Here is a 107,774-nt window from a genome sequence, read left to right as displayed (position 1 = left end):
ATAGCGAAAAAGTCATCCGCCCGCGCCTCGTAAACATGGCTGATGCACTGCAGTGCTTCGGCAGCTTCAGCAGCATCCTGAGGATATTGTTGTACTGCACCCTTAAGGTGTTATAGGATCTAATGTTTAAATTGTGTAATGTCCGGAACCCTTGGAACGCGAGTCCGACTCGCACTTGGCCGGTTTTTTTATTTTTAGTTTAAATCGTGTGTCGATAGATGGCAATGAGTTTACTGTAGTTACAAAATTTACTATGACAGTACCGCTCTATCCTATTATATCCTCTTTGGTAGTGCCAACATCAAAACCAACATGAAGGAAGTGGAAGAGAAGAAAACGATATATAAGATAAATATGATGTATAGAATAAAATACATAAATAATTAAACGCATAAGATTATTTTTAATAGCGTCTTATCTTTTAAGATAAGACGCTATTTAGAGTTTTTAATTTTGTTCGTTTGTAAATATTTAATTAGTATAGAAGTGAGCCTAGTATTCATGTGACAAAGTAAAGAGCTAAAGCATATAGGGATGCTGATAAGCAATAATATGTCAACCCACAAAACTTCAAAAATGAGATTTTAATGCCATATTGTAGTTGGTCCGCTCTACTTCATTTTGCAAAAATGACCTTAGTTATTTTTAATTTATAAATATTCCGAAAGAAGGAAAAAAGGTTAACACAAATCCGTTAACACGAGTTGGCTGGCTGGCGTAATGGGCAGAACGCATACTAAAATGTCAATAATGTCATAATCATAATCATAATCATAATCATCATTTATTAATAATATAAAATTACAAGTCAATAGGTACTACAATATGTAGGTATTATACAATATTATTCTTATTCTATGACATGGGTTTACTTATAAAAAGCTCTTTGTGGTCATAGAACGTCTGCTCGAGGAGCCATTGTCTGAGTTTAGTTTTAAACATTGACGCACTTTTTGCAGTAACAACTTCACGCGGAAGGCAATTATACACTTTTCGACCCATAACATGTGATAGCTTTTTAGTTTTCGCAAGTTTGTGCGATGCGAGTGGCAGCATTCCGGCGCGCGCGCTGCGCGTTGCGTACCTACGCGGGGCTTCGATGATTGGATTGGAGTCTACTTCATCACGTGTATTTATTGCCATTTGCATTATTAGAAGCGAGGGCAGCGTAAGTATTCCCAACGACTTGAACAATGGCCTCGCGGAGTGACATTGAGGGACACGGCCTATCGCCCGAACGGCGCGCTTCTGGAGCCGGAAGACCCTCTCCCAATCGGCAGCACCGGCCCACAGTTCGACTCCGTACTGCAGGAGTGCGTGGGCTGACGCAAAATAGCATGCTCGGACCATTTCTAATGGAAGTACTCGAGCCAGCCGCCTCAACGCAAAGCATGCCGTTGCGAGTTTCTTGCACATCTGATCTATATGGCCACTCCAGGTGAGGCAGCTGTCTAGCTCGAAACCAAGAAATTTGGAGTTCATGACTTGTCTGATTACAGTGCCATTTGCTATTACTGACAGCTGCCTAACCTGCCGTCCAGACAGATCAAAGCCGATGTAATGCGTTTTGCTCGTGTTTAAGATAAGTCCGTTAATGCCAAACCAATTCGAGAGTGATGCGGCGATCAAGGGAGGTTAACTCATTATTGCGGAAATCACATCCCATTAGTTCTGTTTTACCAGAAGCGCTCTGAAGGTAAGTGCTGCAAAAAAGTGTGTTTATAATAAGTAATTTTACGAATTTAGTGCACAAATCTATTAATTGTTGCACTTTTCAAGAGATAAATACTAACGCTAAACGAAATGAGGTATTTATTATAAAGCGTATAATCACACTAGATTTTAAGGGTTTTGTTTTTAGGTAAGTTTGCCGAAATAAATTAAACAAAACCGCTAAATGCTGCAGTTTTTCTTAGCAATTCTTTTTAAATGCCAAGTTCAACAATTTGAATATACGCACATTCGTAAAATAATGTTATTTTAATTATTATAATGATTTAAAATAACTTGCTAAATTTGAATCATTCTTGCAAATCGAAAAACGTATCATATCAATGCATTATGAGGGTTAATTGATTATTGCAAAATAAAATTTATATAAAGTGAGTGTTATTAAGTTATGTGCATGTCGATTATAAGTTCAAAGGCAGATTTACACAATTAGCAAAACTGTAAGTCATCATGCAATTCGCAATAAACAAAAATGGGATTATTACGATAAATTTAAATTTATTCCGAATATTATAATTATAAATCACTAGTATTAGTCGTATTTAAACTGTCAAATACAACAGTTTGAACAAAATCTTTAATTTTTAGAACAAACACTCAAAAACCACGAAAGACGCCATTTTGTCAAAATGGTGTTTATGTGGGTTAACACATTACTTATTGCTTATCAGCATCATTAGGTCGTGGAACATTTTCGGGTAATACATTGTACAGTGAACTGTGATTTAACCACTACGTCACTAACACAATTCTGACGAATTCAACCACATCTTATATAGGCTATATAAATTTTGAAAATGGCGCCCGCTAATGAAAAAAGGGAGGGGGGATTGTTCTTTTTTTTTTCTTACTATAGCAATATGGGTATTAAATGAAAGCTAGTGAAAAGACCATTTCAAAAATATATGAAAAAAGTCTGGTTTTTTTGTTTGTTTTAATAATAGTGGCAGTTAAATGTAACAGAAAATTATACTTTTTTTCAACTTGATGTACTGTTCTTATTTTTGGTTATATCTGGTTAATTATTTTTTAACGTTATATAGGGGATATTCACAGTCACTTGGTATGTATTTTGGAATGATCCATTCAGTCATTTTCAATTTAGAGCAGTTCAAAGTCAACTGTGGATTGTGAAATTTTTGAACGTTTTCTAATAATTTGTTAGACGAAGTAGTGAAAATGTTACAGTGTGTTATATATTAGTGATCTACTCACAAAGCCCTTTCATTTGATACCCCACATAGTATGATTAATAAAAAAAGTAAAAAACTTTGTACTGTCGACTTTTTGACGTCACAGAAACTACCCCCACCACTTTCGCGCTTGTCATCTCGTATATTTGTGTTCAGGACATCACACTGAATACACTGATACCAAATATGTCCATGTTTACGACGACATGAGCGAAAAGTAACCTAAAGCCTGTTCCGCCAAGCCACTATAGTTGTTCAAGCAAATCTTGTCAGTAGAAAAAGGCGGCAAATTAAAAAAAAACTATTTTGCGCCTTTTTCTACTGACAAGATTTGCTCGACCAACTATAGCATCGTTCGCAGACGTTTCTGCTTGGTACAAAATTAATTTAGCATGGGGTGGCACCAGGGTGGCAGTGGCAGTTGGCACATCGTTTTCCAATATGACTTGGAACTCCGGTAGCCGTAACGCCGTAAGAGTAACACTCTTACGATTTACGATAGATATCGCTAGAGTGCAGACATGCAAATGAGAAGAAGTACAGTCAGCAATATTTCACAAAGAAATTGACAGTAGGTAACTTATGTAGGTAGCTACTGTTCAGACATTAAGGATTGCAAATAAATCCAAACATGTACGGTTTGTGTTTCCATTAAAATTTTACGCAATTCAGTCAAATTGACGAAAACTAGAGGGACGGCAAACCCTACCCTAATGACCCTATTTGTACTAATAAAAACGAGGCCACGCTTGAGAGTAGTGCAAATGTTTTATTTTATGTCATTCGTGGTTTTCGCAGCCGTCCCACTTTTTAATGCACATCATATAGTTGACGCTATCTTTACTGAGCTCGTTCACTTAACTGTACTAACAATGGCATTCTGTTAAACAAAAACCATTATTTCTTTTGTGTGAGCGCGTGGCCTTTGTGCCTGAGGCTCACACACAATGACCACGCGCCCACACAAAAGAAATAATGGCTTTTGTTTAACAGAATGCTATTGTTAGTACAGGTAAGTGAACGAGCTCAGTAGAGATAGCGTTAACTATACCACATTAGTTAGCACAGTTTACCAATCGATTGCGATTAGCCTGGCTCAGTTTTATGGCAGGTAGAACTTACTTAAGGAAAGAAAATTAAGGAAATACCAAAAAAATATATATTTAAGTAATATGGCACGGTTAATTGATAACAAACATATAAACAAATAAGTATCGTCTCACATAGCCCGATATATAAAACTACTGAGGGTATTCGCAACTGGAAGAATAATAGGTACGCTTTGCTTGCATTGCATAACATAACGAGTAAATACATTGTAGGTATAATAAAATCTAACCTAATACCTAACGTATTTAAAATTCTCGACCTACCTAATACCTAACTACTGCGATGGTATATTCAAAATCATGTTGTATGCTTCTTATGTTTTAAATCGGTGTTAAGGAACACATTTTTATATTTTATAAGAAGTTTCTATTGACTCACCTACTCATCTCGATCACAAGGTAGGAGAGAAGGTCTAGCTGGTACAGTTTCATGAATGTATTCTTAAAGTTAATAGTTCCATTGGCTGGAACATTTCTAGATTTATATATTTTAAACGTGTACCCTGGTTTGTACCTGCTAAATTAGTTTTAAAAACTGTTCTTGCGGCTGGAAGAATGTTCTGTATGGAGAGATTGGGATCTACATCACAGTGTACCAGTGACTCATAATTGATCTGACAAGTGAAGCTTTGTCTATGCAAAATCATCAATCCTACATTTGTTGACGAACGTTTTGAAGTTATGCCGTCCAAAAATGCTCTGTAACTAAGTAAGAAGACGTCGCATGGATATGTCGCCTTAATTAAAGGAATGATAGCGTATATGCAATATCCAGTCAGATTCTTGTCTATTATATAAATGTCTGTGTCGTAATTGAAAGTATTAGATAAATAATTAGCCCTGAAACTGGGTAATTGGACAGATTTCGAATGGGGCACGGGGTACTTAGAAGTTTGGCTGAAGTTTTCCAGTAGGATATAATGTCTTTGGTATGTAGCGCCGCTGTCGGCGAGCCCTTCATTCACCCCCCGGCCGTCGTCGAAGAGGGCCCTCCTGTCCAGCATCACAACTATATGTCCCTCTTGCAGTGCTGTCACTCCTTGGGCATGGTCAGTAATAACAGTTAACCGTTGCTTTCGGTCTTGGATGTAGCTTAGTGTCGTTATAGGATACACATTCGATTCAATGCGTCTAGTTACATTAATAGTACGAGGTGTGTATTGAAATCCGTTATTATCGATATAGATCTCGGGAGGATTACCGTTATTAATATCCGTTTGTATTGACATAAATAATTCTACGTCTCTGTTACTTGGTGATACGTTTAAATCTACTTTACTTTCGATGAAAATGGCGCTCGATAAGGGGCTGTTAAGTACATTAAATAATTTGACAGTGTGGTGTAGCAGTTGTCCGTATACTGAAGTAAATTCAGTGATCAGTTGTCCAGTCAATATCATAAATATTTTTGTTTTTCTGTATGGTTTCAATATATCTCGGATTCGTTTTGTCGTATCAGTGTTAAGTAAAAACATCCCAGAATTTACGTAAGATCCTGTAAATGCTCCGTAATCGATCACAACCGACTTTTTCGTATAGGTGTCTTTTTCTACGACTGTTTTTAAAAACCCAGTGGTTTCGTCAAATACTAGCCGATGCTTATAACTTTCTAGCTGAACATCCCCCTGTTCAATAGGCTGAATAGTAAAAGGGAAATATAATCCACTATTCATGTCTTCTTCTACAATGCAATGTACGCAATATATCGTGGCTGCATTAAGTGTTGTTATAGACGCTTCCTTTACTTTGAACAGTTCAATTGTCAACGGAGGGATAAGAACGGCAAAAATTATTTTGAAGAATTGTTTAGATATAACTACAACATTATTAAGATTGTACTTCCATACAGGATTGACCTGGACTGTGACATCTTTTTTGTTATGGTCAATAATTCGGATGTTTGGTATTTTTGTGATCAGTTCTATTATCTCGTATCTCTCATGGCTTAAAGAATTAAACACTAACACGTTATCTCCTGGACTGATAGTTCTAAATATTGATATAAACTCACCGTCTCGATACACGTACTTCCTTAAATAAGGGTTTTTTCTCGTCCTATTTGTAGTGAACAGAGTAACCATGGCCTCCTGTATTTTCCAGCAGTCGTTCACCGTTGTCCAAATATTCTCGTGCACGTATCGGAGCACGTGACTAGACAGGGTGCCGCCTATCACGTTGCGATCTAATAATCGGGCGACAGTTTCTCTACTTTTGGTTAATAACTCAATTATATTTACGTCAATATCTTGGCTATCGTTTGTCGAATCAGCTAGCGCAAATGAAAACAATATCTCTGAAGATCTTAAGGTTGCTTGAAGACGCCTTAGTAAAATTTTAAGTAAAGGTCTGGATGTGAAATAGCCTGTCCAATACGCCGGGATGCCATTTTCCATATCGGCAAAATTTAAAAAATCTCCTTTCAAACTTGGATACTTTAAATTTCTTTTTAAGATTGACTTAAAATAATCCATTGGCGTGCCAAACTCAATAGTAGCTTTGTAAATATCGCGATTAACGTTGATAAATTCAGCAATTTTTTCGTAATTATTGTACTGGTAATCAACCTCCTCTTGAGTTGCGAAGTGATGGGATCCTCCGATTGGAGCAATAATGACATTATGGGGTGTCAGGGTCCCGGTCTTCGAATATTGCTCGAGAATTAATTCGGACTTCTCTTTGACGTTGTATCCGTGTATATGCCCAGGTTGGGTATGTTTAAAGAAATCAAAATCAGTGGTACATAATCGTTTATTGGGCCCACACGCTCCAAATCCGTCCGTGTTAAACTGTAAGTAGTGTGATAGTACAGAATTGCTGGGATAACGATCTTGTCCTATTTGTTTTAATAGTTTATTAAGCTCTGATGAATATGATCCTTCACTGATCCAGTTTTGAACCCAAACGAAGTCGCTTATTTGATACTCTGCAAAATACTCCTCCCACGAGTAATGAACATTGGTGAAGATTAATTTTGTTATTCCCGACGCGGACAATAGATAGGCCAGTGTGGGACTGTGGGTGACACTGTTGGTGAGCCACGCCACGTCCGGCGCATAGTTTAGGTGCTCCGCGAGCCACTGGTGTCCTAGAAAGAAATAACCGTTATGTCTTCGTGGTATCCCAATCTAGGAAAGAAATACAGGGCGATGACCATTCCCACCTTGTACAAAAAAAAACGCGGGTCTGTATGATATCTTATAATCTTTAGACCATCTTAATGCTTTAACTTCTAAAAAGGTAGCACTTGCCCCCGATTCCTCGAATAAAAAAACCGACCAAGAGAATGTCGGGCCATGCTCAGTGTAGGGATCCGTAGTAGTCCATTTTTTTTTTCGAAACAATTATGTCCGAAAATATTTCCTTTATGAAATAATTATGTGTATTATAAATAATACTTTACGTGTTAAAAGTATTTTTTAATACAGTTGCTCAAAAAGTGCTACTTTTCGTGGCTGTTTAGCGTGCGGAAAGTTGGTTTTCGCGAACTAGTGCTTTTTACTTTTCCAATTTTTTAAAATTTTTACTTGTTCCAATTCATGACTACTTATTGATGAGTGGTTAATATTAGTTTCCTTTAAACGTCGTAATCAACATAAAAACCTACTGTTAATGTAAGAATACGAAAAATATGCATATTTCATATTTTATTACTTACCTCTTCATCATTATAAGTATTATAACACGTTTATTTTTTAATGTTGAAAAACCGTTCTTAATAAGTTGTCTGAATGGAACGGAACGCCTGTCAAAGAAGAGACTTATTTTCTTACTGCAAGAATGTTTTAAGTTTCCAAAGGCAACATTCGATATTGTTTTTATAAATATACGATACACAAATAATCGTAAATAGCGATATTTAGGTAATAATAGTACAATGTTTTAATATTTACAATTGTTTCTGTCTTATAGAACATGCATTTGAAAAAAAAACTCATTGAAGTGGGTTCAATAATAATAACAAAATCTATTCTAGTCGAATAAAAGCTAGAAAAACACCTCTTCATAATGTCAATGTCAATGATGTCACAGAATTAATAATATAAAAAGTTTCAAATTCCATTCCTTAATACTTGTTGCTTTTCTTATTTTTTCGCCACTGTATTAAAAAACGTCGTTCGATACACGTGCGGATATGTCATTCTTCACTCGTCTCGAGTCTTGCCACTCGCCTACGGCTCGTGGCAAGGCAAGATATCTCGGTACTCGTGAAGTAATGACATACTTTCCGCACTACCATCGAAATGTACTATTTCAACACACCAGCTCGTAAAGGCTACACAAGCTACATTGTTTAAAAACTGATGTGAAAGTTGCATCTTATCCTTATCTACAACAGTGGCAAAGTAATTTGATGCAAATATTGAGTTGTTTCTTTATTTTTATTTACATTAAATAAGTATATTTTGTTTAATGTGGTAGATTATATATATTTTATTTATTTATGTAGAACAAAAATTTGGCAGGTAGAATTGACTTTTAAATGACGACTTTGAATGATAAATATTTAACCCTGAACTTGGCAATGTGCATTTTTATGCACGTTACATTTATAAAAATCTACACAACAAGTTAACGGCCGAGTATAATTTTTTTACGCATATTTTTTGACTAGTTACTTTACTCAATTGGTAAATAGTAGATTGTCAACCAAGGGATGAAAGGCACTCATTTCTGGCGAGGTAGGCGACAGTCCCAGTCGGTAGCATCACTCAAGGGAAAATTACATAAGTTGTGGCTTTCTGATGACTTGTGTTGTACTTAGTTGAGTACTAAGATTATTTATTTAGTTGTGATAATATATATATATATGTATATATATGTATTTATGGGTATATATTTGTGTTTATATGGATATGTATTGTATATATATGTTTATTTTATATTCTAGATTACAGGTTTTAATTATTTACGTTTGTAATAATTGAACCATAATTTACTTTCTGTTCATAGTGTTCGTTTGTCTATCTTGATCTGTTTACTGTTTCATTCTCAATTGCTCAAAGGTTGACTGGAAGAGATCCCTTATAGGGATAAGTCCGCCTTTGTACATTGTATATATTTATGTTCTTTTATTGTGTTTGTAATCTGTCTTATGTACAATAAAGTGTTTACATACATACATACATACATATTTTGGCGCTCGAATGCAGTAAGAGCGCCAATATTCCGAGGCTGAAATGATGCCTTTCACCTGAGTTAAACACTCTACTTTTCATTTCGAATACGAGGAAAGTAACATGCATGTGTTTTTTTTTAAAACATGACCAAGTATAATTTTTTATAGTATTTTTAAGAGTACCTTCAGTAAACAATTTAGGCAAAAGTTTCTCTATTTATAAAATGGAGAGTTAAATATCAGAATAGAAATTTTATAACAAATCCCTTTAAACTCAAATTTCAATTGCTTATCGTAAAAAAATTAAAAAAATCGTACTTCGAACGTAAAATGCTCTAGTGCAGACACGTATCATTATCTGTGATCACACCTTTTAGAACAACAATGACCCTCTTTCAGAGCATGAGAAATGAAAAAAATTGTTTTACGTCGCTGGCAACACTGGTTTTGAGTGTAGCACGCAAAATAGCGGGCCGCAAAATTGCGCCTACGCATCGTCAGGGAAAATCGGTACTTTTTACTGATTTCCTTCTAGTTTTGAGCCTATTTAAATATGATTGTTACATAACAAGTGAATGTATATTCTAATATAACAACGTATTTTTCTAGTTATTACCTTGTTTTTATAGATAACATCATGAACTCGTTTTATTGTCTGCCATTTATTGTCGTTTTACTGCCAGGTTCACTGTAAGGTGAGTCATGTATCTTTAAAGATTCATTGCCAGGTTGAGGTTCCAAAATATTCACTGTCTTACTATGAAATTCAAACGATTTTAGGACAAATTACGCTGTTCTATTTATTAAAAGTATTTTGTTGTATAGTTTTTTCAGAAATAGTTAGCAGCAGTTGCCTCCATCTTTACCATCTTCTCTAGAGAACCTACATCAGACAGCGATCATCAAACAACACATAACTTTTTTGGAACGTAACGATGTTCCAAAACCAGCGACCACTGGTATCTATGACTGGTATGCCACCATCACCATCGCCAAATCAGGTGACATTACCAGTACATTTACAGAGTGATTCATACCATCGCCATCTTCAGGTTTATCATCCTTCAGCTTCAGTGCTCCTTCCCCTGCAATAGCTACTCGATCAAAAAAACTAAAACCGTAGTTGTGACAAAAAATAAGTCAGTCAAACTAAAACCACTCACATTGTCTTGGAAATGTAGCAATTTACCGAAATTGCGCTATTCAAAAATGAGTAGGAGTTTTCGAAAAGACAGTATCAGTAATCACAGACAATAATGTAAAAAATAAGCCAAATAAAAAGTAGCTTTTGCAGGAGAAGGAGCACTGAAGCTGCAGAGTAGGATGATGAACCTGAAAAATGGCGATGGTATAGGTGGTAAAGGCACCAGTAGTCAGCCTTTTTACGAAATTTCTATGTTCAAGATCGTTTGATTTGCATACTAATTGACCTATAAGAATTATTAGTTTTTACTGTTCAAGAATTTCATATAGTTCAAGTTTTGTTAGGAATAATACATTTTTAAACGTTGCCTTTGGAAATATTTCATTAAATATAATGAAAGTGCGTTTTTGCCAGTAATCAGCCCCCTGTGTACCAATAGACAGCCTTTAAGTACCCAGTGCCTAGCCATCCCATTTTAACGGCTGATTAGTGGGTTCTGAGTTCCGCAATGTCAATGTCCACTGGTCAGCCACAGGCTGACTACTGGTTTGTTACTTATTTCAATCAAATAAAGTCATAATAATGTAAATATTTAAAGATGCTTGGCTTAACGACTTAGACTTCATTTGAAAATAAAAAAACGTTGTGATTCCTATGGTCAGCCTCTCCCGGCTGACTTCTGGGTTTACGACCTTTTCAAAATTACTGCCATAAACCCAGTAGTCAGCCAAGGGAGGCTGACTATTGGATTTCGTACAAAAAAGTAGTTCCCAATAGTCAGCCGCCTTAAAAATGTTACTTTTATATGGATTTATATTCATTTTTTACTTTTTTCAGATAGAATAAGTATTAATCATGTGATGCAGTCCACATTCTTTTAACAAGATATCATAATTCGGCTGTTAACGACTTATCAAAATACCATGTGACACTCCAAAAAAAATGGCGCATATCACATGATCCTTCATGTCAGAAGACAGCACTTCTTTGAAGTAGTGTTGTGGTTCATGCTAGACATTTTTTTTTAATTAAACTATTTTTCAATTAATAGTTTATCAATCTATAATATCACCTACTTTTGACATGAAAAGTAGAAAAGGTTTGATAATTACAGCCAAAAATAAGCAAGAAAGGCTGACCACTGGTGCATGGCTGAACACTGGTGCCTTTACCCTATGATCATGGGATGGTGTTGGGGAATTTGCATTTGCTCGTTCAGACAGGCTGTAGTTGAAGAATCACTCTGAAAAGTGAAAATGTACGGGCAATGTTACCTGATTTGATATGGCGACGGTGATGGTGCCATATTGGTCATAAATAGCAGTGGTCGCTGGGTTGATTTTGGAACATTGTTACGTTCGAAATTAACTGATATTGTTTTATGATCGCAATCTGATAACAAGTGTAGGTTCTCTAGAGAAGACGGTAACTATGGAGGCAACTGCTACTGCTGTCTATTTCCTATCTGGCCCCAGGTTGAGGAACAAGAGCAACCAAACTTCGAGCTCTATTTCGTTGCTGTAGCCTTATCTGTAATATCTGTAGCACTTTAGTAGATTGTTAACCAAGGGATGAAAGGCACTCATTCCTGCCGAGGTATTTTGGCGCTCGAACGCAGTGAGAGCGCCAATAGTCCGAGGCTGAAATGATGCGTTTCACCCGAGTTAAACACTCTACTTTTCATTTCGAATACGAGGAAAGTAAAATGCATTTTTTTTAAACATGACCAAGTATAAACTTTCATAGTACTTTTTAAGTGTATTTTCAGTTAACAATTTAGCCTAAAGTGTCGTAATTTATGGAATAGAGAGTCAAATATCAAAATGGAAATTGTATAACAAATCCATTTGAACTCAAATTTCAATTGCTTATCGTAAAAAAAAAAATTAAAAATCGTACTTCGAACGTAAAATGCTCTAGTGCAGACACGTATCATTTTCTGCGCACCTTTTAGAACAAATATGATCCTTTTTCAGAGCATGAGAAATGAAAAAATAATACTAAAACAACTATATAGAAAAAAACTCCTGATATAGTTTGTCCTAAAATCGTTTTAATTTCTTAGATTTCTTAGTAAGACAGTGAGCTTTCTGGAACCTCAACCTGGCAATGAATCTTTAAAGATACATAACTCACCTTACAGTAAACCTGGCGGTGTCTCTCCTAGGATACATACCCAATTTTATGTTAGTTTGTGAATCCTTGGCAGAGTGCATTTAAAGATACGTTGTATAAATAAAAAACTAAAATACTATGATTTTTTTTTATTATTTTTGTACCCTTAAGTCAACCCTTAATATCCCTTTTTTTTATAAAAAACATTAAATTCAAGCAAAACAAATCCTGCCAAGTTTAGGGTTAATAAAACGTTCATGTGGATTTATAATGACCGTGTCGAATTGCAGTTTTCTAGCACTAACGATCACGGAGCAAAGCCGGGGACGGACGGACAGACAGACGGACATGGGGAAACTCTAAGGGTTCTTGACAACGGATTCCTAAAAATACCGTCAACCGGGTGAAATAGGGTTCCGTACCCAAAGGGTAAAAACGGGACCCTAATACTAAGACTCCGCTGTCCGTCTGTCTGTCATCAGGCTGTATCTCACAAACCGCGATAGCTGTTGAAATTTTCACAGCTGATGTATTTCTGTTGCCGCTATAACAACAAATACTGAAGCATGACGGCCAATACTTTTAGATTTATTCATGGAATATGCTAGTGCTTCTTTGTACTTTTTAAGTGACATGCATATTCGCTTATACTACAATCTTATATTTATCCTTATAGACGTAAGTAATACTCGAACTCACATCACAATAAACATAACCTATACACAATCACATCAAAAAAACCACACCAGAGAGATTCTAACAAAAATACCCTATATGAAATTAAAAACATCATATGTAATATTGTATCTTATTGGTTTTTTTTATATTGGCATGGTAGATAACCACTTAACGTGCGGCGATAGTATTTTCACTCGTTTTATATTACACCTATTCTCACTGAAAACACTTCTTACTGTGTTTTCTACATATCTCATCAGTATTTTTTTTTTGATATGATACTAAATAACGTTATAGAGGACATTGATGAAAATATTACCGCCGGTAAATCATTCCTAGTCGACAACCCCAGCCAATGTAAACATTTATTACAAACCAAAAAAAATCAACGTAGTCTAACTTTAATTACACAGAATATAAGAAGTATTTCGTGCAATTTTGACAATTTCCAGGTATTTCTCGCTAATTTTGAATTTGAATACGATATAATCATATTAACTGAATGTTGGCTATCTGATGACTTGATACTTCCCATATTACCCAACTACACATGTTATTCTACTTTAAAACGAATTAATCAAAATAGCGGTGTTGTAGTATATATTAAATCCGACTTAAACGTCCGAGTGTGTGAACCTGACCTTGAAGATGCCAACTGTTTACTGATTACAATTGATCATGATATTGCGATTTGTGGAATATACCGACCGCCCTGCTATAGGTATATTGACAGATTTTTAACAACTTTAGATAAAATTATGCATTCTATTCGAAATTTTAAAAATATTATATTAATGGGTGATATAAACATTGATATTAAACACGACTCATCGGACCAGAGATGCTCCGACCTACTGAACATGGTTGCCATGCATGGACTTATGCCTAGCCACTATTTCCCTACCCGGCTAGACAATTGTCTTGATCACTCAATTATTAAAACTAACCTCCCATTTACTACACTAGTTTATCAAACGAGTCTAACAGACCACTTCTGTGTTATAACGGCCATAACAACACATAATACTCTCTCTTCGACACAGAGTAAGAGATCCCACATTAATTATGAAGCTGCCTCACAGGATCTCTTAACTACTGACTGGAGTCCTATTTTAGACTGTAATGATCCTAATATGTCTACATACAATTGTCTATCAATTGTCACCAGCATTATAGAAAAAAACACGACTATTACACGGATTTCAAATAGGAAAAGAAGACACAAGCCATGGATAACACCTGGCTTACTTCGCTGTATGAAACACAGAGACAGACTTCATTTAAAATCACGAAAATATCCTACAGATCAAATCCTACAGATCTCATACAAGAGGTATAGAAATACTTGTAATCAGATACATAATAAACTAAAGCGAAGTTATGAACGTGACATGATCAATAAAAACAAAAATGACTTGAAAAAGACCTGGAATATAATAAAAGAGATATGTCATATGAAAAAACCTCAAAGTGAACCGTTTAACCTAATTAAAATTAAATCAGATCCTAGACTCGGTCAACTTTATCAACGAATATTTTACCAATATAGGACAAGACCTTGCCGCGAGTATTACTACGCGCCTCATTCACACTCCCTCTAATGTGCCAGATGAACAACCTTGTATAGAGACCCCGGTTAATTCGCTAGTATTGTTTCCTACTGATGAAACTGAAGTACTAAATATAATTATGTCACTAAAAAACAGCTCTTCTACAGGTTGGGATGGTATACCATCTGCACTTCTTAAGCTTTCGACTTCCACAGTTGCTAGACCTATTGCCCACATTTGTAACTTAGCCTTATCTACTGGTGTATTCCCCAAAGCGCTTAAGAAGTCTGTGGTTGTTCCTATCTACAAGGCGGGGGATAAAGACAGTGTCACTAATTATCGACCGATCTCACTACTTCCTGTTGTATCTAAAGTTCTTGAAAAGGTTATAAATAAACGTCTCACACATTTCCTGCAAAGTTTTAACCTACTGTCTAGTAATCAATATGGTTTTCGAAATAATATTTCAACTACAGATGCAATTAATCACGTTGTCGGACATATTGTCAACAAACTCGATTCCAAATCCAAATGCATAGGAGTATTCCTTGATTTAGCCAAGGCCTTCGACACTGTCTCTATCCCAATCCTTCTTGATAAACTACAGAACCTAGGCATAAGAGGAACTCCTCACCAACTCTTCAGTGACTATCTTACTGATAGAACTCAAGTTGTTAAAATAGGTGAACATAAAAGTGATGAGACGCTGGTAAAATTCGGAGTACCGCAGGGTAGCGTTCTTGGCCCTACTTTATTTCTAATATATATAGATGGCCTCTGTCGCCTTAAACTAAGAAATGCAGCTATTGTGACCTTTGCTGATGATACTGTACTTATGTTTGATGGACCATCATGGCATGATGTTAAGTACACTGCAGAAAAAGGCCTGTATCACGTTATGAATTGGCTCAATCAAAATTCCCTCTCTCTCAATCTAAGCAAAACAAAATATGTTACGTTTAGCATAAAGAACTCCATGCAACCATCTAACTTTTAAATTCAAGGTCACACTTGTCCAGACACTTACGCGGCTCCCTGCAACTGCTACACACTTGAAAGAACTAATGTTGTTAAATATCTTGGTGTAAATATAGATCAAAATCTAAAATGGAACTACCACATTAATACTCTATGTTCTCGAGTAAGAAAACTAATGTATATATTTAAAAACATTAGGCATTTGAGGGATCCTACTGTTGTCAAAAATGTATATTTTGCACTATGCCAGTCCATTATAGCATACGGCATTGAAGCTTGGGGAGGTGCCAAAAAGTCTCACATGATTGCAATAGAACGAGCTCAAAGAGCAGTTATTAAGGTAGCTACATTTAAAAATTTCAGATACTCAACGACCGCTATATATAGAGAATTTAATGTTCTATCGGTAAGACAATTATATAATATATAAAGTCCATCATTCTAAAACAACACAAAAAAGCACCATCTTCAGCAGTTTCTGAGAGAAGGAGAAACCGAATTTTTATCAATCCACCTAGTAGAACTAGCTTTGCCCATGACTTTGCCTTTTTCCTTGGCCCATTTCTGTACAACTAGATCTCGAAAAATGTTAACTTAACTCAGCTAACAGTGAATCGTTGTAAAGCGGCCGTTACATCTTTTTTGAAACTATACGACTACGATGACACTGAAAAACTCCTAAAAATCACTGTATAAACTAAATTAAATACAATTAATACAAAAAGGTTACCTAACTTACTAAAACCTGGACTTTTAAAGAATTACCCTCCACTTAAAATGAACACGCAATGCTTGATAATCTTGATATCTATTTTTTTTTCTATATACGTTGTGCTTCCCTCACATATTACATATCCATCATATATCCATATATGCTTCCATACATGCTATGCTTCTCATGATCTTTAGAATCTCACTAGTGATGACAACTACACACACAAACACACACATACAACACACACACACACACACACACACACACACACACACACACACACACACACACACACACACACACACACACACACACACACACACACACACACACACACACACACACACATACACACACACGCGCGCACATACACAAACACATATTTCCAATGCTATTTGCTTTGATTTTTTTTCTTGTTGCAACCTGTTTTATTTTTTCATTTTCTTGTCATCTTTATACAATATTACATATATAATATGTATATATATCTAGTACTGCGCAAATACATGTATACCTACTGCTAGATAAGATTAAATGTGATCCGGGAGAGGTGGTGCTTCCTGCCGTCATACAGTTTTTACTAGTACGGAGGAATCGTTTCCTGCTCTTATGAACAACATGATGTAAATTAATATTGTACTTAAAGGAAATAAATAAATTGAAATTGAAATTGAATACTAAAAAGTACGGAACCCTCGATGCGCGAGTCCGACTCGCACTTGGCCGGTTTTTTAAGAAATTATGGGTTATTTTCAATAGTCACCACCAAGTTGTTACCAGTGGTAACAGCTGGGACTCTTTTACCCACCTGTCGCCTGTGGTAACAACTGGGAAAAAATCCCAGTTGTTACTATCAAAATATTCTAATGTTAAATACTGACAAAATACATAGATACATATGTCGTGGGAATGTTTTACGTCGACGGGTGATTTAGTAAACGATGTGTGTGTAAATCTTCATTGTTTTGCTGATCGTGGCTGTTGTTACCACTGGGGACAGGTGGGAAAAAAATCCCAGTTGTTACCACTGATAACAACAACATGGTGGTAATGGTAACTAGTAGGAATAACCTGTTATCAGGTAAATGTTATTCCTAGTTTTTATACCTATTCACTCCGCTATCCCTATTTATTTAAGTACCTTCAATCAGATTATGCACGAGGCCAAATATATGGGTTGTTGCTTCGTCAGATTCGACCCAACCTCCAGTAGTTACTTCTAATCTTCCAGCTTTCACAAATTTTCGAAAACCCTATGAAAATACAGAAAAAAAAACAGCCATTAAATCATTTGGACAGCATACAAAAGTTTTGATGACAATAGGTAAATAAAAATCGAGCATAACTTGTTCAGCAAACAATTCACAAACTGTCAACATTATAAGTATTATAACCAATTCATAAACCAATATCGATCTGTTTCTGTTATAATTTATCTGCTTTATAAATAGTCGAGCTGCAAAATAATTTTTTGGTCAGCAAAATTTAAGAATTGGTTGGTAGAGAAAGCATGTCTTCTCATACCTCTCAATTAAACTGCTTAGTTTAATTGAGAGGTATGCATATTAAAGGAATGGTAATCTGATATAATAAGGTGGGGTACGTTTGATATGAAAAATCGGCAGAGTTGCAGGCGGAGCGAAATCAGTCCACGTGACACGAGCAGCCAATCGTGTGCGTACATTTCATTAGATGAATACTTGTTTGACACCAGTTGCTACTAGAAAAGTGGGTTAGGTTATGTTAGAACTGCGGTTTGTCAACTTTGGGAACAAATCAAATTATTTTATTAAATATTTTGATTTGTGTTTATAAGTAGTCACACTACTATATATAAATTATAAACTGTAATAGATGTCATATATTAAAGAAAAAGTGACGAAGCCCTCCAGTGGTGAAGGCCGGATTCGAACGCCGTCTTTAGCTATCGCGGCTAACGCCATGAACCCCTAAGCCACCCCGCCACGGCGGTGCCCGTCCGAATTTCTCGACTATATGCCATCTTAGTAAGACTAGGTGTCTTTGAACAACTCTAAGGACAAGCAGTAACGCTTGCACCTCCTATACGCCTTCATGGCGTAAGCCGCGATAGTCTTTACGCCGGTTCGAATCCGGCCTTCACCACTGGAGGGCTTCGTCACTTTTTCATTAATATATGACATCTATTACAGTTTATGGGTTAGGTTAGGTTAGAACTGCGACCTTCACAGAAACCAACTGCTACTGTAGCACAATCGGATTAAGTTTCACCTCGAAATTCTTCCAAAGAGATGAAATTTGGTATGTATGTTAATTAAAGGTCTCTTTTTCATGTCCACACTATTTGACATTTGGGGACCTCGAGGAATCGCAGCCATCTTGGAAAATGTGTACCATCCTGGAGCAATTTGCGTTTTACTCTAAACATACGTGCTCTATGAAAATATGGTGTAAGGCAACATTAAACCTTATTAAATTCAACACATAAAAGTCCTAGATAGCTTTGCGGAAAAAATACATCTTGTTATAGAAAATAATAGCTAAATCCAGATTTAGCTCTTATACCCTTTCAGGGGATATTCTCTTAATATGAAACTTGGAGGAATATGAATTCCACCTTTGTCTATACATTTGTACATGTTCTACTCCAATATCAACATTTTACTCGACTGCGACTTAAACAGAAAGTAGGGTTATGGGTTTAAATACTGAAAATCAGTACACCCTGTAGCTCAGGATACTGGACGGATTTTTAAAAATGACATATCGGTAGATTCCTCTTGCCCTTCGCAATCTGCTTACACCTGTTTTATTAAAGAAAAAATAATACAGCCGCCTTGAGAGGACGCCGAATAGTAAATCATATTTTTACTTCTAGCGCCTAAACTATTGAGTGGATTTCAATAAAATAGACATCAGTAGACCCATAATTGGTACACGAGTGCTATGCAATACAAATTTACTAAAATAAATGGAGGAAAAATGTTTAGGACTCAAAAATGTGACTGCAAAGACAGATTTTAGATCTTAAATGGGGTTTAAACAATAGTGACAGTAATGAAATTTGACACCTACAATTTCAGGGATCCCTGTTTGCGTGTCATAAAATTGGAGCTTCGGGGACCGCGGGGATCAAACGCCATCTTGAAAAGTATGTCTTTTTTGGTTTTTCTGTTTTACTGTGAATACTGTGAATACTGTGAATACTGTGTATGGCGAAACGAAACCTTATTAAATTCTACACTAAAAAGCACACAGAGAAAAACAGAAAAACCAAAAAAGACATACTTTTCAAGATGGCGTTTGATCCCCGTGGTCCCCGAAGCTCCAATTTTATGACACGCAAACAGGGATCCCTGAAATTATAGGTGTCAAATTTCATTACTGTCACTATTGTTTAAACCCCATTTAAGATCTAAAATCTGTTTTTGCAGTCACATTTTTAAGTCCTAAACATTTTTCCTCCATTTATTTTAGTAAATTTGTATTGCATAGCACTCGTGTACCAATTATGGATCTACTGATATCTATTTTATTGACATCCACTCAATAGTTTAGGCGCTAGAAGTAAAAATATGATTTACTATTCGGCGTCCTCTCAAGGCGGCTGTATTAATTTTTCTTTAATAAAACAGGTGTAAACAGGGTGTGAAGGGCAAGATGAATCTACCGATATATCATTTTAAAAAATCCGTCCAGTATCCTGAGCTACAGGGTGTACTGATTTTCAGTATTTAAACCCATAACCCTACTTTCTGTTTAAGTCGCAGTCGAGTAAAATGTTGATATTGGAGTAGAACGTGTACAAATGTATAGACAAAAGTGGAATTCATATTCCTCCAAGTTTCATATTAAGAGAATATCCCCTGAAAGTGTATAAGCGCTAAATCTGGATTCAGCTATTATTTTCTATAACAAGATGTATTTTTTCCGCAAAGTTATCTAGGACTTTTTTGTGTAGAATTTAATAAGCTTTAATGTTGCCTTACACCATATTTTCATAGAGAACGTATATTTAGAGTAAAACGCAAATTTCTCCAGGATGGTACACATTTTCCAAGATGGCTGCGATTCCTCGAGGTCCCCAAATGTCAAATAGTGTGGACATGAAAAAGAGACAAATTTCATATCTTTGGAAGGATTTCGAGGTGAGACTTAATCCGATTGTGCTACTAGAAAAGTGGGTTAGGTTAGGTTAAACTGCGACCTTCACAGATCAGTTAAATGGGGTTGGCAACTGTCAAAGGTTTGCAGAGATGGCGCCATCATAGCTTGCCCCTTTTTCTATGAGATTTGGCTTAAAGGGCGGGCATCCAGGGCATTAAAAAAACAAAAATTTGACACAGTTCTAGGGATTGACAGGGCAAGCTATGCTGGCGCCATCTGCTAATTATTTCGACCGGCCAACCCCATTGTAATCCAAAATGAAATAATTCGCTTACTACCCACTTCTCGCCCATTTCTCGAAAGGCATTAGTCTAATATTATTAGTGTGTTGCATGCGATTTGAAAGTTCGTGGACTAATATTATTAGTCTAATACCGTTCGAGAAATTGGCCATATTTAGTATCAAAATCTAGAGTAGAATAAAATCTCTATTGCTCTCGTGTTGGTAGCACAGACTTGCAAGTGTTATTTAAACGTCATAATTTCATAGAAGTGTGTTTGAGTATATATTGCTGAAGACATTCAAAAAATTATAGAACTCTTACTTAATACATACTTAGATATTATGGGTTCAGTTGCGTTTGGCCATATATGCTACAGCCGGGCTAGCACATGATTGGCGCGAGAGTATCTCGCCGCGACATAGACTACCCGTCCCTCTTTAATTCATACAGTTAGTAAAAGACGGGTAGTCTATCTCGCGGCGAGATACTGTCGCGCCAATCATGTGCTCGGCCTACAGAAACCTAGGCGTATGATTGCATGCGTAGTTAAAACACTTACCGCGCGGTTTTTCTGAGTGGTCGTTTTCCACCATTTACTTAAATGGGATATTTCATTCCAAGTAAAAGTTAAGTTAGGATATAAGTTCATCTTCTTCACGATGTTAGAAATGATTTTGTGGGCAGAGTTATTGTTATAATGCTCAAAAGTGTTCTTCCAAATAGTATTAACATATGAGCGAGGTACTAGTATAACCTTAAAATAAATAAGTAACCAGTAAAACGTTTAAAACATTGTTATAACCCGACTACGGAAATTATTCCATGTACTTTTAGTTAGACGGTTATATATATATCTTAAAAATACAAAGCGATAAACACTTCATTCATCAACATCATTTGTCCCCATACGACAAACATACACAAATAGGCACTGCTAAAATCATAGGCCCCCCATAGTCGGGTAAAGAAAATACACTCTTTAAAATGAACTGGTTTAAATAAAGAAAGTAGGTACCCACATACTTCCTCACTACGTACCTTCAATGGCGGCCATTTTGAGTTTCTCATTAGAAATTCGTAGCGACTGTTATAAATATTGTTCCAAAAATGTCGTTTCTTCATCCAGGAAGGCTAAGAAAATAATTTTCAAAATATTAAATTAAGTCATTATTTGATTTTATTAACAGCGCAATAATTATGAAATACAAATTAACCGCAAGTAGATAGATACCTACACGTTAGTAATAAAACCGTTCATTCCATTAATTCAACCGCTCAGCTGCTTATAAATAGGAAACTAGTAGACCGGGCTCTCAGTAAAGTTCCGTTTGCAAAAATAGCGCACCTCAGTTTGACTACTGATCCTTGTAGTGGGGTTCCTACGCTCCTAGAAACCCGATGTTGCCGGGCTGAAAAGGGGTGCCGTTACCCCCACTAGACCTATGAATTTTCCCCTTACAATTCTCATACATTCGCTGTCGAAAAAATCTCACCTTTTGCACAAATCGGACTAATTTGAGTCTAGCTCTTAGCCTAATCAGTTTAAAAAACGTTTAATTACCTCTATTTTACATTGACATATTTTGTGGTTTACAAAATATAGTTGGTCAAACCAAATTGGCAATAAATAAGAACAAAAAAACTATACTCATCCTTTTCTTTTGGGTGCTAGTACTAGTGTAAGACAAAGATATTATGAATGTCTATGTTTGAAATGAGACAAAAAATTGACAAACTATATATCAAATATCGTTTATTATTATTTTTTATAGGCGTATTGACAGAATTTCATTCCGAACCAAAAAGCAATAGCTTTTTTAATGGCTGAATACCATGATGCTGTGTCACAAATATATGTGAAATGGAAATTAAAAAAGAGCCACTTCCCGGCCTAGGCCTGGAACTTTGTATGAAATTTCATTACAGAACTCTCGTCTGGCCGCGCCTGAGACGTGGTACTTCCCAGCCTTATACATCAATATTTCATTGCATGTTTGAGAATAGTTATTTACGATACAATTGCGGAAAAGAGGAAATTCGAAACAAGTGGCGATAAATGAAAACCGACCGCAGGGAGTGTTTTAAATCGACACGAGTTGCGAATTACCTATTCGCACGTGTATCGTACAACGTTTTACAGTACATATGGCCCTTTAAACATATGCACGAAAAGTGCTCTTTACGCAATAGTGCAATAAAGGAACACCATATGTACTATAAAATCTATTTACAACTCAAACCTGGTAACAATATTTCACGAGAATCGGTTGAGAACTGCCACCTGCTACAGTGTACACTGTAGTGTAGAACTGTAGAGGATAACATCCGGATATACCAAATCATGTTTACCCTAGCTGAAACGGAGACCTTCGATAACGCTCGGTCAGTTATACGTAAAATAATAATACTTTATAGTAGGGAAATATTTAACTTTTTTCTTCGCTAGTCGACTATAGGTCGTCTAAAATAAAATATGCGTCATATGAAGAATTTTTCAATGAATTGAGATAGGCTGTGTGTAATAAAATAATAATCTCAGCCTAATATACACGATACACGACTCTGCTGGGCACAGGACCCCTCGGGTACGGAACCCTATAATCTCAGCCTAATATACACGATACACGACTCTGCTGGGCACAGGACCCCTCGGGTACGGAACCCTATAATCTCAGCCTAATATACACGATACACGACTCTGCTGGGCACAGGACCCCTCGGGTACGGAACCCTATAAATTTACCAAATTGCTAACTTTTATAATTTTAATAATTACCTCTATATCAAATTCGGTAAATCTCTTTTGTACGTCAATATTTGACTTAATTGATTCGATGGACGCGCATATGTGAAATCCCTCAATTGACATATTGTAACCATCGTTGCTTGGCAAACTTGTAGTCACTTCCATAAAATAGTCAAGTTTTTGGCTATCAGAATCCAGTAGTATTGTTTGACGGTTTTCATTTGGTTCAATGTTTACGCCTGCTGGCGCTTTTGCCCGAAATATTCCTTTTACAAGTAGCGCATCGTCGGTCTCATATTTCCCTTGGCTTCCAGGAATGGGAATGACTATCGTTTGCTTTGCCTGCGGTTGAGCTTCAATTGTTTGCAAGTTGTTGTCGTCCACTACAGGAAAGAAAGGAGAGGGTTTTCGATGAGTGCCTTTTATATTTTCCCAGGTCGAGTCGTTTTTTTTGTTTTTATTACCTTCTAAGGAATACAAGTCAAACTTTTGAGGCATTATCTTGGAGCTATTTAAAAATATGTTTCTGGCCGCTCTAAGTTCCATGGTTTGTAAATTTTGAGCTTGCGATGTCTTAATTCGGGAGATTATTTTTCCTCGTGTAATCTCTATTGCCGAAGGAACCAAGGACACACGACGGAGCTGCTGGCTTTTCACGGGCACGGTTCTGCTGGAACTCGCTCGGTGGATATTTAACGGGCTAAGATATGAATGCCCAGCCATGCCTGATACGGACATTCCGATCTTATCGTCAAAAGGTGTTTGTACCATTTTGGATTGGTTTCGAACCATCTTTCGAAGAGCTGAAGACAATGCAAATGCAAATAAATTATTGTTAGTTTTCAATAGTTATGTCCAGTCAAGTGCTGTAATACTGGATACGCCTTAGATAATACTAGATGTTGCCCACGACTTCGTCCGCGTGGATTTATTTCCTGAAACACACTTTAAACACCTTTTTAACCCTTTCACTCGTAGGGACTGAATTTTCTAAAGCACAAAATAGTTATTTGTTATACAAGGGTGCAAAGTTGTATTTTACCCGCGAGTGTGGATAAAAAACACGAGCAAGTGAAAGGATTCTGTAGTTGAACCACGAGCGAAGACAGTGGTTCTAAAAGAGAATCCTGAGCGTAGCGAGTGTTTCAACACACGAGAAGTAAAATACATTTGCACCCGTGTGTAACACAAAACTTTTCCGCTCACTATAGCGAGGAAAGTGCAACATCCACAGACGTTAGATCATCTTCATCAACTGGAATCACTCATTTTTTTACGATATTATAACAAACAACTCTCGAAATTCTGTACTTTTACGTAAGAAGTTTTTAAGTAAAATTTTTTTTGACAATGTTGACATTTCTGACGTATGAAATGTCAATGATGCGTTTTGAAATTGCATCGACTTAACTTGTGCGTTCAGATTATATTTAACATAATTATTAAAAAACAAACGTTTATTATGGAATTTTAAGGTTTATGACGTAAAATCATTAAATAAAGCTAAATCTGGTATTTTTTATTAGATTCTCAAACCATTTGTTTAATGATAATTAATATCGAACGAACCATTATTATGAGCGTTTTACGTTTTGTTATCTGTCAAGCTACTTAAACACGCTCCATCCAAGGTCAAATTACTTTCCCCACTAGTGGATAAAATGCGTTTTTCCCCGCTTGTTTTAAAGGATAAAAGACTGCTTTCCGAGCTAGTGAGGGGAAAAATATTTTTTAATACAGTTGCTCAAAAAGTGCTACTTTACGTAGCTGTTTAGCGTGCGGAAAGTTGGTTTTCGCAAACTAGTGCTTTTTACTTTTCCAATTTTTTTAAATTTATTCTTGTTCCAATTCATGACTACTTATTGATGAGTGTTAATATTAGTTTCCTTTAAACGTCGTAATCAACATAAAAACCTACTATTAATGTAAGAATACGAAAAATATACATATTTTATATTTTATTACTTACCTCTTCATCATTATAACACGTCTATTTTTTTATATATTGAATATTGAAAAACCGTTCTTAATAAGTTGTCTCACTGGAACGGAACGCCTGTCAAAGAAGAGGCGTATTTTCTTACTGCAAGAATGTTTTAAGTTTCCAAAGGCAACATTCGATATTGTTTTTATAAATATACGATACACAAATAATCGTAAATAACGATATTTAGGTAATAATAGTACAATGTTTTAATATTTACAATTGTTTCTGTCTGCATTTGAAAAAAAAAAACTTTCATTGAAGTGGGTTCAATAATAATAACACCCAGCTCAAAAAACACCTCTTCATAATGTCAATGTCAATGATGTCACAGAATTAATAATATAAAAGTTTCGAATTCCTTACTTGTTGTTTTTCTTATTTTTTCGCAACTGTATTAAAAAAAGTCGTTCGATACACGTGCAGAAATGTCATTCTTCACTCGTCCCGAGTCTTGCCACTCGCCTGCGGCTCGTGGCAAGATATCTCGGTACTCGTGAAGTCATGGCATACTTTCCGCACTAGCATCGAAATGTACTATTTTAATACAGTAGCTCAAAAAGTGCCACTTTTCGTGGCTGTTTAGCGTGCGGAAAGTTGGTTTTCGCGAACTAGTGCTTTTTACTTTTCCAATTTTTTTAAATTTATTCTTGTTCCAATTCATGACTACTTATTGATGAGTGTTAATATTAGTTTCCTTTAAACGTCGTAATCAACATAAAAACCTACTGTTAATATAAGAATACGAAAAATATGCATATTTCATATTTTATTACTTACCTCTTCATCATTATATGTATTATAACACGTTTATTTTTTAATGTTAAAAACCGTTCTTAATAAGTTATCTGAATGGAACGGAACGCCTGTCAAAGAAGAGGCGTATTTTCTTACTGCAAGAATGTTTTAAGTTTCCAAAGGCAACATTCGATATTGTTTTTACACAAATAATCGTAAATAACGATATTTAGGTAATAATAGTACAATGTTTTAATATTTACAATTGTTCCTGTCTTATAGAACATGCATTTGAAAAAAAATACTTTCATTGAAGTGGGTTCAATAATAATAACAAAATCTTTTCTAGTCGAATAAAAGCTAGAAAAACACCTCTTCATAATGTCAATGTCAATGATGTCAGTGTCACAGAATTAATAATATAAAAGTTTCGAATTCCATTCCTTACTTGTTGCTTTTCTTATTTTTTCGCAACTGTATTAAAAACGTCGTTCGATACACGTGCGGAAATGTCATTCTTCACTGGTCCCGAGTCTTGCCACTGTAATGACATACTTTCCGCACTAGCATCGAAATGTACTATTTCGTATTTTCTAATATTTTTTGTTCCTACTAATTTCAAATCCCTGCACAAATCGTTCTCGTTACAAACCTCCAACCCGTTTTGAACCACTTTCCAAAAAACGCTGAAATTTCTTTTCTTCAATTTTAATATCTTTTTTTTAATTTTTATGTTCCTAGCTTTAAAAAAAACTTGACTGCCATACAAACGTTCAACCCATTTTTAATCCCCTTAGGGGTTGAATTTTTCAAAATCGCTTCTTATCTCTACTACGATTTATAGATGCAAGTGATGCAACCTAGTGTGCAAATTTCAACTTTTTAAGTACCTTTTGTAGTTTTGGCTCTGCGTTGATGAGTCAGTCAGTAAGGACACGCATTTATACGAGTATATATAGATTAAAGGCCCGTTTTAAATATATTCTTTTCAATCATAACACTTTTTTATAATTTAAGAAAATTCGGAAACCGTACTCTGTACAGGTGACTTTACTCACTTTTCTCGTGGCACATAGATAAGTCCACTAGTGCGTGCAACAGCAATAGATTGGCCAGAATACGACAGTAACTCCTCCGGCTCCGCGCCACCACCATTGTGCTCTCCGACCAGACAGAAAGTGATGCCACAAACCAGGCGTTGTTTAGGAAACAATGTTTGACTTGTCTTTCCCTGTATGCAATGGTAGCTGACAGTTTTAAAACAATTGGTAGGGCGGTACCACAGTATTACAATATTCCCTACAGTAGCGCGACGAATGTACTTACGCAGAGCAACGGAGGGGAACTCGCGGGCAGGCGGGCGGCGCGGGCAGCGTACCACAAACACGCTTAGTTTGTGCCTTTGTGGTACCGAGCGCAAAGGGCAGACGCGGGCGTGTTTTTACTTCAATTTGTGTACTTACAAGTTGGAACTAATTACCAGAACACCATCTAGTAATTACCTACTTACTAAGTATTATGTAATTATTTGTATTAAGGGCTACTTGCACTCGATCGTGACGAGAAAAACCTCATGAAGTTTTATCAAAATTATGTAGTAGGAGGTACAATCAGCATTATTTACCTACCTATTAGGTAAGTAGGTAGGTATGTACATTTACTTCTACCGGCGGCTTCATGAAATTTATAAAATTGCCAAGTCGTAATCAATCTTATATACGTATATATACTACCTACCTACCTAAGTATAATATAAATGTAGGTATATATATATGTATTTCCACGGGAGTTAAGGTGAATGAATGAAATGAGTGTGAACGTGAATGTAAATAAAAACGCTTAATTATAGTTAGTCAAGCAAATCTTGTCAGTAGAAAAAGGCGCGAAATTCAAATTTTCTATGGGACAATATCCCTTCGCGCCTACGTTTTTTAAATTTGCCGCCCTTTTCTACTGACAAGATTTGCTTGACCAACTATATATTTTTAATAGGTATCAAAAACAGAGGCAATTTATTACTTATTCTCTTTGATTTATACGATTAATATTATATTCATAATAATTACGTAAATCTGACCTTTATTTATTCATATAAAGGGTGTCCAAAAAACCGGCCAAGTGCGAGTCGGACTCGCGCACGAATGGTTCCGAGCATTACGGAAAAAAACAGCAAAAAAATCACGTTTGTTGTATGGGAGCCCCATTTAAATATTTATATTATTCTGTTTTTAGTATTTGTTGATATAGCGGCAACAGAAATACATCGTCTGTGAAAATTTCAACTGTCTAGCTATCACGGTTCATGAGATACAGTTTGGGGACAGACAGATAGACGGACAGACGGACAGTGGAGTCTTAGTAATAGGGTCCCGTTTTTACCCTTTGGGTACGGAACCCTAAAAAGGACGCAAGATTTTAAATTGATGAAAAACACTTGTTTTTCGTTATAATACATTTGTATATAAAATCTTTAAATAAATAAAATAGGGTTATTTGTGGAATAATACGTCAGGCAAATGTCCTCCTAGGCTTTGCTTGCACATACGCACTCTTTTGTCAAAATTTTCTATGACCATTTTGCATAGATGCGGCTGAATTTCTCCGATGCAGCGTCGAATTTGTGAGTGACATCGTTTGTTTTTTCTATCTCATCAATTAAATCACGTGCACAGGCATTAGTGCCCGATCTGCTATTAAATTTCACAAACGTCATCTCGGTCACTTAAAAAAATATATTTAATAAATAATACGAAATAAAAATAAAAGAGCTGCATTTCCGTGATCGTTATGTCGAATAATATCGGATAAAAATATAATTTGCCTATCTTCAAAAAACTTTACCTACCCAATTGTTTTATTTCCCATTTTGTGACAACCCTAGCATATTTGCATGTGACAGCGTAAGTACCTACACTAGCGGCGGCATCGCGCGACATCAAAGGCGTTGCGCTACTGTAGGGAATAAGAATAATTGTAATACTGTGGCGATACTTACCTATTATTTAAGAATGAAAAGTTGTTTTCAAAAATTCTGCATTTACCATTACCTACTGTAGCCTTAGGTGCTGAATCAGAAAACTTTATCTATATTTTTAGCGATGGTCCCGTTTTTACCCTTTGGGTACGGAACCCTAAAAAGTGGAAGTGGGAATTCCACGGTGCTAGATCACAATTGAAAGAGAACACTTCCTGCCCCTAGAGATTATACTTTATGGTGTGTTTAATTAATAGTACATTTCGATGCTAGTGCGGAAAGTATGTCATTACTTCACGAGTACCGAGATATTTAAGACTCGGGACGAGTGAAGAATGACATTTCCGCACGTATATCGAACGACGTTTTTTAATACAGTTGCGAAAAAATAATAAAAACAACAAGTAAGAAATAAAAACTGGAAACATAAAACGCCTCTTAGTAGGTAGTAAAAGTAAGAAAAAAGGCCTCTTCTTTGACAGGCGTTTCGGCAGCTATTCCGTTCCATTCAGACAACTTATTAAGAACGGTTTTTCAATATTCAATATTAAAAAATAAACGTGTTATAATGATGATATATGAAATATGTAGGTGTATTTTTCGTATTCTTACATTAACAGTAGGTTTTTATGTTGATTACGACGTTTAAAGGAAACTAATATTAATACTCATCAATAAGTAGTCATGAATTGGAACAAGTATAAATTTAAAAAAATTGGAAAAGTAAAAAGCACTAGTTCGCGAAAACCAACTTTCCGCACGCTAAACAGCTACGTAAAGTAGCACATTTTGAGCAACTGTATTAAAAATTACTTATTATACCTTGTCCAGTGAACGTTAACGACCTTCGGCGAATATGATGATGATGATGTAGGTACTTGTTGGTACTAAGTATCGATTAAAAAAGTCAACATGCGATTGAGTGACACACTAAAGACACAGATGTTTTCAAAACATGAACACATGAATGAGTACCCAGGATTGTCACCTGTTTTTCAGCATAGGCGCATTTCAGCATAACATTTAACCCTCAAATCGACAGAAAACACGGACGGAAGGTCGTGAGTTCAAACTACAAACCTACTCTGCGCTCAATAGTAGCAATTCTGGTTAAGAAACAAGTAACTGCCAAAAAAATGTATTTTGTGACACACACTTATTGCTGACTGTACTTCTTCTCATTTGCATGTCTATCGAGTACTTCTTAAGACCTTTCTAATGAGCCTAAACTTGATGTGTTTGTGTTTTTCCATCGAGGAGTTCCTTTGGCTATGTACCGGCTGCATCATCAGAACACCTCCATGTTAGCATATTATTGTATTGTCACCGGAATTACGATAATACTCCAAATTTAATTTATTTAACTGAATAAGATACCGGGAAGTGGTTCAAATTTTAGTTACAAGATTTGAGGCACTATATATATATATATATATACAATATCTATCTTTGATACAAAGGTATATACGCAGTGAAGCTAAATAAAAGTGTGTAAAAAATACAAAAAGATGGTCCAAGGTATGTCTAGTATTTTGGACGTTGTCGAATTAAGAGGTATTAATTGAATAATTTTCTTTTTGGGGTTTAACCTTTGGTAGCTATGCTTTATCAGTGATAAGTGCTACATTAAACAAGCATTTCAAAGCCAAAATATTTTGGCAGATACATTGCAGAAAAAATACAGGATGTACCTAGACGTACAGTGCGGATATTTTTTTATTTCATATTCGTTTGATTCAATGACCTGAATATGCTATATAAATCGCAAAAAATTGCGGCGAAATTATAAGCGAGATTTTAACCTATATCAAATTTGTGAAGGCGGTTTTTTATGTAAGTATGTTCCCCGATTTCCCAAAGACGTCTAGACCGATAAATAATTACTCGAATCTACATTTACTCCCGAGTAAGTAAGATTCGATAAAGTGTAATTCAATTAATAACATAATTAATAACATTTATTATGTTATTAAATTAAGTATTACCAATATAGGCATTGTATATGCAATGTTTAGTAAACGTGCTGTAGGTACGCCGCATGCGCCAAACAGAGACCCGAAGTTAGCATCTTCCGGGCAAGGATGCCAACGTAACGGGCCCCGGGCTGGCGGGCTGGCGGGCTGGCGACCGGGCGGCCGGGCGCGAGTGGCGCGACCCGCGTATCGATCCAGACACCCCAAGCACCAAGCGCCCCGCGCCGGCAAAAACATTGCGCTGATGTTCTACATTTTATCCAGTAAATAACCTTGTTATGTCAATTGCTTGAGAATACCTACTGTGCAATCGTACATCATCAATTCATCATGGTGAGTAACAAGTGGTTAATTTCGTAAATCATGTTAGGTGACATCCAATATTGGAGTTCCTATACAGGATGATTTACAATACGTCTAAACAATAGTTTTATTCCAGGGTGGTTAAATATAACATTAATAATCTCTTTTATTGTTTGCTATATACTACTTGTTTTTAGTAATCAATGCCAATTAAACGACATCTAACAAAAATAAAGTAGGACTATTACTAGGGGTGGGCGGTCAAACCCGATAAGTCTAGATATTGCACAGATATTGCGTGCGTAGTTCTCATTTAAGTGACAAACTTAAATGAGAACTCTACGCACGTCGTCTCATATAGTTCTAATTTTAAAACCCATTTGCACGACTTATCGGGTTTTACCGCTCACCCCTCGAATTTAATACACTTAAAAAAGTCCTAATTATTAGTTATTACTGTTATTAGACTGTAATAGTATCTGGTAAGGGTCTTGTTGTTTGTTTGTGCGATTGTGTATTTTGTACACGCAGGTTAATGTTTCCCCCCATCTTCAGAACGGGTTTGGTTGATTTGAAGATATTTTTTACATGATAGCAATGGGCCTTACATATATGTTTTAACTCGCTAGATGGCGCTAAGAAAACTTGTGTTATTTTTATTTTCAATTATTAAAAACATCAAAAGATATTAAATTTCAAAATCAATACATATACCTATCCATTATATGAATCTATTTGTTCCGTTTATTAACGCAGCCTTAACGGGGGTATTACCGTAGGTTACTATTAACGTAGCGATATACGAGCCTATATTGTTTTAATTAAATAGTTCTCGTTTCCTCGGTGTAAAGCGAATCGAATTTATCAGGACACGAGCTCTATGACAACATCAGGGCTCCTCGAGTGGGAGTTTTCGTTGCCGTCGGACCAGATAATATCGCACGGGTGGTACCACGGCGCGCTGAGCCGAGCGGCGGCCGAGAGCCTGCTGCAGCAGGACCGCGAGTTCCTGGTGCGCGACTCCTCGTCGCAGCCCGACAACTACGTGCTCAGCTGCCGCTCCAACGGCCAGCATCTACACTTCGTCATCCAGCGGGTATGATCATCACCATCTTCGCTATTTATGGATTAACACCATAACGAAACGCGTCTTTCACACACTCACTCTCACATCATTCACCACTCTCATCAAGTCATCAGGTCATCACATATCACTCTTACATATTAGTGCGATAGAGACAGGTAGCGTTTAGTTGTCGTAGCGCAAACGATTGGCATTTTGGCTAGGCACCCTGAGGAATTAAATAATGTGAGGTGTTATTTTACAGATTGTTGTACACCCAGAAACTGTCTACGAGAGATACCAATATCAATTTGAAGACGAAGCATATGATACGGTTGCTGATCTGATTACGTCTTACGTGGGTTCTGGAAAGCCTATATCTGCAGCGTCAGGCGCGAGAATACAGTATCCGGCTAACAGGATAGTACCTTTGACTAACTATATATCTAACGATGACGCCAACTCAGTTGTGTCCCCTGTGGGTGACGGATCCGGCTATGGCAATCCGTACAGCCTCTACAGTCATTTCGCTTCCAAACCAGGGATGCAATTACGTGCGCCTTTCAAAAAACAACGTTCCCATTCGCTGACGCCTATTGACATGAGTCAGCATGCGAATCAAGCGAAGAGCGCAAGTGCAGATGGGGTAATTCAAAGTCAAACAATGAAATATGTCAAAAATTTCCCGTGTGAATCCAATTCCTGTTCAGGCACCTGGGATGTGAATCTCCCTATCAGCCCACCCGCCAAGCCGGCTAGATACGATGGTCCCAAATCGGACGATAGACGGTTGGAATTACAAAGACTGTACCACGTGTCAGGATCAGACTCGGGAAATGGCTCCGGGGACTCTACTCAAAGCTCAGCCCATAGCGACCCGAACAAGTCGAGGATAGACTCAGATTACAATGTAGTGACTCCAACGATAAAACAGCAGTTCGACTACGAGCTGACGGAAGCACGGCTGTTGCAATCCGAGAATTTGGACTATACCGTAGATTCCCGAATTAACCTTGAGAACTTCCAGTCACAAATAATATTATCAGGACTTTCTAAACCGCTGGAATCTGAGACTTTGCACACAATCAAGCTCTTATTACGAACGTCAGGGCCTCGCATACTGGCGAATCATATGACAAAAGTGGACCTACTCTTTTTGCTCGATGATGCGATACAGATCGAGGGTCTAGAGAAAACGGCATCTGGCTTAGAATTATGTTTTCTACCTCAAGGAAGATCACTGCGTTTGGATGTTATTGAAAGGTAACAATGTTTACTTGCTTGGCATGACAGTTAATTATTATTACCCACTTAATTCTTGTGTGTCAAATTGACTATTTTCGCAGAATTGAAACCTTTCGGCTTCTGATAGCAGTGACGATATTGACTTGCCAAACGGACAGGCAAAGAGCCGATACTATCAACGATTGGATACTTCTCGCCGTCGAAACAAAAACTGCATTAGGGAATCTTTACGGATTTTCAGCCATAATGTTCGGACTGTGTATGCCGCAGGTACCTGTCAATACTTCCCTAGAGCGTAACGTAAAATTAATAATTGAAGATATCGAATATTTTTTGAGTGATAATTAAAGCGATAGAAATATGAAATAAGTACCTATTGTCAATAGGGAATATTACGCAAAACTCTGCACAGTAGCGCCACTAGCACAAACAACAAACAATCTTGATTAATTGCATATTTATTCGTAACAAATAAGTTGTGAAACTTGACAAAAAGCTGTATAAGGCATAGTATATATGTTATTCTATGGTTTACGGTTCGAGCTAGTGCTGCACTCTGGCGGCAGAACATTGCAGTAATACTCCCTGTTACATATGGGTGTTTACAAAATTTGAAACAATACCGAAAAGACATTTGAATTTTAGGTGGAGTGCTTAGAAAACGCGTGGAATATTTTACGGCGTGTTTACACAGACAATGCCTTCATGTTCGAAGCAAAACTGCGTCCTTGTTTTAAAAGTATGAACGAGGGCACAAACCCACTGCCACCGAACACGACCACTCCGCACATTCTGCCGCCGGTGCTATGTTTTCATTTATTCGGTAAGGATAACATTAGGATAAATTTAATATGAATTACTCAACCCGGTGCTTATGCTTGAAGCGAAGATATACGCGACAATTTGCTTACAGATGGTGAGGGAGGCTGCCTGATGCAACCAGACGAGTCATTTCCGACGAGTCTGATGAACATCCTCGCCTTCGACTTCAACGCGACTACAGCGCACCTGGAGTCCGCGCGCTACTTCCCGGACCAAGTGGACATGTTCAAGAGGAACGCTAGGACCGTGGTGCAGGAGATGTCTTCCCTGGGGCCCACCCTGGATCCCACTCTACTAGAATTATTCAAAACTGAATTTCACATTAATTTTCTTTGGGGCGAACGCGGGGCGTTAACTACTCCTAACCAGAGGTTTGCGCGGTTAACCGATATATTAACGGCGATGGCTAATAAACTTGCTAACCAGCCGCCAGCGTGTGAAGGGGCTGTATATTAACGGCGATGGCTAATAAACTTGCTAACCAGCCGCCAGTGTGAAGAGACAAATTGTAGACACCTTTTGTGTGATCAGTGATCACAGAAACATTAATTGTTAATACTCTACCATATCATCTCATTATTGTAGGTACATAAACATATATGTATTTATGCATTAAGTTAGTTAGTTATACATATTACAACCCCTTGTTTAAAAAAACTCTAACGAACAACAACTATGTAGTTGCATAATGTATTTTAAATAGTTCAAAAAAGTTAGATATTAGGAAACTCCATGTACCTATTAATGGTAGAAGAGCCGGCAGTAAAGTTTCGAACCAACGTGATACCGCGATGAGATGCACAATGGTTTCCCATAAAAGTGATGCTAAGTCCGAATTTGATAGTCTGCCACGGCGAAACTGGCCGAAAGTACAAAAAAGATAGCCACTTCCGGTGCGAAAAAGGGGGGGTCATTTAACCCATCTGATACTGCAATAATAGCTATGGCATCAGTTAGAAATTTACTGGTAGATACAGAAAAGCGAAATCTGCCAGTATGATTCCTGCCGGAAGTGCTTGGCATACGCTCTCAAAGGAGACCATCGGGACCCCTAAATTAACCCATCTGATACCAGCATGAAACCAATTCCAGTCGGTAGATATGAACCTTCTATTCAGGAATATATAAGTCTACCAGGGCGTTTGCAGCCGAAACACCATAACATACGAGATTTTGTGGCGCAACATCCGTGGAATTCAACATTCGGAATTGTACATATTACGGACATTTCAAACACTGCAGGCTTATTAATTTATTACTCTATGCTTATATTTGTATATTATTACGTTATTAATAACATATATTTATAATAAATTAAGTTAAAATAAATTAAATAATGTGATTAATATGATTGATAGTCATTGAATTAGCTATATGAATCGTTTGTCTTTGTCTGTCATTTTGACTTATGTATTTGTAAGAAAAGGATAAAACATAATTTAACTAATTAAGGCTCTTAAAGTTTTACGAATAAGGGGGTATTAGTATTCATAACTAAATCAGGCTTGAAATGCGACATAAAATGATTTTTGGTGGTTTCTTTTACGCTTGAGGCGTTTTTTCACCTATTTGGTGTGTCTAATCACTATCTTATGTAGGGGAGAGAGGGGCAAGACGAGTAAGACGGGGTAGCGGCTTTATATGGCGACACGACTGACCAACCATCAGAATCCCGTTAGTGCATGACGATGCGTCGCCATCATGGCAATCAGTTCGCACAGTGACCGGCTAGACAAATGGTGTCGTTAATTATTTATTTGCAACAAAACTGTTTTTGCCATATTCCTTGTTATTTCTAGGGTTCCGTACCCAAAGGGTAAAAACGGGTCCCTATAACTAAGACTCCGCTGTCTGTCTGTCCGTCTGTCACCAGCCTGTATCTCATCAACCGTGATAGCTAGACAGATAAAATTTTCACAGATGATGTATTTCTGTTGCCGCTATAACAACAAAATATAACTAATTGTTTATAACACCTGTATTCATTACCTGTAATGCACAATTGATGCATAAATGATTCTAAAAACATAATAAAATAAATATTTAAGTGGGGTTCCCATACAACAAACATGACTTTTTGCCGTTTTTTGCGTAATGGTATTATGGTACGGAACGCGACTCGCACTTGGCCGGTTTTTGTGTTTTATTTGGTTTGCGTTTGTTTCCTTATTATCACCAGCACATATATACTGTTAATTTATTCCTATGGCCCAGCAATCACGCCAACAGCTAAGGACTTGTTTGGTTTCAAGTACAGTTTTTTTTTTACTTTCGAATTTCATTAGGCACATGGGGCAAGATAGGGTTGACGGCCGTAGTTTTAAAGTGATAAACTGATGAAGAATTGCGGATTTGAATTTATTTATTCTTCTCTTGTAGAACGGTGAAAAAGTATAAAAGAAAGTCAAATAGAGGAGAGTGGTTAGAGGCCAAGAAAAAAGCGGTGGATGCTGTTATAAAGGGAAGATGGGGTACATGTTAGCTGTAAACACATTTTCTGTCTCTCAGACGACTTAAGAAATAAAAGTAAAACAGTTCGTGACAAGGTATTAGACGATAGACCCAATATCCAAAAATTGAAGTTTTGTTTAGGCCCTAAATATAATATTTCTATGAATCATTCTTATCTTGTCCGGTAGGGGTTCCCCCATCTTACCATACCTGGGGGGCAAGATGGAGAGTAGGCACTTTTGGCCATTTTAATTTATTTTTAATTTAATTATCTAACTAGAGTTCCTAGTAAGTGTTGATTATGAAAGACTGATTACCAAAGATAATAATAAAAATAACAAAAACTTTAAAAGAATAGCATTTTTAGTTTTATTGGACTTGAAACATTAAGTATACCGTCATTCCCACCTTTCCCCTACATTTCTTGACGTTGACGCAAAAATGACGTAGTTTAACATTCAGGATGTTGTTTTATAACACTACAAATTGATATAACTAATCTATTGACGACCGGTCTGGCCTACTTACTGCCTGCAAAGCCGATGGTCTTGGGTTCGAATTCCGATAAGGGCATATATTTGTGTGATGAAAACATATATTTATTCCTGAGTCATGGTTGTTATCTATGTATTTAAGTATATATTTATCTATATAAGTATGTATGTATATCCTCGCCTTGTACCCATAATACTCCCAATATTTATAAATAACAACAGAAATACATCATCTGTGAAAATTTCAACTGTCTAGCTATCACGGTTCATGAGATACAGCCTGGTGACAGACGGAACGGACGGACAGATCGACAGCGGAGTCTTAGTAATAGGGTCCCGTCTTTACCCTTTGGGTACGGAACCCTAAAAATGATGTAAAATGCTCATATTTGGATTATTGGTAAAAATCGTCCTTGACGTTGAAAATCCTGTCTTTTCACACCCGTTTACAATAAGTATGTAATAATAATAATTTTGTTCATTTTGGTAAATAAAGGATATTGTAATTTGAAATTATTTTATTATTTATATATAAGGTGCTAACAAATTAGCTACAGAAATTTTACGAGATGTTACTTTACACTAGAACAATTAACTTTTAACAGAAATTAAGAAATTTTCTCATAATTTTTATTTTATTTACCGAACAAAATAAATAAACTATAATTATATCTAAAAAATAATCATCATGTATTTAACTGCTTGTTTGTCTTAAATGTCATTGTCAACGTGTCATTTGATTTATCAACGTGAAGTGGCCAGTTACGTTTTATATTTAAAAGAGGTTTTAGAATCTGTTCAATGAGGTCTCATTTAATTATCTCATTAACAGAGTTTTTTTACAAAGCAAATTTGTTTTCCAATTTTCTCAAAATAACATCATAAAACTTATAATGTTTCATACTTACATATATATACTGTAAAGATATCGGTAGCTAATTTGTTAGCACCTTTATAAGGCAAACAAAGAAGTACAAAGCCGTAAGCAGGTATTAAATTAATGCCCAAATTATATTGTGTATATTAATAAATTTGAAATATATGCTATTAATAACGTAATAATATACAAATATAAGCATAGAGTAATAAATTAATAAGCCTGCAGTATTTGAAATGTCCGTAATATGTACAATTCCGAAATACGGGTACCACGGATGTTGCGCCACAAAATCTCGTATGTCAAGGTGTTTCGGCTGAAAACGCCCTGGCAGACTTATATATTCCTGAATAGAAGGTTCATATCTACCGACTGGAATTGGTTTCATGCTGGTATCAGATGGGTTAATTTAGGGGTCCCGATGGTCACCTTTGAGAGCGTATGCCAAGCACTTCCGGCAGGAATCATACTGGCAGATTTCGCTTTTCTGTATCTACCAGTAAATTTTTAACTTATGCCATAGCTATTATTGCAGTATCAGATGGGTTAAATGACCCCCCCTTTTCGCACCGGAAGTGGCTATCTTTTTTGTACTTTCGGCCAGTTTTATGGGAAACCATTGTGCATCTCATCGCGGTATCACGTTGGTTCGAAACTTTACTGCCGGGTCTCCAACCACTATACCTAGCTCAGTTGAACCCGTTGAACTGATCTGTGTATCATGAGCGTACAATATGTATATAATATACCTAAAGGCCCCTCCAGACTACTATGTGCGTGAATCGCGGCGCGACTTCGCGGAGAGATCATGTCGCGACGTTGACGTATGACTCCACATTCGCAAACTTCACGGCGTTTTCGCAGTTTGGTTCCCGCCAAGATGGCGGAAAAGCATCAGCTGATCGAGCTTAACTGCTAGTTAACTATGGCATCATACGTGATTTAGCTATTTTTCCATTGTGTTTTGTTGTAAAACCGTAAAATATAGCCGCTTTATATTATAATATAATTATTGTTTATCTTGCCACATACGAGTCAAAATAGTGTGTAATGTGGAGTCTTGCCAGTTCGCGCCTCCTTTGACGCGGGCTAATAAACCGACAAAAAACGGGGAACTAGGCGCGAAGGCGTGAACAATCTGCGAAATCGACGCCACACTTACGTTCGCGGCTTCGCGCCGTGATTCGCGCATGTGGAGGGCCCTTAATGCCTACGTGTAAGTATTTGTTATATTTATAAAATGCGTCTTAAAATAAAATTTAATACATCTTGAATATTTTTGTTTATACAGGGTGGGCCAGTGATAAATGCATTGTTTTTTTTTATAAATAATCAATTTTTATGTTTTTAAATAAAAATTATAATTAAAATTTGGAATAAAGAAATAAATTTTACGTTTTAAAAATTTAATCATCAAGATGTCGTTCGTAGCAGTTGCTGCACTCTTCCAGTCTTGCTTGTAAATTTTGAAAGACTTTCGTTAGAAGTTGCGGAGATATTGATTGGATTTCTTGACGAATATTCTCTTTTAATTCTGCTGTGGTTGTCGGATTATTGGAGTACAATTTACTCTTCAAGTAACCCCACAAAAAGAAGTCTGCCGAAGTTAAGTCAGGGCTCCTGGGAGGCCAAGCAATGTCACCTCGCCTCGATATCAATTTTTGAGGAAACATTTCACGCAAAACTTCCAGGGTCACGTTACTTGTATGGCAGGTGGCCCCGTCTTGCTGAAACCATGTGTTGTTGTTGTTGTAACCATACGATTCGTGAAGTTTCGGAGCCAGGAAATCTCTTAACACGAAAGTCTTGTTAAGTCTTTCAAAATTTACAAGCAAGACTGGAAGAGTGCCGCAACCGCTACGGACGACAACTTGATGATTTAATTTTTAAAACGTAAAATTTATTTCTTTATCCCAAATTCTAATTATAATTTTTATTTAAAAAGTTAAAAATATTTTTTTTAAATGCATTTATCACTGGCCCACCCTGTATATACCTCAAGCTAAATTAACTGTAGAGAAAACGTTCAGATTATGGATGCAAGTTGTACCTAATTATACGGTTTTACTTAAAACATTTCGAAATATAATTTAAATGCTTTTAGGTGCTAAATTCTCAATTTTTACTTTTATAGTTTAATTGTGCAATAAATTACTGAATATACCAACGAAAATGTAATACCAACAACAGCAACACACTTAACTGATCAAGGTGCCTAGCCAAGGTTACAATCGCTTGCGCTACGGCAAAGAAACGCTTTGTCTCTCTATCACTCTTCCATACCATATTAGCGGGAAAGTGACAGTTTCGTCACAGTATTACAATATTCCCTACAGTAGCGCCATAGAGTATATTGAATAGTAGCGCGACGAATGTACTTACGCAGAGCAACGGAGGGGAACTCTACGATTAATATTATATTCATAATAATTACCCATATCTGACCTTTATTTATTCATATAAGCCATTTATTTAAATAAAATCGGTCAAAATTATTTATTTGCCGTTTTGTTTTAAGTCGATTAATGTACATATGAATAAATGATTACATCAGAATAGTGAGTATTAATCACAATTGTTTTATTTCCTATTTTGTGACAACCCTAGCATATTTGCATGTGACAGCGTAAGTACCTACACTGGCGGCGGCATCGCGCGACATCAAAGGCGTTGCGCTACTGTAGGGAAGAATAATTGTAATACTGTGGTTTCGTTTCGTTCGCTACGGAGCGTAAACGATTGGCATGTTGGCTACGCACCCAGTAATCAAAAATAAACCTTATACCGTTGTGAGAAGGTTTACAACGTTCAATTCATAAGGTCAACGAAGGTCCAATATGTTTTTAAAGCGATATATGTCGGTACAAAATACGTTAAGCCAGTCCGTGGCTTATCATAGTCCATAAGTATTAATTAACTTCTTACCAACCGCCTCCGTTAAACGGTAGACCTATAAATGGAAAGTAGGAGAGGAGAACTGGTGTAGAACAAACAGCTACATAAATTATACAGGAAACATTGGTTTAAAACACCGCGTGTCGTGTGCTAATTAATTTAAAAACTTTTCGTTCGTACCATGGCTCTTATCACTATCAGAAATCAGAAATGTTTATTTGCTTACATTCCGGTTCTCCCCTTAGTAGTCATTGTGGGTATTTAATACACACTCAGTATTTGTAAATTAATATTTTATTTAAAACGGAAAACCATGCAAAAAATATCATAAATAACGCTATTATAATATCTAAGCTAGCTTACGGAATATGATATTTCATGGAACATAAAATAATATCTGTTTCGTAACTACAATACATACAAATTTACTTATTTGACGAATTTTTATTTACTTTTGCGTTGTTTATTCAGACTTGACTATACCAATAGGTAATAGTTATTTGTTTTACAAGAAGCAAAGTTGTAATTTAACCCCTCGTGCAAATGTTGATACCCGAGCAAGCGAAATTTTTAAAATTGAACTACGAGCGTAGCTAATTAAGCAAACGAGCGGTTTAAAGAAACTTTGCCACCGAGTGAAATAGAAAATTATTCACCACACCAACGCGAGGAATATACTACCTGGAAAACATTACAAATCAAATCCAAATGAACGCTATTAAATATTTATCATTCCAAAACATAACTTGGTCAATTCTATTAACAAACGTTAGAAAACAACTCAAAATTTGCATAGAATTTCTTTGCCACTCTCATAGATAAAATGCACAACTTTCACATCACTTCATCATCACAAGAATAAAGAGAGCCTTTACGAGCTGGTGTGGTTGTGGTGAAAGTCTTTGGTCAAATATCTGCCAATAACGTAATATTTAATTAAATAAGTACATACCATATCTTTCTGACTACGGAAACCGTCACATTGCAATAACACTTTATTCAATTGCTTAACCATGTACAAAAAAAGACTGTTACGCTAATAGTAAAAAAAAACATACTCCAAATAAAGTATGAATTAAATAAGGACTGACAATGAACATATTAGGTATGGTATACTCGTATGTACAGTGAGGTTCGAAATTGCATGAAGAAATTATATAAGGAATTCATTTATAATTTCTCCATGCAATTTCGAACCTCACATACAAACGGCAGCCCTGTCCGCTACGCAGTAACCGCACGGTAAAACTGGCAACCGGGATTGTAAAACCACTCTTTCACACTTGCAGGATTGTAGCACGAATGAAAGGGATAGTAAACGACCCCGGCCGCTGGTTTGATTTGCGAATACTGTAGTATAATATAACAACCTTACCATGATATATAAAATACAACCTTCGTCAAAAACATTAGAGCATCTATGCGTTGTTCATACAAAACATGAACCTTTTATGTAATTAAATCGTTGTCATTTCTTTGACATTAAATTGCATAAAAATGCATTTGGTGTATATAATCATTATTTTCAAGCTTTCAAAATTCATAAGTGTTAGAAAAAGTATAACGTAAAAAACTATAATGATTATGGTAAATAATATTTTTATTATGGAGTCAACGTAAAAATGTGATCAATAGTTTTGGCAAAAGTTTTTTAATGCCTTAAGTTACTATTTAAACCCTTATTCTCAGTCCAAAACACGTCCACTTACAACTATATCATAATAAAAAAGTAGATTTAATGTTTTTTATATTTCCGAGTGTAGTATACCCAACCAAACCGTTACAACCTAGTGTGACTAAGAACTATTTGGTCAAATAAAATATATAACTACTTATGTATAAAGGCTCAGATAGCCGGTGCGATATCTCGCATGCCAGTGTACTTATATCGCCGACTATTGAGATAGAACCAATTCAACCGATCGACTAAACTAAATATTGCAATATAACGAAACTCTTATGTGACTTTTCGCATACCTAGTCTAAATGAGCCTTATTTAATTCAATTCAATTATTTATTCATAAAATTTTACATTTTATACGTCCGTCGGTCGGTGTTAATGAAATGACGAGGCCGTTGATATTATGGCAACCTTCACTCGACATAACTTGGCTCCCGTCCCGCTCCCGTTATTCTACTAGTGATATTTTTATATTTACCAAACAGTAAAGGTAAGAAGAAAGCGCAACTGTTCGTCATCAGAACTTAAGTGACTTCGCAAAGAGCGCAACGGTTGCCTGCGTCTTATCGCCATTGAACCGACGGAGTTCCACGATAGCCTGTAACAAAGCAAATACAGCTGAAACGTTTACCTAACTCCAACTCTATGCTCATATTATATTATATATTTTTCACCTCAGCAGCTCGAACAAGCCTACTGTCGTCACTCCAGGGAGTGAAACAAAGTAGCTTTTTAATTTAGTAAAGGCCATGAACTGCCACTTCATACTTCTATTACAAATTCTTTTTTTTTTCTCTGTATTATTCTGTGTAACTCGAAACAAATTTTAACCTTTAACCCATTCAGGGTCAGCGACTCAGCGTATGGGTCATTCTCAAACAGTTCCGCAGGGCCAGTGACTCGCATGTGAGTCATGAATAAATTCTGTTTGAAAATAAACGAAACGTAATTTGACGTAATAACGTAAGTATATATAAGCTAACAACTTATATATACTTACGTTTACAACCATTTCTATAAGGTATATTAGGATAAAAAAATATAAACACGTTTTTTTAATGAAAACAGGGTCTAAATATTCAAATTTGGTTTACTATCAGTGCAATATAGTAAAAATACTGAAATTCTAGATAAATACGCATTGCAAGCAAACAGAAAAATCCATATTACAAAGATACCAAAAATATATATATATTTCAGAAGTTATTGACATGGCTCAAGGTATGGGTCACCGTGGCCGGGCACTAGATGTAAAAACTACAAATGTTTTCATAGCAGGCTAAAATAAACTTTATTGGCTGGTTTTAAAGCTTATTTCATGTTGAAGCTGTTTGATATTGTATCATTTTACAACCGATTACTGTTTGGATGATGGTAAGCAACATTTTGTAGGGACCAAACCGTAGTATAATAATAGTTTGTTTTGTATGAGGGTTACAAGGCAACGAGGATTTTCTCCCACTATACTTTTATGTCATAATATTTGGTGATCGTTGTATTGTATCTTACTACTAACAATCATGTTAAGATTCGTTTTTTTCGTTTCAATATAAAATAAGGCGGTTAAAACAGTCACCACTAACTAATAGGTATTGTATTATCGTAATACTGTGTGACAAATATTTACAAGTTTTTTAAAACATCGTGGTTTCTACGGCAGATTAGAAAGTAAGTACTATAATACATTTTAAGTGCTCTATTGTTACTAATATTAATATAATGGGGTTTTCCAACACAAAGATAATGACCGACCAGGCGTAAGCTTATCGGGCACACTTGGACAGTAAACAACTAAACAATGAATGCATCCGAGCGGCGGTATTATCATTCATGTGGTATTTTAACAAGAGTTCAAGAAGTGGTTTAGTCACGATTTATTCGTTGGCGACTTTATACTCCTCCTGTGCTGTTTAGTGATTTCGTATTTTGTGACCTTGGCTATGGATTACCGGAATTTGAACTCGCCTAACCTGACTAACTGTGCTATGAACTTTTCCACATGCAACTAATACTTATTGGGACAATTGTAGCAACCCCAAACTAAATTAGTTTGCGTTACTTTTACATATGTACCTATGCAAAATTTCATCTCAATAGGAAATCGGGAAATTGGTCTAATTTAACGTCCATGTTTTGACCCAAAAAACAACAACAACAAATACGGCAAGTTATAATCGTCAAACTTTATGAAATTATGACGTTTAACTTAACACTTGCACAGGCTGGGCTATCAAAATCGCCGCCAACTTAGCTTGGTCTGTCTTTAAAAGCTTGTAGAAAGTAAAAATGCACAAACTGCAATAATTAGATTTTTTTGATAGGCACTGAAAAAAGGTGGTTAGTAAAAATGTTGCATAATGTTGTTCAACTGGTCGGCTTCATAAGCGGCGATTTATTTACCGTTCGCGCCAGGCTCGAGACCCATAAGCTGAGTCATGCGTTTTAGCTAAAAAAGGTTTGTATGGTTGCCGTATTGAGTACGCTCGGCGGTTCTTGGCCATGAATGGGTTAATATGTTCTCACCACTGAGGTGAAAAATCATATGTGCAACACGAGAGCAAAGTTATTTTACATCTCGTGTTTTTGAGTCCCTAGCTACGCTCAAGATTCTCATTTAGAATCTATCTTTCGCTTTCGTAGGACTCAAAATAAACACTCGCAAGAAAAACCAACTTTCCTCTCTTGTTGCACAAATAACTATTTATAGCAAAAACTTTTTTTTAAACAATGAGGGATTGACAAAATGTAATATAATTTCAACACAAAAGTTTTAAAAAGACACATGTACGAAAGGTTAATTATCTAAAATATTTAAAACATAGTTTGGCAAGAGTGGCGTGTCTGTGGAGCATAGCCAGAGATAATCATACTGTTTATTTTATAACCTCAAATAAAGGTTTGCCAAACTACATGTGCTTTCCATAGAGGCTCTATGATTCGGTCAAGTTATGTTCTAATGTATGGGGAAGACAAACAAATTATAGCCAGCATTACGAGTAAATGAATGTAGTATGATACCTTCGGGTATAGTGCTTTACGCACACTAGCGTCCCCTCTCCTCCCCCAGACGCAACCCCCCCTTTCAGCATGAAATATGTCCCGGTTGACGGTTTTTTTTTTTGAGAAAAGATTAGTTAGGAAAAAAGTGTCAAGGGACGAAATGATCCTTAATAAATTCAAAAAAGGTTATATCCAACTTTTTGGTAAGATAACGGTATTCATGTATTAACTTGTTGATGTTTAATATAACATAGTACGTGATAGTCAGTCTGTCAGTACAGATATCGTATGGAGAGAACTGTCAACCGGGACATTTTGCATGCTAAAAGGGGGGTTGGGTCTTGGGTCAGGGGGAGGCGATGGGACACTAGTGTGCGTAAAGCACCATACCCAGTGTTGGCCGAACGTTAATGCCATTGACCATTAAAAATTAATCATTGAAAAGGTTAATGGCCATTAACCATTAACCATTGACGGAAAATGAATTAGTAATGGCCATTAACATCAATGGACAATAATATTAATTTATTTCAAACCATTGACAATTAAAACGAACTAATGGTTAATGGCTTCACAAACCATTAACAATTAAATCAATTTTTAATAAAAATTAAAAATGTGATTGATAATTAACAATTAACAAGAAGAAATATCATAATTTTATAAAGGCGTCCAAGGGATCAAAGGTCTGCAAGACTGAAATTGTAAAAGTTTTGAGTATGTATTACTCATCCTCCTTATGAACCCTGGCAGTACCTAGTGGAACTTAGGTTTGGTGCAGCATAGGCACGCGCTGTTTTGGTCATCCGACTGGTCTTGATGAGCACTTAGGAGAGCAGTACCCTTTGATAGAGCTGATGCTGAACCCTGGCAGTACCTAGTGGATCTAAGGTTTGGTGCAACATAGGCACACGCTGTTTTAGTCGTCCGACTCGTCTTGATGAGCACTTAGGAGAGCAGTACCCATGATAGAGCTGATGCTGAACCCTGGCAGTACCTAGTGGAACTTAGGTTTGGTGCAACATAGGCACACGCTGTTTTAGTCATCCGACTCGTCTTGATGAGCACTTAGGAGAGCAGTACCCTTTGATAGAGCTGATGCTGAACCCTGGCAGTACCTAGTGGAACTAAGGTTTGGTTGACATATCAGTCAAATTTGACAGATTGACTTTTTTTGTCATTTTCAGTGAAAATTATCTTTTTGGGATAGAATTTAGCACCAAGTAACAATGTTAAGTGTAGATTTATACTATCTGTCAAAATAGACATTTTGTAACATTTTTGACAGTTTTGGATCCCAGATCGAAACGGCTTGTCCAATTTTGATAGGACCTTCAACATTAGTCATGGGATGGAAAATGTAGTTTGACACATCTGTCAAACCTGTCAAAATTGACAGTTTGACAGTTTTTGTCATTTTTAGTGAAAATTAACATGTTTTGTCAAAGTTTGGTACTAAGTGACATAGTTTAGTGTTGTTTGACATATCAGTCAAATTTGACAGATTGACAGTTTTTGTCATTTTCAGTGAAAATTATATTTTTGGGATATAATTTAGCACCAAGTAACATTGTTAAGTGTAGTTTTATACTATATGTCAAAATTGACATTTTGTGACATTTTTGACAGTTTTAGATCCCAAATCGTGTTTGTCTATCCCAAAAAGATAATTTTCACTGAAAATGACAAAAACTGTCAATCTGTCAAATTTGACTGATATGTCAACCAAACCTTAGTTTTACTAGGTACTGCCAGGGTTCAGCATCAGCTCTATCATGGGTACCGCTCTCCTAAGTGCTCATCAAGACGAGTCGGGTGACTAAAACAGCGTGTGCCTATGTTGCACCAAACCTTAGATCCACTAGGTACTGCCAGAGTTCAGCATCAGCTCTATCATGGGTACTGCTCTCCTAAGTGCTCATCAAGACGAGTCGGATGACTAAAACAGCGTGTGCCTATGTTGCACCAAACCTTAGTTCCACTATTACTGCCAGGGTTCAGCATCAGCTCTATCATGGGTACGGCTCTCCGAAGTGCTCATCAAGACTATTCGAATGACCAAAACCGCGTATGTCTATGTTGCACCATGGTTGCACTAAACCTGAATTCCACTAGGTAAGTAGGTACTGCTACTACTGCCAGGGTTCAGTCAGGGTCATTTTGCTGTCTCATTTTAAAATATCACGAATTTAATTTTATTAAACGTTAATGCAATTGAGAGTAATTCTAATTAATTTTTTGAAACTTTAATGGCCATTAACGTCTCAAAAATTTAATTCGAATTAACTTTAATGCAATTGGTGCGTAATGCAATTGGTTAATGGCGGAACTAATGGTTAATGCAATTGATCAATGGTTAATTAAAATTAACAATTACGGCCAACACTGACCATACCCAAAGGTATCATACAACATTCATTTCAAGCCGGCTATAATTTGTTTTTCAAAAACACAATTTGACCGAATCACTTGTCAAAATAGAGACAAAGGGTGTACGAAAGTAGCTAAGTACCTGCTCTCTCGTGAATCCCAAGGCTACGATTTCCTCCACCTCCGTTTCGCCGAAAGAGTCCGTAGATAAGATCGTCAAGCTGGGGTCACCTATAACTGAGCACATTATACTCTCAATACGAACAGGTATGCAAACAATTACCTACACAAGCTGGGGTCACCTATAAACTGAGCACATTATACTCTCATCTCAATACGAACAGAACAGGTATGCTAACAATTACCTACACTTCTGTTCATATCATAACTATCTACATATATCTATATTCATTAAACCCAGAACCATTAAAGCAAGATGTATTTAAAAAATTGGTTGTGCCATACATTTTGGTGGTCTGATGTTGATATTTGTATGGAAGTCATTTTTTTTTCGCGATTTCGGTATTGGTTCCATAGTAAAAGTTGTTCAGTATGACCTGGGCAAGGCTCACAAAGTGTACTTTAGTTCCAGAAAATCAGTTACATGGTTTCTGTATTTCAGTAACGAAACGGCAATATTCAAACTTCGTCAATTGAACAAAAACTAGAGCTGGACGAAAACTAGCACAATGACCCTATATGTAACATAGTGATTTGTAGAAAAGCATAACGTGCTTAATTATTACTCGTGGCCATGGTTACGGTCGCCTGGGTCAACTTTCCACAATGGGTCATCTACCAAACTGTGCTACTATAGTCGCCCGCACCCGGCTGACGGGACGGGACGGGAGTTCGGGACAGAATAACAACAAGAAATTGAAAACAAATTACCGATTCTCTGGCTAGAGGTTTGCGCCGAGGTGGAGCCGGAGCTGGAGCCGGCCGTCTGGGCGCCGGCGCCGGCACATCTCGCCGCTCCTGGACCGCTTCCTGCTGTTTAACAAACCATTCATCAATCATCATACACACCACCACTCGTCTACTTCCACTTCATATGTGATACAAACAAACAAACGCTACATTTGAAGCTAACTTACAAACAGTAATCTACATCTATTTTATTTAGTAGTATGCATAGTCTAATCAATAAATTTTGTTTTACTACAACATTACCTAGTACTATGTACAGACAGATCTAGAATTATACAAGATTACCTGTCAAAAAAACGCGACCAAAATGCGAATGATGTCAAGTAACAATGGTAGTATTGAATTCAGAATTAATGTGTGATTGCATAAATTATATGCTTTTTTAACGGTATAGTCTAACCCCCTTATTCATAAAACTTTACGGGCCTGATTTAGTTAAATTATGTTTTCATCTCATACTCTGAAAATGGGTCGTTGTTGTTCTAAAAAGTGCGCAGAAAGTGATACGTTTCTGCTCTAGTGCAGAAAACTGGTGTACTCATCTGCGTCCCCCCGTGTCACGAGCAACTGGGTGGAAACAAAATGGAAAAATTGTGTCACTATTTTCCCGCTTGGAACAATTGGTAATTGTTCTGATTTTACTAATCTCTCAATACTTAATATTTTTTGATAAAAAAATATTCAATGCGGGATTGAATATTTACTTACATAATTTGTTAAAATACATTATTCTTGATTTCTATTGTTGAATTGTATTCACTCTATATCATAAGGCGGGAACCAAACAGAATACAACAAAAATATTTTTTGAAACCTTACACTTGCGTAAATGAGCAAAGGCAGAATCTTGTACAGCCACAGTTAAACTTTTGTACAGTCGCCATCAGATATATCGGAGCGGCTAAGGCGCTCACAAATATCTGAACACGCCTCTATTGTCAGGGCGTTAGAGCGCGTGTTCAGATATTGTGAACACCTTGGCCGCTCCGATATATCTGATGGCGACTGTACGATATTAAGAGCCCTTATTCCCTGGAGCGTTCATCGATTTCACGAAATAACACTCAACTTAACTTTTTTTAAAGTTATTTAGCACTATATTCATGAAAATAACATACAATATAAGATAAAAATTACTAATTTTAGTCATTACATTGATATATCTAATATTTAAATTCACTAAAATACTTTTATTATGTTGGCTGAATCACTAGGATGCCGTCGAGGCGTCGACTATTGGGAGTTTTAGAACGAAAAAGTAAAAAGTTAAAAAGTAAGAGACAATCCCGCTGATGTTGATACTAGGTATAATGAACAAATAATTTAAAAATTACAGTTACAGTTTGCTAAAAAAACGTGTGTTTTCGTAAATATTGCAATCAAAATGTTTTTCGCTAGGGGTAATTAACTTCACACATGTAGTCTGCGATTGCAAGTAAGTCTTAAGGAAAAAAATCATGGCCGTAGGTCTATTAGTACTAGTATTAGTACTTTAATTACTGATTTTGCAAAATCTGGGGGCACGGCTGTGCCCCCGCCAAGACGAGACAAAGAGCAAAAGGCAGTGCATATCTTTTCTCGGCACGTTTCGCCGTATTTTCGAACCTTCGTAGCTTCGTCTTGGACAATGCTAGAGAGCTGTAATTTTTAGAGTTCCGTACCCAAAGGGTAAAAACGGGACCCTATTACTAAGACTCCGCTGTCCATCTGTCTGTCACCAGGCTGTATCTCATGAACCGTGATAGCTAGACAGTTGAAATTTTCACAGATGATGTATTTCTGTTGCCGCTATAACAACAAATACTAAAAACAGAATAATATAAATATTTAATTGGGGCTCCCATACACCAAACGTGATTTTTTTGCTGTTTTTTTTCCGTAATGGTACGGAACCCTTCGTGCGCGAGTCCGACTCGCACTTGGCCGGTTTTTTTGTATACCATGTACTCAGTAGACTTATCAAAAACACCAAGTTTTATTAAGCTACCTATTATACTTAAAATTTTATAGTACCTTAATTTTCACTGTCCGAAACATGGAATTCGAGTCATAGAAAATTCAGACTACTTCCTGAAGTCTTAGAAGGCTGAAATTTGGCATGTAAGGATGGGTCTGTATGCAGACACATATGGTGACCAGAAATCTGTAACTTTCACCCTGCAACCCCTTAAAAGGGGGGTTCCTAAAAATACCTCTAAACCTGAAAACATTGGTTCCTGAAGTCCTAGAATCGTGAAATTTTGTGTGGTAGCAGTGATCGGAATGCTAATACAAAAACAACAATAAAAAAAAGTTTTTGAAGTACAGATTTGAACCAGGTTCACGTAAACCAGCCAAATAGCGCCCTCTATATTAGCACTGTTTCTTCTCGTAAACTTTTCAAAACCTTACTTCAAACACAAGCGCTGGTGGCCTAGCGGTAAGAGCGTGCGACTTTAAATCCGGAGGTCGCGGGTTCAAACCCCGGCCCGGCTTAATGTTAACAGAAGGCCGGTTGGAAAAAGTGATCGTATCTACATACATGTAGAAGCTTATATAGCTAAGTGCAGTGCCACGTACACTATGACACTACGGATTGGTTATGAACATATAATGACATAGCTAAACTAAGCTAATAGAGTACTTCTGCAAGTACACAAGAGTTTCGATAGATGTCACCTTAATTAGTTTAAATATTATATCATAGAATTGAGAGACTTAATCTATCTAGATTAGGTAAGTTGGTATTTGCAAAGATAGATATAACTCCGTAATAGATGGATACAGTCCAAGGAAAAAACGGTGCTTCGAAAATCACGAAAATTTGATTCTCGATCAGATGGCGCCACTACCTTTGGCCTACTCTCGTATAGAGGGCATTGACAGTTTCGTTTGTTATTTAACAATTTTAACGCATATCAGTGAAAGAAATGGGTCAAATCATACAAAAATAATTAATGCAAGTAAAAAAAATCATTTATCTATATTTAAATACTTTTTATCGTACTTTTATAAATCTACATTTTTAGTTTTAAAGTGTGTCGATAGATGGCAGTGAATTTACTGTGATTACAAAATTTAACTTCTTACTTCGGCCAAACCATCCGCCATGAGAGACGATGCGGGTAGCGTGTGCCTGCCATACGCTCCGGGCATTCGGCCTTCAGTAGCCAAAATGGCAAAAACTGAATCCTTACAGCTTTGTTTAGTCCGTCTGTCCGTCCGGTCTTCCGTCTGTCTGTCCATTAGTGACAGCCATTTTGGAACATATGTGTATTTTGTGAGCAGACTATGATTAGTTGTTTTATAAACTACATTACATACTCGACTGACGACGTTCATGTGACTCGTATTCTCACGTAACAAAATATTGTTAATTTAATTAAATTTGCCGTGTTGTGCTGCACAATTTATTTGTGGCGTATTAAGCGAAAGGTGAATATATGTAGTCATATCATAATAGGAAGTTTGCAGGCACATACGACTTTTTGTTTTCGGATGTCACAGTACCATCAAACAGTTCCCAACGATTTAGAAACTCGCATGCGTGTAGAGATGTCGAAACACCAGAGTAACGCGACCGTAAGATCCGTAACAATGTATGCATATTCGGAGAGCTCATTTATATACCGGTTTCTTTACCTCTTGACTCGCGTGTGATAAGTGAGCTATTTTAATATTTTTTAAATACATTCTGCTCGCAAAATTTCCCGAAAAATAAGTTGAGTAATACGTACGACTTATACAGAAGAACGCCGGAGACTAGAAAATATTTTTGCCCAACTGTAACGAATACCTACGCTTAGCTCGCACTTCGCACTCGCTAAATTCAAATTTTAATTTAAAAAATACATGTCTGGGGATCAAACTCGAATCGTCGCACTACAAAGCCGCGGTTTTCCAACAGCACTGCGATAGCACTAAGGTATGTACCCACACCAAGGTATCTAGATTTCTAGGTCGAAACCGCTACTTTTTTAGGCGCTGATCTACAATGACTCCGTGATGTTGTATATTCTCCAAATATATGTACTTAGTCGAAAAACATGTGAACACAAAATTCGCAAAAATCGGTTGAGTGAGCTGAATCGGAGACCTTTTAATGACCTAAGCGTTAGTTATAACGCTTAGGTCATTAAAAACAATTCCGATTATGATAATAATGATTTAAAATTTCTAGAAACTTACAATTTATAATACATAAAATTCCTGACTTATAATTTACATAGGCTCTACATAGATGGCGCTAGCAATACGTAACTTTTATAAAAATCTAATGTTAAAATATTTTAGAATTATGCCTGCTTATAGATGATCCCGTATTATCGTAGATTCTATAACCGAATAAGTCATTTCTAGCTGGTATATCAACTCTTACAAAAATGAATGAAATCCCACCAAAAACATTTCATGTAAAATGTTGCCAAGACTAGGCGCATAATGCTTTTACACTCAAAAGCTATCAGATCCCGTAGTAGGTACCAAGACTTTTACTCTGTAAGTCCTAACTTTATTAGCTCTAACTGTATAAAGCCAACATCTTGGGTCAAACGTACAGTACGGCTTGGCCGTTTTGTTGCAGTCACATAAACACTCACTCGGTGGACTTGTTGTACAAAGTAGTTACACAAGTCTTTCAAATTCTGAGTGTCATTAAGGGATTGTCCAAGTTGTCCATTTGACAGCAACGAAACGGCCAAGCCGTACTGTACGTTTGACCAAGATGTTGGCTTTATACAGTTAGAGCTAATAAAGTTAGGACTTACAGAGTAAAAGTCTTGGTACCTACTACAGGATCTGATAGCTTTTGAGTGTAAAAGCTTTATGCGCCTAGTCTTGGCAACACTTTACATGAAATGTTTTTGGTGGGATTGCCTTGTCTTGTTTGGTTTCCTCGCATTCGGTATGAAAAGTAGAGTGTTTAACTCGGGTGAAAGACACCATTTCTGTCTCGGACCTACCTTGACAGAAATGGGTGCCTTTCAACAGTTTCAACCATTGGTTAACAATCTACTATTTTTCCCTTTCTTACAAATACATCCCACCAAAAAACTTTTCATGTAAAATATTGCCAAGACGAAAACCATAAGGCTCGCACTGTCAAAAAGTTATCCGATCTCTTGTAGAGCCAAACTTCTAACTCTACAAGCCCTTCAGAAACTCTACACCTTAGTCAAGTGTCAAAACATGTGGCTTGGCTGCTTCGCTACCGTCACATGCGCGTAAGGGTAAACATTTATTCACTACCTATTCATTATTTTTTATCATACAATAGATCTAGTAGTAAAGAAACGGCTAAGCCACATATATTTCACTTAGAGCTTGTGAAGTTAGAAGACTATCTTACAAACCAAATTACAGCTTCCTAGGACTTCAGGAAGTACCCTAAAGGTTTTAATGATCATCAGTGAGTGAGTGAGTGAGTGCGTGAGTCCGTGACGAAATCGGGGTTTATGAATAAAATCTAAAGATTCTAAAGTATAAGAGCTATGCAATTGAAATCTTTTTACACACTTTTATTTAGCTTCACTGCGTATATACCTTTGTATGTATATATAGTGCTTCAAATCTTGAACCTAAGATTTGAACCACTTCCCGGTATCTGATTCAGTTGAAATTTGGAGTACTATCGTAATTCCGGTGACAATGCAATAATATGCTAACATGGAAAAAAACACAAACACATTAAGTTTAGGCTCATTAGAAAGGTCTCAAGAAGTACTCGATAGACATGCAAATGAGAAGAAGTACAGTTAGCAATAAAAGTGTGTCACAAAAAAATAAATTTGTCAGTCACTTGTATACTTATAAGTCCACAATTGGCATCATATCCCGAGAATTTTGTTTATGTGGTATAATCCAAAACCAAGTTATGAGGGTTCAAAAAAACGACGAAGCGCTTCGAGAAAAGGTTGGTAGTGCCAGTGCCCTTGCGCTTCGCTTTGCTCGTCTTGGCGGGGGCACTAGATAAGTCAGAATGTCAGGTAGAGACAAACGATTCATAGCTAATTCAGGCCAGTGTCGGGTTTATGAATAACGCCATAGAATATAATCATTCTAGATCTGTGGTACTACTTGTGGGACTAGATGTAACTAGCTATGCCAAGTTTACCATTTTGACTCTCAAACTTTTATCTAGAAATAATGGCGACATATTAAAATATTGATATGAACAAATAATATTATATTATAACACATACCGCCCATGACAAACAGAACTCTTATTTTTTTCACACTAAAATAAAATTGTTCATCATTTTTAGAAAGCACACTTCACAAATAACTTTAAATTAATGCCATTATATTGATGTAAATTGTGCATATTTTATTTTAGAACTTAAAAGGCGCCTAAACTTATTACTAGGTACTCGTATAAGTAGTAGTAAGTATTAGTTAAGACAACTACTAATAAGAAAGAAAGGGCTTCTAAAGTTGTGTTCACGAGCCCACATCAATTGTATTGAGAACCTCCATTATGTAACCTATAAGTCTATACCTCAAATTAGCCTGTGCCTTATGACTGCACAATCGTGAGTTGAACGGGCCTGAACAATTGATTGAAATACGAGGGATGTTTGATATGTAACCGTTTTCGATAATTGTTTGTCACTAGTACTTGTACAAAAAGGGGAAACATACCACATTATAAGACATCCTTCATAAGCCTTAAAAGAAAAAAAAAATGCGATCGTTTAGTTTCAAAGTTAAGGGGTCAACTATTATTGAAAGTACACTACCGCTCATAACTATTTAGCGACTATTTCCTAAAATATTCACGAGTCAACTACGAGTGCCTAAATATATATTTCCTAATATATATTTAGGCACTCGTAATTTTTTCCATACAATTGTATACAAAATCGACTTCCAGAATTATACCGTTAAGTCTCAGTCAGGTAGGTAACAGTTTTTTGTGCAGTTTACTTTTAACCGACTTCAAAAAAAGGAGGTCATCAATTCGACCGTATTTTTTTGTATGTATGTTACCTCAGAACTCCGTCATTTCTGAGCCGATTTGGAAAATTATTTTTTTGTTTGAATGTATATAGTCCCTAGTTGGTCCCGTTATTTTAAAAACCCAGTTTTGATAAAGGGATCCATTAGGAATCCAGGGAACTCCTCAAATCTTATAGGCATACATATATCGGTTTTAGTATTTTCATTAACAAAACAAGCACTTTCATCAAAAACGGTACCATTTGATGAAGTGGAACTACTGATGATGACCAGAACGGGACTCTTTAACAACGCATATTTTAATTTTGGCGACTTATCCTCTTCATTATGTTTGTAGCACAAGTAAGTTCTGATGGAACATTTGTGTTAAGGTCTAGTTCTGATGGATTCCATGAGGTCCAACTCCTAAAATCTTGTTGGCTTCAGATCCAGACCTTGAAACTTACCCGCAGTGCAGAAATGTTTAGTGACATGACAGTTTGGCCAGACAGATGAAGAAAAAACTATGGAAAAATAAATCTTTAAAAAAATAAAACCGACTTCAAAAGGGAGTTAATAAAATATTATCTCGTTTTATATGCGCTAGCAAACTGATACTGAAGTCGGTGCCGGGGGGTTGAAGGTACCTTTTTTTCAGATTTTTGCTCGTATCTCGAATGTCTGTACAAATAGCATTACAATAGGCTAGATGACAAATTTTCATTAATGGTATCAATCGATCAGGTTTATTTTTATGATCAAATGTCTATTATGCGACCCATTGCATAAAAGCAATACAAAAGTCAGAAATGATAGTCAAAGTCCGACAGTCGAACTTCACTCGCGAAACGCTCCAAACAAAACGATAAGTGAACGTGACGTCAAGTTCACTGAGAGCCCATTTTAAATGTATGGAGAAAATATATTTAAGAAAGAAGAGAAAATAAAAAAATTGCGTTTTTGTCGGTGAAATATTGCGTTTATGTATCAGTTGCAATAGGATCTTTACAATCTTTTTTGGGATAAAATGTAAGAAATCGAATGGTACCCTTACTTTTTTCCTATTTAAGCAAGTTGAGTAAGATGCTGATCAAAAATATAAAAAAACCGGCCAAGAGCATGTCGGGCCATGCTCAGTGTGTGGTTTCGTACTTCCGTAGGCAGGAGCCCGGCAAAATATACTTTTTGCAAAAACTCAAAAATGGCTTAACCGATCAGGTTTGCTAACCCCCACACCCTCAGCACAACCCCCACCCCCGAGGACTTTTAGTATGTTCACCTGGACACCACGAGGTATTAGCTATACCAATTTTCAAAACTACACGAATTATTCCCGCAGATCGCCCATTTTCGGCTTAATTTGACGTGGCTATTGCGATTATTTTAAACTTTCAAACCCGAAGAAGTGACATGGCGGAAAGAAAAAAGTTTGCATTTAGAGGTCATTGCCGCTACAAAAAACTATTTTCAGGACTTTCAGAAATTTTATTTTTTGGGCGGCTTGTTGAAACTGGAATAGAACACAGATGATTAGGTAGAAAAATAAATAGATATATTTTCAAAAAACCTTTTTTATTTTCATCTGGAAACGTTATTTTATCAAACAGCCCTCGTACGCTGCCTACAGTTGATATTTCGAAAATTTAGAAATGAATAGTTCCCGTCAATACTAAATTGGTTTAAGAATTCTGGTAAGTCTAGTCGCCACCGCATATACAGGACACTACTTGTCCTGTTGATGGCATTAGGAGCCAAACACTTAATTTAGTTGGCATATCCATCAGAATATTACGTACAGTCACGTCTAAAAATATCGATACGGACAAAGTGCCCAAAATTTGTATGCAGATTACAAGACCTTATTGCCCATATATTAAGGTAGTGTATACGATATGTATATGTGAAGGTCGCGGGAATTCGGTGGATGCGAGCGGCACAGGATCGGTCGGAGTGGCGAGCCTTGGGGGAGGCCTATGTCCAGCAGTGGTCGTCTATCGGCTGACATGATGATGATGATACATATTTTTGGCACATTATCCGTATCGATATTTTTTAGATGCGACTGTACCTAATAGATGAGTAACCATTAAAGCTCTAAATTAAAAACCTTACGTATACGGGCATTTGGTCGGTTACGAAACAAGACATTTTTGTTTCAAATACGTGCAAGACGGGCTGTCTTTCGTTACGTGTATTATCTGATCTAATCCCTAGTACATCAAACAATATTTGCAATTTTTATTGGTTTATAAATTGCTATTTTTAGTTGTAGTTTATCAAAATTATATGAATAAATTTACAGTAAGTTTGTTTATCGTTTGTAAAAATATTGATTTTTTCTTATTCTCCCACCTTTAGACTTTTCAATAGCTTCTTTGACTTGTCTCTCTTCATGGTCACGCATGGATTGATTAACGATTTCATCCTCCGAAGTGCCGGACAGGCGGGCACACTCAGGCAGATCAGATTCTGGCAAGAAGTGAGTTTCGGTGCCTGTGGTTCCTATGCGAAGTACATTCCTCTCCAAGTCTATATTGCACTGTAAACATTGGGTATCTTATTAGTAGATTAAATATAAATTACTTTATTTATACACTAACCACATTACTCAAATAATCTTTAAACTAATTACTACTGTCATGAATGGTAAAACTATTCCGTTCTCAACAGAGGTCAACGGTAACACTGGTCCAGAAACTGACCTGGAACAAGCATGTGGACGGAACTATACAAAAGGCTAGATCAGCCTTGGCAATATGTTGTCGTTTAGCAGGCAACCGATGGGGTCTAAAACTCAAAATTGCCTTGTGGCTGTACACATCTATAGTGAGGCCGATAATGTCTTACGCCTCTGTAGCATGGTACAGGAAAACGACGCAGAAGGTAACAGTGACGAAGCTTGGCAGCCTGCAAAGAACTGCCTGTGTCATCGTCACTGGAGCCATGTCATCCTCCCCGACGGCAACCCTAGAGGCCATACTAAATCTACCGCCCCACCCCCTTCACCTGCATCTGGAATTGGAGGCGAGATCTAGTATGATTAGAATAGCGGGCGCGAAGAAACTGGTTATCGCAAACTCTGAGACTGTTTAAGGAATCAGTGTACGATATTCCTGTTCTTCGGATGCCATCCGACACTATGGCACCCAAATTTTGTCCACTAAAACTTTACTCAGTGGAACTCCCCAAAAGGGAGGACTGGTCAATCCACGGAGTAGAATGGAAATGGCAAGTGGGCGTTCCCATGTATTGTACATATAGTACTAGCGGTTACGGCGATATTTGCATCGAAAGCTGCACTTGATGCAGAAAGCAAGCCGCTTTGCCCAGTGATACTAGGGACCAATCTGAATGATTTCATCCGAGGAAACACAAATTTCATCCACTGGAATTCAAGAAGGCGGACCTTTTCCAAAATGGCGGCTGCAAAATTAAAAAAAATTGTAGACAAAACGGGTGCACCGATTTTAGTGATTGATATATCAATCAATTCGTATTGACACCTGTAATCGGAAAAAAAAAATACCATTTAAGAAATTAAAGATGGCGGCCGAATATTAAGAAAATTATGTTTTTATTTTTATTTATTTTTCCTTCTACTGAAAATAACAACTAAATGTTCTATAGTATGGTCACATATTCTTTCATTTAAATGAAACCTGATAATATTAGCTACAAAATAAAATAAAAAACTTGACAATCCGTTGAGTAGTTTTTTAACTATACGCATTACAAAAAGCGCGTAACACCCGTCCGAAACGGCCCCCTCGCATCAAAACTGACAACTTTGATGAGATTTCTTTATATTTAAAGGTAAAAAAAGAAAATAATACATATTTACTTTATTTATTGAGCTATAAATAAATGTATTGCCGCTTATTATTTGTGACGTTCCACGGAAAAAGGAACCTTATGGAGGATGGCGCTTACGTCGCATAGCACCGCGATAGTATTGGAGCGGCGTTAATAATAGCTTAAGCGCCAACCGCCATAAGGTACCTTTATCCGTGGGACGTCACATTTACTCGTCTTTATCATCTTGGTCCGATGTGGCTGAACTGTAAAAAAAAGAAAATTCATACGAAATCAGAACAAAATATACCTACCTAATATAATTAAATTGAATATATGTGACATTTTCAACCAAAAGGTACTACATTGTCGCTTGTCAGTAAGGTTGATTTCAAATTGAAGCTCTATGGAAATAGCGCCTTATTGACAACTGACAATAAGTACCCTTTTGATTGAAAATGGCACATATAGAAATGAACTACGCCAAGCCAAACTGTCCCGCCCCTCCATTACTATTTCAATGTGTGTAGTATTGAAATAGTAATGAAGGGGCGGGACAGTTTGGCGTAGCTTATCTATGAGTACCTTTCGTTTTTGCAGTTGCCTTTGCATGCGCTGCATTCTGCATTGCACTGTGCAGGGTAGAGCCACCCTCCGACACGTGCAGCGCATTGTTTCGCAACCTTTTTTACAGCCGCAATGGTCCAGGTATGATAATTCACGCCATATCTCCCTGGCTTCAGACCATTGCGGTTCCCAAATGTCATTAGATGACCCCAAGAGGATGGCAACGGCACAGAGGCATCATCAAGAATAAGGGCATTGCCCCATAAGTGGCCCGCTTGATATGTGACACGGAGCGCGTGTTTATGTAATGCTGCCGAGTGCCGATGTTGGTGGGATGCTGGTTACCTACCAATTTATTTTTAGTAGCAAATAGTTCCTTGCGTACCAAGTTCAGCGACGAATGCGCTGTTTGAGGGTCATATAGGTAGCAGGTGAACTTATGGGGCAATGCCCTTATTCTTGATGATGCCTCTGTTCCATTGCCATCCTCTTGGGGTTGGAAGTCATCTAATGATAGATGGGAACCGCAATGGTCTGAAGCCAGGGAGATATGGCGTTTCTCATACCTGGACCATTGCGACTGTAAAAAAGGTTGCGAAACAATGTGCTGCACGTGTCGGAGGGTGGGTCTACCCTGCACAGTGCAATGCAGAATGCAGCATATGCAAAGGCAACTGCAAAAACGAAAGGTACTCATAGATAAACTACGCCAAACTGTCCCGCCCCTCCATTACTATTTCAATACTACACACATTCTTCTTCTTCTTCTTCTTCTACCTAAGCCTTTTCCGATTATCTGGGGTCGGCTCTCCTTGTCCTCTTTCTCCACATAGGACGATTTTGTGCTGTTCCGGCGTCAATATTTGTGTTTTTCAGGTCATTTTGGACCGTTGTCAGCCAAGTAGCAGGGCGTCTTTCACGGCCCCGTTTCGTCGTTGGTAGATCCAATGCCACTCGTACCATGTGATCTGAAGACCGCCTGAGTACGTGACCGTACCAGCGTAGTCGCTTTTCCTTCAGCTTTTCTTCAATAGGAGCGATTTTAAAACTGCCTTTCACGTATTCGTTACGGATCCTATCCCTCCGGGTGACTCCAGCTGACCAGCGAAGTATGCGCATCTCTGTTATATGCAGCTTTTGAACGTTTTGTTTTGTTGATGCCCTGCATTCGGTTCCATAAAGTATGGCGGGTCGCACTGCGGTTTTATATAATTTACCCTTTATTTTTCAAGGCATTCTGTTATCACACAACACCGGTCAACTGCCTCCACTTCATCCAGCCTACTGTGGTTCTATGAGTTACGTCTCTATCAATTTTACCGTCGTTGCTGATTATCGACCCTAAGTATTCAAATTCTTTCACTGTAGGCAGTGGGACATCATTTATGTAGAGCTTGATTGAGTTGGGATCTGTTGTACCGTCAAACAAACATGACATGTTTTCTGTTTTCTTACGGCTTACTCTCAAACCATTTTCCTCTAATGATTTAGTCCAAATGTTTAGATGATTTTGGGGTCTTCGACATTGTCTGATATTAGGGCGACGTCATCAGCATATAATATGTTCCATGGCACTGCTTTTTGGTGAGCCCTTGTTAGGTAATCTATGGTGACGTTAAATAATAACGGGCTTAATATTGACCCTTGATGTACTCCGTTGCTTATTTCAAACTTTCAGGTTCTTCATGAAACCTCAATGCTACAGACATTGAAATAGTAATGGAGGGGCGGGACAGATTGGCGTAGTTCATTTCTATATATTCAATTTAATTCTATTAGGTAGGTATATTTTTTTCTGATTTCATATGAATTTTCTTTTTTTTACAGTTTAACCACATCGGACGAAGATGATAAAGAGGAGTAAATGTGACGTCCCACGGGTAAAGGTACCTTATGGCGGTTGGCGCTTAAGCTATTATTAACGCCGCTCTAATACTATCGCGGTGCTATGCGACGTAAGCGCCAGCCTCCATAAGGTTCCTTTTTCCGTGGAACGTCACAAATAATAAGCGGCAATACATATATTTATAGCTCAATAAATAAAGTAAATATGTATTTTTTTCTTTTTTTACCTTTAAATATAAAGAAATATCATCAAAGTTGTCAGTTTAGACGCGAGGGGGCCGTTTCGGACGGGAGTTACGCGCTTTTTGTAATGCGTATAGTTAAAAAACTACTCAACGGATTGTCAAGTTTTTTATTTTATTTTGTAGCTAATATTATCAGGTTTCATTTAAATGAAAGAATATGTGACCATACTATAGAACATTTAGTTGTTATTTTCAGTAGAAGGAAAAAAAAACATAATTTTCTTAATATTCGGCCGCCATCTTTAATTTCTTAAATGGTATTTTTTTTTCCAATTACAGGTGTCAATACGAACTGATTGATATATCAATCACTAAAATCGGTGCACCCGTTTTGTGTCTACAATTTTTTTAAATTTTGCAGCCGCCATTTTGGAAAAGGTCCGCCATCTTGAATTCTAGTGGATGAAATTTGTGTTTCCTCGGATGAAATCATTCAGATTGGTCCCTAGTATCACTTGGCAAAGCGGCTTGCTTTCTGCATAAAGTGCAGTTTCATTTTGCTAACCGCTATAGCTAATATAGGTATTGTCGTGGTCGACTCACTTTATGCACAGACTATGATCAGTAGTTTTGTTAACTACATACTTGAATGACGTTCATGTGACACGTATGTTTATGTAACAAAATATTGTTTATTAAATTTAAAATGCCGTATTGTGTGCCGAAATAATAGTTATATAATATTTTTTTTCCAAAATGTAAAATAACTTAGGCTACTCAAATGCTACGGCGAATGCCAAATAGACATCATAATGGGAAGCTTACAGTCACATATGACCTTTTGTTTTCGGACGTCACTGCCGTCATTGGTGTGTCAGTCAGTTCTCAACAGCTGGCTACTCGTAGGCGTGTAGATATCTCTGACTTACCAGTGTAGCGTGACCGTAAGTTCCGTAACAAAATATGCGTAATCGGCTGATTACGCAGCCATTCGTCAAATCCTTAATTCGTCAAGTTAGTCATTTGTCAAATCCCTGATTCGTCAAGTTAGACATTCGTCAAATCCTTGATTCGTCAAGTTAGACATTCGTAAAATCCTTGATTTGTCAAGTTAGACATTCGTCAAATCCTTGATTCGTCAAATTAGAGATTCGTCAAATTTCTAACGACATTTGTCATACGTTTAGCTGACCTTAGTTTACAGTCTAACGTACGAAACCATGGTCCCACCGCACTGTTTCTTTAAAAAAAACATATCCTTCACATCTAAACTAGACGGGCTGCCTATTTTTGGGCAGTTTGCCCTTCGGGCATCTGAAGCTACCTAACGAACCTAACCTACCTACCTACATACGCTTTTTCCCCAAAGTGTAATGTTTTTACGGACGTCACACTAAATCAACAGGTAGGTAGGATAGGTTTGTTAGGTTGCTTTGGATGCCCGAAGGGCAAACCGCCGAGAAATAGGAGCCCCGCTACTCGACTCAGGGTAAGTAGGAAATGTTCAATGGACAAGTATCTATTTTGGCAAATTAAAGATTTGACGAATGTCTAACTTGACAAATCAAGGAATTGACGAATGTCTAACTTGACGAATCAACGATTTGACGAACCTCCTTGACAAATCAAGGATTTGACGAATGGCTAACTTGACGAATTAAGGATTTGACGAATGGCTGCGAAATCGGATAGCTTACTTATACCGGTTTCTTTAGCCCTTCACTCGCGTATGATAAGTAAGCGATTTTAATATTTTTTATAATTTTTATTAAAGCTTCATCTAGTGTTGAGTAGCTGCATTAGATTAGTGTTAGGCGAGCTTTTGTAAAATAATTAAAGAGCAGATTATGTTTCATAACTTTGATGTTATATTTTAGACCGTGTTATATGTTACCTACAGTTGATATTAATTCTAAAAATGTCAACCGGTAAAACCCTATTGGAATGGAAAGTTGCTATTAATGTATGCCGTGTTGTACTACTTGTACTTAACTATGGCTGTGTGAGTTTGGCGACACTGGTTTTCATACTAAAAAGCTGTCATTTCATATCCACTAGTTTATTAATTCGTGGGTCAAACAGTCAAATTAAGTGGAAAGAAGGAAGCCTGAGGTGGTACACTGATGGCTGTACCACACACTGATGGCTCCAAATCCGGATCTGAAGTAGGCTGCGGAGTATATGGTGAAGCGCCTAGGAAAAGCATCAGCTTAAAAACCTAGGACGTTTTTGCTCTATATTCCAGAGGTATACGCCATTATAGAATGTGCGTCAATCAATCTGCAAAGCAACTACGTCAACCACACTATCTATATCCATTCGGATAGCAGGCACTCTTAGTCCTAACCTCTGATATCACCACATCGAGGCTGGTTGAAAACTGCAGGCAACTATTGAACAATCTTGGAGCCAGGAACAAGGTTGTTCTTCGTTGGGTCTCGGGCATGCGGGTATCGTAGGAAACGAAAAGGCCGACGAGCTCGCGTGAGTAAGGGCTAAGGGGAAGAACTACAGTCCTGAGCCGTTTTGTGGTATTCCCAGAAGCCTAACGCGGCTCACCCTAAAGACCTACTGTCACTACAAAACCATTCAACTTTAGAGGGAAAAAACAGGTTTGAACACTTTGAACCATTCCAAAGCGCTTATCAAGGCCTTCAGCAAAAAGGCGTCTTCGAACGCGTTAGCGCTGTCTAGAAACCAACTGCGCAACTTGGAAAGGTGCTTACCGGGCATTGCGGCTTAAATAAGCACATGCACACTATGGGGAAACGTGACATGGGGCGGTGCAGACTCTGTATGGAGGCAGAGGACACGCCCTTGCACATCCTCACATAGTGCCCTTGCCTAATGCGTCTTCTTCCTCGCGTTATCCCGGCATTTTGCCACGGCTCCTGGGAGCCTGGGGTCCGCTTGACAACTAATCCTAAGAATTGACGTAGGCAGTAGTTTTTACGAAAGCGACTGCCATCTGACCTTCCAACCCAGAGGGGGAACTAGGCCTTGTTAGGATCAGTCCGGTTTCCTCACGATGTTTTTCTTCATCGAAAAGCGACTGGTAAATATCAAATGATATTTCGTACATAAGTTCCGAAAAACTCATTGGTACGAGCCGGGGTTTGAATCCGCGACCTCCGGATTGAAAGTCGCACGCTCTTACCGCTAACGCCACCAGCGCTTCTTACTTTCCCTTGCCTAATGCGTACTCGTGACTTAATCCTGGGCGGACACATATTGCGCCCGGAGGAGTTAAAGTCTCTCGAGATCAAATAGATCCTGCAGCTGTTTGAAGTTGCAGGTTTGGATCGAGAGTTGTAGTAGGTGGCGATCACAATAGATCAGGGAGGGCTTTGGAGCCTTATATAGCCCCTAACACGAAGAAGAAGAATTACAACAACACTCACCTGATGTCTCTTTAACATGTCTAATCCCAGTAGCATATCCATTGGCTGTTCCTCCAAAACTGAGAAAGATGTGGTCAGAAAGTCCTTTTCTATTCTCATTTGCACCATGTGAATGCGGCCTATAATTCTCTGCACTCCAACACCTTTAGCAATGCCCGCCCATCTGTTCACAAAAAACACAATTATTTTGTGATACGCAAAAGACACCTGGTTTAGACTGAAGAAGAACATTCAAAAAACCAAATAACAGACAGAAAAAGAGTTAAAGAGTTTGTTATGTATAGTATGAATTTTCTCAAATGATTTTTGTGCCAGCGGTTAGCTCCCGTATAAGCCACGCGTCAAAGCAACAATGTCCTTTAAAAAGCAACTGTATCGTGGTGGTTTTAAGGTTCAAGTCTATGTACATCTAACATGTTTTGGTAATGTAGGATAATCTCACCACCTTAAAACCAATACGAAATAGCAGCTTTTTAAACGACATTGTTGCTTTGACACGCGCTCAAAACGGAAGCTGGCCGCTCCCAAAAAATAAACAATGGCTTTTGTTTAATAGATTAGGGTTTTAAGCGTAAAAAAAATCTTTTGAGAAAATTCATGGACGCATCGATTATGGTCAGAATTAAATTAAAAAAAGCTGTAAAAGTAAAAAGCACTAGTTAGCAAAAACCAACTTTGCGAACGCTAAACATTTACGTAAAGTAGCACTTTTTGAGCAACTGTATTAAAATAATAATTAACTTAATAATTTTCCATCGATGGGCACGGGAATATCTGAAGTGGTCCGCGAAATTATTAATAGGCATAAGCTTTTAAACAGTTAGTGGTTCCTGGCAAAACAATATAATGCTTTGGCTCACCTGGTGTCAACAAGTCGCATGATATTGCATCTTTCTGCACAGGCTGCGGACATGATAGTTGTTTGTGCACCAGAATCTATAAAAGCCTTGACGGGAAAGCTGCAATAATATGATACAATACAATTTTAAATCATTGTAGTCAGTCCGTCTGGTTGTCTTACAATGTGTGCTCGCAAAATTTTTGTACTACTTGGCCCCAGCAGAAATAATAGAATCAAGGATACAACATTCCATCAAAAAACTGAACACAGTTTGAATTTACCTTGTTAAGAGTGGCTAACCCAACGAGACAAAAATAATCAAGTACCTATTTGTCAATAAAACGTGTAGGTAAAAATAGTGTAGGTATGTACTTAGTGGTAAATTATTAAATTTTAGTAAATATTGTAAAAATGGTACCTAAAATAATAGATTTTATCAATAAATGCCTCAATTAATTTTTAACAAGCAGAAACATCTGCGATCGATGCTATTAAGCTTAGAATAAATTTAAAAGTGGAAAAATTACTGCCTTGGGTGAGACTTGAACTCACGGCCCCTGGATCGATACTCCAGCGCTCTGCCAACTGAGCCACCAAGACCTCATCCATAGTCAGCAAATCTTCCCACTATATGGGTCTAGGGGACCCTAGCGACATCTACCGTAAGAGTGTTACACTTCTTAAACGGCCACCGGAGTTCCAAGTCATATTGGAAATTCATCAGTTACGATGTGCTACCCATTCTAAATTAATTTTTAACAAGCAGAAACGTCTGCGATCGATGCTATTAAGCTTAGAATAAATTTAAAAGTGGAAAAATTACTGCCTTGGGTGAGACTTGAACTCACGGCCTCTGGATCGATACTCACGGTTACGTGTATATACTATGTCTATTATTAGGTCAGAGGGTCTACCGCGAAAACCGAAATTCGCAAATTGCGGGGATCTTTCTCTTTTACTCCAATGAAGGCGTAATTAGAGTGACAGAGAAAGATGCCCGCAATTTGAACTTCGATTTTCGCGGTATAGCCCAGGCACGGAATGTCACGGAATGTTTGTAAACTTCAGTCTCATGAATAATAGGAAAAAGAGAATTAAATATAAATTATACTCTAGCCCTATGAAATTTTAGGCATGAGAGCCAAATGACAAGAAGGCATCCTATCCACGAAATCTTGATTTACTGTATCATATCGCGGTCGCGTATCATGATTTTTAGTTTAGAAAGATGCGAAAAGATAGACAATAATTATGTCTTTTTTGTATCAAAACTAACGATCACAAAACATGCTGGTAGGTGCTACGCGACCGAAATATAATACGCTAAAATTATACAAACGTGTCGCCATTTTATAAGAAACTAGCTTTTGCCCGCGACTTCGTCTGCGTGGAATTAGTAATTTGGATATCTTAATTCTTAAACAATTCTGCTTTTTAATCCATCCTTTTTTTACTCCCAAATTGGTCCACACTATACATTTCCACCCCATTTTTTTCATCCTTAAGGGATGATTTCGGGGATAAAAGTTATTTTATATCATTTCCCACAGCTCAAACCATCCCCATACCAAGTTTCATCTAAATCGGTTGAGCGGTTATTGATTCCCCATACAAATTTCCACCCCCCTTGAGGGGTGACTTCTGGGATAAAATGTATCCTATGTCCTTCCCCGGGACTCAAACTATCTGTATACCAAATTTCAACTAAATCGGTTTAGCGGTTTAAGCGTGAAGAGGTAACACACAGACAGACAGACAGACAGACAGAGGCATACTTTCGCATTTATAATATTAGTATGGATAATTATGTATAAGATTTCATATTCTGTGGGTATAGTCAGCATCAAATAGATAGTGACAGCCAGTGATTCATCTGAAGACGTCACATTTCCTGATTTCATTAAGCGTTCAGTCTTAGGCTGCCTGTCCACAGGAGCGAAGCGAGGTGGCGGAGCGATGAGCGAGGAAAAATCTCCGCTCTGAAATTTTAATGAAATTCTATTGCTGGTTTTTTTTCCCGCTTACCGCTCCGCTTACCGCTCCGCTCCAGTGGACAGGCAACCTAACTTTTAGAACCATACTCTAGCGGCGTGTTGACGCTGCAACGGGTCTCTAGTGTAACATATATGTGCAGTGTTATATTTTAAAACATCACTATAAAGGCCACTGCACCTTAATATTGCTGTTTCATTGAAAACAACTTCTAATGCCAAATTTAAAAATAATCTTATGAATCTGACCAAGTAGTATTGTGATTAAAGCAACATTTCCATTTTATGGTTAGTCAAGTTACATTAGTATACTATACATACTTGATGAAGCAATTACTATAGCACTTTAAAAAAAGCTGTTATTGAATACATACCTATCTACAACCAACCTGGGATCATGTCATTCATAAAGCTTAAACTTCGAGCAACACCAGGAAAGGAGTCAGCATTCGCACTATTTCCCCTCTGCCAAAGCACATGCCCAACAGGGCATGCACACAACTAACGCGATGCATGTTGTGACTCATCCATACACAAAAAGTGATTGAGGTGTGCAAGATATCACTTGGGCTGCTCCCTTCCAACGTGTCGGAAGCCGGTGTTGCTCGAAGACTTTAAAGATTTTGGTTTGAATGTTAGTGACAGATAAGGATTAACAAATTTTAAGTGAATTTTAACCACAGTAGTAGGTATTACAGACATTTATGAATAACACCACTTATAATTTGTCACCGCACCACAGCTTGGAATCTACTTGTTGCAGAAATGTATGCAATGCAATTAAATGAAGTTACCAATAGCTGTTACAGCAGTTCTGCATAGCGGGGCAGAATGGCACCATTAACTACAGAATGAGATAAATGATAACTATCTCAACAATACAATAACTGCTACATGTAAAAGCTTTATATTCTCTGTTCTATCTATCTATCTGTTAGTTTTTGCATATAGTCATTTAGTCATTTAGTCATTTATTCAATATTGCATTGTCATGTACATAATAAGGTGTTACATTTTATATAGCCCGTTCATGACACCCTGTAAGGGCACACAATAGCTGTTATAACTGTGTGTTATAACTGTTATTTATTATCACTAACTCAAAGTCACGGCGACCAGACGACGTATCACTAGAAAACCGTAATGAGGTCCCATCAATACTAGAAAGAGAAGTCGAACAGGCTATAAAAACCCAAAAAAGGGGCAAACCTCCTGGTTCTGATTGCATCACTAACGAACTCCTGTTAGCAACACAGCATGCTATCATACCAGCTCTAACTTCGACTTTTAATGATGTATTAGAAACCGAAATCATACCACATCAATGGACCACTTCTACTATAACTCTGATACACAAAAAGGGAGACAGAAACGATGTGGGAAACTATAGACCAATAAGTCTAATGTCAAATATATATAAAATATTTGCAAAGATCATCTTAAACCGCATAACTAAAGTGCTTGACGAGAACCAACCACAGGAACAGGCAGGATTCCGAAGCAATTACTCAGTCGTCGATCATGTCCATGTGGTAAGGCAAATATTTGAAAAGTATAAGGAATTCCGCCTACCAGTGTACTGCTGCTTCAAAGACTACTAAGGCCTTTGATTCCTTGGACCACAATACAATCTGGAATGCTTTAAAAAAACAGGGAGTGGAAGAAAAGTACATTAGAATAATAAAGAACATATATATGGGTACAGCTACGGTTAAGCTAGAAAAAGAAGGAGGAATCATCAATCTAGAAAAGGGCGTACGACAAGGAGATCCACTCGCCGAAACTATTCACCGCAGTGCTTGAGGATGTCTTTAGACGTTTTGAATGGGAAGGCTGTGGCCTAAGAATTAATGGCGAGTACCTTACAAACTTAAGATTCGCTGACGACATCATCTTATTCGCAAAATCCTCTCATGAGCTCCAAACAATGCTAACAGACCTTGATACACATAGCAAAGAGGTGGGCTTAAACATGAACGCATCTAAAACCAAGGCAATGACGAACAGAGAGAAAGAACTAATCACAGTGAACAACATTCCCATTGACTATGTGGATGACTATACATATTTAGGCCAAATAATTAAAATAGATAATATGTCAAGTAAAGAAACTGAGACACGTATAGGTCATGCTTGGAAGAGATATTGGTCATGCAGAGAAATAATGAAAGACAAAACAATGAACATCTCAGTTAAAGGAAAATTATTTAATACCTGCATACTCCCTATTTTAACATATGGATGACAAACTTGGGCGCTCACCAAATCACAACAAACCAAACTTCGTACTTGCCAACGAAGCATGGAACGAAGCGATAGCTAAAGACGCCGGTTCGAATCCGGCCTTCACCACTGGAGGGCTTCGTCACTTTTTCTTTAATATATGACATCTATTACAGTTTTTAATTTATATATAGTAGTGTGACTACTTTAAAAAACACAAATCAAAATATTTAATAAAATAATTTGATTTGTTCCCAAACTTGTTCATGGAACGAAGCATGATGGGAAAGAGGAAAATAGATAAAATCAACCACAACATAATCAGAAAGCTACAAAGACCCAAGATGTGGTGCAAAAACTGAGAACACTTAAATGGAAATGGGCTGGCCATGTAATTAGAGGAGAAGACAAATGGAACAAATCAGCAACACTATGGTACCCAAGAGAAGGGAAGATAAAGAGAGGAAAACCTTTCAGAAGATGGCAGGATGATCTGGTAAAGACAGCTGGCAAAACCTGGAATAGACTGGCACAGAAGAGAGAAGAATGGAAAATGTTGGGAGAGGCCTTTGCCAAAGGGCACACAGAATTAGCAATGGAAGACAATTAAACAAACGATACCACATATTCTGATAAAAGGCTATAAAATAAAATAAAATATTATCACTAAGCATTACCCATTAACATGGCAGTTGATGTAAAGCATAACCACGGTTCCAAAGGTCTCTGGGTTGTACTCCATAGCCGCTTCCATATTGGCCTCTATGTTTTTTTGTCTGATTTCTTCAGCAATCATTCTCTGGGCCTCTGTATCAAATGGATCAGAGTTCATCATTCTATAGAGAAGACATAAAACACAACTTAGTATTGCTTTAGGATATTATGATAAAAAATATATGAAACACAAAGCCAGTAAGGATTAAAATAAAACAGGTAAAATACTTGCCTTATTCTTTGTTGTTGGCGTTCAGTTCTGGCAGACACTTGTTCACGGAGGACACTAGCAAAGGTATCTGTAAAATAGTAAACATCAGATGTAAACAGTGACTGTAGCTAAGATTAAGCTAGCTAACTATATGTATATGTAATTAGGTTTCAGTTTATTCTGCTTCTTACCAAGGTTTCCACTAGTAAGTGCATCAGCTAGTCTAGGATTGTTCTGCTTGAGGAGAGCCAGTTGGTCCGGGTTTGCCAGAAACATTTCTCTTATTATACGAGGATCTTCTTCCACGGGTGGACCCCGGGCTGCCATGGATGTGCTTGCCGTGCTTGCACCTGGTGGTACTTGGATATTGCTGAAGTCCAGGCTAGCCAGGCCTGTTGGTAAAGCTGTAAAACAATACTAATATAAACAACTAACTCAACACAGAAATGGTTTTGCTACGTGTAATTTGACAGACTTAATTTTTTTACTTGACAATTTTAATTGATTTTAAATTTGACAACAGATGCCATTGAAATTGTTTTGGAGTGATTTGTCAATATTGACATAACAGATGACAAAGCAAAACGCAAGTCATGATGTCACTATCACACTGGGTGGGTGCATAGTAGTATGTGTATGTGAACAAAAACACTTTACCTTGGCTGGAGTCGGTAGCATTGATTTCAGGCGCGTGCTGCAGCATGTGCAGCAGCACCAGCACATCTCCATCATGTACACCGTGCTCCTTGAGTGATTTCTTGTCGTCTAATAGAGGCTTGCCATTGAAATTCAATGTAATATCTTTAGCTGGAAATCCAGATTCTATTTCGCAAAAAGCCTTGAAATTTTCCAATTCCAAATCCTCCGACACGTCTAAGACGAATATTTCGTCGTTTAGAGTAGTAACTGTAACTTTCATTGTCGAATGTGGTTGGGATGCCGCCTTTGATGGGAGTCTACCTACTTTACAAAGCTTACTTTTCAATATTTATCAATTATTTTTAGAAAACTATATACATATGCATTTTAAATTGTGTTAATATAATATTAAGTTGCCTCAATATCTTTTAAACAACGAAACTACTATACCAACTACTATACACCGCACGAAATAAAACTTTCTTGCTGCTTGATAAAATAATGTAAATTCATGACGGTGGACGGTGGGTGGGAGGTATTTTTAGTGATGTGATATATTAGCTACGTTACCGGTTTAAATACACAAGATTATTATGCTTTTTATTAAAGAATATAACTAAATATAAGATAAAGAAAATGTCACCTAAATATATATCACCTAAGCGTTTATTACATGGGTAGATGCTACTGGGACGTAAATGATCAAGAATATTGAAATCTATATAACAATTTATTAAATTTACACTAATAAAATAATACACAATCTCGTTTTAGCTTAAAGATAAGGTTCAGTTTACTATATGTAAGTAGGAGATACGAATTAAGTTTAGATGAAGTTAAATTAAGTAAGTTCAAGTTAAATTAAGTGAAATTAAGTTAAGTTAATGGTCTAATTTTAAGCATTCTACAAGGGCAAGAGTGGGTTCGAAGCCTAGATACTGGGTCTGTCTACTAGAGAGTTGGCCGGTCTTCCAGTACAATACCCCACGTCCCTCGGATGTGCGTAGCGTGGTGGTTTGACTTGAGGCCAGGAGACGAAGCGCGGCCAAGGTCAAGGTCGCCCAAGGTCGACACGAAGGCAGCTCACGACGGTAGCTAAGCCGTCGGAGGGAGCGCTTTAGGTAGCGGTCATAGGCTTCATCAAGCCCAAGGTCATTGTGGCAAAATGCCTACCCCGTAGGGTGTTCCTGGAACGCGTCCAATAATAAAATTAGTCCCGTGTTCAATATTCGCCCTGAACTGGTAACCATCACACGCTAGCACTAACAGGAGGTGAGTCTTTATTTACAATGAAGCAATCATTTAGTGTGATGGGCAGTCCAGGTACATGAAAAAGCGTTGCGGTGAAACGAGGATCAGATACTAGCATAATTATACCACAATATGATAAGAGGCGCTAATTTAATTTAAATAACGGTAGAAAATAAATGCCGCAGGCAAACCCGCAGATAACGCTAGTTTTAGTTTATAGCAATATCAGATCTTCGTTGCATTACAAAAGGAAAGCGGTGCAGTACAATAATATGAGTGATTATATTTATTCATCAAAGCTTTTCCTTATAAATAACGCCTGCATGTGTTGCTAATTAAGCAAGATCTAGTATAAAGAGGCACAGCCTGTGCGTTGTAATGTCGGGAGGCGAAAAGGTGAATGTCAGCGACAGCGGCGCCCGCGAGCGCGGAGACGCGCGCGGTGCACGACGGAAGGGTGAGGTGATCAGCGGCCGATCCGGTTAGGCGTATGAATATAAAGAATACCTATCACAGCGTAGGAAATCTTTAAAGAAAAAAATGGTTATTTTATTATTATACCTATGAGCTTAGGTCAAAATTAATAGAAGGTTACAAGGTATAAGTGTTTGTAAGCTATAAATACCAATACTTTTATTATTCAAAGAGCGTAAGTAGTTATAGAATAAAAGGTATCCTAAGGCAACAAATAACTTTGTGAGCGTTACTATTTAACATTCACGTTATACGTGACAGTGAGAACAAGAACTTAAGTTTCTTATAAATTGTCATCAATATTGAACATTGGAAAATACCTTACACTTCTTCAAGCCGTAACAGACTACCGCACCGCAGAGCGACATTGGTGCGCCGCATCCATAAGTGAAAGCGAGAAAGAGATAGGTATCTCTCTCTGGATTTAAACAGCTATTTAAACATCTCAAACTAAACGTGTCAAAATAGAAAAAAAAACCTTATTCTGTGCTTTAACGTCCTTTAACTTGAGCATTTTGGAATACTAAGGGCCAGTTGCACCCACAATTAACCATGCAATTAACAGAATGATTAACGTCAAGCAGCAAAGAACTATGAAACTTTCTATACAATAAAATTTAGCGAACGGTGCAACCGACCCTAATATAGGTGAATTAATCATTTAATTGTATAAGTTTTCTAAGTGTATTCTAACCTTAAATGACGTGAAATCTAGCCTTGGTACTAGGAGGATATAACCAAATGGAGAAGCCACGTCTGTAATTTTCTGTACAAAAAAGTGCCGATTTTTGCGAGGGGAACGTCAAATGTATACGTAACGTAAAAATAGCCATGTCAGATAAACGTCAGTCCATACATTGTGTATGACCATTGGCCAACTATTTTCGTGAGTGCAGAGGGGAACGCCTGTTAATGGCTACTCCTTTTTGTTATATCCTCCTAGCCTTGGTAGTATCAAATCCTAAAATATAGTTGGTCAAGCAAATCTTGTCAGTAAATAAGAACAAAAAAACTATATTGCTAGTACTAGTGTAAGACAAAGATAGTATTATTATCTCTGTCTATGTTTGAAATGAGACAGTCCCTTGACAGACTATACATCCAAAATAATTCGATAAATACTTGTTAAAAACCGGTATTGGCTATGTCATATCGTCATCACTAAGAACACAAAAAGGGAATGAAATAATATGACGATACGGTCAGATGGGTTTGACTGTCAAAGAGCTGAGAGCAACAGAGCATATAATCACTGTGAACTCGACAAGTTGAATCCTTTGTTTAAATGTAGCTTAATCCTGAGAAAACAGCTAAAGTCATAATTTTAAATAAACTTATAAGTACAATAATAACTAAGGTGCTGTCTTAAGTAGTGGCACCAGAACTGCGTCGTCAAATATACGATGCGAAATAGAAACTCATGAAAAATGGTAAGTTTTTCTTGCAGGATTTGTTTACCCTTTTAAATAAGCTTAAAATAATGTTCAAGCCTTAAAATATAACAAATAATATCTTGTTCCTTCTTGGCAAGTCCTTAACGTTGTCTCCGCTTGTGACTATAGAAATTCATTTTTGTCGTTGTGAAAGTGCGATCGCGAAATACCTGCTCTTACTAATTTCTTATTTGCCTGGCTTTACTTTACAAACCAGGTGAAAATCGTTGTTGCCTATTTGCTCGCTTTCTTGTTTCTGCTGAAGCTTATATTGAAAAACAATGAATATACATTTAAAGCAATGATATTATGATTGTATTTTTAACATAGCGGGTAGCGGTTTGCTAAAAGAATAACCTACTTTATATTCATAATAGGCCTAGTTTATGTCCGATTAGATTTATTCACTCCTACAATAAAAATACCTACCCTCATCTTGGTAAAATTGCATCTGGCGGGGACCATCTCCTTATGTATCACATTAGAGATGGGCGAAATGTGTCAGTAAAAAGAAAAGAGTGATATATATCTTTCTCTCACTGGGATATATATCACTCTTTTATATCTTTATATCCGTATGCGTCACTGCTCCCGCTCGCAACTGTATCGGCACTTGCTCACTTTACGTCATGTTATGACTGTTATGAGTGAGAGAGAGGACACTAGAGTAGTTATTATACCGTGGCGAGATTGTTTCTTTCATTTTGTACCTATATATTGGATGTCTTGGATGATTGTATCATGATGGATATAGATCGATTCATTCACGAAGGCGCTTGCTTTGGTTCGTATTGTCATGCTCATGCTATTACTTTAGGTTTGACAAATCTGCGCGTCGTGAATTGCTCTATCTATAACCTTGACCTTGCATTTAAAAATGAATATATTGACGTTATTGAATTTTAATATTTTTGCGTAATAAAATACCTTATTGCGGTTTGTTTACATTTTATTAAATACCTAAAGGAATACACTCAAGTCCCGTCGAAACGAACGAGGTCAAAGCGAAGCGAACGATTTGCAAAATTTTGGAAATCGCAAATACGTTTTGTGTAAATCCTTAAACTTACCAAAATATGACCTAAATTAGTTTGCATATGCATAGTTTAATTCTAACTTTGTAGGAACAAAACGCAGCTAGTGTATAATAACAACGAAAATAATCATGCTAGGTCCAAACAACTAAGCTTTAAAACTTTAAGCAATAGAACTCAATTTGACTCATCACATCATTGCATTGTACTTCGGTTGATCGACGGCGCGGCGTCGACGCGCGGCCGAGACAAAGAGACAATAGACATCGCTTATCTTATCTATCTATTCACTTTAGTAAATCCTTGCCGCGGGTGCGACGGTGCGAGTGTACGGATATATTGGGATATACTGATATATTCGGATTCGTAAAGACAAGAAGAGTGATTCATGAAAAGAGAAAGATATATATCCTTTATATCTATATCCCCTGAGCTACCCATCTCTATATCACATTGTGCGCTCGGGGATGGTATCCGCCAGGTGTATCCCTTGCTTTTAGATTAAATTGTCTTAAGGGCCTCAACGCTGTTGGCTTCGGCCTCACGCACGCCTCCCAAAAGTCCGGGACCCCATGGTCCCGAGATATGGAAAGAACAAACAAATAATAATAAAAGCCAAATCGCTAAGCCCTGACTACACTTTGGTTTAAAAACTATGGCTTGGCCAATTCAAAGATCTTCTATTGCATTATAACAATATTTAGATGAATACTTAAACTTAATTTCTTACCATATGAGCCAGACTGTCCGATGTCCAACTGACAATGCCTGATGGATGTACTTATTGTGCCTGGGAATATAATGATCTGGCAGATTTTACGATCGGCCGCTAACATAACTATACATATAATACACTATTTAGGGGACCCGGTTGTTCTTCGTAACCTGTTCAAAGGTCAATTGGCGCCCCTTCCTAAACAAATCTATTGAGTCAAATGACCAACTCTTCAAAAGTAAATTACATCATCATAATTTGCCATATAAATAAGTGTACACAACGGACTAATCTCATTAACAATATAAAGGTATAATTTTACATTTTATTATTTACTTCATCAGTAGTTCCACAGGTTTCACTTCCACCAAATAGTGCTTCGAAAGCATTTGCGTTGCACTGACTCTTGGCAGTGACAGTATATGGCCGCGTAAAACTAGGTGGATTATTTAGCGTGGACGAACTTTATAAATTTTAAACAAAAATATTTTTTGTAAGGACCAACTGGAAACATACAATTAAAAAATATCCCGAGGAATTGAGAACCCTTTCTGACTCCTTTTTGAAGTCTGTTGAAAAAACAAAAACTTTTGTTATTCTTTATGTACAGTTTTTTACGGAAAAATTAAAAGGACCAAATCAATCGATCAGTCTATTAGTGCACTGCCTTATGGGAATATAGTTCAGATCCGGAAACCGCTACCAAATTTTAGTATGTTGTTGGGCATGGTACCATAAACGAAAGCCAATAAAATATTATATATTTCACTAATACCTATACACTATGTACCAAAATGTACAATAGTTTAAGAGAAATTTAAAAAAAAATAAAAAAGATGAAAAAAAAAATTAGATTATTTTGGTTTTTCAACCAAACCAAAAGTCGGACGTTAAAGCAATGTACTACAAAATTAAAGCTGATGTCTCAAGCCATACACTTATATCAAAATAATCAAAATCAACCCAAAAATGTGAAAATTATGCATCAAAATGTAGGTATTTGCTAGAACAAATGTATTAAAGTTAAAAAAATCGAAATTGGTCATTTTCAGGATAATCCGCATAAGCTTCTAGTATGTTATTAGCAATATAAAAAGGATCATAAAACTGCTGGGAGACATTCTCTATACTGCCTGAGTAACAAATAATGGCGTCATACATGTGATCGAAGCCGAAATTTGCAAAATCTAAATTATGACTACACCATGAGTCATACATACACGTGTGCTATATCAAACGAAAGGTTATTAAATATATTATGATTCGTTAATACATTATTTATAAAAACAATGTATATTTTAGGAGCTACAAACAAAGAAAAACCACTTTTTTGAGAAAAGTTCGTGTATATATATTTTATGGCTCAACTAAAAACGTTATAACAACGTTGCGTCTAATTTAAAAGAAACCAGTTATTCAACTATACGTCACAGCTTAAATTTTTAATTTCTGATAAAAACTGTAGAAGTTGTACAAAAAAAACTAAAGGGCGCCAACAATTCTACCTTAATGCGCTCATATTATGCAAAGAATAGTCCTAATTTTCGGGTATTAAATGAAAGAACATTACATAAAACACATGAAAACGATATTTTGGAGTGGAATTATAATTTATAAAATGAATTTATTTGATAAATATGCAAAACAACGGTTTCGTTTCGTACCTAATCTCCTCCTTTAAAAATCGGTTAAAATTTAAGTTTTGTTCACCTGGGCTACAAAGGCGAATGAATTGACGCCTCATTTATCAAAATCAGTTCAGTAGTTCCATGTAAACAATACATTACACGTAGACAGCAAATTCTGCCTATTTCTATTGTCTGGGAGAGGAATCTGACTTCTGTAACAGGTTTTTTAAATCTAGCTCAGAAGTCAGGGACTTCAGCACCTATTTTGTACTTGCTTCTGTCAATATTTTTTGTTATTTTTTTTTCAAATTCGTCGTTTTCATGTATTTTATGTAATGTTATTCATTTAATACCCCATAATTAGAACTATTCTTTGCATAATATGAGCGCATTAAGGTAGAATTGTTGGCGCGCTTTAGTTTTTTTTGTACAACTACAGTTTTTATCAGAAATTAAAAATTTAAGCTTTAACGTATAGTTGAATAACAGGTTTCTTTTATATTAGACGCAACGTTGTTATAACGTTTTTAGTTGAGCTATAAAATATATATACACGAACTTTTCTCAAAAAAAGTGGTTTTTCTTTGTTTGTAGCTCCTAAAATATACATTGTTTTTATAAATAATGTATTAACGAATCATAATATATTTAATAACCTTTCGTTTGATATAGCACACGTGTATGTATGACTCATGGTGTAGTTATAATTTAGATTTTGCAAATTTTGGCAGCGGTCACATGCATGACGCCATTATTTGTTACTCAGGCACTATAGAGATTGACTCCCAGCAGTTTTATGATCCTTTTTATATTGCTAATAACATACTAGAAGCTTATGCGAATTATTCTGAAAATGACCAATTTCGATTTTTTTAACTAATGAATTTGTTCTAGCAAATACCTACATTTTGATGCATAATTTTCACATTTTTGGTCTGATTTCGATTATTTTGATATCAGTGTATGGCTTGAGACATCAGCTTTAATTTTGTAGTACATTGCTTTAACGTCCGGCTTTTGGTTTGGTTGAAAAACCAAAATAATCGTTTTTTTTTTTAAATCATTTTTATTTATTTTAAATTTCTCTTAAACTATTGTATATTTTGGTATATAGTGTATTAGTGAAATATATAATATTTCATTGGCTTTCGTTTAATACCCCACACGTGTATGTGCAATGCATAGTTTGGGTGCAAAATGCAATATTCGCAACGAGGCGGGAGTCATTTTGATGACGTCATTCCGCTGAAGTAGATGGTCGGCGCCGCTGTCTCCCGGCAGTTTTGGAGACCTGGGTCTCCAAAACTACTGGTACCATGCCCAACAACATACTAAACATTGGTAGCGGTTTCCGGATCTGAACTATCTCTTCGACCGTTTCCCATAAGGCATAGTACTATATCAATCAATTGTCAATCCATTAACAAAGAAATTCCAGAATATAATATCGGATTACTTATTCTAAGGGTGAATTTGTCTAATGTCTTATTTAGGAATAAATTGTCAAAACCTAGAAGTCAATAAGATGTATTTTTCCAGATCGAGCTTACTGCGTGACCAAGAAAGTAAAACAGTAAATATAGATATCCGCGATGTCATTATCTGCGGGCCAGCTGGTGCCGCAGTCCACCCGGGCACCTCCCAACATGACCATCAAGTTCAGCGGGCCCCACATTGAGGGCTCCTTCTGCACCTCCATTGATTACAACTATGACCCTATCATAAGCGTCATTTGTGCTATGTATATTGTGTTTGGGATTGTTTACACATTATTTGGTTAGTATTCTGTGCTTTTAGGTATACATTAATGTCATTACTATTATGGGATATTAGGCATGTTAAAGATTCAGACGTAAATTATTAGTGGATGCTTCTTACGTTACCTGTATAGGATGACAGTTTTGAATGATTCACGGTTAGTTTCACTAGACTTATATTGACCGGGATATAGACCGTAATTACCTTTTGTATTGTTTTTGAGCAACAAAAAAAAAGGTTACAAAAGGTAATCACGGTCTATATCCCGGTCAATATAAGTCTACTGTATAGGATGGTCGAGTTGAAGTAAACACAGCTTGTTGTTAAAATTACTGATCCAGGACGACGCGTGCTCATTTGTACATTGATGATGATGATATTGATGATTATATAACAAATAGTTATCAGAAATCAAATTACCTAGTCTTGAAAAAAGTTACTTCGTGCGCGATTTTCTAAATTATAAACTGTTCTTATAGGCCGGTCAGCACAGTGCAAAATGTATGGGAAATCTACATTAATTCTCACATCAGAGATTTTTTGAGATGTGATTACCTATGTTACAAATAATATATTTTGAAAAAAATCTCCACAAAATATGTCAATTTTTTTTTATAAATCCAAATTATCACTAAAATAGAAAAATAAACCAAAACACCAATTCCCACACTAGAGATTTTCTAATATGCGGTTCTCAAGCATATACTCATTAAATATTTATATTTTCTTACAGCTTGACACAGAAACCTGCCCCCAATAACTTTCTTTATTAATTTTTTTTTTTACATAATAATAACAACTAATGTGTACATAAAAATTACATGTTAATTAAGCTCTTTATATTTACTATATTCTACAAAAAAATCGCTTACTTAACACACCTCAGGCAAAGCTCCGATAAAACGCGCAATGCATACATTGCGGCATATATCTCACGTATGTCAGCTATGAGGCTATGACATAGCAATGACAGACAGTGGCAGTTAGTGCCAAATTAGAATACAGACTTTTCTACCAACCATAAAGTTTAGTGCAAAGAGAATTTTAAACTCCTTAGTCAAAACCTCACGGTTTGTGCGAAATTGAGCGTTAAGCTATGCTATGTTAATAAAGATGATGGTGTGATTTACGGAAATGAATAATAGATATAATTTATTTTATTGTATAATACATTCCCGTTTCATTTACACCCAATATTATATCTTTTTCCGTAATAAAATGCGTTTATAATTACTGTGACCGTCTGTGTAGTGTACCATAATATACGCGATGGTTTGTCCTCTGGGCCCAAAATCGATGATCCCCTTTGATTATTAACCGACTTCAAGATTTCAAAGGAGGAGGTTCTCAATTCGGTTGTTTTTTTTTTTTTTTTTTTTTTTTTTTTTTTTTTTTTTTTTTTTTTTTTTAATGTTTGTTACTCCATAACTCCGTCATTTCTGGACCGATTTTGAAAATTCTTTTTTTGATTGTAAGTATATACATACAGATTGGTCCCGTTTTCGTCAAAAAGCAGTTATGATGATGGGATCCATGAGGAATCGAGGGAATTCCTCAAATGTTAAAGGCATACATATAGTGATTTTAGTATTTTTATCAACAAATCAAGCACTTACATTTAAAAAAGTGACATTTTATGAAGTGGAATTGCTGATGATGATTAGAACAGAACTCTTCAATGATGCATAGTTCACGTTTGGCGATTTGTCCTCTTCTTTATGTTTGTTAAGCAAGTTAGGTTTTCAAGAAACATTTTTGTCAAGCTCGAGTTCTGATGATGGGATCCATGAGGAATCGAGGGAACTCCTCAAATGTGAAAGGCATACATATAGTGATTTTTGTATTTTTATAAACAAATCCACCACTTCCATTTTAAAAAGTGACATTTGATGAAGTGGAACTGCTGATGATGATCAGAACGGAACTCTTCAATGACGCATAGTTCACAATTGGCGATTTGTCCTCTTCGTTATGTTTGTAAAGCAAGTTAGGTTTTCAAGAAACATTTTTGTCAAGCTCGAGTTCTGATGATGGGATCCATGAGGAATCCAGGGAACTCCTTAAATGTGAAAGGCATACATATAGTGATTTTTGTATTTTTATGAACAAATCCAGCACTTCCATTTCAAAAAGTGACATTTGATGAAGTGGAACTGCTGATGATGATCAGAACGGAACTCTTCAATGACGCATAGTTCACGTTTGGCGATTTGTCCTCTTTGTTATGTTTGTTAAGCAAGTTAGGTTTTCAAGAAACATTTTTGTCAAGCTCGAATTCTGATGATGGTATCCATGAGGAATCGAGGGAACTCCTCAAATGTGAAAGGCATACATATAGTGATTTTTGTAATTTTATAAACAAATCCAGCACATCCATTTTAAAAAGTGACATTTGATGAAGTGGAACTGCTGATGATGATCAGAACGGAACTCTTCAATGACGCATAGTTCACGTTTGGCGATTTGTCCTCTTTGTTATGTTTGTTAATCAAGTTAGGTTTTCAAGAAACATTTTTGTCAAGCTCGAGTTCTGATGATGGTATCCGTGAGGAATCGAGGGAACTCCTCAAATGTGAAAGGCATACATATAGTGATTTTTGTAATTTTATAAACAAATCCAGCACTTCCATTTTCGAAAGTGACATTTGATGAAGTGGAACTGCTGATGATGATCAGAATGGAACTCTTTAATGACGCATAGTTTACGTTTTGCGATTTGTCCTCTTCTTTATGTTTGTTAAGCAACTTAAGTTTTTAAGACATATTTTTGTCAAGCTCGAGTTCTGATGATGAGACCCACGAGGAACCGAGGGAACTCCTCAAATGTGAAAGGCATACATATAGTGATTTTTGTTTTTTTATCAACAAATCCAGCATTTACATTTAAAAAAGTGACATTTGATGAAATGAAAACTGCTGATAATGATCAGAATGGAACTCTTCAATGACACATAGTTCACGTTTGGCGATTTGTTCTCTTCCTTATGGACCCAGACCTAAACTTGGACCCGGACTCGGACCCGGACCCGGGTCTGAACATGGACCCCAACTCGGACCCGGACCCGAACCGAACTCTGACCCAATCATGGACCCGGACAGCCGGACACGGACCCGGACTCTGATCCGGACCCGGAAATGCTACTAGAAAAGTGGGTTAGGTGGGTGGTTGGGTTTTGAACTGCGATTCTCACAGAACAGAACTGCTATGAGAAAAGTAGGTTAGGTTAGAGCTGTGACCCTTACAAAAACGAAATGCTATCAGAAAAGTAGGTTAGGTTAGGTTAGAACTGCGACCCCTACAGAAACGAAATGCTACTAGAAAAGTGGGTGGTTTTACCTCCTTTTCTACATTATTAGGCAAAAGATGCTGTCTTTTTCATTTCATTGTCTGGAATCTAAGAGTGCACCATTAACAATAAGTGAACTTTCAGCGGCATCCCCAATTGAAGTCGGTTTTTTTTTCTTAAAAATTATTTATTTTAAATGAACGTCAAAGTCCAGACAGGAAATTTGATTTTGACATTTACGGCTACTGCCGTAGCAGTCGACAGCAATGTCGCGCTTCAATATTGCTGCAGTCGACTGCATAGCTGCAGAAAACGTGAAAAAGGTCATTCAATTCAATGGGTAGTAGGGTTATGAGATGAAATGACGCAATAATGAAACTTTAGTAAATTAACAATATTATATTAAATCATTATTACATACTATTTTACTCGCACTAAAAGGTTTACTACCAACATACTTCTTGGTGCCCAAATGAAATAAATAGTACATTTCGATGCTAGTGCGGAAAGTATGTCATTACTTCACGAGTACCGAGATAGGTATCTTGGCAAGACTCGGGACGAGTGAAGAATGACATTTCCGCACGTGTATCGAACGACCTTTTTTTAACACAGTTGCGAAAAAATAATAAAAACAACAAGTGAGGAACAAAAACAAGTTAGGAATAAAAACTTTGGAAACTTAAAACGCCGCTTAGTAAGAAAAAAAGCCTCTTTTTTGCCAGGCGTTTCGGCAGCTATTCCTTTAAAGTGATATTTTCCAGAATGAACAATAAATGGGCTACATTGTCCATTTTTTTATTTAGTGCAAATCGCCACACTGTAATTGTAACAGGGAAAATTGACACAACAAATTACATAACATTTAAATTTTTTGTAAACAACTCATTTTTTTTGTATGGAAAGGTCTAATAATTATTTCAAAAATGAATTCCTCGTTCCTAAACTATACGAAAATGATATAAGTTGCCCTAGTTGCTAAGAACACGAAGAAATATAGCATAGATTGGACTTGGGGAGCCGACCCTTTCACCCCCCTTTTGGGGGGCGTTACGATCTCGTGGCTACCGGGCTGAATCAGTTTTGTTTGCCCTAAGGAACAATCAATCGTGCCAAGCGGCATCGCCTGAGACAAAAGTGCATACTCAATGCGCTTACTTACCACTATCATTTAATAATCAAATTAATGGGCCCTGGAGGGAAATTCTCTGAAAACCTTAAGTTAGCTCATTTTACTTAAAGGAAACATTCTTTTATTTTTAAAAAGAAACTAAACTGCATTCAAAGGTTTTTAATTTTCATTTAATAATCAAATTAATGGGCCCTGGAGGGAAATTCTCTGAAAACCTTAAGTTAGCTCATTTTACTTAAAGGAAACATTCTTTTATTTTTAAAAAGAAACTAAACTGCATTCAAAGGTTTTTAATTTTTTTTTCCATTTTGCTTGTCTAAAAATATTCTTGAGTACTAAATATTCGATTTTATGGAAATTTTGTACGACAGACGAGTGTAAGACCTAATGTTTCTTGAAGAAATGTTATCATTAACATTAATTGTATCGACTAGTAGAATAAAATAGGGAGTGTTTATTGTTTGGAATTTTTAGTCGGTTCGATTCCCAGGCGAGACAAGCGAATTTCAAAAAACCTTTGAATGCAGTTTTGTTTCGTTTTAAAAATAAAATGAGGTAACTTAAGGTTTTAAGGCACTTTCCCTTCAGGGCCCATATAAATTTCCACACTGTATATTCAGAGCACGTCTTATTTTCAACTGTTAGACCTTAGACTAATATAACTTGATCCCAAGTTTCCTTACAATTATACGTAATCGAGGGTCAGGTTCATACTGGTTTCATGTCGCGATGCGCTCGCTGACAAATACCAAGCGGTACGAATTGCTGACATTTGCGTCTTTTCAATCTCACAGCTCCCGCTACTAAAAGCATCGGATGACAGAATCGTTGAAAAGGGACAAACATATCGTTTGACGTTACGTTACTCTTCTCGTGAATTGTCAAAATTTAAAATTCGAAATTAGCTTTATAATTTGTCCGGGCGGCTATTCGAAGTATAACTAAGTGGACGGTCCTTACTAACCAGTAAGATTCAGATCAAGCATAATAGATAGTTGTAAGACTTCAAGGGTCTATTTATATCTGACACAGCATCCAGTATTCTAAACGTTTTGTGAATAGATATAAAAATTTGACAGCTATCGTTTTTCATATAAAGACAGACACTTAATGCATTGAACTATTGAACCTTAACGCAATGCCATAAGCCATAAGGTATACTTTCCTAATATACCTTGAGGCTAATTCGAACTTTGTTATTAAAGATGTCATTTTTTTTAATTTGCGTGTGCGTTTCGCTCGTACTAGTTAAAATATGTTTTAGTGCGAGCGAGACGGTCGGGCGAATGATAACAAAATGATATATTATTGACATCTTAAATAAAGTTCGAATTGACCTCTGTGAATGCCTGGAAATACCGCATACTTTTTTTAATTTTTTATTCTGGAAATTGATTTAATTATCGAGAGGAAAATGAATATGTTATTCTTCCATAACTTGTGCAGTTACTGGCAAAAAACTAGAAATGTCCATTAATTGTGCAGAACATTATTATTTGCTGTTTGTTTCCAAAATCTTGCTGCTATTCTACAAATATAGTAGTGACTCGGGAGATTTTTAAACATGATCGATACAACTACTTCATAACCACCATAGTAAAACTTTTCTCTCGGTGTGGGAGTTCCTCGGTCATGAAAAACTTACAAAATAATAATTTGTTTCAATAAATCTATAATTTACATTATTGTCGAGAGATATTCTGACCGTGTAGTCGTATAAGCTTCATAACCCATTCTACGAAAAATATCTTATGTGGGAATTATTGTTTAAGTAGTATAAAAGATTTAAAAAAAAGTTTTATTTCTCAAAAACGGGAACTGATATCAAGTTGTTAATTTACAGACGGGTATTCAATATGATATAGTATTCACCCATGTAGAAAAATTTGAGTGTGCATTTAATGTAACTTAAACTTTATATTGACTCCACTATTACAGGTTGTAAGATGAAAGATTATATGTGCATTTTTTTTACAGGTTATCGATGTTTTAAAGCCAGCATGTTTCTGACGGGATTCACTTTTGGTTCGACAATAGTGTATTTGATATGTCTCCAGGATCACCTAATGCCGCCATATGGGAATGTTTGTAAGTTAATTTTAGCATCCATGGATTGTCGAGTTGTTAATGTTGTTATATGTACAGATGTTTTACCGGACTCACATAGATGGGCGGCAGTTATTCAAGTGTTTGTTATATATTACGCATGAGTTGTTAGATATAACTGTTAATATAAATGATAATAAATATAACTGTTGATGTGTATATCTCATTAATGTAATGTGAGTAAAAATGTGTTTTGTTTGAGGTGTGGCATTGTGCGCCGGGCTGTTATTTGGCCTCATCACCATGCTGATACAGTACGTGGGCCTGTTCATGACGGGCTTCCACACGGGACTTCTGCTGGCACTTGCTGGACTTGCCGTCTACGACCATTTTCTGGACAATAGGCCTACTACGGTAAGTAACTAACCCTTTTATCTTAAACATTCTTTGACTTTGAATGTCCTATTATTATTTAGAACCCCTAACTTGTGACAGTCATTTTATTTAATTGTTTAAGGTCAATGCCTAAATGGCTTTAAATCTCAGTTTAATTATTGTTCATTCATGTTTGTTTGGATCAGGTAATAGGTACAAAACTATCCTCGAGTTTTAGTTAACTAGTACGTTTATACTACCAAAGAGCGGTACTGTCATAGTAAATTTTGTAACCACTGTAAATTCACTGCCATCTATCGACATACTTTAAAACTAAAAATGAAGATTTATAAAAATACGTTAAAATGTATTTAAATATAGATAAATGATTTTTTTATTTGCATTAATTATTTTTATATGATTTTGACCCATGTTCTTTTACTGATATGCGTTAAAATTATAAATAACAAACGAAACCGTAAACGCCCTCTAAACGAGAGTAGGCCAAACAGTTCGACAGTGTGTGTGTGTGTGTGCGCGTGTGCGTACGTGCGTGCGTGTGTGTGTGCGTGCGTGCGTGCGTGCGTGTGTGTGTGTGTGTGTATAGAGTATACTTAAAATAAAGACAATATTGAAATTTGAAGTTTTCAGGGTTCCGGACGAAAGGGTAAAAACGGGACCCTATTGCTAAGACTTCGCTGTCTGTCTGTCACCGGCTGTATCTCATGAACCGTGATAGCTAGACAGTTGAAATTTTCACAGATGATGTATTTCTATTGCCGCTATAACAACAAATACTAAAAACAGAATAAAATTTATATGTAAGTGGGGCTCCCATACAACAAACGTGATTTTTTTGCCGTTTTTTGTGCCCTTCGTGCGCGAGTCCGACTCGCACTTGGCCGGTTTTTTGTTTTAATTGTATGGCTATTTTAAACTAGGACACTTAATCTGCCCAACCCTGTACAATAAATAGTATTACATGTTATTGATGGCAGATGGTTATTATACTTTGGATTTAATACACTCCTGCAGTCTGTATTATAAATTCAATATACGCGATATAATCCGTTTTCATAGTTTTATTTCATGAGTAACTATCGCGGTAACCGAAGACAATATAATTAATTACAAGTTATAACACACATGTCATACAAAATAAAACATTACAAAGATCTTAACCTAAACTAGAACCTAACAAACACAAAAACTATTCACAAAATGCGCCCCGCGCCCCTCCAGATGCAAAGGAGCCCATCACGCTCGCCGCGTTGCCACGTTGAACAGCGATGGACAACCTTTGCAAAAGGAACGACCCGGAGCGAGGGTCATGACCCAATAAAAGTCTTGGCCTCAGCACACCAACAGCCAGTGGTTTCCACGGCAAGAGGGACAAATAGGTAGTGCGTTAACACCGCATACTTTTCCCGCTTCCGAGCCGCCGCTAGCTCAGCCGCTGCCCCCGCCGAACGCACGGTGCGGCTAATATGCGAAGCAGCAAAAGTGTTGACGCACGTGGCGTCCCACAACAGACATCTGCCCCTCTCCCACGGGACCAAGGTCAACCCGTCGGACCTCTTTCCATCTGATCTGCTAAGACCCGGTGGCTCCAGCACACACGGAACATTCGCCGAGACCAACGCCCTTCGTACGATATCATTCAAGGCGTGGTGGCGTGGGTACCTCCCAGCACACCGACAACAACTCAACGCGTGATGGCCGTCTCTCTCCACCATAGAGCCGCAGATGCATACATGAGGTTCACACACATCACAGCCCAGGCGAAGAGCCACGGCCACCCGCATCGAGTCGTTATCAAGAAGGGTACCTAAGTGCGGAGAAGGAAGCGCCTGAAGCCACGCTCCGGACTCCGGCCTCGACACAGCGACGAGCCTCGCCCTGTCCACACCCGCTGCATTCCCCAACAAGCCGTCGAACACCCGCTTCACCCCTATATCGTCCCATGAGCGCTGACGGTCCAGTAACTCCGGCGTGGGCGCACTCGGGTTGAGATCCGACCATGCCGCCAAAGCATCCGCAGCATAAGGTATGGCTACCTCATCACCATTCGAAGCTAAAATTTGAGTGACAAGGCTGCCAACCCCAGCCACCGACGCCAAGAAGGCCGGCAGGCTCACATCCCGCGCGCGCCGGACGCCCAGACCGCCGGTCCGAATGGGAAGGGAGGCCAGATCCCATTGACTCGAATCAAGGGAAACATTTAACAGCAATTCTAATGACTCCCTTAACACACAATCAAAGGAGTCAATATGCACAGGGTAAAGCCAAGTCGGTACGGTACGCAAGAAGTAAGTCAATTTGGGAACGGCAAAACAGATCCGCAACAACAAAAGAGCTACGTGCGCAGAAATGTGTTTTAGCCTTTCCCCGGCGGTCAGGAGAAGCTGCCTTCGCACCTCAAAAGCCTCTGGAATGGCTTCAGGGAAAATGGGCGATCCAAGAAGATGAAAGGTTCGAGGAGAAAGCTCTTTAAGCCCGGGGAGAAAATCACAAAATGAAGGTGAAGAAAGCCGTGAATCGGCGCTGCAAGGAAAAAATTCGCTCTTATTCGAGTTCACCTCCAGTCCCAGTTCTCGAAAGCGTGGAAGCAGGGTGATCAGATCCTGCTCCACCACCTCAGGCTTACCCCCGAGGGTACCATCATCCAGGTACCAAATGTTCAACGGGGATTGAAGCACTGAGATCGCCTTATGAATGGCGAGACTGAAGACTAGAGGTCCAAGCGGGTCTCCCTGCTGAGCGCCGACCTGGGAAGAAATGAGGGAACCATTATAAAAAAGATTGGAGGGGGACGCATATACCTGAAAAAGGAAGGGATACAATGAGGGCACCCTTTCCTTGACCTCGGCTAATAGGACATCACGCTCTATGGTATTAAAGGCATTTTTAACCGACTTCAATTTCATAGAAGGAGGAGGTTCTGTATTCGGTTGTGGCTATTTTTTTTTTTTTTATGTATGTTCACCGATTATTCCGAGACCCGTGGTCCGATTTGAGTAATTATTTTTTTGTTCGAAAGGAGCTACTTCCAAGTTGGTTCCACATTAATCTGGTGCTGTTCAGATGATGGGATCCATGAGGAATTGAGGGAACTCCTCAATTTTTAAAGGCACATGTATGGTGATTTGGTCGTTTTCTTAAGAAACTTGATAATTTTTTCTAGAAAACCACCAATTTGATGAAGTGGAGCTGATGATGATGATTGTTTTGATGATAATGATTTCAGCGATTACTCCGGCACCCATGATCCGATTTGAGTTATTCTTTTTCTGTTTGAAAGAAGTTACCTCTCCAAGGTGTTTTCGTAATATTTTTGGTTTTGATCTGATGATGGAATCCGTGAGGAATTGAGGGAACTCCTCAATTTTTAAAGGCACGTGTATGGTAATTTCGGTGTTTTCTAAAGTAACTCAAGCATTTACTCACCAATACCACCAATTTGATGTAGTGCAACTGTAGCCTAACCACGAGTTTGGCCCTAAATATTCTTCGTAACTTACTTTGTACACTAATACGCCAGTACGAGCGAGATGCATAAACAGTAAGTTACGCATACGATAGCGAATATATCAATGTCAAACTCGTGGTAAGGCTACTGATAACTTCCCTCGTATGTGTATTATGATTTTTGATGTAGGTAGTGTTGGAAACAACCAAAGAGACTGAGAGGTGAAGGTAGAGGGTATTAGTGTTTGGGGGGTTTGAGGTTGGGGGTTGAGGGGAGGTGAGTTGATGGGTCGGAGACTGAGGGGTTGGGAGTTAAGGGATTGGGGGTTAGGGTTAGGAGTTAAGGGGTCTGGGGTTAGGGGTCGGGGAATGGCGGTTGAAGGGTTGGTGGTTTAGGGTCGAGGGGTTCAGTGATGAGGGGTTGATGTGCTGTGAGGTTGAGTGATCGGGGGGTTTGAGGGATTGGGTCAGTGGCGGGGCGGAGAATGGATTTACTGACAGGAATGATTTCCCAGACGGACTCGAGGAAAATTCTGATTATTTAATAAAGTTTACGAATTTACAGATAAACATGATTATGTTTTTCATTCATGCGTCACGCTCTTAACAATGTCTTAAAACTAAAAATGGAAAAATAAAAACTTTTATAAAAAAAAGATAAACCGACTTCAAAAAGGATGAAATAAAATATTATCCTTTTTAGGGTTCCGTGTTTAAGTATATGCGTTACCAACTGATATGTTTGAAGTCGGTGCCAAGCCAAGTACTCCAAGTAGTAACAATACCAGTCAAAAATAATCAGCTTTATGTCTATAAATCCCATTACAACTGTACAAATATTATAAACGTGAAAGCAATTATGTCTGCCTCTTAGCTACCTTTTCATGGCTAAACAACTGAACCGCTTTAGCTGAAATTTTGCATGAGGGTTCCTTGAATTGTTTTATATTTTGAAATGTAGTCCTCTGAATAAGCGACAGAAAATAACTCAGTCCCAATCCCACACTTGCGTGCTATGACTGTTTAAGAATTAGTAAGAAATGCTCTTTAAAAAAATACGACGACAAAACGTATTAGATTTACACTAACGTGCCGACAAGCATGGTACGAACTGCGCCAAGAAGGTTCAACCGTGTGTTCTGTTCTGAGGTGTACAGGAAGTTCGTTTATTGTCGTCGTGTAACGCTGCGTCTTACATAGGCGAACACTCGCGAACACGAAGCGAAGCGACCCGGCACGGAGCGGCCGGCCCAATTCGTTCGCGTTCGCAACGAGATCGCCCACGTAGGACACTTCTATATAGGTATCAAAGGATTAATTAAGGCGCCGTGCCGCGCCGCTTCGCATTCGCGTGTTGTTCGCCTACGTAGTACGCTGCATTAGGTAATCCAACGTACTTATATAGCCGCATCTTTATCGAATTGCACCAAAATCCCTATGAATATATGGTTTAAAATTTGGCTTGGCACCGACTTCAAACATATCAGTTGGTAACGCATATACTTAAACACGGAACCCTAAAAAGGATAATATTTTATTTCATCCTTTTTGAAGTCGGTTTATCTTTTTTTTATAAAAGTTTTTTTTAAGTCCAGCTTGACGATCACACACCCTTCGTTATTCGGATCTGACGCAAACGCCCGCGTTGCGTGTATTGCGGCCTCACACCCCAACCTCGTGCCAAACCCTAACTGAAGAGGACAGAGATATGTGGCCATTTCCTCCTTCACAGCTCGGCAACCCAGCTTAGCTGTCAGGCGACGAAAAGTGCTACCTATCGCAATTGGCCTCATACCTCCGCCCTTCTTTGACAAGGCGCACAATGAGGCCCCATACACAAAAGGGCAAACCACAGGGTTTAACTGACCACTGAGCAAGAAGTTGCACAACTTCGTCACGGACTCAAGTAGCCGGAAACCATTATCACCCGCCGAGCTGGACGTAAGTTCCTTTAGGTGCGCTGGACGAATGCCGTCCAAGCCAGCGGCAGAACTGCTGTTGAAGGAGCCGAGAGCCTGAGCTACGTCCCTTGGCTCCACCGTCAATGCAACAAAGGATCTATCTGGCTCCTGCGGAAAAAGTAGCGGTCGAGAAGGGGCCGGGTGTTTAGACTGCAAGGCAACAAGAGTTCCTGAAGAAAATGGGGCCATTGCGTCCTCCGACATTAGCACCCGTACTGCCCCCCTGAGATCACCCTCGAAAACTTTAGATTCGATCGTCTTCAGAACCGAGGATGAACTGGAGGTTTTTGGGTCGGAGACCATGACATCCACACCGTCGAAACCTCCCGTCGAATCTATATTCCGCTTGACCTTAGTGGTCAGGTTACCCTTAACCGCTGCATCAGGCACTCGCAATGCGGAATAGGCGAAAGACAGTAAAGCAAACCATTCATTTTCACCGTTCGCGCTGACACAACTATCGATCAGGCCACTCAGTTTACCCGCCGCCAGACTCCGAGCTCCCTTAGGAATATGACGCAGCACCCGCACCGACTTCTTAAGGGCCGCTAGGTCATCCAGCCCTATAGAACTGGGGACATCCGTTTGCACTGGCTGTGGCAACGTTTGCGCGGATCCGGAGGAATTCGCACGGGGCGAACCCTTGTGCTTGTGCCCAATGTGCACTGCAAGTCCATGAGCAGTAAATTCTCTTGTTGAACTGGGGCAGTGGGGACAACGAAGGCGTAATGAAGAGGGTTCACTCATGGCTAGCATTAAACAGAATAAAATCAATCAGGGTCGGTACTTAATTCGCGAGCATACACACAAAAAACAAGAAATAAAACAATTACTCTCAATCTACAAACTACACAAACATGGGTAAAATTACTTTGGATTTACTATCTTGTTAAAATAACCATCAAGTGAATTGTTCACGCATCATACTCGACTCGTACGGCTGGGCGACCTATTTCACATATTCACTTGATTTGTTTGTGGGGTTTAAACTCAAATGGATTAAAACTATCTTTCAAGAAAAAAAATTAAAAATCTGTATGTACATACTATAGTTGGTCAAACCAAATTGGCAGTAAATAACAAGAAAACAACTATACTCATACTTTTCTTTTGGGTGGTAGTACTAGTGTAAGACAAAGTTAGTATGATTCTCTGTGTCTATGTTTGAAATGTGACAAACTTTAGGTATTGTAACGTGAGCGTCACATAAGTAAGTACCTAGAAAATAAAAATACCAAAATGTGAAATACTTTTGTTCCAGTATTGGCTTTGCGTTGTGGCGTTGCTCGGTTCCGGCATATTCTTCGCGGTCATCAATTTGTACTGGAAAAAAGGTGAGTCATATTACGCATGCATTGCAACTTATAAGTAAACAACATGAGGCGCGGTCTCTTCCTCAAATATAATATATGAGTACTAGCTATTGCCCGCCTGCCTGCTTCGTACGCGTGGATTTGTATGTTGGTGGTTATATATTCATATTCACATGAGTATAATATAGAACATTATGCAGCAAAAGATAGCAGTAGGGGCGGTTAATCATGTTAATAATTATGCAACGCATGAGATTTGTCTGTCACAACCTACAAAGTTTCAAGCCCATAACTGAAATAAATTTCTAAAAACGCTATCACTTTTACCGTTTTCTATTATTGTGTCGACATTTCAAGTTCACTATTTACAAAAATTTTCGTTGCCAATGCAAACTTTCAACCCTGTTTTCACCAACTTAGGGAATTAATTTTCAAAAACGGTGAAATCAGTTTTCGTCTATTTTAATATAATGCCCTTTTACCAAGTTTCAAGTTCCTAGCTTAAAAGAAAACTTCTACTTCATTAAAACGTTAACCCCCCCCCCCCCCCAAAGGGGTTGAATTTTCAATTTTTTTTGTAGTCTTATATTATGCCTTTCTAAGAAGTTTCAAAGCATTTGTAATGGATTCTAACTTTCAACTCCTTTTTAACCCATTTAGGGGATTAATTTTTAAAAACGCTGAAAATACTTTTCTTGTATTCTAATAATATGCCGTTATACAAAGATTCAAGTCCAGTACCAAAGATAGATATAACTCCGTAAGAGATGGATACAGTCTAAGGAAAAAACGTGCCTCGAAAATCAAGCAAATTTGATTCTCGTTCAGAGGGCGCTACTAGTTTTGGCCTACAGTCGTATAGATGGCGTTGACGGTTTCGTTTGTTATTTAACAATTTTAACGCATATCAGTGAAAGAACATGGGTCAAAATCATAAAAATAATTAATGCAAATAAAAAAATCATTTATCTATATTTAAATACATTCTATCGTATTTTTATAAATCTTCATTTTTAGTTTTAAAGTGTGTCGACAGATGGCAGTGAATTTACTGGGGTTACAAAATTTACTATGACACTACCGCTCTAGTATAAGTTACTCTATGCCAGTACTCACAAAAATGTTTGACCTCCATACAAACTTTACGCTTTTTACCACCTTGCGGGATGAATTTTCAATAACTCTGAAGTCAAGTTTTCTCTTTTAATAAAATACCTTTTTACGACGTTTTAAGTTCCTAGCTTAAAATATAATTTGAACCCCATACAAACCTTTAACACTTTTAGGGGATGAATTTTTATAAACGCTGAAATTACTTTTCTTGGATTCTAATCATTTGCCAAAGTTTCAAGTTCCACGCTCAAAAAAGTGTTTGATCTCCGTACAAACTTTCAATCCCTTTTTCACCACCTTGGGGGATGAATTTTAAAAACGCTGTAATCAGTTTTCTTTTAATAAAATACCCTTTTACGGAGTTTAATGTTTCTAGCTTAAAATAAAATTTGAAATAAATAAATAAATTAAATTTAAAACCACATGTGCTAGGGCTAGGCTAGGTCCTGTTATAATACGATGTGTGATTGTTTTGCAGTTGTGACAATTTTCGGCACGGCGGTGTACGGCGGCGCAGTGATCGCCACGGCGCTGGACTACTTCCTCGAGAGAATGATGATGCTCAAGTGGGTCAGTATAGCACGCTCTCTGCGTCCGCGTCGCCCGCATTCCTTCCTAAGTTCCTACCTATGGCATTTCCGATATTTTTTGTAATCAGTCGATATTTACAACAACTGAAAGCGTCTCTACTGGAAATCAACGTGGTCCTGGAATGGAAGGCTGGTTCATAATTGTGTTCCCCAGGATAGCATTATATTCCAATCACTGTTTTGTTACGTGCATGAAACTTTTTAACAAATTACCAAAATCTGTAAGAGAACTACCTGTACATACATTTAGAAATAAATTGATAAAGCTATTAACTGATAAAAGCTATTACAGTGTAAAATAATTCCTCTCTGAAGATTTACAGCCGGATTTGTAGTCGTTATAAGATTATTGCATGCTAGTACAACCTGTATAGTACAAATAGCAAAATAAGCAACCAATTGTCACTTACCACCTAAGAAACTATTGTACCTACTTGTTCTTTGCAAATAAATACTTACTTTACCCGACTGCGGCAATATCAAAGGGAAGAGTTATTACGATATGAGCAATTTATGAATGTCTCGTTTGTTCCATCTTAGCGTCAAAACTATAAACATATACCAAGTTAAATGAATGGGTCTTCGATTGATTCGCTTAATATGTGGTCTGCATGCAGCATATACTCATGCTACATTTTAACAGACTTCTAAAAAGGAGGATCTATACGAAAAAACACATTTAACCGATTTGCGAGACCGAAGTGATCCCTAAAGAGCTCCGTCCACAAAGTTTTACAGAGCTCTAAAATCAACGTAGTCGTATTATGGCGCAATCACAGGTGGATTGTTCAGCAAGGGTCACCGGGTCGGTATCTCCCACTGCCCACTGATGGCACTGATCGTGTGTTTCCGTCTGCAGTTGTGGGCGCGCGCGAAGCTGGAGCCGGTGGTGGCGCCGCCGTGCCGCCTGTCGTGGCTGGCGCTCGCGGCCTGGCCGGTGGCCGCGCTGCTCGGCCTGTTCGCGCAGGCCGCGCTAACCGCCTCCGGCATCTACCATGAACAGAGTACGCCATTGCATATACTTGCACTATACCTATATAATGGGGTCTATAATTTTCTAATGCCTGAAAACCAGCGTTGTAGTAAATATACTGCAACTTCTATTTAACACTCATGAATATTTCTCCCTTAGATGTGCAACTCAATTTCTTAGTTTTTAAGTCTAAATTTAAGGTTCATCTGTAAAAAAATGTGTTACACTATCTGTTAACTCTGCCATTTCATGTGATGTTGAATAAAAATGTTCTATGTTCTTCTATGTCTAATGTTCCTTGCGCACCTTTATAAATTAACGTGAATAGCACTTGACAGGAAACGCCAATGGGCATAACATCTAATGAGTAGGTATAACGTTTGTTTAGGTATAGGAGCGCAGAAGCGGCGACTGAAGGCGCAGCAGACGCGGCCGGTTACACGCGAGCAGCGCGCCGAGATGAAGCAGCGCAAGTACCGCTATCTGTACCAGGTGCGCACTGCGCACGGCGACGTCATATCCCAGGTACATTACATTACATAATATATACATATATTACCTATTATAGAAGAGAAGGTTTGTGATTGTGTAACATCTTGACTATGACACTCGTAAGCCTCACCGCCATCGATCATTAAGAAGCGAATGTTTCCTCCTAGAATCATTGAAATTGTGGGTTGGAACATTGGGGTAATTTGTGCTCATATCATGTAATTGTCAAAAGAGGTACCCTGGTGTTAACTCAATTTCGGGTGACTTGTGGGTTGGAACGTTTGTGCATTAGTACGTCCAAGTGACTGCTGACCCGCGTAGACGCTTCTATAGGTAATAATAATTGGCTGTTTGCATTCATTTTTCTCAGTTGGTATCGGTACATATTTTAAAAGGTAAAAAATAATACAGTAATAACTTCCCGTCCGCTAAAACAGGCCAATAATGATTTGATTTTTTTTATTATGGGTAAAGAAGAACTTTCCGTTCTATTTTTGCTACAATAAGGTGAACATTTCCAAGCATATTGGAGAAAAGCTATTATTTATCGTCCAGGCACTCGGGAAACTTTGATTTAATGAAACTTATGGAAATATGGACATTTCAGTCGTACGTGCAAGCGTTGCAGAAGAAGGCTCAGTGCGGCAACTGGAGCGGCGGCGGTGAGTGCAGCACGCTGCAGAGCGACTCCACGCACCTCACCGTGCTGGCGCCGTCCGAGCACGCGCCGCCCACCGACTCGGACGACGACCTCAACCAGATCCGGCCCGCTCACTAGCCGACGGCGACGGTAAGTTACCAACAAGCCTGTTGAGCGGTCACGCGACTCCACGCGACTCTCACTTGTGTTTGCTCCGACCGTTCTCATCGTAATCTCATTTTTCTAACTAGGTATTTTTATTTAATTTTATAACCCTAATCTTATAAAAGTAGATTTTAATGTAAAGTTAACATAATCAGATTTAAAAGTCGTGAGTCATATTAATAGTATTTAACTCTAAGCCAATTATACGGGTAAATCGGATAGCTCACGTATTTTGAGTCACTCGCGCGTCATTTTCAACGTGAAGCCTAGCATATTTAACAAAATCTTTCTTTTGAAACTTTGTGGTGTTCTCGAGTCCGTCTAAGCTAACTGTGCAACAACTTGAACAATGCGAGGAAGTATTTTTTATATTATTTAGTGATGAGTTTAGTGACTGCCACACTTTGTTAAAATTGCAAATGCCATGCAGAGTTAGCTTGGCCCAACTCTACCTGTTTTCCGGTCTGGGTGCCTAGCCAAGATGCCATTCCGTAGCGAACGATACGGTAATATCTCTCTATCACTTTTCCATATTAGTGCGACAAAGACAGTTGCGTTTCATTCGCTACGGAGCGTAAACGATTGGCATCATGGTATGGCTACGCACTACGCAAGTATGTACCCTGTTCGTGATCAAATATTCAATTCAACGTCTGTTTCAGAATGTTGGTGGCAAGCACACGAGCGAGGTGAGCAATAATTTCCCATTCTATGTATCCAGTATTATTGTGAAGCACTCATATTTATTAGTGGTTATAATTATTAATCGTATTTGTATCTAATGTGACTTTATTATTGTATTATCAATTACAATTGACGTGTATAACTCAATTGGGGGTTCAAGATATTTTGACTTTGATAATTGTATACCTGTTTTAACAATATACATTTCGCTGACCTGACACTGCCATAGTTTTATGATCAGTACGAAAATAAAACCAATGTAACGCAGCGACAGCGACAGTAGTTCACTTTGTTGCACATGTATGTATGGTTATGTAGGTAGGTAGGTAGGTAGATACGTACAGCTTTGGTCGAAAGTACTGCGTGTTTTTTTATGTATAATAGTATATCGAAAAACGTTAAAAAACTGTGTATATTAATTTGCCATTGACAATTAATAATATTTTACAGAAAAACATCACTATCAATACTTTTATCCTAGTCCCGGGACTTCCGGGTTCTTTCTTAATTAGCTTTAATTTGTATTAGAATATGAGGTACCTTTGTAAAATATACTATTGACCAAGGCTGTATACCTAGACATTACACTTAGAGGTGTGTTTCAAAATGTTCCTCATTTCATAATATTCTATTCTATGATAAAACTGAATAACTGAATAAATTTAATGGAGATTTGCAGTAGTTTAACGTAACGGGCTTGAACCCCTATTGTAAAATATGGTTGTGTTTGTAAGTTATTTTCCTGAAGTGTAATTTGAAGTGACTAATACGATATAGTCGTTTGAGTAAAAGGTGCGTTCGGATTATTAGCTAAATTAATATCAGATATCGAACTTCACGTTCGAATAAGTGAGGCCTAAATTATTTCCACAGACAATGTCTGAGATGTTTATAATGTCGAGGCCTACTTGAACAATATGCTTATGCTGAAAACTATGCACAAAACTGCTTAACTTGAAGGTTGGCAATCCAGATTTTTTGATGTTTCATATTTATTACTTTATTATAACAAATATTAAGAATCATTTCACATTTGTTACAATTTTCGGCTTCGTTAAGTTAAGTTGGCATTTCAGGATTTTTTTTCTGAATTGTATGTTTATATAAAGAAAGCTTTAATTTTAGTGTTTTTTTGAAAGCACATTGCGATTTGGATGTGATGAACGGGTAAACTCTTAAAAGAGTGTAGAATAAGTAAAAGTATGTAATAAAATTATATTTTACACGGTATAATACAATGTATAAAATGAATCGGACAATCGCGACACGTTCAGAAACAGGTTTGTTATGTTTTAAATATTTATTGGTAGTTCATATTTATGTTGGTTAATGCAAAGCATTACACGTAGCGTTGGGCTCCAAGTTCGATGTTCTCAGAATAACAGCAAGATTGTTTTCAATTACCGGCTGCTGGCGTATTGATCTCTGCTCCCAGCCCGGTGAAGTGGTATGTGACCAGTACCTGTAGCGGTAGCGACCAGCTCCATTACCAGCTGCTGGCCTATTGATTTCTGCTCCCAACCGGTTGAAGTGGTATGTGACCAGTACCTGTAGCAGTAGCGACCAGCTCCATTACCGGCTGCTGGTGTATTGATTTCTGCTCCCAACCGGTTGAAGTGGTATGTGACCAGGACCTGTAGCTGTGTAGCGACCAGCTCCATTACCGGCTGCTGGCCTATTGATCTCTGCTTCCAACTGGTTGAAGTGGCATGTGACCAGTATCTGTAGCGGTAGCGACCAGCTCCATTAGCTTGTGATAACTATATTTTTCGCCAGTTTATTTTATTTTAGTTGATTTGTTGGTTAAAGCTCAAAAATATTTTTTGACACTGTGGTTATTATATCTCAAAGAGCAACTAACTCGTTTGCAATTTTCTGGATTAGTCAATATCAATATCAATCAGCTGTCAAGTAAAATCGAGCTATATCGACTACAGCAAAACAACTATGTACATACATATTTATATAAGAGAAAGAGGTAGCTAGCATTAGGAAAGGTAAGTTGGCGTATGACGTTCAGTAATTCTTCTATTTAGAACTTTGTCCACTTTATCGCTCAATTTCTAGTCTTATTGTTTAAAATCAACTTTATTATTATTACTTAGTTACAAGGGTTTAAAGCTCTTACATGAAAATTATTTAACTGTATAAAGCGTAATATTTACAATTTTAAGTTTTAAGTGTAATTTAATTTATTTATGTCTACCCGTGTTTCGTTTCTGTTCTTGATCACGTGCTTCCGTGCAATTGTGACTTGTTTGCGCAATTGTTAATTAGTAGTGGAAAATTGGTAATGGCCTAGAGAAATTCGTGGTCACGTGACACGTGACTATTAGTTTTTGGAATTGTGAGCACTTCACCCGCAGGATAAGTTTAGTGATCGCCCAATACATTTGTCTAATAAGTACTAAGTAGACAACGTCAGATTGAAAGAAAAATGTGTTGTTTGTTTACCAATTACCGTCATACTACTTACTCGTCGTCGTCGTCGTCGTCGTCGTCGTCGTAGTTACTGGAACTAACTATAAACCTGACGTTAATTTCCACAAATATTCTAATTACAATAGGAACAAAACAAAATATAAACTAATAGTGCAATGTTATATGTATGATATCGAATCTGTGCGATAAATAAGAGTACCTACTTTCCCAGTCTAAGTTGTTTGACATTTTAAATTATTAAACGCCGTTTGCACCATCCCACTAACCCGGGGTTAACCCAGTGTCAAATTGTACTGGTAACCATGGTAACTCCAGGTTTAACCGGTTAACCCCGGGTTAGTGGCATGGTGCAAGTGGCCCTAATTAAATATTCATTTATATTTTTTGTTGTATTGTACCTATAGTTTGACTGTTCTGGAAATTTACATTCCTTTTATTGTTTACTTTTTGTTTTATTTTAATATTAAATAACCAAACCTGTATTTAGAGTAGTCATTTAAATATAAAATAATCTGTCCTAAAATTATCTTACAATTCTTTTAGTCGGGTTCGGAAATGGATAAAGAATGTTATATTAGTCAGATGTATAAAAATGAAAAATATTGAACTGCAGATATTTTGGACGATCCCGACAGTAGCTAGGTAGCCGGTAGCCGTAACATACACCTATACACCTAGTAATAATTATTCATATCTCAATAACCTCCATTTTGGTTACCTGCCTAGCGTAACGTAGAATTTATGCAATTATTTATCTGTGTTATATTACACGTTACTTTGCTTTGGATTCATTGCACTAAAGCAGAGGTCGGCAACCTTTTAGCATACAAGGGCCACATAGCGGTTAGCAAAATTGCAGCGGGCCGCACACTGTTAATAATTCGTGAATTTATTAGACAAAAGGTCGTTTGTCAAAAAGGACTACTTTTAATATACATTTTTATGCAAAGAGTGCCGCAATTCAGAGCGCGCTTCGCCCGCTCTTACATGAAGGGCGCCTGCGGCGCCCCTCACGCTAAAAATGCCCGTGTATGTAAGCCCCTTATCTTACAGCATGCAGGGCTCCTGCGGCGTCCCTCACAGTTATTCAGCGCCCTTCGCGCGCTCTTACATACAGGGCGCCCCTGTATGTAAGCCCCTTATCTTACATGCAGGGCTCCTGCGGTGTCCCTCACAGTTATTCAGCGCCCTTCGCGCGCTCTTACATACAGGGCGCCCCTGTATGTAAGCCCCTTATCTTACATGCAGGGCTCCTGCGATGTCCCTCACAGTTATTCAGCGCCCTTCGCGCGCTCTTACATACAGGGCGCCCCTGTATGTAAGCCCTTTATCTTACATGCAGGGCTCCTGCGGCGTCCCTCACAGTTATTCAGCGCCCTTCGCGCGCTCTTACATACAGGGCGCCTGCGGCGCCCCTCACACTTAAAGGTCGGGCAGAGTTCGACATTCATCGCGCTTGGCGCGCTCTTACATGCAGGGCGCCTGCGGCGCCCCTCACACTTAAAGGTCGGGCAGAGTCCGACATACATCGCGCTTGGCGCGCTCACATGCAGGGCGCCTGCGGCGCCCCTCACACTTAAAGGTCGGGCGAAGCTCGACATTCAGCGAAGCATTTACATGCAGGGCGCCCGCTCCACACTTAAAGGTAGCAAACCCTCCACACTTATAGGTCGGGCGAAACCCAACATTCAGCGCGCCTCGCGCGCTCTTACATTGCGATAGGCAGACACTCATATTGGCACGTCTGTGCATATTGAGTAATCAGCACATTTAATGTGATAATGGGTCCCAACTCCAAAAAAAATAATTGAACTGAAAGATTTTTCTTTTTCACTAGATCACTTTTTAGTAACGATGACGTAGGACTAGTGATGTGCCGCCGAGAAATTACGCACTTACCGTAATTCTCATTAGTGAAAATTACCGTAAATTACCGAGAATTTACGGTAACTTACCCATGAAGTATATTAAATTAAGATTGAATTTTGCTTACAGGTTTTTTGGTTTTAAAATATTTAAATGTTTTTTACGTTATTATTATTAAGTGTACTAATGTTTTCTGACACGTGGTTGATTGGTATAATTTATAGCCTTATTTCTCCTTATCTTAGTCCCAGCTCTATTTGGGCTTCATTGTACAGCGGAGCCAAAGCGCTTTATCCTGGGTTACCATAGGGGTTAGGTTCTACTTTCATCTCCCTCTTGATATTGAACTACCATTTGTTGGGAGGTCTTCGTCTTCCCAGAAATCTTGTGAGGATATTGAATTGTATTGTAGCACAGGCAGGTTTCCGTAACTCGACGACAGGCGCCTAGTTTTCGTAACGAAGGTGGGAGCTAGTCCAGCCAACCAACCCAACCCCCAAACAGGAAAGGTGACCTGCTGGATCCTGGAAGAGCGACTTCGTGAGTTTTTCATTTATGCCATGCATGGCCTGTCGGTCTCCAGCCTGGTTGTGCTGTGTCTTTGTAAGTTCCAGCAGCAGTGAGCGAATCTTGTTAAAGGGCATTGGGAAAATCGATTCCGCACCTGATCCTTACCTTGCAGCTTGGCAAGCTCGTCCGCACCGTCGTTAGCTCAGGATCCACTGTGTCCCTTGATCCATTGAAGGGTGAACTTCTTATTATGAGATACAGGTTTGCCATATGGAGGTCTCCATTAGTCGTTCGTGGCATTCATGTATGAGTTTTGGTGTAATTATATGGCTTAGGGCCATTAGTGCTCTACTGGCGGATAGTGGGTGGAGGCCGGAGGGATCCTACTAACCTTCCTTGCAGTGATGGTAGCCGCCGCATTGATGATGCTCATGCACTCAGCTTGGAAAACTGAGTTATGAGCTCCTAGCGGAGTGGTAATGGACACGTTCGGGTCTACTGAAAAGGTTCCAGAGCCCGAACCACTGTCTGTTTTGGACCCATCATATCTGAAGATACTCAGTTCATAGGTATTAAGTCCTCCGTGATTCGTCGTCCCCATATGATTTTATTTTGTACCTTTTATCGAAAATAGTTTATGAATCCGATCCGTGTCTGCTCTGAGCACTGTAAAGTCTTCTTAAACCTTTTACAGACATATTGTGTGCCGAGCTCCCAGGTTAGACCATATGTTAAGGTCGTTGAGGTTTCGCAACCTTACCGCTGGGGGGGTGCGGGGGGGTGTGGCCTCTAGCTGTATGTGTAGGTGAAGCGGTGGAAGGTTTAGCATGACCTTCATGACTGCAGTATTTACCTCGTGGTTTGTGGGGATGTAAGACTTAATAGCTGGACCATCTAAGCCTTCTTTTAGTTCGTCAGTAATAGGGACCACTCTGAAAGATCCTATCACGTGCTCAATGTGCTATCGAGACGAGTAACAGGACGTAAAAAAGAAGAGCGCTATGAATGCAGGATCTTGATTCTTGAGGGCCATCAGGAACCAATTTAATCCGTTGCTGCAGTTTCCACGAGGTTTTAAAATAAATCTGAGATGTAATAAAATATCGTCATACACACTTGTTGTAATGTAAGCCATTACAAATCAAACTCTACCTTACACATCAAGCTTGCTTACATATGACTTATTGAAATATTAATGGTTGTAAGATTACATCACTGTACATAATAAGTTTTAATTTATTTTTGGTAAAGAATAAATTTATTCATTATGAGATGGATTTTATACAACCATAGAGTAACTTATACTAGAGCGGTACTGTCATAGTAAATTTTGTAACCCCAGTAAATTCACTGCCATCTGTCGACACACTTTAAAACTAAAAATGAAGATTTATAAAAATACGATAGAATGTATTTAAATATAAATACTTAAATGATTTTTTTTATTTGCATTAATTATTTTTATGATTTTGACCCATGTTCTTTCACTGATATGCGTTAAAGTTGTTAAATAACAAACGAAACCGTCAACGCCATCTATACGACTGTAGGCCAAAACTAGTAGCGCCCTCTGAACGAGAATCAAATTTTCTTGATTTTCGAGGCACGTTTTTTCCTTAGACTGTATCCATCTATTACGGAGTTATATCTATCTTTGATACAACTAAGCTGAAATAATAGAGAACTCACTTTATTTTTCGTTAGGCAAGTACTTACTTTCATTAAAAACACTTTAAATCGCACATCGAATGAAACTTATTAAACATTAGTAAAATAATTTAATATTTATTGTGTATTCTATCTCTAAAATCGAATTAATATCATTGATTAAAGTTAAAATTTGTCTAAGAAAAATTACCCGAGAACATTCGCGGGGAAGATTCCCCGTAATTTACGCGGTAATTTACCGTAATTTTGGTAATAAACTAGTTCCTTTAGACAGATTTTTTTGAAAATTTCAGTACAGATTGTATTACCAAAATAAAAATATATTCTGTAAAAAAAAGTTAAAAAAAATGAAAACTTAGACAACTTTCTCCATAATTACCCGTACGGAGAACGTTACCGCGTAATTTACCCGACGATTCTCTTTGTTCTCGTAATTTACGGTAACGGCACATCACTACGGTACGGTACCTACGGTAGGACTGATGTAACCCGGAGGCTCGCGGGCCGCAAGCGAGCAGTTCGCGGGCCGCATGCGGCCCGCGGGCCGCCGGTTGCCGACCCCTGCACTAAAGTATCAAATTGCCATTGCCTTTTTTGTCCTAAATTTCAAAACAGCTTAGTCCCAAAATGCTTAAATTTCAAATTGTTTCCCTCTTAAAATGGCGAATGTCATAATAACTTTTATTCATATCGTCTAAGTTAACCATCCATAGATAGTAAGTCCCAAAATACTCAAATGTTAAAAAGTATGAATCATAAAATACGGAATTTCCGATGACTATTTGTTAACATATTAAGTTTAACTACGTCTTAAGGGCAATTTTATAACCTTTGTCGTATTAACAATTATTTTTTCACCGAATTAGCTCATAAATACTCTTTGTTCTTTAAAAACTGATGAGAAAGTTGCATTTTATACACAAGAGTGGCAAAGTAATATGATGCTAATTTTGAGTTATTTCCTCGTGTTAGCTGTTAAAGTTTGCTTTTAAAGGATGTTCTTGAATGATAAATATTTAATAGCGTTCATTTATTTTGATTGTATTTTTAATGTTTTATGGTTAGTATTATCCTCGCGTTGGTGTGGTGAAAATGTTTGTTACACTCTGTGGCAAAGTTTGTTTGATTGATGCTCGTAGTGATGTGCCGTTACCGTAAATTACGAGAACAAAGAGAATCGTCGGGTAAATTACGCGGTAACGTTCTCCGTACGGGTAATTATCGAGAAAGTTGTCTAAATTAAAAAAAAAATTAACTATTTTTTACAGAATTGATTTTTATTTAGGTAATACAATCTGTACTGAAATTTGCAAAAAAATCTGTCTACAGGAACTAGTTTATTACCAAAATTACCGTAAATTACCGCCGTAAATTACGGGGAATCTTCCCCGCGAATGTTCTCGGGTAATTTTTCTAAGAATTTTTTTTACTTTAATCAATGATATAATTAGATGTTAGAGATGAAATGCACCATAATATTAAATTATTTTAATAAGTTTCATTCGATGTGCGATTTAAAGTGTTTTTAATGAAAGTAGATGCTTGCCTAACGAAAAATAAAGTGAGTTCTTTATTATTTCTGCCAGCCTAATTGTATAAAATCCATCTCAAAATGAATAAAATTATTCTTTATTCATTTCACTATAAGTGTTTTAAAATAAGACAAAAATAATAATAATAATAGTGTAATAAAAAAACAAACATCAATATTTCAATAAGTCACACCATATGTAAGCAAGCATTGATGTTTAAGGTAAAGTTAGATTTGCAATGGCTTACTAAGCCATTAATGGCTTGGCTTAAGTGTGTTTTAAGATATTTTATTACTTTACATCTCGTGTTTATTTTAAGTTAGGCTATTAGGTATATCGTAAACAGGTAAGCGCTTATCAACTGGGTTCGCATGTACCATTTACTGCAGGTAAAAAATAACACGTGGAAACTGCATTTTTTGTACAGTTTGGGTACTAGCGGATTAAAATGGTTCCTGATGGCCCGCCCTCAAGATCCTGCATTCTCATCGCTCGACTTTTCTACTCGTATGTCCTGTTACTCGTTTCGATAGCGCAATGAGCACATGAGAGGATCTTTCAGAGTGGTCCTTATTACTGACTAACTATAAGAAGGCTTAGATGGTCCGGCCACATAATGAAACGAGATGATAGTTGGCCAGTTAAATTCGTCTT

At 37.5% G+C, this 107,774-nt stretch overlaps 4 protein-coding genes across 7 annotated transcripts; 2 read left to right on the top strand and 2 right to left on the bottom strand.

The window, feature by feature from the left end:
- Positions 1-4,453: 4,453 nt before the first annotated feature.
- On the bottom strand, positions 4,454-27,342 carry LOC134754167 (alpha-mannosidase 2-like). The gene is made up of 6 exons (XM_063690290.1): positions 27,226-27,342; positions 23,476-24,248; positions 21,738-21,830; positions 21,259-21,453; positions 17,471-17,582; positions 4,454-7,118 (listed from the first exon to the last, which is right to left on the bottom strand). Exons 1-6 carry the CDS (start codon positions 27,320-27,322, stop codon positions 4,462-4,464), a joined length of 3,927 nt encoding a protein of 1,308 aa, XP_063546360.1. The 5' UTR covers positions 27,323-27,342; the 3' UTR covers positions 4,454-4,461.
- A 3,992-nt stretch (positions 27,343-31,334) lies between these two features.
- On the top strand, positions 31,335-35,018 carry LOC134754063 (breast cancer anti-estrogen resistance protein 3 homolog). The gene is made up of 6 exons (XM_063690134.1): positions 31,335-31,447; positions 32,286-32,513; positions 32,746-33,743; positions 33,827-33,995; positions 34,371-34,548; positions 34,639-35,018. The coding sequence occupies exons 1-6, from the start codon at positions 31,445-31,447 to the stop codon at positions 35,001-35,003; spliced, it is 1,941 nt and encodes a 646-aa protein (XP_063546204.1). The 5' UTR covers positions 31,335-31,444; the 3' UTR covers positions 35,004-35,018.
- Positions 35,019-42,472: 7,454 nt separating this feature from the next.
- LOC134754319 (protein DDI1 homolog 2) lies at positions 42,473-73,031 on the bottom strand. Of its 4 annotated transcripts, none has more exons than XM_063690577.1 (10): positions 72,589-73,031; positions 72,123-72,335; positions 71,953-72,019; positions 71,684-71,842; positions 66,812-66,910; positions 65,952-66,114; positions 58,514-58,700; positions 49,208-49,309; positions 48,459-48,553; positions 42,473-43,544 (listed from the first exon to the last, which is right to left on the bottom strand). In XM_063690577.1, the coding sequence occupies exons 1-10, from the start codon at positions 72,848-72,850 to the stop codon at positions 43,464-43,466; spliced, it is 1,428 nt and encodes a 475-aa protein (XP_063546647.1). In that variant the 5' UTR covers positions 72,851-73,031; the 3' UTR covers positions 42,473-43,463. The 4 variants fall into 4 exon arrangements, with proteins under 4 accessions (XP_063546647.1, XP_063546649.1, XP_063546648.1 ...); XM_063690579.1 differs by having other exon boundaries at positions 48,459-48,547; XM_063690578.1 differs by having other exon boundaries at positions 49,208-49,306.
- A 2,514-nt stretch (positions 73,032-75,545) lies between these two features.
- LOC134754367 (transmembrane protein 198) lies at positions 75,546-100,327 on the top strand. Its single transcript, XM_063690662.1, has 10 exons — positions 75,546-75,725; positions 80,645-80,881; positions 87,260-87,370; positions 87,591-87,742; positions 94,394-94,466; positions 96,037-96,128; positions 97,008-97,152; positions 97,510-97,646; positions 98,221-98,403; positions 99,081-100,327. Exons 2-9 carry the CDS (start codon positions 80,698-80,700, stop codon positions 98,389-98,391), a joined length of 1,065 nt encoding a protein of 354 aa, XP_063546732.1. The 5' UTR covers positions 75,546-75,725; positions 80,645-80,697; the 3' UTR covers positions 98,392-98,403; positions 99,081-100,327.
- Positions 100,328-107,774: the final 7,447 nt, after the last annotated feature.

This window comes from Cydia strobilella, chromosome Z (genome assembly GCF_947568885.1).
Source record: "Cydia strobilella chromosome Z, ilCydStro3.1, whole genome shotgun sequence".
Classification (NCBI taxonomy): Eukaryota; Metazoa; Arthropoda; class Insecta; order Lepidoptera; family Tortricidae; genus Cydia; species Cydia strobilella.
The sequence above is the reverse complement of the archived record's forward strand: the minus strand, read 5'-3'. Positions and strand labels throughout refer to the sequence as shown.

Excerpts from the sequence above, each read along its gene's own strand:
- LOC134754319 (XM_063690577.1), bottom strand. The coding sequence starts at position 72,850 with ATGAAAGTTACAGTTACTACTCTAAACGACGAAATATTCGTCTTAGAC. Across the intron at positions 66,115-66,811 it reads ATGCGACTTGTTGACACCAG|ATGGGCGGGCATTGCTAAAG; the intron begins GTGAGCCAAAGC and ends TTTTGTGAACAG. Across the intron at positions 58,701-65,951 it reads ACATGTTAAAGAGACATCAG|TGCAATATAGACTTGGAGAG; the intron begins GTGAGTGTTGTT and ends CAATGTTTACAG.
- LOC134754063 (XM_063690134.1), top strand. Across the intron at positions 33,744-33,826 it reads CGTTTGGATGTTATTGAAAG|AATTGAAACCTTTCGGCTTC; the intron begins GTAACAATGTTT and ends CTATTTTCGCAG. Across the intron at positions 33,996-34,370 it reads TCGGACTGTGTATGCCGCAG|GTGGAGTGCTTAGAAAACGC; the intron begins GTACCTGTCAAT and ends TTTGAATTTTAG.
- LOC134754367 (XM_063690662.1), top strand. The coding sequence starts at position 80,698 with ATGTCATTATCTGCGGGCCAGCTGGTGCCGCAGTCCACCCGGGCACCT. Across the intron at positions 87,371-87,590 it reads GCCGCCATATGGGAATGTTT|GTGTGGCATTGTGCGCCGGG; the intron begins GTAAGTTAATTT and ends GTTTTGTTTGAG. Across the intron at positions 97,647-98,220 it reads ACGGCGACGTCATATCCCAG|TCGTACGTGCAAGCGTTGCA; the intron begins GTACATTACATT and ends TGGACATTTCAG.
- LOC134754167 (XM_063690290.1), bottom strand. The coding sequence starts at position 27,322 with ATGGTGGTGGCGCGGAGCCGGAGGAGTTACTGTCGTATTCTGGCCAAT. Across the intron at positions 21,831-23,475 it reads TTACCGAATTTGATATAGAG|CCTTCCTGGATGAAGAAACG; the intron begins GTAATTATTAAA and ends TTATTTTCTTAG. Across the intron at positions 17,583-21,258 it reads CCACTCAGAAAAACCGCGCG|GGTTTTCGAAAATTTGTGAA; the intron begins GTAAGTGTTTTA and ends GTATTTTCATAG.